Source organism: Pseudorasbora parva, chromosome 15 (assembly GCF_024679245.1).
Source record: "Pseudorasbora parva isolate DD20220531a chromosome 15, ASM2467924v1, whole genome shotgun sequence".
In the NCBI taxonomy this organism is placed as follows: Eukaryota; Metazoa; Chordata; class Actinopteri; order Cypriniformes; family Gobionidae; genus Pseudorasbora; species Pseudorasbora parva.
The window spans coordinates 467,270-593,943 of NC_090186.1; the positions used below are offsets into that span (position 1 = coordinate 467,270).

The 126,674-nt window shown below is 43.7% G+C and overlaps 2 protein-coding genes across 7 annotated transcripts; both read right to left on the reverse strand.

The window, feature by feature from the left end:
* Positions 1 to 26,447: 26,447 nt before the first annotated feature.
* LOC137040862 (mitotic checkpoint serine/threonine-protein kinase BUB1-like) lies at positions 26,448 to 78,842 on the reverse strand. Of its 3 annotated transcripts, XM_067416611.1 has the most exons (25): positions 78,730 to 78,842; positions 78,112 to 78,171; positions 77,887 to 78,028; positions 77,421 to 77,617; positions 72,926 to 72,966; positions 72,744 to 72,826; positions 71,803 to 71,843; positions 68,409 to 68,587; positions 67,977 to 68,095; positions 67,701 to 67,864; positions 65,810 to 65,844; positions 65,608 to 65,724; positions 62,520 to 62,621; positions 60,004 to 60,079; positions 58,402 to 58,471; positions 55,451 to 55,625; positions 55,313 to 55,373; positions 53,511 to 54,568; positions 51,922 to 52,071; positions 42,137 to 42,237; positions 41,291 to 41,452; positions 38,316 to 38,473; positions 37,483 to 37,660; positions 34,955 to 35,061; positions 26,448 to 26,736 (listed from the first exon to the last, which is right to left on the reverse strand). In XM_067416611.1, the coding sequence occupies exons 1-25, from the start codon at positions 78,750 to 78,752 to the stop codon at positions 26,538 to 26,540; spliced, it is 3,798 nt and encodes a 1,265-aa protein (XP_067272712.1). In that variant the 5' UTR covers positions 78,753 to 78,842; the 3' UTR covers positions 26,448 to 26,537. The 3 variants fall into 3 exon arrangements, with proteins under 3 accessions (XP_067272712.1, XP_067272708.1, XP_067272711.1); XM_067416607.1 differs by lacking the exons at positions 72,744 to 72,826; positions 72,926 to 72,966; positions 77,421 to 77,617; ... (1 more) ...; positions 78,112 to 78,171; positions 78,730 to 78,842 and having other exon boundaries at positions 26,449 to 26,736; positions 67,998 to 68,095; positions 71,803 to 71,839; XM_067416610.1 differs by lacking the exons at positions 65,608 to 65,724; positions 72,744 to 72,826; positions 72,926 to 72,966; ... (2 more) ...; positions 78,112 to 78,171; positions 78,730 to 78,842 and having other exon boundaries at positions 26,449 to 26,736; positions 71,803 to 71,839.
* A 1,459-nt stretch (positions 78,843 to 80,301) lies between these two features.
* Positions 80,302 to 116,946, reverse strand: LOC137040861 (NACHT, LRR and PYD domains-containing protein 3-like). 4 transcript variants are annotated; one of them, XM_067416603.1, is made up of 10 exons: positions 116,596 to 116,946; positions 113,956 to 114,612; positions 112,467 to 113,454; positions 112,118 to 112,388; positions 92,914 to 93,087; positions 92,356 to 92,529; positions 92,077 to 92,250; positions 87,759 to 87,932; positions 87,631 to 87,677; positions 80,302 to 80,868 (listed from the first exon to the last, which is right to left on the reverse strand). In XM_067416603.1, the coding sequence occupies exons 1-10, from the start codon at positions 116,944 to 116,946 to the stop codon at positions 80,339 to 80,341; spliced, it is 3,540 nt and encodes a 1,179-aa protein (XP_067272704.1). In that variant the 3' UTR covers positions 80,302 to 80,338. The 4 variants fall into 4 exon arrangements, with proteins under 4 accessions (XP_067272704.1, XP_067272705.1, XP_067272707.1 ...); XM_067416604.1 differs by lacking the exon at positions 116,596 to 116,946 and adding an exon at positions 92,635 to 92,808 and having other exon boundaries at positions 112,467 to 113,433; positions 113,974 to 114,585; XM_067416606.1 differs by lacking the exon at positions 116,596 to 116,946 and having other exon boundaries at positions 112,118 to 112,376; positions 112,455 to 113,454; positions 113,992 to 114,585.
* Positions 116,947 to 126,674: the final 9,728 nt, after the last annotated feature.

Here is a 126,674-nt window from a genome sequence, read left to right on the forward strand (position 1 = left end):
TCACCAGATTCATCATCAGATCCGATCTATGATCGTCACCAGATTCATCATCAGATCCGATCTATGATCGTCACCAGATTCATCATCAGATCCGATCTATGATCGTCACCAGATTCATCATCAGATCCGATCTATGATCGTCACCAGATTCATCATCAGATCCGATCTATGATAGTCACCAGATTCATCATCAGATCCGATCTATGATCGTCACCAGATTCATCATCAGATCCGATCTATGATCGTCACCAGATTCATCATCAGATCCGATCTATGATCGTCACCAGATTCATCATCAGATCCGATCTATGATCGTCACCAGATTCATCATCAGATCCGATCTATGATCGTCACCAGATTCATCATCAGATCCGATCTATGATCGTCACCAGATTCATCATCAGATCCGATCTATGATCGTCACCAGATTCGTCATCAGATCCGATCTATGATCGTCACCAGATTCGTCATCAGATCCGATCTATGATCGTCACCAGATTCATCATCAGATCCGATCTATGATCGTCACCAGATTCATCATCAGATCCGATCTATGATCGTCACCAGATTCATCATCAGATCCGATCTATGATCGTCACCAGATTCATCATCAGATCCGATCTATGATCGTCACCAGATTCATCATCAGATCCGATCTATGATCATCACCAGATTCATCATCAGATCCGATCTATGATCGTCACCAGATTCATCATCAGATCCGATCTATGATCGTCACCAGATTCATCATCAGATCCGATCTATGATCATCACCAGATTCATCATCAGATCCGATCTATGATCGTCACCAGATTCATCATCAGATCCGATCTATGATCATCACCAGATTCATCATCAGATCCGATCTATGATCATCACCTGCAGAATAACGGGCACTAATGAACCCCCCACAATACGGCTGTAGAATAACGGGCACTAATGAACCCCCCACAATACGGCTGTAGAATAACGGGCACTACTGAATCCCCCACAATACGGCTGTAGAATAATGGGCACTACTGAATCCCCCACAATACGGCTGTAGAATAATGGGCACTACTGAATCCCCCACAATACGGCTGTAGAATAATGGGCACTACTGAATCCCCCACAATACGGCTGCAGAATAATGGGCACTACTGAATCCCCCACAATACGGCTGCAGAATAATGGGCACTACTGAATCCCCCACAATACGGCTGTAGAATAATGGGCACTACTGAATCCCCCACAATACGGCTGCAGAATAATGGGCACTACTGAATCCCCCACAATACGGCTGTAGAATAATGGGCACTACTGAATCCCCCACAATACGGCTGTAGAATAATGGGCACTACTGAATCCCCCACAATACGGCTGCAGAATAACGGGCACTACTGAATCCCCCACAATACGGCTGCAGAATAACGGGCACTACTGAATCCCCCACAATACGGCTGCAGAATAACGGGCACTACTGAATCCCCCACAATACGGCTGCAGAATAACGGGCACTACTGAATCCCCCACAATACGGCTGCAGAATAACGGGCACTACTGAATCCCCCACAATACGGCTGCAGAATAACGGGCACTACTGAATCCCCCACAATACGGCTGCAGAATAACGGGCACTACTGAATCCCCCACAATACGGCTGCAGAATAACGGGCACTACTGAATCCCCCACAATACGGCTGCAGAATAACGGGCACTACTGAATCCCCCACAATACGGCTGTAGAATAACGGGCACTACTGAATCCCCCACAATACGGCTGCAGAACAACGGGCACTACTGAATCCCCCACAATACGGCTGTAGAACAACGGGCACTACTGAATCCCCCACAATACGGCTGTAGAATAACGGGCACTACTGAATCCCCCACAATACGGCTGTAGAATAACGGGCACTACTGAATCCCCCACAATACGCCTGTAGAATAATGGGCACTACTGAATCCTCCACAATACGGCTGCAGAATAACGGGCACTACTGAATCCCCCACAATACGCCTGTAGAATAATGGGCACTACTGAATCCCCCACAATACGGCTGCAGAATAACGGGCACTACTGAATCCCCCACAATACGCCTGTAGAATAATGGGCACTACTGAATCCCCCACAATACGGCTGCAGAATAATGGGCACCACTGAATCCCCCACAATACGGCTGCAGAATAATGGGCACCACTGAATCCCCCACAATACGGCTGCAGAATAATGGGCACTACTGAATCCTCCACAATACGGCTGCAGAATAACGGGCACTACTGAATCCCCCACAATACGGCTGTAGAATAACGGGCACTACTGAATCCCCCACAATACGGCTGTAGAATAACGGGCACTACTGAATCCCCCACAATACGGCTGTAGAATAACGGGCACTACTGAATCCTCCACAATACGGCTGCAGAATAATGGGCACTACTGAATCCTCCACAATACGACTGCAGAATAATGGGCACTACTGAATCCCCCACAATACGGCTGCAGAATAATGGGCACTACTGAATCCTCCACAATACGGCTGTAGAATAATGGGCACTACTGAATCCTCCACAATACGGCTGCAGAATAATGGGCACTACTGAATCCTCCACAATACGGCTGCAGAATAATGGGCACTACTGAATCCTCCACAATACGGCTGCAGAATAACGGGCACTACTGAATCCTCCACAATACGGCTGCAGAATAACGGGCACTACTGAATCCCCCACAATACGGCTGTAGAATAACGGGCACTAATGAACCCCCCACAATACGGCTGTAGAATAACGGGCACTACTGAACCCCCCACAATACGGCTGTAGAATAACGGGCACTACTGAATCCCCCACAATACGGCTGTAGAATAATGGGCACTACTGAATCCCCCACAATACGGCTGTAGAATAATGGGCACTACTGAATCCCCCACAATACGGCTGTAGAATAATGGGCACTACTGAATCCCCCACAATACGGCTGCAGAATAATGGGCACTACTGAATCCCCCACAATACGGCTGCAGAATAATGGGCACTACTGAATCCCCCACAATACGGCTGTAGAATAATGGGCACTACTGAATCCCCCACAATACGGCTGCAGAATAATGGGCACTACTGAATCCCCCACAATACGGCTGCGGAATAATGGGCACTACTGAATCCCCCACAATACGGCTGTAGAATAATGGGCACTACTGAATCCCCCACAATACGGCTGTAGAATAATGGGCACTACTGAATCCCCCACAATACGGCTGTAGAATAATGGGCACTACTGAATCCCCCACAATACGGCTGTAGAACAACGGGCACTACTGAATCCCCCACAATACGGCTGTAGAATAACGGGCACTACTGAATCCCCCACAATACGGCTGCAGAATAACGGGCACTACTGAATCCCCCACAATACGGCTGCAGAATAACGGGCACTACTGAATCCCCCACAATACGGCTGCAGAATAACGGGCACTACTGAATCCCCCACAATACGGCTGCAGAATAACGGGCACTACTGAATCCCCCACAATACGGCTGCAGAATAACGGGCACTACTGAATCCCCCACAATACGGCTGCAGAATAACGGGCACTACTGAATCCCCCACAATACGGCTGCAGAATAACGGGCACTACTGAATCCCCCACAATACGGCTGCAGAATAACGGGCACTACTGAATCCCCCACAATACGGCTGCAGAATAACGGGCACTACTGAATCCCCCACAATACGGCTGCAGAATAACGGGCACTACTGAATCCCCCACAATACGGCTGTAGAATAACGGGCACTACTGAATCCCCCACAATACGGCTGTAGAATAACGGGCACTACTGAATCCCCCACAATACGGCTGCAGAATAACGGGCACTACTGAATCCCCCACAATACGGCTGCAGAATAACGGGCACTACTGAATCCCCCACAATACGGCTGTAGAATAACGGGCACTACTGAATCCCCCACAATACGGCTGCAGAATAACGGGCACTACTGAATCCCCCACAATACGGCTGTAGAACAACGGGCACTACTGAATCCCCCACAATACGGCTGTAGAATAACGGGCACTACTGAATCCCCCACAATACGGCTGTAGAATAACGGGCACTACTGAATCCCCCACAATACGCCTGTAGAATAATGGGCACTACTGAATCCCCCACAATACGGCTGCAGAATAATGGGCACTACTGAATCCCCCACAATACGGCTGTAGAATAATGGGCACTACTGAATCCCCCACAATACGGCTGCAGAATAATGGGCACTACTGAATCCCCCACAATACGGCTGCAGAATAATGGGCACTACTGAATCCCCCACAATACGGCTGCAGAATAATGGGCACTACTGAATCCTCCACAATACGGCTGCAGAATAATGGGCACTACTGAATCCCCCACAATACGGCTGCAGAATAATGGGCACTACTGAATCCCCCACAATACGGCTGTAGAATAATGGGCACTACTGAATCCCCCACAATACGGCTGCAGAATAATGGGCACTACTGAATCCCCCACAATACGGCTGCAGAATAATGGGCACTACTGAATCCTCCACAATACGGCTGCAGAATAATGGGCACTACTGAATCCCCCACAATACGGCTGCAGAATAATGGGCACTACTGAATCCTCCACAATACGGCTGCAGAATAATGGGCACTACTGAATCCTCCACAATACGGCTGCAGAATAACGGGCACTACTGAATCCTCCACAATACGGCTGCAGAATAATGGGCACTACTGAATCCTCCACAATACGGCTGCAGAATAATGGGCACTACTGAATCCTCCACAATACGGCTGCAGAATAATGGGCACTACTGAATTCCAGTCAGACTTTCACTTCTGGCCAATCACTTATAGTGTAAAGTTATTAATGGCCGAATAAAACAAGAATACGTTCTGGAAATAAAGTCTCTTTTCTACAAATTAAACATGTTTTCACAACTATGATGAACTCTCAGTATATTCACTTTGAGTCCATTTGGGTTTCGTGTTTGTTCGTTGCCTGCTGACATTATGAGAAATGAAGAGCATTTTGTGATCATCATCTGTCAGCTCACTTGTTACACAATATTAACTGTAATATCTAATACAGTACAAAAAAAGGTCAAAGAGAACTGGGCTTGTATTAAAATGTTGAGGGTTTGCTTTACACTGCAACACAATACACTGGCATAAAAGGAGCGCACTGAATCAAACAGAGGAAAGTGTTTATGTGTATTGGAGCTGACTGCAAAACATAATCATAACATCATGAAGAAAACGCAGTCGGCTAAATATACAAGTGCTGATATCCAGAATAAACCAGAACATACTCTTACTCAGGCATGCTGTCTCGTTTCCAGTCTAAATATAACAATTCTTAAATCAAGAAGCATTTACTAGATCAGTAAAACGACAGGAGATCATTTTTCTTGTTTTCTTAAAAATTAAATCTAAATGAAGTGAGTTTATCTTAAAACAGGCTAAATGATCTGCCAGAAAAATAATCTTATTTCTGATTGAAATCTTGTTTCTTGTTTCCGTCCGAAACAGAAATAAGATTATTTTTCTCACCCCATTGGCAAACTCAAAAAAACAAACATACACACACACACATATATATATATATATATATATATATATATATATATATATATATATATATATATTCAGGCCCTTCATAGATATGACATTTAAATTCTGACCACTTTACTTAAATATATCTAATTTATCCCAGCTTAATTTAATTGTGTTCAGTCAGCCTAATATATTTAAAACAGAAGTTGACTTCATTTATTTTTGTGTTAAAACTTCAGTAAATATTAGTGCTGCCATCACTAACGGCAGTGTATCTGTAGTTCCCAGAGTGCTCTGCAAGGGACGGCGCTGGGAGAGGAAATGCAGATTAAAGTGATATCTGATGTGTTTTTCAGTAAAGGTGTTGTTAGTTGATGTTAGTGTTTAATGTTGAGTTATGCTGGACATTGATGAGTTTCTGTAATGTTGTGGTCATTATGCAGAAGAGTGTGTGTGTTTACGGCACTTATACACACATTATCGGATGGAATTCCTGCTCTCAATTAAACTTGAGTTTGGCCAATGAGTTACTTTTGCATTTTATTTCTTAAAATATACTTGTTGTAAATTGATAAATGTGTTCACCTTACATAATAAACTTTTATAAATTTAACAAAACGTTTGTTGCACATGTAAATATTATTTAACAGTGACAAATTCAAGAAATTTTGTCAGCTTTACTTTAATTTATTTTGTTAACCAAATTTTTTTTTTTTTTTAATTGCTCTAAATAGTTGTGCAACCGCCTGACACATCTTTGTAAAGTAAATTCCACAAGTCATTTTTTGAGTGGAGATAATTTAGCTCTTTTTAAGCACAAACTCACTTCATTTTGATATTTTCCCCAGAAAACAAGAAAAAAATCTCATGTCATTTTACTGATCTAGTAAATGCATCTTGATTTAAGAATATTTATATATTTTAACTGGAAACAAGACAACATGACTGAGTAAGTAGAGCATATTTAGCATGTGTTTATTGTGCACAATGATAGGAACGAGCAGACATTTGATGACGTCTGGACCCAATACCAATAACTTCAAAACTAACTTTGGTAAAGCCAAAACATTCTCAACTCGTATGAGGATAATTCTCACTGGTGTTATTGGGCAACTTTGATATTATTTTAATGATATCCTTCATCAAAACATAAATGCGTAAAAGCTGACACATAATCAATAGCGTGAATCAATATCACACCATATGTGCCTCATCAGATCCTGTCCTAATGAGCGCCTTATTAACATACGGCGCGCCTCTGACTGACATCTCTTCTGCGAGGTCAGTGTGCGAGGCGGCTGGAGATTTGGAGAAGGCCTTTAGTCTGCAGTCAGCAGGAGGATAGACCTCCAGCGCAGTAAAGCACACCGATACCCAGCCCATCTGTCACACATACAGAACATTACATTAGTGCCAAACACTGAACCTAATCAGGATTTATGTGATCCTCAAATGAAATATTCTCAACATGAAGGCACACAGGAGGACTGAAGTGAAAAGCCTGTCCTTCATCAAAGTCGAGCCCGTCTCCTCTCATTAAAACTTTACCGTGGTGCCGGTGATGTTGATCGTGACCTTTGAAGTACAGTGATTAGAAAAAGAGTTCCTCAAAAGCAGCAGGAACAGCCGAGTCCCTCCGGGTTTGGGCCGCTCGTCACGCTTAAATCAGAATGCTTTCGGTTGTTTATTCATGCAGTCTCTTTATTCCTCTCTGTGTTGGGATATTATTCCTCTGGCTAATCTTCAGCAAGGGTTTATAAAGAGTCAAACACAAACCAATAAACCGCAGGATGAGTTTATCTATTTCATCTTGTTGTAATGTTCGAATAAGAGTTATGATGTTTAATCTGGAGTGGGCCCACCCTCTCTAACAGCTCCAGCTCTTCTGGGAAGGCTTTCCTCAAGGTTTAGGAGTGTGTTTATGGGGATTGTCCGACTGAAGCGTGATTGGTCGCTCAGAGAACACGTCTCACTGCTCTAGAGTCCAGTGGCGGCTGCTTTACTCCACTGCATCCCACGCTTTGCATTGCTCTTGGTGATGTAAGGCTTGGATGAGCTGCTCGGCCATGGAAACCCATTCCATGAAGCTCTCTCCGCTGTTCTTGAGCTCATCTGAAGGCCACAGAAGTCTGGAGGTCTGGAGCTGTTGACTCTGCAGAAAGTTGGAGACTTCTGCGCACTGTGACCCTCAGCATGCGCTGACCCCGCTCTGGGATTTAACACTTCGTGGCGGAGTTGCTGTTGTTCCCAATGGCTTCCTCTTTGTTATAATCCCACTAACAGTTGAGCGTGGAATATTTAGTAGTGAGGAAATGTCAGGAATGGACTTATTGCACAGGTGTCAGCCTATCACGGCCCCACGCTTGAGTTCACTGAGCTCCTGAGAGCGACCCATTCTCTCACTAATGTGTGTAGAAGCGTCTGCAGGCCGAGAGCTGGAGTTATACACCTGTGGCCATGAAGAGACTGAACACCTGAACTCAGGGATCTGGAGGAGCGGCCCAATACTTCTGGCTATATAGTGCATTAGTGGAGAAGGGGCTGGTTGTTACACTACTGTAAAATATAGTATTCGTGATTTTATGTGGATTTTTACAGCGGCTTTCCGGTTCTCTCCGATTTTATATTTTGTGAGCTGAACCGTGAGCAGTAGCTAAAGACATGAAGGGGGAGGAAAGAGACAAATGCCTCTCGTTTTTCTTATTCGCCGTTCTTTACTGGACTATTATCTCAAAACCACAATGATGAGCTTTAATTTGTCCAAAACACATTAACTCTGAGCTGACACCAAAGGTCAAAGAAATAAGAAGTTCATCATGTCGTGCTGTAATTAATGTGTGTGCGGAGACACTCTCAAAATGAAAAATTAAGTTCTTTGACATTTTGCTAAGGAGTTTAGTGTGCAGAGAAGATGATGTCTCTGACCATTGAGTTAAATGTGCTCAAATCCTCCTCTGACTGGTGTTAGAAAAGAACAGAAGCCTGTCTGATAGCGGTTGCTCAATTTGGAAAAGTATTTCATGCATTTTAAGACAATGATGCCTCAATGCTGTAGATCCATGATCCCAGAATACTGCCAATGCTGAGACTAAGGAAACTTACCGATCAAAGACAGAACACACTCTTAAAAATAAAGGTTGCAAATGTGGATTTATACTGAGAAGAAACTTTGGATCTCAAAGAACCTTTCAGTGATCAGTGCTTAAAATAACTACACATTCACGGCATCGTGTAGTCCCATTATTTACTTGAATGATCTTAATCTAACACCTCTGAAGGTGCAATGAAGTTAAAGTGCATAGAGATGAAAGTTTAGCAATGATAAGCTCATGACTCCTACTTTCCTCAAGTTGCTGAGCGTAGACGGTGCGGAGAGATCTGTGCCCTCAGGAACCGTCTCCATCTCGGCTTTATTATTTTTATGTTCTGAACGAGAGGAAGTGGGCAGAACGAACAAACTGAAAAGCTTCTTGAGCTCTGAGCACCGCATGACTCAGAAGAGGAGAGAGACAAACAAAAGAGAGCTGTTAATCTGGTTTCTCTCTCTGGCTTCTGTGCCTCCTCTTCATTCAGCGTCTGTAATTCAGTGTGTCGGATTCAAGGTCATTTCTTTAAGCTTCAGATGGGTCGCTAAACGACCTTCACTTTTAATGACACTGACAAGAAAACAAGGTTTCCATGCTCTCGAATCTGACAGTCCTGCCCTTGGCTTTGGTTTAATCATCAGAGATGGTGAAGTCATGGTATTGTATCCTCATGTCTGCCACTTTGAGATGTTTTTCAGATCTTTCTGAACTTGAGCTGTCAGAACACAGCTCTCCGGTACATCTGTGTGTCACATTGATCCGAACTCACACGATCTATGAGCCATTAACAGGCACATGACCTCAGAGATTTAAGCATACAGTATAGTTTTCACATCAGAAGACACCTACATTATATCAGACATGTCATGCTTAGCACTTTCTAAGAGTAAACTAACATGTCTGCAATATCACACCTGGAAGTTTTAAAGCCGACTAAAGGTTTGAAGGACATGTGGACCTTACAGTCTTGAGGTTTTAATCTATTGAATGTTTCTTATTTTATTTGAAGTTGTTTCTAGGGCCCTTCACAGTTGCTCATCTTTGTTTCTGGCTTTCTTTAAAATAAATTATGTTTTAATAAACACTGTTACAAATAACACAAACAGAAAAAGTCAAGAGTCAAACTGCCCAACTGAAGGAAACGCTGATCAACATGATTATGACCAAACATTTTCAATAAAACATCTAAATCTCTATTAATTCTCACAAAAACTTCTGAAGATGAATAACAAAGTCAATCAGGTTAGTAATGCGTTGTGAAGTGCTGAAGAGTTGATCCTCCTCTGCTGAGATTGAGAGATGTAGTGTCTTTTATCTTCAGATGATTTAATCTAAAGCTGTGGCTGAAGTCAATTGTAGAAGGTCTTGTGTTTCTCTGTCCTTCAGCGATTCTGCTTGTTAACAGCAGGTGTTCATCACTAATGCCCAATCATCATTAAAGGTGAGACACTACAGGTGACTAGGGATTTTTTTATTTTATTAGAAGATGTCACTGTGAGACTTCTCCGGTTTGTTACTGGTATAAGCATAAGAATAAATGTATTACAAGTGTTGTGTAAATTAATGTTTTAATATGCAAATGAGGTATTATACAAATATTATAAAAATAAATAAATGCTTATTTGCATACATTTCCAAAAACTAAATCTGGAAATTGTAATAGACCAGGTTTAAAATTCTTGGTTCTGTTTGTTGACATATTAGATGAAAGAGCAATCTGGATATCTTATGTTGTGCTTTAGTTAAATTAGAAAATACTGACAATAGTCTTAAAAAGTCATTTTCAACATGTTTTTTGGGAGTAAAATAACTCAGGATAGGAATGATAGATCAACAAATCCCTCTGGAAAAGCCTTCAGAATATAGTTAAGAATAAGACTGGAAGAGTTGGTGCAACTGAAGTGGATATATGGGGACACTAAGATTATGATCTAAGTTATTCAACTAAATATACAAATACAATTAATGAATTATGTTTTATTTAATTCTATAAACTATAATCCTGATCTGCCAACATTGTCTCTCTATGATAAATTAAAATAAGCTGATAACATCACTGTTTACTCCAGAACGACTGTACAGCCAAATCTAATTCTGCTGCAGTATTGTCCTGTTTAACACTGAAGCTGCTCTGACACAATCGGCACTGGAGAAGAGCGATATCAATAAAGATGACTGATATATCTGACTCTAGACATTGATAAATTAATAAATGATTAATAGCAATAGCCTTAAGCTGAAGAGAACTACCTTAAACTGTCCCTGTTTGTCACGTGTCCATCTATAACTCATTGAATCTAATTCGCTGACGGGGTTTCATTGCCTAATCTGTTGTTCTTTACTTTCTTTTACTAGCTCTTGCAAGTGGCAGCTGTAGAATGCTAACTTTTGGTGATTTCCGGTTGAAATCTAAAGGCACAAAACATAATGAAATAACCACCTTAAATGTGTAATGTTGACATATTTTTAATTTTGACATGAAAGATACATGTTAAGGGAGCAAACTGGCCCAAAACCTCACCATTGACCACTGCATGAAAAAACTAGCTGTAATTATTATCCAATTATAATGCTGGGAACTTCTCCATAACTCCTTTAGTTTGAGTCAGAGGTAACATTTGAATGCAGTTAACTCATTTTTATCTAGCACATATAACTTAAGTTAGTAAGAGGACATGTATTTGAGAAAAAACAAACTTTAAAGCCATGTGTAATCATTGCCAGTGTTAGCTGGGCCAGACCGCCTAATGATTTGGCTGCGGGTCCGTTTCAGAAGGTAATCGCTCATGATCTTAACGTCCACTTGCGGTCCAGAATACATTGAGCTTAGCCCACATCTCAGCACGTCTCCTAGCAACACGAGCAGATAAAGGAAGCCAGATACAGTCAACACTACATGTGTGGGTGATTAGTGAGATTTAGGAGGACAGGCTCTTCTAAACGCTCCTCATGCCAGCTCAGGTGGATCACCGCAACACTAACCTAAACACTAACCTAAACGCTCCTCATGCCAGCTCAGGTGGATCACCGCAACACTAACCTAAACACTAACCTAAACGCTCCTCACGCCAGCTCAGGCAGATCACCCCAACACTAACCTAAACGCTCCTCACGCCAGCTCAGGCAGATCACCCCAACACTAACCTAAACGCTCCTCATGCCAGCTCAGGTGGATCACCGCAACACTAACCTAAACGCTCCTCACGCCAGCTCAGGCAGATCACCCCAACACTAACCTAAACGCTCCTCATGCCAGCTCAGGCAGATCACCCCAACACTAACCTAAACGCTCCTCATGCCAGCTCAGGCAGATCACCCCAACACTAACCTAAACGCTCCTCACGCCAGCTCAGGCAGATCACCCCAACACTAACCTAAACGCTCCTCACGCCAGCTCAGGCAGATCACCTCAACACTAACCTAAACGCTCCTCACGCCAGCTCAGGCAGATCACCCCAACACTAACCTAAACGCTCCTCACGCCAGCTCAGGCAGATCACCCCAACACTAACCTAAACGCTCCTCACGCCAGCTCAGGCAGATCACCCCAACACTAACCTAAACACTAACCTAAATGCTCCTCACGCCAGCTCAGGTAGATCACCGCAACACTAACCTAAACGCTCCTCACGCCAGCTCAGGCAGATCACCGCAACACTAACCTAAACACTAACCTAAACGCTCCTCACGCCAGCTCAGGCAGATCACCGCAACACTAACCTAAACACTAACCTAAACGCTCCTCACGCCAGCTCAGGTGGATCACCGCAACACTAACCTAAACACTAACCTAAACGCTCCTCACGCCAGCTCAGGTAGATCACCGCAACACTAACCTAAACACTAACCTAAACGCTCCTCACGCCAGCTCAGGCAGATCACCTCAACACTAACCTAAACGCTCCTCACGCCAGCTCAGGCAGATCACCCCGACACTAACCTAAACGCTCCTCACGCCAGCTCAGGTAGATCACCCCAACACTAACCTAAACGCTCCTCATGCCAGCTCAGGTGGATCACCGCAACACTAACCTAAACGCTCCTCATGCCAGCTCAGGTGGATCACCGCAACACTAACCTAAACACTAACCTAAACGCTCCTCACGCCAGCTCAGGTGGATCACCGCAACACTAACCTAAACACTAACCTAAACGCTCCTCATGCCAGCTCAGGTGGATCACCGCAACACTAACCTAAACACTAACCTAAACGCTCCTCACGCCAGCTCAGGTAGATCACCGCAACACTAACCTAAACGCTCCTCACGCCAGCTCAGGTAGATCACCGCAACACTAACCTAAACGCTCCTCACGCCAGCTCAGGCAGATCACCCCAACACTAACCTAAACGCTCCTTACGCCAGCTCAGGCAGATCACCCCAACACTAACCTAAACGCTCCTCACGCCAGCTCAGGCAGATCACCCCAACACTAACCTAAACGCTCCTCACGCCAGCTCAGGCAGATCACCCCAACACTAACCTAAACGCTCCTCACGCCAGCTCAGGCAGATCACCCCAACACTAACCTAAACGCTCCTCACGCCAGCTCAGGCAGATCACCCCAACACTAACCTAAACGCTCCTCACGCCAGCTCAGACAGATCACCCCAACACTAACCTAAACACTAACCTAAACGCTCCTCACGCCAGCTCAGGCAGATCACCCCAACACTAACCTAAACGCTCCTCACGCCAGCTCAGACAGATCACCCCAACACTAACCTAAACGCTCCTCACGCCAGCTCAGACAGATCACCCCAACACTAACCTAAACACTAACCTAAACGCTCCTCACGCCAGCTCAGGCAGATCACCCCGACACTAACCTAAACGCTCCTCACGCCAGCTCAGGCAGATCACCCCAACACTAACCTAAACGCTCCTCACGCCAGCTCAGACAGATCACCCCAACACTAACCTAAACACTAACCTAAACGCTCCTCACGCCAGCTCAGGCAGATCACCTCAACACTAACCTAAACGCTCCTCACGCCAGCTCAGGCAGATCACCCCAACACTAACCTAAACGCTCCTCACGCCAGCTCAGGCAGATCACCCCAACACTAACCTAAACGCTCCTCACGCCAGCTCAGGCAGATCACCCCAACACTAACCTAAACGCTCCTCACGCCAGCTCAGGCAGATCACCTCAACACTAACCTAAACGCTCCTCACGCCAGCTCAGGCAGATCACCCCAACACTAACCTAAACGCTCCTCACGCCAGCTCAGGCAGATCACCTCAACACTAACCTAAACGCTCCTCACGCCAGCTCAGGCAGATCACCCCAACACTAACCTAAACGCTCCTCACGCCAGCTCAGGCAGATCACCCCAACACTAACCTAAACGCTCCTCACGCCAGCTCAGGCAGATCACCGCAACACTAACCTAAACGCTCCTCACGCCAGCTCAGGCAGATCACCCCAACACTAACCTAAACGCTCCTCACGCCAGCTCAGGCAGATCACCCCAACACTAACCTAAACGCTCCTCACGCCAGCTCAGGCAGATCACCGCAACACTAACCTAAACACTAACCTAAACGCTCCTCACGCCAGCTCAGGCAGATCACCCCAACACTAACCTAAACGCTCCTCACGCCAGCTCAGGCAGATCACCCCAACACTAACCTAAACGCTCCTCACGCCAGCTCAGGCAGATCACCCCAACACTAACCTAAACGCTCCTCACGCCAGCTCAGGCAGATCACCCCAACACTAACCTAAACGCTCCTCACGCCAGCTCAGGCAGATCACCCCAACACTAACCTAAACGCTCCTCACGCCAGCTCAGGCAGATCACCTCAACACTAACCTAAACGCTCCTCACGCCAGCTCAGGCAGATCACCCCAACACTAACCTAAACGCTCCTCACGCCAGCTCAGGCAGATCACCCCAACACTAACCTAAACGCTCCTCACGCCAGCTCAGGCAGATCACCCCAACACTAACCTAAACGCTCCTCACGCCAGCTCAGGCAGATCACCCCAACACTAACCTAAACGCTCCTCACGCCAGCTCAGGCAGATCACCCCAACACTAACCTAAACGCTCCTCACGCCAGCTCAGGCAGATCACCCCAACACTAACCTAAACGCTCCTCACGCCAGCTCAGGCAGATCACCCCAACACTAACCTAAACGCTCCTCACGCCAGCTCAGGCAGATCACCCCAACACTAACCTAAACGCTCCTCACGCCAGCTCAGGCAGATCACCCCAACACTAACCTAAACGCTCCTCACGCCAGCTGAGGTAGATCACCTCAACACTAACCTAAACGCTCCTCACGCCAGCTCAGGCAGATCACCCCAACACTAACCTAAACGCTCCTCACGCCAGCTCAGGCAGATCACCCCAACACTAACCTAAACGCTCCTCACGCCAGCTCAGGCAGATCACCCCAACACTAACCTAAACGCTCCTCACGCCAGCTCAGGCAGATCACCCCAACACTAACCTAAACGCTCCTCACGCCAGCTCAGGCAGATCACCCCAACACTAACCTAAACGCTCCTCACGCCAGCTCAGGCAGATCACCCCAACACTAACCTAAACGCTCCTCACGCCAGCTCAGGCAGATCACCCCAACACTAACCTAAACGCTCCTCACGCCAGCTGAGGTAGATCACCTCAACACTAACCTAAACGCTCCTCACGCCAGCTCAGGCAGATCACCCCAACACTAACCTAAACGCTCCTCACGCCAGCTCAGGCAGATCACCCCAACACTAACCTAAACGCTCCTCACGCCAGCTCAGGCAGATCACCCCAACACTAACCTAAACGCTCCTCACGCCAGCTGAGGTAGATCACCCCAACACTAACCTAAACGCTCCTCACGCCAGCTCAGGCAGATCACCCCAACACTAACCTAAACGCTCCTCACGCCAGCTCAGGCAGATCACCCCAACACTAACCTAAACGCTCCTCACGCCAGCTGAGGTAGATCACCTCAACACTAACCATCATGGCTGGAACAACCTCCTTCTCCCAGCACATCTGCTGCTGTTTGAGTGATATAAGCTCGGTTAGGGGAATTGAACACTGCGTTCACATCCAGAGCAAATCATGGATGGATGGAAGCAGGGCCGTGTTAAACCTTTGCGGGGCCCTGGGCTAAGTTTTTGCGGGGCCCTTGATCTCCCAACCTGTCAGTTGAAACCCCGGTAGATCCCCCCCTGCCACGGTCACATTTTCGTTCGACATGTCGAGGTGATGATGTACTGGGTGTCTGCTGTGACTCGATCCGAGTGTGTGACAACGATGCTCAACGTACCCATAATTGCCTCGATCCAAAAAAAAAAAAAAAAAAAAAAGGATAACGCAAAAGATAATTGTCTCGGGGGGCCCCCTGGTGTTCGGGGCCCTGGGCTGCAGCCCATGTTGCCCATTAGGATAACGCGGCCCTGGATGGAAGGCAATGCAGGACGCTCAAGCGCTGTCATTAATAAAAAAAAAAAAGAATAATAATAGGTTTTATTTATAATGCATTTTTCATTCCGAAGAATCTCAGAGCTACAATGGAAAGGAAACATAACAAAAATGAATAAAAAGTTAAAATATAGACCAATAAAAACCAAAACAGTCATTAGCATGTTCATCTGTGACGAACTGAGCAGTTCTTCATCTAGAAGCCACTGGCTTCACACTAATGATCAGAAGTGTCTAATTCTAACAATACAATGTTTTAACGGCATGAACAAATGTGCACAGGTTTACAATCTCAATATTCAAGCTGGAGTTCGTTACTCACGCTGTGTGGGACGTAGAGAAATACACGCCCCGAGAGCCGCTTGACACAGTGTGTGAATGTCAGCTCTTTCATGCCTTTGCTCCGGAACAGACAACTTCACTCTAACTCGTTTTTCAGTGAACACACACACACACACACACACACACACACACACACACACACACACACACACACAAAGCATGATCTGATGTAGAAGGGCCATGAAAGTGATGAAATGATGATTATAAAATCTGCAGAGGATTTGATTTAGTATTTTAAGGCTTTGAGTAAGAACCACAGAGAAGTCTTCTTCAAATGCTTATCGTTTAGGCCAGACTGACTTTATCTAACCTGAGAATAATTCATTAGGTGTTATGATCAAAGTACACGTCACAAAACATTATGATCGATATATGCGCTTTGGCTTGTTGAAAATATGATTTTAAAAGTCCTCATTATGAGATTAAAAGGTGAAATTAGATTTTTTTAAAAGTCTGAATTATGACCAAAACACACACTAAGACATTTAAGAGATGAATTCATGCTTGTTACTGGTTTTAAATTTTGCTTTTAATGTTTTGATTCAGACTTATAAGAACATTTGCATGCGTTTCTACATTTTGAAATCAGTTTTTACAACAGAAATTAATCAATCAATATTTAGCTTTTCATCTAAAACTACATTTATTTCCTCACTGCACTGTAAAAAAAAATAGTGTTGAGTTGAGTGAAATTAAAAAATGAAATTGGTTTAATAAATAGAAAATCTAAATATTATTGTACTGAACCACATGTAACGGTGGGGGCTCGATAAATAAACTCACAAAAAAACAACAAACAACAAATGAGTTAATCTAGAGTTCGGTCAGTTAGTTCGGGCGCCAGACAGGCACCCTGTCAATAGTCAAATCAAACGCTCACCTGCCGGAGCTCAGGTGTGTGTGAACGCTCACCTGCCGGAGCTCAGGTGTGTGTGAACGCTCACCTGCCGGAGCTCAGGTGTGTGTGAACGCTCACCTGCCGGAGCTCAGGTGTGTGTGAACGCTCACCTGCCGGAGCTCAGGTGTGTGTGAACGCTCACCTGCACATTCCTCATGTTCTCCTGAAGCGAACACCACCGCGGTGGAGCTCTTGGCTGTGTGTGTGTGTGTATGTGTCGGCGCACATGCATTGAGGCTACACGGTTCTCACCTGTCGCAGCCACTCTAATCATACCCTCTTCCCTCCTCTCCGCTTCACGCGATTACCTCATTTCCTTTCGCCATTCGCTAAACGGAAATGGGTGAAGAAGATTATATTTGTTTTTGTTTAATTTCAGCTTTGTTACACACATAAACATAATTCTTTTAAATATAAATCATGAAAATAACACAATTTAGCAGTTCCACCGCATTATTACAAATAACACAATTACACAATATGTTACTCAATCTTTAACACTATATTGAACAAAGGCTGATGTCAGTGATCATTGCCGGGATCCGGGAACCTTCAGTGTGAAGAGCTGGAGGAATAAAGCGGACTGACTTCACTAAACCGGCTTAGGCCTGAAGAGAAGCGGATATGCCATATCGTGATAAATAATGCGATATGAGATATGATATTGCCATTAGTGTGTACAATCTGTTTCAATTATATCACTGAAATTATTTAAAAACTGAGAATGAAACCGTTTCTCATTCTCTCTGGGAGAAGAAAGCATCGCTACAGCTTCTGAACGTGACCTGTGTTGGTGAAAAAATGTGTGTCACAAATGATTCACGTTTTGGTGTGTGTGTGTGAGTTTGTGTGAGTGAGCGTGTGTGTGTGTGTGAGTGTGTGTCACACACACACGCTCACTCACACACACTCACACACACCAAAACGTGAATCGAAACGTGAGTGAGTGAGTGAGTGTGTGTGTGTGTGAGTGAGCGTGTGTGTGTGAGTGTGTGTGTGTGAGTGTGTGTGAGTGAGTGAGCGTGTGTGTGTGAGTGTATGTGTGTGTGAGTGAGTGAGCGTGTGTGTGTGAGTGTATGTGTGTGTGAGTGTGTGTGTGAGTGAGTGTGTGTGAGTGAGCGTGTGTGTGTATGTGAGTGAGTGTGAGCGTGTGTGTGTGAGTGTGTGTGTGTGTGTATGTTCTTTGACAATTTTCAATCTGGTTTCCGACCGCATCACAGCACAGAGACAGCGCTCATAAAGATTATAAATGATATTCGCTTAAACACTGATACAGGCAAAACATCAATTCTGGTTCTACTGGACCTCAGTGCTGCATTCGACACTGTTGACCACACCATACTTCTAGACAGGCTGGAAAACTGGGTTGGGCTTTCTGGGATGGTCCTCAAATGGTTCAGATCATACTTAGAAGGGAGAGGTTATTATGGGATGGTCCTCAAATGGTTCAGGTCATACTTAGAAGGGAGAGGTTATTATGTGAGTATAGGAGACCATAAGTCTGAGTGGACGTCCATGACATGCGGAGTCCCACAAGGGTCAATTCTAGCACCACTCCTTTTTAACCTGTATATGCTGCCACTGAGCCAAATAATGAAAAAGAACAATATTGCTTACCACAGCTATGCTGACGACACCCAGCTCTACTTAGCACTATCACCTAATGACTACAGCCCCATTGACTCGCTGTGCAAATGCATTGATGAAGTTAGCAACTGGATGTGCCAAAACTATCTTCAGTTAAACAAAGACAAAACTGAAATCACTTCATTTGGAAACAAATATTACATTTTCAAGGTGAACGCATATCTTGAGGCTAAAGGCCTGATAACAAAAAATCAAGTCAGGAATCTTGGAGTGATTTTGGAGTCCGACCTGAGTTTCAGTAGTCATGTCAAAGCAATAACTAAATCAGCATACTATCATCTGAAAAATATTGCAAGGATTAGATGTTTTGTCTCCAGGCAAGACTTAGAGAAACTGGTTCACGCTTTCATCACCAGTAGGGTGGACTATTGTAACGGCCTTCTCACCGGCCTTCCCAAAAAGACCATTAGACAGCTCCAGCTCATACAGAACACTGAGCAGAACCAGAAAATATGACCATATCACACCAGTCCTCAGGTCTTTACACTGGCTTCCAGTTACATCTAGGATCGATTTTAAAGTACTATTACTTGTTTATAAATCACTCAATGAGCTAGGACCCCAATACATCGCAGATATACTGATTAAATACAAACCCAACAGATCACTCAGATCAGCAGGATCAAGTCAGTTAGAAATACCAAGAGTTCACTCAAAGCAAGGAGAGTCTGCCTTTAGCTATTCTGCCAGCCGTAGTTGGAACCAGCTTCCTGAACAGATCAGATGTGCTCCAACAGTAGCCACATTCAAATCCAGACTCAAAACACATCTGTTCAGCTGTGCATTTACTGAATGAGCTCTGAGCACTGTACGTCCCACTGGGTGCACCTTATCTATGCATCATTTTTTAAATAATTTTTTATAACTGTTTTAGTTTACCTGTTCTTTTCTTTGGTTATCATCATTTTATTATTTTTAATTCTCTTTACATTGTATTCTTTTTCTTATGCATTTTTTAGCCCTATTTTAATTCCTTTCTATGTAAAGCACTTTGAATTGCCATTGTGTATGAAATGTGCTATATAAATAAACTTGCCTTGCCTTGCCTTGCCTATGTGTGAGTGAGTGTGTGTGAGTGAGTGAGTGTGTGTGTGTGTGTGTGTGCGTGAGTGTGTGCGTGAGAGTGTGTGTGCGTGCGAGTGAGTGTGTGTGTGTGTGTGTGAGTGAGTGTGTGTGTGTGTGTGTGTGTGTCAGACAGCGCGAGACTGTGAATTATTGCGTTTAATATCTCTTTTTAACATCCAGCAGGTCCCATTAGTAACAGTAATGAGCTCAGTCTGTCCTCTGCCCAGTGTGTGAACTAAAACACACACTCTCCCCAGTGTTGAAGAAGCACATTAAACTCATGCAGATGTTGCGAGCCGTTGTGTTCAAACTCCCCTTTGTCTGAAGATTAGTCATGAATAATGGGATGCCTCAGCATCAGCTGTGCGGTACAGCGTGTGTGTGTGTGTCGGGGTAAGATGTGCCAGTGGCTCGCCTCATGTGGATATATTCCGGAAGGAGCATGAGCCGAGCCTGAACGTTCCTCAGTGAGTCTGGAGTCTGCAGGCCGTGTTTCACCGACACACCCAGGGGTTAATCTCCTTCAGTGAGTCTGGAGTCTGCAGGCCGTGTTTCACCGACACACTCAGGGGTTAATCTCCTTCAGTGAGGCTGGAGTCTGCAGGCCGTGTTTCACCGACACACTCAGGGGTTAATCTCCTTCAGTGAGGCTGGAGTCTGCAGGCCGTGTTTCACCGACACACTCAGGGGTTAATCTCCTTCAGTGAGGCTGGAGTCTGCAGGCCGTGTTTCACCGACACACTCAGGGGTTAATCTCCTTCAGTGAGGCTGGAGTCTGCAGGCCGTGTTTCACCGACACACTCAGGGGTTAATCTCCTTCAGTGAGGCTGGAGTCTGCAGGCCGTGTTTCACCGACACACTCAGGGGTTAATCTCCTTCAGTGAGGCTGGAGTCTGCAGGCCGTGTTTCACCAACACACTCAGGGGTTAATCTCCTTCAGTGAGGCTGGAGTCTGCAGGCCGTGTTTCACCGACACACTCAGGGGTTAATCTCCTTCAGTGAGGCTGGAGTCTGCAGGCCGTGTTTCACCGACACACTCAGGGGTTAATCTCCTTCAGTGAGGCTGGAGTCTGCAGGCCGTGTTTCACCGACACACTCAGGGGTTAATCTCCTTCAGTGAGGCTGGAGTCTGCAGGCCGTGTTTCACCGACACACTCAGGGGTTAATCTCCTTCAGTGAGGCTGGAGTCTGCAGGCCGTGTTTCACCGACACACTCAGGGGTTAATCTCCTTCAGTGAGGAGAGACGGGCTGACGGATGTGCCGGCCAGTCTGAGGAGGAATGAGCGGTTATTACGGACGACCTCAGCCAGGTCTGGGAGGTGGGCTGTGGTTTAGGATCCTGATATTCGGGATCGGGGACTCATTATCAGAGAGCTTCATCAGGAATCAGGACGTGGTCAGACCTGCGGGTTCCTGACGCACTGAGGGAATTAATCTGCAGCCAGTTACTATTCCTGATGCTCATATAGAGGATTCTTTAATATATTCATATATTCACTGAGCGGACGACAGGGAGGAAGTTATCGCCATGGCAACCAGATACAGCCAGCGCCGCCCGTGAGAGAGCTCCAGGCCAGATCTCTGGATATCCGTAAATCAAGACGCCTTCACTAGATCACTAACATCTGAATGAAGAGTTTATCCTCAAACAGGTGAAATGATCTGCCAATGGGTGAGGAGAATAATCTGATTTCTGATTATAATCTTGTCTCTTGTTTTCGTCCCGATCAGAAATCAGATTATTCTCCTCACCCATTGGCTGATCATTTCACCTGTTTGAGGATAAACTCATCCCGGTGATCAGCGTTTGCTTTAGCTGGGCGGTTTGATGATGATGATGTGTTAATGCCAGTTCCTCTGGATGATCAATCAGTCCCTGATCTACAGCTCAGTTGGGGACACTAACATTATGATCAGTTATTCAACTAAATATACAGATGATATTAATGAATGAGGTCTTATTTAATTCTATAAACTATAATACTGATCTGCCATCATTGTCTCTCTCTGATAAATTAAAATAAGCTGATAACATCACTGTTTACTCCAGAACGACTGTACAGCCAAATCTAATTCTGCTGCAGTATTGTCCTGTTTAACACTGAAGTTGCTCTGACACAATCGCCGCTGGAGAAGAGCGATATAAATAAAGATGACTGAGTTTAATATGAGTAATATAATATTAACTCTGTTCTATAGTGATTGCAGAAATGATCCAGCACGGTTTAATCAGATCTGAGTACAGTTTAAAACAATCATTAGCCTATATTGCTGTGAGTTGTATTTTTTCAGTGAATCATCAAACCTGTCATCATTTATCTCCAGTATTATCTCTTTATTGGGAATCATGTGGTCGGCCATCTTGTTCCTCCTGTTCTGACCGCTCTGATATACCGCAGCACTCGTGACGCAGGCGTTAGGGTCAACAGCTCCGAGCCTTTATCAGTCAAACTCATTCCTAGACTTAACAATAATGAGGTAACCTGAGCGGCTGACACCAGCTCCTGAAGCTCCGCCCTCTTCTGAAAGGGGGGCGGAGAGCAGCAGCTCATTTGCATTTAAAGGGACACACACACACACACACACTCTCTCTCTCTCTCTCACACACACACACACACACACACACACACACACACACACACACACACACACACACACTCTCTCTCTCTCTCTCTCACACACACACACACACACACAGTAACCAGAGGCCTGAATCTGGTCAGACTGGTGAGTTTGGAGAGGTATCCAAGGCAACGCTGTCAAGAAAGGCAAAGCGGAGCGGTTGAGATTAAATTAAAAACAAATGTGTTCCAGTGATGATCTCATCAGTCAAGATCACTGCTGTGTGTGTGTGTGTGTGTGTGTGTGTGTGTGTGTGTGTAGTCATCAGGAGCACCAGCGATCGCATCAGTCAAGATCACTGCTGTGTGTGTGTGTGTGTGTGTGTGTGTGTGTGTGTAGTCATCAGGAGCACCAGCGATCGCATCAGTCAAGATCACTGCTGTGTGTGATGGGTAGGTTTAGGGGCAGTGTGTGTGATGGGTAAGTTTAGGGGCAGTGTGTGTGTGTGTGTGTGTGTGTGATGGGTAGGTTTAGGGGCAGTGTGTGTGTGTGTGTGTGTGATGGGTAGGTTTAGGGGCAGTGTGTGTGTGTGTGTGTGATGGTTAGGTTTAGGGGCAGTGTGTGTGTGTGTGATGGGTAGGTTTAGGGGCAGTGTGTGTGTGTGTGTGTGTGATGGTTAGGTTTAGGGACAGTGTGTGTGTGTGTGTGTGATGATGGGTAGGTTTAGGGGCAGTGTGTGTGTGTGATGGGTAAGTTTAGGGGCAGTGTGTGTGTGTGTGATGGGTAGGTTTAGGGGCAGTGTGTGTGTGATGGGTAGGTTTAGGGGCAGTGTGTGTGTGTGTGATGGGTAGGTTTAGGGGCAGTGTGTGTGTGTGTGTGTGATGGGTAGGTTTAGGGGCAGTGTGTGTGTGTGTGTGTGTGTGATGGGTAGGTTTAGGGGCAGTGTGTGTGATGGGTAGGTTTAGGGGCAGTGTGTGTGTGTGTGTGTGTGTGTGTGTGTGATGGGTAGGTTTAGGGGCAGTGTGTGTGTGTGTGTGTGATGGGTAGGTTTAGGGGCAGTGTGTGTGATGGGTAGGTTTAGGGGCAGTGTGTGTGTGTGTTTGTGATGGGTAGGTTTAGGGGCAGTGTGTGTGTGTGTGTGTGATGGGTAGGTTTAGGGGCAATGTGTGTGTGTGTTTGTGATGGGTAGGTTTAGGGGCAGTGTGTGTGTGTGATGGGTAGGTTTAGGGGCAGTGTGTGTGTGTGATGGTGGGGTACACGTCTTCATTAGGTTAGGGTAATCCTGTTCTCTGGTCCTCCAGCTGTCGTTGAGCTTCAGTATATTCACGATTCTGCCGCTCGTCCTTCTCCTCATCACACCGTTTTTTGTATTTTATTTATTGTTGTATTATTGCTATATTACTGAAGCACTTTGGGTTTAAGAAAAGCACATTATACATAAAATGTGTTATTATTATTAGATGTTCATTCTGAAGTGAAATCAGGCCTGAAGAGCCGGACCCACATCAACATGTTTGGTCTGAAACTCCCCATTGACGGCTCAATCCGAGCTCCTCAGATGAACTTTGGTGGTCTTAAACTAAAGAAGAGCAGCTGCAGTGTTTAATCTAACCGCTGCTTTATACTGTAAAATACCTCTAGAGCACTGAAGAATCCGTCGCGTGTATGAGAGAGAGAGAGTGTGTGTGAGAGAGAGTGTGTGAGAGAGTATACTGAGCTTTCCACTGTTAAAGACTTTGATTCCCGTCCTAAACACAGACAAAGTTTCAGAAACTAATGTTGGGCGTTTGATGGAGTATTTCTGTGCCAAAAATTGGGTGAGGTCGAGCGACTTCAACGCTTCAGCACGGCATTCTGGGAAGGCAGCGCTGCATTTGAACCGATTTGAACGCAGAAATGACGGGAAGCTTCACAACATCGCTTCAGTCGCGTCTCAAAGTGGATCTCCACGGTCACTGCTGTCAGGACTTCACCAAATCATACCAAAGAAGTGTGTTTCTGCCGGAGCGGTCCCAGCGATAAAGGTTCGGTCCTGCTTTGGAAGCAGCCGGTGAGTTAAACTGCTTCAGATGTCTGTGCTGTCGGCTATCGTCGCGTGAGTAAACATCAGTAAACGACACGATCGCCGCTTCGTCAGTCAAATGCGCTAACGGACTCCATTGCTGTTCTCTGTATAACGTTACACTAGTCTGACGTGCTAAACCGTTCTGCTACTGCTAAGGTTTAGTCGCATACAATAGTCCATAAACCGAATCATGTCCTCATAAACTGCGAGTAAACACACACAAATGTTGACAGGCCACTAAATAATGTCCATACCACAGAGACGGACGTCCTGCTGCTGCTGTTTCTCCTGTTCAGTTTATTTCAGCCTCCGGATGATTCTGGATCATTATCTGTATTAGCTGAGATAGCGATGGGCTTCTCCACGCTTGAGGACGTCACCACTCGTCATTCTTTAGCTCCGCCCACACCATACGCCTCGTCATTCTTTAGCTCCGCCCACACGATACGCCTCGTCATTCTTTAGCTCCGCCCACACGATACGCCTCGTCATTCTTTAGCTCCGCCCACACCATACGCCTCGTCATTCTTTAGCTCCGCCCACACCATACGCCTCGTCATTCTTTAGCTCCGCCCACACCATACGCCTCGTCATTCTTTAGCTCCGCCCACACGATAAGCCTCGTCATTCTTTAGCTCCGCCCACACGATATGCCTCGTCATTCTTTAGCTCCGCCCACACGATATGCCTCCAGGCGCTCGTTTTTTTCCGGAAAGACTCGGTACAGCCCAGATTTCTTTTATAAATATAATAAAACTAAAGACTTTTCGGAGATATGAAGGATGCAATACTACTCTATAGGTACTCAAGATTGACATGAGATTGACTGAAACTGAGTGTTTCACCCCCCCTTTAATATATTAATCTCTGGCCTTTTGTCTGATGTCGGGATCGAGTCCGGCCTCTCCGAGAGGATTTCAGATCTGGGACTCCTGTCAGTATAGCTGGACTCATGGATTGGATATTATCAGTGCTCAATATTTTCACTTTGTTACTCTACTGAAGTATTTTTCAAAGGTCTCCTTTATTGACTTTAAGAAGTTCGCCTGTCAAACTGCTGAAATCACGAGACACTGGCGATCCGAATCATGAGTCGATTCGCTGACTCATAACCGTTTGAATCTTTATCTGAGGATTGAACACAAACGCGGAAGAGAAGCCAATGCTGAATGAAGTCGTAGTTTTTGTTATTTTTGGACCCAAATGTATTTTGGATGCTTCAAGAGACTCTAATTAACCCACTGATGTCTCATATGGACTACTGTGATGATGTTTTTATTCCCTTTCTGGACATGGACAGTATAGTGTGCATACACTTGCATACGCTCTCAGACTAAATATAAAATATCTTAAACTGTGTGTGAAGATGAACGGAGGTCTTACGGGTGTGGAGCGACATTAGGGAGAGGAGTTAATGACAGACATTTCATTTCTGGGTGAACTAACCCTTTAATGTAAGAATGTTAAGATGTTTGGACTAGAAACGACAAAAACACAGAGTAAGAGGAGCACTTCCTTCTGCATTAGACCTTCTCCTGTCCGACGGCGTCATCAGTCAAAGACAAACTGCAAACCGCTGGATTTATGATCCAAGATTTATTCAAATATACAAAATTTAAAAAACTTTTTTTTTTTTGTTCCTGTTTAAAGCTGAGGCGTTTGTGTGTCTCAGGCGGCTCCTCACACACACACACACACACACACACACACACACACACACACTCTCTCAGACGGCTCCTCACACACACACACACACACACACAGTCACACACACAGTCACACACACACACACACACACACACACACACACACACACACACACACACACACACACACACACACACACACACACACACACACACACACACACTCTCTCAGACGGCTCCTCTGCGTGCGGACCGGGCCTCCAGGATCTGCACCACCAGCCGGTTCTTCAGGCTCCTCAGCTTCCCTCTGTAGTTCTGCTGGAGGACCGAGGAGAGCCGGAGCCGCAGCCGGCCCAGATCAACACCAGAGTCCGGCACATTCAGGAGAGACTGGAAGAAGTCCAGCCACAGCTCAGCGTGGACATTCCTGACACACACACACACACACACACGGAGAGAGAGTAAACACACACGCACACAGGGAGAGTAAACACACTGCAAAACACGCTCTTCTCAGGCATGTCGTCTTGTTTCCAGTCCAAATATCTAAATACTCTTAACTCAAGATGCATTTACTAGATCAGTAAAACAACATCAGATATTTGTTCTTGTTTTGTTGAGAAAAATAATCTTATTTCTGTTTGGGACGGAAACAAGAAACAAGCTTTCAAGAAATGAGATTATTTCTCTCCCCCATTGGCAGATCATGTTTCCTGTTGTAAGATTAACTCTTCATTTACTGTATTCTCCAGACTCGCATCAGTCAAAAAGTGCATCATGAAGAGGAAAACGCCCTCCAGCAGTGTGTGCTCCGGCTCACCAAGCAGCAGGCAGTGGGAGAGAGACTTATGAGCGACTAAAGCAGACGATACTTTAACCCTAATGAAGAACACACAGAAAGCTAAATCGCAGACAGAGAGAGCTGGAGGACGAGCCCACCGACTGAACACACTCATCTGAGCCGGACTGACGCCGCGCACCGACTGAACACACTCATCTGAGCCGGACTGACGCCGCGCACCGGCTGAACACACTCATCTGAGCCGGACTGACGCCGCGCACCAACTGAACACACTCATCTGAGCCGGACTGACGCCGCGCACCAACTGAACACACTCATCTGAGCCGGACTGACGCCGCACACCGGCTGAACACACTCATCTGAGCCGGACTGACGCCGCACACCGGCTGAACACACTCATCTGAGCCGGACTGACGCCGCACACCGGCTGAACACACTCATCTGAGCCGGACTGACGCCGCACACCGGCTGAACACACTCATCTGAGCCGGACTGACGCCGCGCACCGACTGAACACACTCATCTGAGCCGGACCGACGCCGCGCACCGACTGAACACACTCATCTGAGCCGGACCGACGCCGCGCACCGACTGAACACACTCATCTGAGCCGGACCGACGCCGCGCACCGACTGAACACACTCATCTGAGCCGGACTGACGCCGCGCACCGACTGAACACACTCATCTGAGCCGGACTGACGCCGTGCACCGTCTGAACACACTCATCTGAGCCGGACTGACGCTGTGCACCGTCTGAACACACTCATCTGAGCCGGACTGACGCTGTGCACCGACTGAACACACTCATCTGAGCCGGACTGACGCCGTGCACCGTCTGAACACACTCATCTGAGCCGGACTGACGCTGTGCACCGACTGAACACACTCATCTGAGCCGGACTGACGCCGTGCACCGTCTGAACACACTCATCTGAGCCGGACTGACGCTGTGCACCGACTGAACACACTCATCTGAGCCGTACTGACGCTGTGCACCGACTGAACACACTCATCTGAGCCGTACTGACGCCGCGCACCGGCCGAACACACTCATCTGAGCCGGACTGACGCCGCGCACCGGCCGAACACACTCATCTGAGCCGTACTGACGCCGCGCACCGGCCGAACACACTCATCTGAGCCGGACTGACGCCGCGCACCGGCCGAACACACTCATCTGAGCCGGACTGACGCCGCGCACCGACCGAACACACTCATCTGAGCCGGACTGACGCTGTGCACCGACTGAACACACTCATCTGAGCCGTACTGACGCTGTGCACCGACTGAACACACTCATCTGAGCCGTACTGACGCTGTGCACCGACTGAACACACTCATCTGAGCCGTACTGACGCCGTGCACCGACTGAACACACTCATCTGAGCCGTACTGACGCCGCGCACCGACTGAACACACTCATCTGAGCCGGACTGACGCCGCGCACCGGCCGAACACACTCATCTGAGCCGGACTGACGCCGCGCACCGGCCGAACACACTCATCTGAGCCGGACTGACGCCGCGCACCGGCCGAACACACTCATCTGAGCCGGACTGACGCCGCGCACCGGCCGAACACACTCATCTGAGCCGGACTGACGCCGCGCACCGACTGAACACACTCATCTGAGCCGGACTGACACCATGCACCGACTGAACACACTCATCTGAGCCGGACTGACGCTGTGCACCGACTGAACACACTCATCTGAGCCGGACTGACGCCGTGCACCGTCTGAACACACTCATCTGAGCCGGACTGACGCTGTGCACCGACTGAACACACTCATCTGAGCCGGACTGACGCCGCGCACCGACCGAACACACTCATCTGAGCCGGACTGACGCTGTGCACCGACTGAACACACTCATCTGAGTGACGCTGTGAATCGCTCTCCGCTGTGTATCTACTGCCCGCGCTGCCATTTGCTGAACAGGATCTCCTTTATGGGGTTATTCTGTTTGTGTTCAGTCGTCAGTGAGTTAATATTTCAGTATTGTGTTCAGTCGTCTGTGAGTTAATATTTCAGTATTGTGTTCAGTCGTCTGTGAGTTAATATTTCAGTGTTGTGTTCAGTCGTCTGTAAGTTAATATTTCAGTATTGTGTTCAGTCGTCAGTGAGTTAATATTTCAGTATCGTGTTCAGTCGTCTGTGAGTTAATATTTCAGTATAGTGTTCAGTCGTCTGTGAGTTAATATTTCAGTATTGTGTTCAGTCGTCTGTGAGTTAATATTTCAGTATTGTGTTCAGTCGTCTGTGAGTTAATATTTCAGTATTGTGTTCAGTCGTCTGTGAGTTAATATTTCAGTATCGTGTTCAGTCGTCTGTGAGTTAATATTTCAGTATCGTGTTCAGTCGTCTGTGAGTTAATATTTCAGTATTGTGTTCAGTCGTCTGTGAGTTAATATTTCAGTATCGTTTTCAGGCGTCTGTGAGTTAATATTTCAGTATCGTGTTCAGTCGTCTGTGAGTTAATATTTCAGTATTGTGTTCAGTCGTCTGTGAGTTAATATTTCAGTATCGTGTTCAGTCGTCTGTGAGTTAATATTTCAGTATCGTGTTCAGTCGTCTGTGAGTTAATATTTCAGTATCGTGTTCAGTCGTCAGTGAGTAAATATTTTAGTATCGTCTCCAGTCGTCTGTGAGTTAATATTTCAGTATTGTGTTCAGTCGTCTGTAAGTTAATATTTCAGTATTGTGTTCAGTCGTCAGTGAGTTAATATTTCAGTATTGTGTTCAGTCGTCAGTGAGTTAATATTTCAGTATTGTGTTCAGTCGTCAGTGAGTTAATATTTCAGTATTGTGTCCAGTCGTCTGTGAGTTAATATTTCAGTATTGTGTTCAGTCGTCAGTGAGTTAATATTTCAGTATTGTGTTCAGTCGTCTGTGAGTTAATATTTCAGTATTGTGTTCAGTCGTCTGTAAGTTAATATTTCAGTATTGTGTTCAGTCGTCAGTGAGTTAATATTTCAGTATTGTGTTCAGTCGTCTGTAAGTTAATATTTCAGTATTGTGTTAAGTCGTCTGTGAGTTAATATTTCAGTGTTGTGTTCAGTCGTCTGTGAGTTAATATTTCAGTATCGTGTTCAGTCTTCTGTGAGTTAATATTTCAGTATCGTGTTCAGTCGTCTGTGAGTTAATATTTCAGTATCGTGTTCAGTCTTCTGTGAGTTAATATTTCAGTATTGTGTTCAGTCGTCTGTAAGTTAATATTTCAGTATTGTGTTCAGTCGTCTGTGAGTTAATATTTCAGTATCGTGTTCAGTCGTCTGTGAGTTAATATTTCAGTATCGTGTTCAGTCTTCTGTGAGTTAATATTTCAGTATTGTGTCCAGTCGTCTGTGAGTTAATATTTCAGTATTGTGTTTAGTCGTCTGTGAGTTAATATTTCAGTATTGTGTTCAGTCGTCTGTAAGTTAATATTTCAGTGTTGTGTTCAGTCGTCTGTGAGTTAATATTTCAGTATTGTGTTCAGTCGTCAGTGAGTTAATATTTCAGTGTTGTGTTCAGTCGTCTGTAAGTTAATATTTCAGTATTGTGTTCAGTCGTCTGTGAGTTAATATTTCAGTATTGTGTTCAGTCGTCTGTGAGTTAATATTTCAGTATTGTGTTCAGTCGTCTGTGAGTTAATATTTCAGTATCGTGTTCAGTCGTCTGTGAGTTAATATTTCAGTATCGTGTTCAGTCGTCAGTGAGTTAATATTTCAGTATCGTGTTCAGTCGTCAGTGAGTTAATATTTCAGTATTGTGTTCAGTCGTCTGTGAGTTAATATTTCAGTATCGTCTCCAGTCGTCAGTGAGTTAATATTTCAGTATCGTGTTCAGTCGTCTGTGAGTTAATATTTCAGTATCGTGTTCAGTCGTCAGTGAGTTAATATTTCAGTATCGTGTTCAGTCGTCTGTAAGTTAATATTTCAGTGTCGTGTTCAGTCGTCTGTGAGTTAATATTTCAGTATCGTGTTCAGTCGTCAGTGAGTTAATATTTCAGTATTGTGTTCAGTCGTCTGTGAGTTAATATTTCAGTATCGTGTTCAGTCGTCAGTGAGTTAATATTTCAGTATTGTGTTCAGTCGTCTGTGAGTTAATATTTCAGTATCGTGTTCAGTCGTCAGTGAGTTAATATTTCAGTATCGTCTCCAGTCGTCTGTGAGTTAATATTTCAGTATCGTGTTCAGTCGTCTGTGAGTTAATATTTCAGTATTGTGTTCAGTCGTCTGTAAGTTAATATTTCAGTATTGTGTTCAGTCGTCAGTGAGTTAATATTTCAGTATTGTGTTCAGTCGTCAGTGAGTTAATATTTCAGTATTGTGTTCAGTCGTCAGTGAGTTAATATTTCAGTATTGTGTCCAGTCGTCTGTGAGTTAATATTTCAGTATTGTGTTCAGTCGTCAGTGAGTTAATATTTCAGTATTGTGTTCAGTCGTCTGTGAGTTAATATTTCAGTATTGTGTTCAGTCGTCTGTAAGTTAATATTTCAGTATTGTGTTCAGTCGTCAGTAAGTTAATATTTCAGTATTGTGTTCAGTCGTCTGTAAGTTAATATTTCAGTATTGTGTTAAGTCGTCTGTGAGTTAATATTTCAGTATTGTGTTCAGTCGTCTGTAAGTTAATATTTCAGTGTTGTGTTCAGTCGTCTGTGAGTTAATATTTCAGTATTGTGTTCAGTCGTCAGTGAGTTAATATTTCAGTGTTGTGTTCAGTCGTCTGTAAGTTAATATTTCAGTGTTGTGTTCAGTCGTCTGTCAGTTAATATTTCAGTATTGTGTTCAGTCGTCTGTGAGTTAATATTTCAGTATTGTGTTCAGTCGTCTGTGAGTTAATATTTCAGTATTGTGTTTAGTCGTCTGTAAGTTAATATTTCAGTGTTGTGTTCAGTCGTCTGTGAGTTAATATTTCAGTATTGTGTTCAGTCGTCTGTAAGTTAATATTTCAGTGTCGTGTTCAGTCGTCTGTGAGTTAATATTTCAGTATTGTGTTCAGGCGTCTGTAAGTTAATATTTCAGTATTGTGTTCAGTCGTCTGTAAGTTAATATTTCAGTATTGTGTTCAGTCGTCTGTCAGTTAATATTTCAGTATCGTGTTCAGTCGTCTGTGAGTTAATATTTCAGTATTGTGTTCAGTCGTCTGTGAGTTAATATTTCAGTATTGTGTTCAGTCGTCAGTGAGTTAATATTTCAGTATTGTGTTCAGTCATCTGTAAGTTAATATTTCAGTATTGTGTCTAGTCGTCTGTGAGTTAATATTTCAGTATTGTGTTCAGTCGTCTGAGAGTTAATATTTCAGTATTGTGTCCAGTCGTCTGTGAGTTAATATTTCAGTATTGTGTTCAGTCGTCTGTAAGTTAATATTTCAGTATTGTGTCTAGTCGTCTGTGAGTTAATATTTCAGTATTGTGTTCAGTCATCTGTAAGTTAATATTTCAGTATTGTGTCTAGTCGTCTGTGAGTTAATATTTCAGTATTGTGTTCAGTCGTCTGTAAGTTAATATTTCAGTATTGTGTCTAGTCGTCTGTGAGTTAATATTTCAGTATTGTGTTCAGTCATCTGTAAGTTAATATTTCAGTATTGTGTCTAGTCGTCTGTGAGTTAATATTTCAGTATTGTGTTCAGTCGTCTGAGAGTTAATATTTCAGTATTGTGTCCAGTCGTCTGAGAGTTAATATTTCAGTATTGTGTTCAGTCGTCTGTAAGTTAATATTTCAGTGTTGTGTTCAGTCGTCTGTGAGTTAATATTTCAGTATTGTGTTCAGTCGTCAGTGAGTTAATATTTCAGTATTGTGTTCAGTCGTCTGTGAGTTAGTATTTCAGTATTGTGTTCAGTCGTCTGTGAGTTAGTATTTCAGTATTGTGTTCAGTCGTCTGTGAGTTAATATTTCAGTATTGTGTTCAGTCGTCTGTGAGTTAATATTTCAGTATTGTGTTCAGTCGTCTGTGAGTTAATATTTCAGTATCGTGTTCAGTCGTCTGTGAGTTAATATTTCAGTATCGTGTTCAGTCGTCTGTGAGTTAATATTTCAGTATCGTGTTCAGTCGTCTGTGAGTTAATATTTCAGTGTCGTGTTCAGTCGTCTGTGAGTTAATATTTCAGTGTCGTGTTCAGTCGTCTGTGAGTTAATATTTCAGTATTGTGTTCAGTCGTCTGCGAGTTAATATTTCAGTATTGCGTTCAGTCGTCTGTGAGTTAATATTTCAGTATTGCGTTCAGTCGTCTGTGAGTTAATATTTCAGTATTGTGTTCAGTCGTCTGTGAGTTAATATTTCAGTATTGTGTTCAGTCGTCTGTGAGTTAATATTTCAGTGTCGCGTTCAGTCGTCTGTGAGTTAATATTTCAGTGTCGCGTTCAGTCGTCTGTGAGTTAATATTTCAGTATTGCGTTCAGTCGTCTGTGAGTTAATATTTCAGTATCGCGTTCAGTCGTCTGTGAGTTAATATTTCAGTATCGCGTTCAGTCGTCTGTGAGTTAATATTTCAGTATCGTGTTCAGTCGTCGGTGAGTTAATATTTCCGTATCGTGTTCAGTCGTCTGTGAGTTAATATTTCAGTATCGTGTTCAGTCGTCTGTGAGTTAATATTTCAGTATCGTGTTCAGTCGTCTGTGAGTTAATATTTCAGTATTGTGTTCAGTCGTCTGTAAGTTAATATTTCAGTATCGTGTTCAGTCGTCTGTGAGTTAATATTTCAGTATCGTGTTCAGTCGTCTGTGAGTTAATATTTCAGTATTGTGTTCAGTCGTCTGTGAGTTAATATTTCAGTATTGTGTTCAGTCGTCTGTGAGTTCATATTTCAGTATTGTGTTCAGTCGTCTGTAAGTTAATATTTCAGTATTGTGTTCAGTCGTCTGTAAGTTAATATTTCAGTATTGTGTTCAGTCGTCTGTGAGTTAATATTTCAGTATCGTGTTCAGTCGTCTGTGAGTTAATATTTCAGTATCGTGTTCAGTCGTCTGTGAGTTAATATTTCAGTATTGTGTTCAGTCGTCTGTGAGTTAATATTTCAGTATTGTGTTCAGTCGTCTGTGAGTTAATATTTCAGTATTGTGTTCAGTCTGAGAGTTAATATTTCAGTATTGTGTTCAGTCGTCAGTGAGTTAATATTTCAGTATTGTGTTCAGTCGTCTGAGAGTTAATATTTCAGTATTGTGTCCAGTCGTCTGAGAGTTAATATTTCAGTATTGTGTTCAGTCGTCTGAGAGTTAATATTTCAGTATTGTGTTCAGTCGTCTGTGAGTTAATATTTCAGTATTGTGTTCAGTCGTCTGTGAGTTAATATTTCAGTATTGTGTTCAGTCGTCTGTGAGTTAATATTTCAGTATTGTGTTCAGTCGTCTGTAAGTTAATATTTCAGTATTGTGTTCAGTCGTCTGAGAGTTAATATTTCAGTATTGTGTCCAGTCGTCTGTGAGTTAATATTTCAGTATTGTGTTCAGTCGTCTGTAAGTTAATATTTCAGTATTGTGTTCAGTCGTCTGTGAGTTAATATTTCAGTATTGTGTTCAGTCGTCTGTAAGTTAATATTTCAGTATTGTGTTCAGTTGTAGGCTACAGGAGCAGCAGAGAGCGCCCTCTAGCGGCTGCAGATGGAGATGAAGGATTATTCTTGTCAGTCAGTATGAATTAAACTTGATACCGAAGCCAAAGGACCAGCCAAACTGTGGGAAAGGTGCGACTTATAGTCCGGAAAATACAGTAGAGATTTTTCCACAGAAAACAGCTAAAATATCTGATGTAATTTTACTAATATGTAGTAAATGGATCTTGATTTAAGGATTGTTATATTTAGACTGGAAACAAGAAGAGCATGTTTAGCAGTGACGGTGATCAGACACACACTCCTCACCTCTTAAACACTCCATTAGTCCTCCAGATGCCGCCCTCCTCCTTCACCGTCATATACGTCCCAAACAGCATACAGTACACCGTACCGGCAATGCCGAAATAATCCGTCTGTCAGGAGAGAGAGAGAGAGAGAGAGAGAGAGAGAGAGAGAGAGAGAGAGAGAGAGAGAGAGAGAGAGAGAGAGAGAGAGAGAGAGAGAGAGAGAGAGAGAGAGAATGAGGAAAAACAGCCCACTGACAGACCATCACTGAGAACGATATCAGCATACTAACCGTAACTACCCCTCAGCAGACCCAGGCCAGTGTAGACTGAACCCGTAGGGTCTGCTCTGTGTTCTGCTGCACATGAGGCAGATAGACGAGCACTATATGGATCTTCCCAGCGTGTCTAACGGCTCCCGCAGCAGCTGGCCCTACACTCAGATCTACACCTGAACTACAGCGGTCATGTGATGGTGACCAGCCCTTAATGATCCACTGATATAAAGGTTCCTGATAGTGAAGCGTTTCCTCATAAACGTTATATCAGATTTCCTGATAAACGGCGCCATCGTGTGGATGTTTTGAGAACTGCACACAAGTCCTCCGTTAAAGCACTGAGAGGAGTCGAGTCTGTTCAGAGGTGACATAACCTGCAGCGCTTCATTAATACACTTTAATATAACTAATGCACACATGAGTTACGAGATGATATGATTAACAGTCAGCTAACTAATCCGCCATGTCACAGTAAACACGTCACTTTACATGAAGGAAATAACAGCCTTGATATACTGCAGTTATTAATAAAAAGAAGAAGCGGCATTAAAGTTAAAAAGACTTTGCACTGTATTTAAAAGCAGCGCTCTTCCAGACCATTATTGATGTAAACGTGTTCTGTGTGTACGGGAGTGAGACTGCACACACACTACAGAGATAAACAGCTCAGCGCTGTAACTGCACAAACAGGAATAACACTAATTAATATCGCTTCTATATATCAGTCATCGGCACTGGGGTGGGCGATAAAGCCTCACAATTACATCACGATATTTCAAGAATATTTGCGATGATAATATTTATGATATAGAAAAAAAAACACGGAGCAAAGTTTAGTTCAGCTGGGCGGCATTTATTACTGCAAACAAAATGAAGAGCAGTGTCCCTCCTGTCCACACACACACACACACACACACACACACACACACACACACACAGTGGACATCTATTATCATGAGGACGGAGCCCTGGCACAAGTCATTAGTGTTTCTCTGGAAATATGAAGTTAACTATAACAACATTTTAGTTTAATAATAACTTCAATAAATATAAGCCATTTATGCCAATGGTCTGTCTGAATACTGGATTCTGATTGGCTGGAAGGTGTGCAATAAAATCGTTTAGTGCACTGATAGCTCCAGATCAGATTAATCATCGTTCAGTATTAATGTGCTGCTTTCATTATGAAACGCGGACACACACACACACACACACACACACGGCGCTGCGGATTCAGAAACACAGAAACTCATCATGGCCGCCGCCGGCGTGACTTTCAGCAGTAAAACCGCTCCACCGCTGGATCACGACACTATTCTTCTGATCAGTGATGGGTTAAATCTCTGTATTTAAGTAATAAACACACACCTGCGTTATTAACGAGATGCTGAACCGAGGGATGGGCAGCAGTCCTCATCGGAGGCGGACCTGTCCTCCGTGTCTCAGACCGCTGTTCTCCGCGCTAGAGAAGGTGAACGCCTCATAAGTCATCGCGCCGCTAGATCACTGAGATCGCGATAGGACACTTTTATGATGTAAAAATGTATGCCGATAATAATGCATTACCGAATAATCGGTCCTGTAAATTCAGCATCGGAGGACGACTAGCCTTAATGCGGTCATTTCCACAGCCCTGTTTAATCTCCTTCACCTTTGACCCCCAGAAGGAATCACACACACACACACACACACACCTCTCTCATTGGCCAGATCGCAGTTAGAGCAGCACTGGTATTCGTTCGGGTCACGTGACGTCACTCCGCTCAGCCATCTTTAGACCGCCGGTCTCAGTAACGGCATTCGGAGCGAGTGTATGGAATAAGGACATATATCCCAAACGCAGACTCTAAGCCCCAGAGCATTATAAAGATGTGTTCTCCTCTGAGTCCGCAGAAGAGGCTCAGTCAGACGCTGCCTGAGGGATGAGCCGTGAATCTCCCGCTCGCGCTGCAGGCCACAGCAGAACGTTACTCCTGAAAGCCTGAGCCATCTCCACCGGATGGGGACCGGTTATGGACGAGATATATTTAATAACGGACAAAAGAAAACTGGGGCTAACAAATAAGGATCAGGGCCTGAAACAGACACTTCCTCCAGGTCTCTCTCTCTCTGTCTCTCTCTCTCTCTCTCTCTCTGTCTCTCTCTCTCTCTCTGATGGGGCGTTCGGGCGGCCACCGGCGAGAATATGGCATTAGGGTTAGCAGCGGCGTCGGTGGCATCTAATCAATAACAGCTTACAATGATATGAACAGGTTAGGGTCATAAAGGTCACCTGATAGCTCCAGGGCCGGCCGCTCAGCATCTCCACACACTGGAAGCCTGAGGTCATGCAGCGGGCGGTGAACGCAGTGCATTCTGGGAAGAGAGTCATATCAATGCTCTGGCCCAGATCAATCAGAGCCAGACCGTGGTCCAGATGATCCGGATCAAAGCAGTCATTCTCCAGAAACCTGCGGGACAACAGGGGACGTTAGACCCACACACACACACCTCTCCCCCAACAGGAAGTTCTCCGGCTTGATGTCAGCGTGTATGATGTGGGCCTGATGGAGCTGCTCCACCATGTGCTCCTCTCTCTCTCTCACACACACACACACACACACACACACACCTCTCCCCCAACAGGAAGTTCTCCGGCTTGATGTCGGCGTGTATGATGTGGGCCTGATGGAGCTGCTCCACCATGTGCTCCTCTCTCTCTCTCACACACACACACACACACACACACACACCTCTCCCCCAACAGGAAGTTCTCCGGCTTGATGTCAGCGTGTATGATGTGGGCCTGATGGAGCTGCTCCACCATGTGCTCCTCTCTCTCTCTCACACACACACACACACACACACACACACACACACACACACACACCTCTCCCCCAACAGGAAGTTCTCCGGCTTGATGTCACCGTGTATGATGTGGGCCTGATGGAGCTGCTCCACCATGTGCTCCTCTCTCTCTCACACACACACACACACACACACACACCTCTCCCCCAACAGGAAGTTCTCCGGCTTGATGTCACCGTGTATGATGTGGGCCTGATGGAGCTGCTCCACCATGTGCTCCTCTCTCTCTCACACACACACACACACACACACACACACCTCTCCCCCAGCAGGAAGTTGTCTGGCTTGATGTCGGCGTGTATGATGTGGGCCTGATGGAGCTGCTCCACCATGTGCAGGATGAGGATGGAGAAGTAGAGCACCAGCGGCTGTGGCATCAGCTTCTCACTGCGGCTCTTGTACAGGTTTATCGCACTCTGAGGAACACAGTTACACACATTTAATCCATCAGGCGTACAGACCAAAGGATGAGTTCACTTCAGAATGATCATCTCCTGAGGTTCCTCAGCCCAGATCTTCATGTCTGCCGTTCTTCAGTTTTTTGAGGAAATCATTCCAGGATTTCTCCTCATCATGGCCTTCAAAGGGAACCAGCGGCTGAAGGTCCAAACCCACGAGAAGAGCTTCAGAGGCTCTGATGACCCAGAGGAGTCTGATCCACGCTAACCTTCACACATTCGCTACACTAACGAGCAGTCGCCGCTACACTAACGAGCAGTCTCCGCTACACTAACGAGCAGTCGCCGCTACACTAACGAGCAGTCGCCCGCTACACTAACGAACAGTCGCCCGCTACACTAACGAGCAGTCGCCCGCTACACTAACGAGCAGTCGCCCGCTACACTAACGAGCAGTCGCCCGCTACACTAACGAGCAGTCGCCCGCTACACTAACGAGCAGTCGCCCGCTACACTAACGAGCAGTCGCCCGCTACACTAACGAGCAGTCGCCCGCTACACTAACGAGCAGTCGCCCGCTACACTAACGAACAGTCGCCGCTACACTAACGAACAGTCGCCCGCTACACTAACGAGCAGTCGCCCGCTACACTAACGAGCAGTCGCCCGCTACACTAACGAGCAGTCGCCCGCTACACTAACGAGCAGTCGCCGCTACACTAACGAGCAGTCGCCCGCTACACTAACGAACAGTCGCCGCTACACTAACGAACAGTCGCCGCTACACTAACGAACAGTCGCCCGCTACACTAACGAGCAGTCGCCCGCTACACTAACGAGCAGTCGCCCGCTACACTAACGAGCAGTCGCCCGCTACACTAACGAGCAGTCGCCCGCTACACTAACGAGCAGTCGCCCGCTACACTAACGAGCAGTCGCCCGCTACACTAACGAGCAGTCGCCGCTACACTAACGAGCAGTCGCCGCTACACTAACGAGCAGTCGCCGCTACACTAACGAGCAGTCGCCGCTACACTAACGAGCAGTCGCCCGCTACACTAACGAGCAGTCGCCCGCTACACTAACGAGCAGTCGCCCGCTACACTAACGAGCAGTCGCCCGCTACACTAACGAACAGTCGCCGCTACACTAACGAACAGTCGCCCGCTACACTAACGAACAGTCGCCCGCTACACTAACGAACAGTCGCCCGCTACACTAACGAACAGTCGCCCGCTACACTAACGAACAGTCGCCCGCTACACTAACGAACAGTCGCCGCTACACTAACGAACAGTCGCCCGCTACACTAACGAACAGTCGCCCGCTACACTAACGAACAGTCGCCCGCTACACTAACGAACAGTCGCCCGCTACACTAACGAACAGTCGCCCGCTACACTAACGAACAGTCGCCCGCTACACTAACGAACAGTCGCCCGCTACACTAACGAACAGTCGCCCGCTACACTAACGAACAGTCGCCCGCTACACTAACGAACAGTCGCCCGCTACACTAACGAACAGTCGCCCGCTACACTAACGAACAGTCGCCCGCTACACTAACGAACAGTCGCCCGCTACACTAACGAACAGTCGCCCGCTACACTAACGAACAGTCGCCCGCTACACTAACGAACAGTCGCCGCTACACTAACGAACAGTCGCCGCTACACTAACGAACAGTCGCCGCTATACTAACGAACAGTCGCCCGCTACACTAACGAACAGTCGCCGCTACACTAACGAACAGTCGCCCGCTACACTAACGAACAGTCGCCCGCTACACTAACGAACAGTCGCCCGCTACACTAACGAACAGTCGCCCGCTACACTAACGAACAGTCGCCCGCTACACTAACGAACAGTCGCCGCTACACTAACGAACAGTCGCTCGCTACACTAACGAACAGTCGCTCGCTACACTAACGAACAGTCGCCGCTACACTAACGAACAGTCACCGCTACACTAACGAACAGTCGCTCGCTACACTAACGAACAGTCGCCGCTACACTAACGAACATTCGCTCGCTACACTAACGAACAGTCGCTCGCTACACTAACGAACAGTCGCCGCTACACTAACGAACAGTCGCTCGCTACACTAACGAACAGTCGCTCGCTACACTAACGAACAGTCGCCGCTACACTAACGAACAGTCGCCGCTACACTAACGAACAGTCGCCCGCTACACTAACGAACAGTCGCCCGCTACACTAACGAACAGTCGCCCGCTACACTAATGAACAGTCGCCGCTACACTAACGAACAGTAGCTCGCTACACTAACGAACAGTCGCCGCTACACTAACGAACAGTCGCTCGCTACACTAACGAACAGTCGCCCGCTACACTAATGAACAGTCGCCGCTACACTAACGAACAGTCGCTCGCTACACTAACGAACAGTCGCCGCTACACTAACGAACAGTCGCTCGCTACACTAACGAACAGTCGCTCGCTACACTAACGAACATTCACACACTTTAACCTCAGATGCTCATCTTGCGCCACGGATTGCGTAGGAGGAGCAGTTTGTGTGATGGTTAGTCTAGATCAGAATCCTGGAGTGATTTCCTCCTAAAGCTCTTAAGAGCTGGAGTTAATCATCATCATGACGGTCTGTGTGTGCATTCACAGCCATTGTGCAGCTGTAACTAGTGCTCTACTGTGTTTAGGTCTACATCTCATATGATGCATTGGTTAAGAACGAACACTGCAGTGATGATCATCTTCAGCTCCAACAGTGACGCGCAGCTAATGATGACTGTCCTCATTAAAGAGCTGTAACAAACGCAGTGTATTATCTGAGCCTGATCTGACGTTATCCTCACCAGAAGCGTGCCGCAGTTGTACAGGTCCCCGATCAGCACACTGCCGTTGGTGAAGAGATGAGCGGAGGAGATGCTGCTGAACAGATGGAGCACACTGGGCTGCAGACGGGCCTTCAGCTGGCTGGCCATATAAAACTCCCAGGGGTTCGCCGGCTTCTGGACCTGAAGAGAAGAGGAGGAGGAGAGATGAGGAAGAGGAGAAGAGATGAGGAAGAGGAGAAGAGATGAGGAAGAGGAGAAGAGATGAGGAAGAGGAGAAGAGATGAGGAAGAGGAGAAGAGATGAGGAAGAGGAGAAGAGATGAGGAAGAGGAGAAGAGATGAGGAAGAGGAGAAGAGATGAGAAGAGGAAGATGAGAAGAGGAAGATGAGATGATGACATTCACTCCGCTTAAACTAGGGCTGTCACTTTCTTTTTGATATTTGTATGAGGGGTGTGTGTGTGTGTGCGCTCGTCACCTTTAGGCAGAGCTTCTGTGAAGTTGTGAGGTGTGTGTGTGTGTATGAGGGGTGTGTGTGTGCGCACGCTAGTCACCTTTAGGCAGAGCTTCTGTGAAGTTGGGAGGTGTGTGTGTGTGTATGACGTGTGTGTGTGTGTGTGTGTGTGTGTGTGTGTTTGCGCGCTCGTCACCTTTAGGCAGAACTTCTGTGAGGTTGTGAGGTGTGTGTGTATGAGGGGTGTGTGTGTGTGCGCGCTCGTCACCTTTAGGCAGAGCTTCTGTGAGGTTGTGAGGTGTGTGTGTATGAGGGGTGTGTGTGTGTGCGCGCTCGTCACCTTTAGGCAGAACTTCTGTGAGGTTGTGAGGTGTGTGTGTATGAGGGGTGTGTGTGTGTGCGCGCTCGTCACCTTTAGGCAGAGCTTCTGTGAGGTTGTGAGGTTGGTGGCCTGGTAGACTGTGGCAAACGCTCCCCGTCCGAGAACAAAGTCCACTCGCAGCGACTCTCCAGCTGAGGACACACGAGAGTAACATGAGACACACACACGAGGACACACACACACGAGACAAACTAAAGACACACGAGAGTAACATGAGACACACACACGAGGACACACACACACACGAGACACAAACTAAAGACACACGAGAGTAACATGAGACACACGAGGACACACACACGAGACACAAACTAAAGACACACGAGAGTAACATGAGACACACGAGGACACACACACACGAGACACAAACTAAAGACACACGAGAGTAACATGAGACACACGAGGACACACACACGAGACACAAACTAAAGACACACGAGAGTAACATGAGACACACGAGGACACACACACGAGACACAAACTAAAGACACACGAGAGTAACATGAGACACACGAGGACACACACACGAGACACAAACTAAAGACACACGAGAGTAACATGAGACACACGAGGACACACACACACGAGACACAAACTAAAGACACACGAGAGTAACATGAGACACACGAGGACACACACACACGAGACACAAACTAAAGACACACGAGAGTAACATGAGACACACGAGGACACACACACGAGACACAAACTAAAGACACACGAGAGTAACATGAGACACACGAGGACACACACACGAGACACAAACTAAAGACACACGAGAGTAACATGAGACACACGAGGACACACACACACGAGACACAAACTAAAGACACACGAGAGTAACATGAGACACACGAGGACACACACACGAGACACAAACTAAAGACACACGAGAGTAACATGAGACACACGAGGACACACACACGAGACACAAACTAAAGACACACGAGAGTAACATGAGACACACGAGGACACACACACGAGACACAAACTAAAGACACACGAGAGTAACATGAGACACACGAGGACACACACACACGAGACACAAACTAAAGACACACGAGAGTAACATGAGACACACGAGGACACACACACGAGACACAAACTAAAGACACACGAGAGTAAGATGAGACACACGAGGACACACACACGGAGACACACACACACACACACACACACACACACACACACACACACACACACACACACACAGGGTGTGATAAACTCTACATATGGAGGAAATCTCCTTTAGTTGTCCAAATGAAGTCCTCAGTAATGCACATTACTACTAATAATACATTTATGATATACTGACGGCCGGACATTTACTGAATATGGAGCCTGATCTTAATATGCTGATGATTTTTGCATTGAAGAAGAGTGTGTAATGTTGAGCCATACGATGTGTTGCTGTCTATCGCCACAGATAACCCGTGAGGTTATGACTGGTGTTGGGCTCACCCTAACCCAAGCCTCTGAGGTTTATCCTCACGACCCATCACGGCTGAGCTCCTCACGAGCCGCTGAGGTTTATCCTCACGACCCATCACGGCTGAGCTCCTCACGAGCCGCTGAGGTTTATCCTCACGACCCATCACGGCTGAGCTCCTCACGAGCCGCTGAGGTTTATCCTCACGACCCATCACGGCTGAGCTCCTCACGAGCCGCTGAGGTTTATCCTCACGACCCATCACGGCTGAGCTCCTCACGAGCCGCTGAGGTTTATCCTCACGCCCCATCACGGCTGAGCTCCTCACGAGCCGCTGAGGTTTATCCTCACGCCCCATCACGGCTGAGCTCCTTACGAGCCGCTGAGGTTTATCCTCAGGACCTATCACGGCTGAGCTCCTCACGAGCCGCTGAGGTTTATCCTCACGCCCCATCACGGCTGAGCTCCTTACGAGCCGCTGAGGTTTATCCTCATGACCCATCACGGCTGAGCTCCTCACGAGCCGCTGAGGTTTATCCTCAGGACCCATCACGGCTGAGCTCCTCACGAGCCGCTGAGGTTTATCCTCAGGTCCCATCACGGCTGAGCTTCTCACGAGCCGCTGAGGTTTATCCTCAGGTCCCATCACGGTTGAGCTCCTCACGAGCCGCTGAGGTTTATCCTCACGACCCATCACGGCTGAGCTCCTCACGAGCCTCTAAGGTTTATCCTCACGACCCATCACGGCTGAGCTCCTCACGAGCCGCTGAGGTTTATCCTCACGCCCCATCACGGCTGAGCTCCTCACGAGCCTCTGAGGTTTATCCTCACGACCCATCACGGCTGAGCTTCTCACGAGCCGCTGAGGTTTATCCTCACGACCCATCACGGCTGAGCTCCTCACGAGCCGCTGAGGTTTATCCTCACGACCCATCACGGCTGAGCTTCTCTCGAGCCGCTGAGGTTTATCCTCACGCCCCATTACGGCTGAGCTCCTCACGAGCCGCCGAGGTTTATCCTCACGACCCATCACGGCTGAGCTCCTCACGAGCCGCTGAGGTTTATCCTCACGCCCCATCACGGCTGAGCTCCTCACGAGCCGCCGAGGTTTATCCTCACGCCCCATCACGGCTGAGCTCCTCACGAGCCGCTGAGGTTTATCCTCACGACCCATCACGGCTGAGCTCCTCACGAGCCGCTGAGGTTTATCCTCACGCCCCATCACGGCTGAGCTCCTCACGAGCTGCTGAGGTTTATCCTCACGACCCATCACGGCTGAGCTCCTCACGAGCCGCTGAGGTTTATCCTCACGACCCATCACGGCTGAGCTCCTCACGAGCCGCTGAGGTTTATCCTCAGGTCCCATCACGGCTGAGCTCCTCACGAGCCGCTGAGGTTTATCCTCAGGACCCATCACGGCTGAGCTCCTCATGAGCCGCTGAGGTTTATCCTCAGGACCCATCACGGCTGAGCTCCTCAAGAGCCGCTGAGGTTTATCCTCAGGACCCATCACGGCTGAGCTTCTCACGAGCCGCTGAGGTTTATCCTCAGGACCCATCACGGCTGAGCTCCTCACGAGCCGCTGAGGTTTATCCTCACGACCCATCACGGCTGAGCTCCTCACGAGCCGCTGAGGTTTATCCTCACGACCCATCAGTGCTGAGCTCCTCACGAGCCTCTGAGGTTTATCCTCACGACCCATCATGGCTGAGCTCCTCACGAGCCGCTGAGGTTTATCCTCATGACCCATCAGTGCTGAGCTCCTCACGAGCCGCTTAGGTTTATCCTCACGACCCATCACGGCTGAGCTCCTCACGAGCCGCTGAGGTTTATCCTCATGACCCATCAGTGCTGAGCTCCTCACGAGCCGCTGAGGTTTATCCTCACATCCCATCACGGCTGAGCTCCTCACGAGCCGCTGAGGTTTATCCTCACGACCCATCACGGCTGAGCTCCTCACGAGCCGCTGAGGTTTATCCTCACGCCCCATCACGGCTGAGCTTCTCACGAGCCGCTGAGGTTTATCCTCACGACCCATCACGGCTGAGCTCCTCACGAGCCTCTGAGGTTTATCCTCAGGTCCCATCACGGCTGAGCTCCTCACGAGCCTCTGAGGTTTATCCTCAGGTCCCATCACGGCTGAGCTCCTCACGAGCCGCTGAGGTTTATCCTCACGACCCATCACGGCTGAGCTCCTCACGAGCCGCTGAGGTTTATCCTCACGACCCATCAGTGCTGAGCTCCTCACGAGCCGCTGAGGTTTATCCTCAGGTCCCATCACGGCTGAGCTTCTCACGAGCCGCTGAGGTTTATCCTCACGCCCCATCACGGCTGAGCTTCTCACGAGCCGCTGAGGTTTATCCTCACGACCCATCACGGCTGAGCTCCTCACGAGCCGCTGAGGTTTATCCTCATGACCCATCACGGCTGAGCTCCTCACGAGCGGCTGAGGTTTATCCTCACGTCCCATCACGGCTGAGCTCCTCACGAGCCGCTGAGGTTTGTTCACTCCACTGAAAAGCACATAGGGAGGATTTTCTCTGTGTACACTGAGCAATGTGTGGAGACGAGTCAAATCATACGATCGCTTTATGAACTTTGAGCCGCCAAAGAGGAACAGAAATCTCAACCATTTCATTACAAATATCTTCATGTCTTTTGAAGACGAACGGCAGTCTAACGACAGTGTGTGGATGAGTGATTGATTGTGTGTGTGTGTGTATGAGGTGTGCATGTGTATGAGGTGTGTGTGTGTGTATGTGTGTGTGTGTATGAGGTGTGCATGTGTATGAGGTGTGTGTGTGTGTGTGTGTGTGTGTGTGTGTATGTGTATGTGTAGACCTGCCTCAGCTTCAGTCACAGTACCCACACATTAGCTGTGCTTGTGCAGTCCCTTTAGGGCTCGATCAGCCTCATCTGGGCTTCCTCTGGGTTTATCCTGGCCTAAAGCGGCCCAGCTCAGGCTTCAGCAGTGGATATCTTGGTGAGCTTAGCTCTGTACTAAATTTTGCAGATGATGTGTTGTAAACGTATCCTGAAGACACACTCACACTATATCGATAATGAAAGATAACTATATTAGCGGATAAACTGAGCCAGGATCACCAGGATATCCCATCGTAATCTCTTATCCTAGTTGAGCAATAGGCCCCTGCTTTGGAGACTTTCACAATCATCTCCTCTCTAAACTCTTTCAGACAGCAGCGAGTGTTATAACGTCTGCTTGAGATCTGATGTGGATTCTCATCACTCTATAAGGCAGATATATTTACATGCCATGCAAAAGACTAACCATCACCATAGCAAACATGATCAATATGAGTACTGGAAGAATCGCGATCTCAGTCGTGTTTATTTGAACATCTCTACACCGGACTGTCTGATGTCCATATTAAACTCCGCATATAAAATATAGCCAGTCTGATCCTCAGGAGTTTCCTGAAACTGGTGGGAATGGAGAGAGGCAGGGTTCTTGCAGGTTTCAGTAAGTTAAATTTAAGACCTTTTAAGACCATTATGAGTGAAATTTAAGACCAACACGACGCATTACTAAAAGCATTATAAATGATCTCAGAAACTCTCAAACATTCTATTTTTATTGATTCAGTTATAGAAACATTAAATAAACTCAGAAACTGATATCAAAATACTGAGTCCGATATTTTCGCATGCGGTTTTTCGTATTCTGAAAAATTCGTTACGCACAGAGATCTTGCACACTGAGTCCGATGCGTATTAATGAATGTGTTACGGGGATAAAAACGCAAAACAAGACAAAGTGACGTCTAGTGAGGATAATTTGTTTGTCCTGAGGAGATGTGGAGAGACTCCTGTGATCGCGTAGAGTTTCCCCTCCTTATCAAGCGGGATCAAGACCGACCGATTAAAAGTGTCAGTTTGATGCTTTGCTAGCGATACTGGAGACACATATTAAAAAGAAGACCACTAATTTCTGTGAATCAATTGATCCCGAACACCTGGCAGTATGTCTATGGATCCGATCACACACACACACACACAGCTTTACAGAGACTTGATGTGCTATAATCAGGGTTCGTACACCTTTTCAAAGGTCAAATTCAAGCACTTTTCAAGCACTTTCAAGGTCCATTTTAAAGATTTTTCCAGCACCTAACACCGCTGTAAATTACATACCAATACGCTGTCAAAATTATTATTTAGTGATCATCACATTAAAAAGATAATAATACTATAAACGGCCAAAATTGTGTTTCGTAAAGCAGAAGGATCAGATATTTAACCAAATCACAAATTTTATTTCTTTTAAATGTATCACTGTCTAAGTAGACTGTGTTTACTATCTAACCTGCCTTTGGGGTAACTGTAAAAACAATTACCCTAAACAAAATCACTCGACGGGTTCACTTAACTTTCACTTCATTTATTGAAAATTTTAAAACTGCAAACATTCGTCTTTGAGGTAGACAGTCAATCGGATTCAGGTCATTGACCTTTTCTATTTTTAATTAATTTCTTTTTTTTGTGTGTATGTCTAGGCAATCAAATATTTCTTCACAAGAGATCACTTTATATGATAAGGCTTAAGCTTTTTTTTTCATAAACATTGATTACCATTACAATTATCTCACAAATATGCTTACGGTGCATGTTCTACAACGGGGTAATTGTGTTGCAGTCGCTTACATAGAGCACAAGAAAGCTTGACTTCAAATGGTAAAAAGAAGAGAAAACAGAAATAAAATAAGAACAAAGAAGCAAAAACAATAGCACAAATAAATCAGGAAGGCCTAGGTCTAACTGTATTCAGGTGAGAAACTGAATTAAAAAAATAAACAAGTTATCAAATTTAAAATAACATTGGCTTTTCATTGTAAAAATTTAATACATATTAATCTGTTAAAGTTACAGAAGTTAATCAGTAAAGAGCAGCAGGTGATCTTTTGTCTTTTTGTAGTTTGAATAACTGCTGCCCCTTTAAGACCTGACGCAAGTGTGGAATCAAAACACTGTTCCCGTTACTCATTCTGAACCGTTTACGACTGTATTTACGTTAATACACACCCAGGTGAACATTGTAACATTTTTTGTGTGTATTTGACCATTAATACGCTGGGAAAATGAGCTATTTTTTATTTTATTTACTTGTATGTCAGAGGTCGGCTTTATTACGGTATGTGCGCACTTCAGATATGAGCGCAAAATCTGCGGGAATTTGTAGAATTATGTGCAATCCTGTGCGAAATTCAGACCAATCACACACTAACACACTGTCATAAAGAAACATCCAGCAGAACGCGTCGGCACGTTAATGTTCAGAGGGTTAACCTGTCGGACGGAGGCGGAGGGGAGAGCAACAGGTGTAGAGAGGAGAGGTATCGTTTCGGATATTACATTATCGATGCATATCAAAAATATCAATATTTTTGACAGCACTAAGTTACTTGTATGACCATCTGACACTATTTTTATGCACTGAGCTAACGTTTGTAGGTTTTAATTTGCGGATTTGTGGCTGTTACGTTCACTGCCTATTCCACAAATGAACATGCCATAACGGACATGCTAATCTTACATTATCACATTATACATGAGTTTCGTTGCAAAACAAGATATATCTATTTTGAGAAATGTTGGTTATTTGACATTATTATTTAAGACATCAACAGTCAAGTTCATTCACAATTTTTGCAACATATTTATCTTAACATTGTCAAACATATTAAATTGGTTAAAAAAACAATACATCATAAATATATGGAATAGTATATACAAAGATTGATTAATAATAATAAGATTCCGAGTAAGTTTTGGCCAGAACATACATACATATATATTTTTTTCTTTTTGCAAAACGCTATATATCCACCACAAGCTATATTATTCTACTGTAATACCATTAAGAAAAGCTTGTGTGTGAGCGTGTGTGTGCGTGTGCGCGCGCACGTGCATGACACAGACCAACGTTACTCGCAGTCGCATGATGACCAAAATAAATCTTTGGATGTTTTCGCTCCCCTGAATGCCTTGCCGTTTGGTCTTCTCCCTTTGATGATTTTCTTAAGATGCCTTCCTGACCGGCTCCAATCCGTCATCGAAATCCATAACGTTAAGCTTGACTCTGAAGCTTTGATTCTCTGACTGACAGACAGCTGTTGATCAGTGACGTAGCCTATATGTGACTGACAGCTCGCCTACAGTATAAACAATTAAATGGTAAACCTTTTTTAGTTAGCCTATTGAATCCTCTTTTAAAAAATATGTTTTTGTTTTGCTATTATCGTTAAATCACTGAGCAAACTCGGAGCACTTCACCGGCGGTGACTCTCCTCGCGTGACATCCTGAGCTCGCGCAGCATCCTGAACGTTCTTTATCGCACTTTGTAAAGAAACTGGGCTGGCGGATATCGCGTTTTGTGAAAAAATACATTTTGTAGGAGGCTTAAAATGTACATTTTTAAATCTTATTAATGGCAGCAATTCACACATAGATTAAGGTACATCTAAACAGTGATTTCCAATAATAAAATCTAAATGTCAAAAAATGGCGTTTATCGCGTTTTGCAACCAAACTCTTCATATGTAACGTACTCTGTCACTTATGCAAATTCCTAGCTAGCAGTTAATAGCGCAAGTTAAACAAATAGTCGCTAATGTGTACGTTAGGCTACAGTAAACTTTAGTTAGCTTACTTGAAAGTCAATGAGTAAGCCTACCTTTCATGTGACTCGAAAGAGCAGACTCGCCCGTAGTGAAAAGCTGCACGTGTTTTAGCAGACTTTAGTTTACAAGAGGCACTTCGGGGGGTTTGAGGCTGTTTGATCCAAAATTCGAATTTAGCATCTTTCAGCCAACGCTCATTGAAACGACAACATGGGGGCGGAGTCGCACATGGAAATAGACGGGCAGATCGCGAGCACAGCAGGTTTCATTTTAGGCTCTCCAACATATTATATTTCTACATTTAATAAACGAACTATTTAGTCAGATAGGTATTTGTTGTAAAATAAATAGTTACAATTTCAAGCATTTTTAAGCACTTTATCTAAAATTCAAGCACTTTTCAAACCTTAAAAACACAACATCAAAATTCAAGCACTTTCAAGGATTTCAAGCACCCGTACGAACCCTGTATAATTATAGCTGTGATATAATAATATTATTTGTGGTATTTTTGCTAGAATAATAATTTACGCACTTCCAAAAATAAATTCGACCTCACGTTATGTCAGTCACGCTTGCACACTGCCTCCGAAACTTTCGTCTGTCAAAAAAAAATGATATGATGCAAAGCATCAAACTGAGCCACTGAAACTGCAACTTTGAATCGGTCGATCTGGATAATCCCGCTGGATAGGGAAACTCTCCTCTCTACGCGATCACAGGAGTAACGTTAGATGAACTCATTATCTCCTCAGGACAAACAAATCATCCTCACTAGACGTCACTTTGTCTTGTTTTGCGTTTTTCCCCGTAACACATTCATTAATAAGCATTGGACTCAGTGTGCAAGGTCTCTGTGCGTGACGAGTTTTTCGGATCATGAATATGAAAAAACGCATGCGAAAATATCGGACTCAGTGTGCAAAGACCCATGTTCTTTGAAAACGCGCGTAGACACAAGTGCATACCAGACAAAACAACCAACCCATGATAGGGGCGGATCTACGGTTGGGCCTGAGATTGACAGCTGCCCACCCAGTCAGATCAAATACATCAGAATACATTACGCTTAACCCTATTAGAATGCGAGTGTTGGCGCCAGCATATTAAAGCGCTATTTGACCATAAATCCTCAACATTTGGCGCGCTTAAAAAAATCCTTAAAGACAAATAGCGCTTTTTGCCAAAATATGGTTTATTACGGTAATTTCCTGCTTTCCGTTTGCCAATCGCAGCTTTCTGAAAAGCTGAAGGAAAAGTGTAAGGAGTAAAAATGCATGAAGCAGTCGGGTAAAGAAAACTAAAAGGTTTTGTTTCTGAACGGAAGTAAAAGTTTTAAGACTTTGGTAAATTAAATTTAAGACCTAGGATGGAAATCTGGGCGTTTTTAAGACTTTTTAAGGCCTTAAATGTAACTTTCTGAATTTAAGACTTTTTAAGACTTTTTAAGACCCCGCGGGAACCCTGAGAGGGATAGAGCGCTCTGGTCGTATTTTTGGAGAAGTTTATAGAAATGATCATTCTATGTGTGACGTAACATGTCCTGTGACTACAGATAAACAGACGTGACTGAATAATACCCATCCTCTTCTGTGAAATAACGGTAAATGCCACTTTAACTCTGTGTGACTGTTAGTCATCTTGACATATATTCTGACCCGGCGGTGGAAGCACAGGTGGAAACATGACTTATGTCAGCTAAAGCGCAGTGAAGGAGAGCAGTGGCTCTAGCAGCGGCACGTACGGATCTGGACGGTCATCTTAGGGGTGATGGTGGGCAGGCCACAGCTCCAGATGGTCAGATTAGGGTGAGCGGAGAGAGGAGGCTCCAGGCCGGACAGAAGAGATGCAATCAGCTCCTCATCCCAGGGGTCCGGCACCAGATTAACACACACTAGAGGAACACATCACAGCATGAGGAACACGTCACACACACACACTGAAGAAAAACATCGCAAACACACACGCTAATGAAATGTGCGATATTGAAGAAAAATGCGATATGCAATACCTTATTAAAGGGTTACATCAGCGATTAGCATATGGCTTTGAATCAGTAGAAACCCTGGAGTATATTCAAATGATCGCGCTCCCAAACAAATATTGTCAATGTGCATCATCGGGAAAATGTTTGGCCAGAGGCTAAAGACTACAGCCAGCAGAGGGAGCTATCTCCTCGTGTTTTAACCCGTCCATGGGGGATAGATCACACTCACAGCACTCGGCTCAGCTGCAGGCACTCATGTAAACGGAGCGGGTGCGGAGCAATGTAAGCGTTTTAACTTCTCAAATTAATTCCCATGAAAGCTAATCTTCCAAAGGCATGAGCTGAACTCTCTCCAGACTGAGCACGCTTCGAGATCGAAGCTCTCCCTCAGCTCATTCATGACGGTGAGTGTAATCTGACTCCTGCTGCGTTTGTGACACTCCCTCAGCGGCTCATTCACGTTATATTGAACACACACACACACACACACACACAGTAATCGGGTCAGGTCGTTTACACAGTGAAAGGTTTCGTTTGATCGATTCATGAAGAGGTTTCTCCCCCCCCCTCTCAAACCCATTACACTTTCCTTCGGTTGGGCATTTTGTATTCCGATGGAGGTGTTTATATGGAGCGTCTTCATTCAGACTGGACTTTTAAACCGATTACAGAGCTCCATGTAAACGCACCCGACTGTAAAACACTGGATAGTTTATTTATAGTTCGACTAAGATATTTCACGTCATGTTCGAATGCATATTCAATCTGCAACATAAAGTGACAGCCCTAGTAACGCTGGTTTTGGGAATGGCCTCACAGGGCAGCAAAGCATTCTGGGAGTTGTAGTCTTTCATCCCCTGTCTTTCCTCAGTCTAGAAAGCACCAAATTCTAAAATTATTTCACATTTCTACATTAATGACCCAGTTTAAATACAGATTCATCTTCCCAGCGCTGAAGTACCCTTTAAATAATGCAGCATTCAGAATGCGATATTACATTGCTAATATTTTCCCCTTAAAACAGGCGAAATGATCTGCCAATGGGGTGAGAAAGATAATCTGATTTCTGACTGAAATCTTGTTTCCATCTCAAACAGAAATCAGATTATTCTCCTCACCCCATTGGCAGATCATTTCGCCTGTTTTAAGCACAAACTCACTTCATTTAGATATTTTTCCCCAGAAAACAAGAAAAATATCTCCTGTCGTTTTACTGATCTAAGAAATGCATCTTGATTTAAGAATTGTTAGATATTTAGACTGGGAACGAGACGACATGCCTGAGTAAGAAGAGCGTGTTTTGTTATTGGTGATATTGTGATATATTGCGCAGTGGTCCTGATCACCTGGTCTGGATGTGTCCATGGGGCTGCTGGGAGCACTGGGGATCCTGGAGCTCTGCGGTGGGCTGGCCATGGGCTCCAGGCCCGGTTCTGAGGTCCACTGATGGCTCCTGGAGCTCTGCGGTGGGCTGGCCATGGGCTCCAGGCCCGGCTCTGAGGCCCGCTGAAGGCTCCTGGAGCTCTGTGGTGGGCTGGCCATGAGCTCCAGGCCCGGTTCTGAGGTCCACTGATGGCTCCTGGAGCTCTGCGGTGGGCTGGCCATGGGCTCCAGGCCCGGTTCTGAGGTCCACTGAGGGCTCCTGGAGCTCTGCGGTGGGCTGGCCATGGGCTCCAGGCCCGGTTCTGAGGCCCGCTGAGGGATCCTGGAGCTCTGCGGTGGGCTGGCCATGAGCTCTAGGCCCGGCTCTGAGGCCCGCTGAGGGCTCCTGGAGCTCTGTGGACTCATTAATTCCGGCTCATGCAGACTCAGGGCTGGCCCACAGGACCTCCGCAGCTGGAAGGATCTCTCAGGAAGCAGGAGGTCCGGTTCTGGCTCTGGGCTCGTCGGCCACAGGAGGTCCGCTTCGGCAGCTTCCTGCGGGCTCTGGTAGATGGTCCAGGCGGGTCGAGTGGCTACTGGAGCCGGACTCATCATGACATCCAGATCTGGTTCTGCTGACTGGGCCGAGCCGTCCATCTGGAACCAGTTCAGTGCTGGGCCGGCTTTTGGACTCATGAGCTCATCCTGCATCTCCAGCGGGTTCGGCTGGAGCACAGCATGGGCTGGATCTGGACCTGGAGCTGTGGGCGGTTTCTCTGGACTCTGGTTTTGAACTGGACTCTGGTCTTTGTCTGGACTCTGGTAGATGGTCCAGCTGGGCCGGCTGCTGATGGACCCGTCCTGCAGCCTCAAGGCGGTGTGGTCAGGGAAGGACAGTATGCCCTGCGGATGCCTGATGTTAATGCTGCTGATGTTCTGGCTCAGGCTGGGCTGCTCCACGCCCTCTCCCATGATGGAGCCCTGAGTCTGCAGGCTGGACTCGGGCAGCTTCTCCTCCGCTGGACTCTGCTCCAGGATAGGACTGCAGAGAGAGGAGACAGCGTCCCGTCAGATACAGCGCACACACACACACACACACACACACACACACACACGCCTTGGTATAAAACATACACGTGATGCAGAACTTTGCATGCCCACTTTACACACTGCAAAAAATGCTCTTCTTCCTCAGTATTTCTGTCTCGTTTCCAGTCCAAACATCCAAATATTCTTAAAACAAGATGCATTTCTTAGATCAGTAAAACAACATGAGATATTTTTTTGTTGTTTTCTGGGGAAAAATATCTAAATGAAGTGAGTTTTTGATTAAAACAGGCAAAATGATCTGCCAATGGGGTGAGAATTTTGTTTATTTTATTAATTTTTCTTTTTTTTTTCTACCATTGAAGTCAATGTCTCCAGATACCTGATTGGTTGCTGACATTCTTCAAAATATCTTCCCTTGTGTTCAGCTGAAGAAAGAAACTCACACAGGTCTGAAATAACTTGAAGGTGAGTAAAGGATGGCAGTTTTCATTTTAAAGTGAACTATCCCTTTAAGCAAAAACTCATTTAGATTTTATTTTCATCAAAACAAGAAAATATCTCCTGTCGTTTCACTGATCTAGTGAATGCATCTTGATTTAAGAACTGTTCGATATTTGGACTGGAAACAAGACGACATGACTGAGTAAGAAGAGCGTGTTTTGCAGTGTGTGTCCACCTTCCATGACACACTCCAGTGGTGTATCTGACACTGTACGGTGTGCAGTGAGGGTCATACCTGAGTTTAGTGGGCTGCCGTAGGTAAGGGGTTTCCTCTGAAGCGCTGGCCGCAGTTTCCTCTGAAAGACGACACACACACATGAACCACAGAACAACACAAGCAGCAGATAAAGAGTGTGTGTGTGTGTGTGTGTACCGTGGGCCTCCTCTATACCCCAGCTGTGTGGAGCGTGTGTGTGGAGCGGTGTGGACACCATGTGAGCGGAGCGGCTGAAGTCTCGAGTGTGGTTTGGACAGGGGCCGACGGAGACGCTCCTGGAGCCCCATATGGTGCTCTCATCCGGCAGGGACTCGGCGCCGACCGGAGCCTCCTGTACAGACACACACCGTCAGCAACACACTGGCTAATCTCGGCCCGCCAGAGCTGGACAAACACACACCTTCATTACTGGAGTAACAGTACTGCTGGTCTAATATTACTCCGCTACGAGTGAAAGGTGTAAAAACTGATTTTTACTGGAGTTAAAGTACAGAAGTATTTGTTTTCAAAAGCACTTCAGTATCAAAAGTAAATGTCCTTCTTCATGTCCCCGCATTATTGTATTATAGTTGTATAAATGCACATTATGCCATCATGGTTTAAGCCAGTCAGTGACGCTCCATCTGACACACTAGCAGACGACTAACTTAAACTCATTTAAATACTTGTAGAAAAGTTACAAAGCTGCTGTCACTTTAAGGCCGAATGCACGGATCCAATACACTGATACACATCTGATATTCTCACACTGTTCACCTTCACTGAAGACAGAATCAACTTTGTTTATGTCAATCCTCCACTAAATGAGCATTTGGACATCCGTCTTCTTCCATTTTGCTCTAAACTATAAATCAGTGTTTAATAAATGCTGTGAAATCATTGAACTTCACGAGACTCTACAAGAGTGATTCCTGAAAGGCTTTCTGCAAAAACCCAAACACCTTTAAAAGAAGAAAAAAAATCATCACTGACTTTCAAAGCTGCGACAGAAACGACTTTCCACTTCGAGGACCTTGATAGAAATGTAGTAGGGCTGGGCGATAAATCGATTTTATGGATTAATTCGAGTTTTTAGTTTACGACGATTTTTGTGAATGAAAATTGGTTTTCTCTTTAAAATCCGCCGACGCTCCCCTCTGGGCTCCCGTAATGGCTCAGCACTCCCCGCGCGCGTTTGCCACAGAGGTACACAAACAACAAGGATAGCGTCAACATTCAGTTTTTCACAGAACAATTAACAATGCCCCGCTGCAAAGTGTGTTTGAAGTCTGAACGGAACCGCGTTAGGCGCTATAGCCAACTCATTTAAAGCTGCGCTGACACGAACGCAGCGCGAGCTCACACACGGGCCAATCTCGTGACAGACACGATACACAGCGCTGGTGATCCAGTGAGAGAGCGTTTAAATCAACACACCATCGCTACTGTGATCTAGTGGAAGCGGTCGGCGCAGAATTCTGTTATAAACCACAGATATCAGCTCTAACAGAGCTGAGCGAAGGTCAGGGGTTTCAGTCACAAATCACCAACATTCACCATAATTTACTGTAGTAAAACCACATGGATTTAATGTTGTTGTTGTCATTATTTATCTCAGGATTCGTACAACCTTTTGAGATTGAAATTCAAGCACTTTCCAATGGTTTTCAAGAGCTTCACACTTATTTCCAGCACTTCAAAGCTCTAGATATCCGACTGTAATGTTATTTTTAATGTGATGGTTTGTAAAACTAAAAGTTTAAAGGGGTCTTGTGAAAGAAATAGTGGAATGTTTTTTTTTAGTTTATTTTTTTAAAATGTGTAATCCATTTTGTAGCATTTTTATTTTAAAAAGATATGAAATGCCCACCACTATAACCAGCAGAAGAGCACTTATTGATTTATTAGCGATTTTCACTCCCTAATGTATGGAAAGTACGAAGTCACAGTCTCAGGAAAAACTAAACGTTTCTTCAAATTGTGACTAAATTACAGTAAAGAGCTCCTTTAATAATCACTGAAGCTGTCGATCAGTTCAGTGTGAGACTATTGAAGAACAATGCTAATCTATATTTAATAAGAGCATTACATTTAAATTTTCCCTATACTTTTTTTGCACATTACTGTTGTTAATAAAAGTTAATTTTATCTGCATATCAATTCATAAACCTTTGATATGTATACTGTATATTGCAAAAGATATGGTGCCCATTTATACTGTGGAATAGTCCGGGTTATTCACATGCGGAAAGTTTTGCACCCCAGGTGGCACTTCTACCAAGCTGCAAATATTTAATTTTACCTAAACAAAATAAAGTTAAAACTTGTTTTGAACAATTTCTTTGTCATCTGCAGATTGATTTTGAGTAGGAGGGGGAAAAAATCGTTTTAAATCGTAAATCGAATTTTTGGTGAATAAATCGGGGATTTTTTTGGGGGGCCATATCGCCCAGCCCTAAAATGTAGTGGAGTAAAGAGGACGATATTTGTCTTTCAGATGGAGTGAAGTTAAAGTCAGAAGATTACAGAAAGAATAATACTCCAGTAAAGCACAGAGACTCAAACAGTGAACTTCAGTACAGGACTCGAGTAAAGCACTCCTCACTTCTGCCGACTCGTCTCGTTGAGAAACCGCTGACAGGAACCGTTCTAAAACACGGTGAAGCTCAATTTGCCGCTCTAGCCAGCCTGTAGTCTCAAAGGGTGATTGGGACACTTCATCATGTTTGGTTGTTTTGTTGATTTATTGTGGTTATTTAAAATGTTTTCCATTTTTAGTGTTAAATAGTCTTTAGAAATTAAAGTTTATTGATCTTTGAAAAGGTGTACCTGCATGATTACGCCATTATCGTTATTTTAGATGAAAATGGGCTCAGAACGACTAATATTATCACTCATCGCAATCATTTCTCGGCCGATTTATCGTCCAGCTAAATGTGTTATCGTGACCGGCCTACACAAACCTGTGACCGCCATTATTTAAACTAGCAGCTAATCAGGCTAACAGCGGCTGGATTGTAATCTCCGTCTATAATGTGGAGAGCGGCAGGAGTGATGCCGGCGTTCTGATGCCGATGTAGGATCATAAAGCCACGAGCCGCTGAGCCGCAGGGTCAGGAGGAACTCACATTGGGTTTGGACACGGAGATCTCCGTCAGCGCTCGGGTCACCGCGGGTCTGCTGCGGGCCGGATCAGAACTGGGGGACAGAACACAGTCAGCAGGGGTGTGTGTGTGTGTGTGTGTGAGACACTGAGGGACAGAACACAGTCACCAGGTGTGTGTGTGTGTGTGTGTGTGTGTGTGTGTGTGTGTGTGAGAGAGAGAGACAGAGAGACAGAGAGAGAGAGAGAGAGAGAGAGAGAGAGAGAGAGAGACACTGAGGGACAGAATACAGTCAGCGGGGGTGTGTGTGTGTGTGTGTGTGAGAGAGAGAGAGACACTGAGGGACAGAACACAGTCAGCGGGTGTGTGTGTGTGTGTGTGTGAGACACTGAGGGACAGAACACAGTCAGCAGGGGTGTGTGTGTGTGTGTGTGTGTGTGTGTGTGAGAGACACTGAGGGACAGAACACAGTCAGCGGGTGTGTGTGTGTGTGTGTGTGTGTGTGTGTGTGTGTGTGTGTGTGTGTGTGTGTGTGTGTGTGTGTGAGACACTGAGGGACAGAACACAGTCAGCAGGGGTGTGTGTGTGTGTGTGTGTGTGTGTGTGTGTGTGAGAGACACTGAGGGACAGAACACAGTCAGCAGGTGTGTGTGTGTGTGTGTGAGACACTGAGGGACAGAACACAGTCAGCGGGTGTGTGTGTGTGTGTGTGTGTGTGTGTGTGGGACAGAACACAGTCAGCGGGTGTGTGTGTGTGTGTGTGTGAGACACTGAGGGACAGAACACAGTCAGCAGGTGTGTGTGTGTGTGTGAGACACTGAGGGACAGAACACAGTCAGCGGGTGTGTGTGTGTGTGTGAGACACTGAGGGACAGAACACAGTCAGCAGGTGTGTGTGTGTGTGTGAGACACTGAGGGACAGAACACAGTCAGCGGGTGTGTGTGTGTGTGTGAGACACTGAGGGACAGAACACAGTCAGCAGGTGTGTGTGTGTGTGTGTGTGTGTGTGTGTGTGTGTGTGTGTGTGTGTGTGTGTGAGAGAGAGGGAGAGACACTGAGGGACAGAACACAGTCAGCGGGTGTGTGTGTGTGTGTGTGTGTGTGTGTGTGTGTGTGAGAGAGAGGGAGAGACACTGAGGGACAGAACACAGTCAGCGGGTGTGTGTGTGTGTGTGTGTGTGTGCGAGACACTGAGGGACAGAACACAGTCAGCAAGTGTGTGTGTGTGTGTGAGACACTGAGGGACAGAACACAGTCAGCGGGTGTGTGTGTGTGTGTGTGAGACACTGAGGGACAGAACACAGTCAGCGGGTGTGTGTGTGTGTGTGTGAGACACTGAGGGACAGAACACAGTCAGCAGGTGTGTGTGTGTGTGTGTGTGTGTGTGTGTGTGTGTGTGAGAGACACTGAGGGACAGAACACAGTCAGCGGGTGTGTGTGTGTGTGTGTGTGTGTGTGAGAGACACTGAGGGACAGAACACAGTCAGCGGGTGTGTGTGTGTGTGTGTGTGTGTGTGTGTGTGTGTGTGTGAGAGAGACACTGAGGGACAGAACACAGTCAGCAGGTGTGTGTGTGTGTGTGTGTGTGTGTGTGTGTGTGTGTGTGTGTAGGATAGCCTTCTCACCCTCCATTCTCCTGCTCGTCTCTGTAAATCATGAATGGAGTTGCGCTGACTGCTTTAACACTCGAGGCGGCGCTGCCTGAACAACAAGATCACACACACAACATCACACACACACACACAACATCAACACAACATCACACACACACACACAACATCACTGACACAGTGTGTGTATCAGATTACTCATTCATCGGCATGATGATTGGACCATTAGAACTCTACACCGCTGAACACGCTCTCCTCAGGCATGTCGTCTCGTTTCCTGTCTAGATATTCTGAAATCACGACGCGTTCACTAGATCAGCAAAATTAAATATTTTTTTCTTGTTTAGTTGAAAATCAAATCTAACTGAAGAGAGTTTATCCTAAAACAGGTGAAATGATCAGCCAATGGCTGAGGAGAATAATCTGATTTCTGATTAAATCTTGTCTCTTGTTTCCGTCCCGAACAGAAATCAGATTATTCTCCTCACCCATTGGCTGATCATTTCACCTGTTTTAGGATAAACTCATTATGATATTTTTCATCATACCAAAGAAGTGTGTTTCTGCCGGAGCGGTCCCAGTGATAAAGGTTCGGTCCTGCTTTGGAAGCAGCCGGTGAGTTAAACTGCTTCAGATGTCTGTGCTGTCGGCTATCGTCGCGTGAGTAAACATCAGTAAACGACACGATCGCCGCTTCGTCAGTCAAATGCGCTAACGGACTCCATTGCTGTTCTCTGTATAACGTTACACTAGTCTGACGTGCTAAACCGTTCTGCTTGCTCCTGCTAAGGTTTAGGCCTAGTCCACACGTACACGGGTATTTTTATTACCAGAGTTTTTCCTCCTCCGTTTTAAAAAACAATCGCGTCCACACAAGCACGGTTTTAAAAAAAAATCTGTCCACATGAGAACGCAAAACTACGCTATGATTGGCTGCCCGATTTCCTCATGGGTCCCATCCACGGTGCCGATGCACATTGCACTGACTGAGGGATGCCATGGGCTCAAGAGAAACACTTCTACAAGTTCCTTTACTTTGGACTCAGTGACAGGTAACTGTACAGGTGCAGGACCGAAGTGGACTGTAATAGCTTCACACACTTGCTTTACTATTTTGTATTATTGCATTCTGGCGCCTTTGTTCTGGAATACAATGAAATAACTGAACGTCTGTAGGATATACATGTGATAAGCGCTGTTAGTGGAGTCCGCCGCATAGAATCGACTCACGTAAATCAAAAGGAGATGTGGAAAATCTGACGTCAAACAAAGGAGAGAACGGCGTGCACTTCAGTTTAAAAAACCGAAATCTCCGGTTTCACCATCTACACGACAACGCTGTAACCGGAGTTTCTAAAAATCTTCACCCTGGCCGGAGTTTTCAAAAAAGTCCGGTTTTAGTAACCGGATACAGCGTTTGCGTGTGGACGAACAGCCAAACCGCGTAGAAAAAGCTGCGGTTTTGAAAATACCCGTGTTCGTGTGGACAGGGCCTTAGTCGCATACAATAGTCCATAAACCGAATCATGTCCTCATAAACTGCGAGTAAACACACACAAATGTTGACAGGCCACTAAATACAGTCCATACCACAGAGACGGACGTCCTGCTGCTGCTGCTTCTCCTGTTCAGTTTATTTCAGCCTCCGGATGATTCTGGATCATTATCTGTATTAGCTGAGATCGATAGCCATGAGTTTATTAGAGTAACGTTTTCATCTCCACGCTTGAGGACGTCACCGCTTTGTGTGCGCTCGTCATTCTTTAGCTCCGCCCACACGACACGCCTCATCATTCTTTAGCTCCGCCCACTCGATACGCCTCGTCATTCTTTAGCTCCGCCCACACGATACGCCTCATCATTCTTTAGCTCCGCCCACACGACACGCCTCATCATTCTTTAGCTCCGCCCACTCGATACGCCTCGTCATTCTTTAGCTCCGCCCACACGACACGCCTCGTCATTCTTTAGCTCCGCCCACACGATACGCCTCGTCATTCTTTAGCTCCGCCCACACGATACGCCTCGTCATTCTTTAGCTCCGCCCACACGATACGCCTCGTCATTCTTTAGCTCCGCCCACACGATACGCCTCGTCATTCTTTAGCTCCGCCCACTCGATACGCCTCGTCATTCTTTAGCTCCGCCCACACGATACGCCTCGTCATTCTTTAGCTCCGCCCACACAATATGCCTCCAGGCGCTCGGTTTTTTCCGGAAAGACTCGGTACAGCCCATATTTCTTTTATAAATATAATAAAACTAAAGACTTTTCGGAGATATGAAGGATGCAATACTACTCTATAGGTACTCAAGATTGACATGAGATTGACTGAACCTGAGTGTTTCACCCCCCCTTTAAGAATATTTAGATATTTGGACTGGAAACAAGACTAATATACTAAATAAGAAGAGCGTTTTTTGCAGTGTAGTTCTTATTGATTAGGTGTTATTTGTGTGTGTGTGTGTGTGTGTGTGTGTGTGTGTGTGTGTGTGTGTGTGTGTGTGTGTGTGTGTGTGTGTGTACGTACTGATTCTGCAGTTCCTCTCGAAACTGTCCTCTGGCTGAATGATGCTGTTGAACATGGACTCCTGGAGTAGGGTGGGGGCCTGAAACATGTCCATGATCACACCTGCAGGACACACACACACACACACGTCACGATCGCTGTACTCCACCAAGGCTGGGCCTATGACGGCGAATACCTGCATTAATAACTATTTATAACATTTAAAGATCATCTATTCAGCTTTACTCCATGTCTTTAGTGTGTGTGTGTGTGTGTGTGTTCTCTCCATCAGTGCCAGTGTTCCTGAACTCCTGAACCGCCTCCATCTTGAGTTTCTTCACTATAGTCCTCATAATAATAATTAATGCGCAGAATAAAGGGGCGGGGCCTGGTTGAGTGAGTCGTGTGCTGAAACTGGCTGGGGCGGGGCATTTCCCAAACACCAATCAATCAATCTAATCAATAATCATCCTGCTCTGGTAGAGCCGGAAAACAACATTAATAACGGATCCGCTTTAATTAACTCAGCTTTATTTGTAAGTAAACAAAATAGCATGTGACCGACCGTCCAGCCCCACGTGGCCCATAACGTGATCTCCAGCTCTGAATCAGGTGTGTGTGTGTGTCCCTGCGTCCCAAATCACATACTAAACATACTAAATAGTATTCAAAAATATAATTAGTGTGTCCCAAACCGTAGTGTGCTGAACAGAGGGTTGGTTTAGTATCTCCGATTGAGGCACACTGTAACGGCTGATATTACCCACAACCCATTGCAAACTGGACGTGGAGTCGATTAGAACTGCAAACTAGGGGTGTGCAAGAAGAGTTGAATATTCGATCTGTAATTAACATTAGAAAACTAAAAATACTATTCGAATTTTTTGTTAATTGGCTGGCAGTAAATGCAGTGCATCCGTGAGAAATCCCTCTGAATCTCGCCGCTATAACCCAACCCACTGGGGGGCGCTGTGGAGCGGGTTAATAAGTTAAGTGCATTTGATCACAATGACGTCGTCTGCCTCGCGATGTTTGGAATTACTTTGATGAAAATTGAAAATGCTGTTACAAAATGGAGTTACTTTTGATGAAATCAATTACGGAAACTGAGTTATAATGATATCACCACCACAAACGAGAGTCACATCCAAACCGCAGTGGAATGAGCGATCACTGCTCAGGAGTGCAGGAAAGCCCATCTGTACCCCGAGAGAGAGCCAGATAACTGATGATAGCAAAATGATCTCCAGACAAATGCTTCCTTTAAAGTTCTCTGAGGGTTTATGAACAGAAAACACAAAGTGCTCCACTCAAACGTCACTTAACCGTTATCGTCTCCGCAACGCCGGTCAGCATTTTCTCACCTGAGAATAATATCATAATCCAATAATATTATAGTTTCTCTCTACATGAAAATGTGAGACAATACAAAGCAAACACATCAGCCATATCAAACACACACACACAGGTTGGTAGGCTATATAGCCTATTGACATGTGTGTGTGTTTGTGTGTGTACGTTCTGCACGCTAACTGACGCGCTCTGCGTTATAAGTGTTTCTTTCCGCTCGTGCTCCTTGAGCTTATAATGCTTTTGTTCTTTAGGCATTTTTTACACAGTTTAATGTTTTAAAAACCTTAAGATTTAACGTAAGCGTGTTGTGGACATTGCCTAATCATAAGCTTGTTCAGAAATGGTGACGACATGTTGAGAGAAAAAAAGAAAGACGTCTCATTTTCTCAAAATACCTCATTTAAATAAACGAATATTCGAATATTCAATTTTTATGAGCCCAAATATTCGAATACAATATTTTGGGAAAATGCCCATCCCTACTGCAAACATGGCGGATGTGTGAGTGTGAGGGCTTTTATTCAGTGTTGTCCACATTATCACCACTGTTGTAATGATACTGACACCAGTGTTGGGTGTAATTAGTTTCTGTAATTTAATTACTTTTCCCTTGAAAAAGTAAAGTAAGGGATTACTCTTATTTTTTTCTGTAATTTAATTACAGTTACTTCTGATGTAATTGAACTAAATAATAAATATAATTATACATAATTCAATAGTGGACTTAACATCAACATTTAAAGTCTAACTTTAAAATGCATGTTTTTATGTATTCTTCTCACATTTGTAATACTTTAGTCAGTTAATAAGAGTAATTTATGTAGCTTTATAATGTGTATTTGAATGAATTAAAAGAGCAGTTTTTATGTCTAACCTTGAATCGCTTAACTCGAGGTTGATATAGGATTTAGAAAGTAATAAAAAAGTAATTAGTAATAAGTAATTAAATACTTTTTGGCGGGAGTAATTTATACAGTAATCTAATTACACTATTGAAGATGTAATTAGTAACTAGTAACTAATTACTTTTTTAGAGTAACTTACCCAACACTGACTGACACTGACGTTTGGCCATTACCATCGCTATATTTAAACCGCAAACACACGAGGAGAGTCTCTGCACTGAAGACATTTCTCTCCGATACGGCAGGAGATTAATCTGAATACGGAGGATTTTAACTGTGACGATGATTGACAGGGCAGTTCAACGGTTATGGGATGCTCGTAACTAAGCAACAGAGTCCGTTAAAGATGACAAATGTGTCCCAAAGCTTGCGTACTCTTCTGCTACACACTCAACACTACCTCCCTTTTCTTCACAAAAAGAGTGCATACTTTTAGGACGTAGTATAAGTAGGCGAATGGGAGGCAGCATGCATGTGTGTGTGTGTGTGTGTGTGCCCTTGTTTATATTACATTGTGGGGACCAAATGTCCCATAAGGACAGTAAACCTGAAATCACCAGCCAGCGGTCCCCACTTTTCAAAAGGCTTACAAATTAGACAGGATGAGTTTAGTTGATAAAGTAAAAATGCAGAATGTTTCCTGTGATGGGTAGGTTTAGGGGTTGTGTGTGTGTGTGTGTGTGTGTGTGTGTGTAGGTTTAGGAGCAGGGGCAGTGTAGAGGGATAGCATGCAGTTTGTAGAGTATAAAAACCATTACGTCTATGGAGAGTCCCCACAAAGATAGTGAACCAGACGTGTGTGTGTGTGTGTGTGTGTGTGTGTGTGTGTGTGTGTGTGTGTGTGTGCTTACCCAAAGCCTCTCGTGTGTTGACAGTGGGAGAAGGCAGAACACGGGATGGTGTGGCCTGAACGAACCCCAGAGACGAGTTTGGAGTGACATGAGAGTGATTGAAAACACCACATGACGCTGAAAGAGAAAGAGTGTGTGAGTGTATGAGTGTGTGGACATAGTAGCTCTACAGGACTGAGTGAACATGAGGAGAGATACTCACTGTTCTCATCCGCATCTCCCTGATCACACACCACACTACAGACACACAAACACACACTCTTCAAAACACATTCTTTAGGGTTCAGCACAAGACAGAAACTCATACAGGTTTGGATGAAAATAATATCACCATTTATATGTTTGGTTGAACTATACCTTCAAAAACAAGCCACAGCATGTGCGTCTGTCCCTTTAAAGCTCATTTTCTCAACCGTTTACTTTCACTTTACACAACCGACGGTGCAAGCCTTGTGTGTGTGACCGTATTAGCAGAATAAGATGATAACGGCCACAGGGAGTGTGTGCCCTTCGGGGCAAACGGATCAAATGTTTAACCAGAAAGGCTTTAAAACACAGTGTGTGATTGTGGATTACTCCTGAAGTTATTCAACTAAATAAACAGATCATATTAATGAATGAGGTCTTATTTAATTCTATAAACTATAATCCTGATCTGCCAACATTGTCTCTCTCTGATAAATTAAAATAAGCTGATAACATCACTGTTTACTCCAGAACGACTGTACAGCCAAATCTAATTCTGCTGCAGTATTGTCCTGTTTAACACTGAAGCTGCTCTGACACAATCGGCGCTGGAGAAGAGCGATAGAAATAAAGTTGACTGATCGATTGAACGCATTGGCACTTTGTACTACACAGGTGCTGTCATATAACTAGAATATCATGAAAAAGTTGATTTAATTCACTAATTCCGGTGCCACTTTATATTAGGTGGCCTTAACTACCATGTCCTTATTGTGTTCATATTATATTGAAACACTTTTGCTGATATTAAGGTGGAAACCGGGCAGAGTTAGGGACAGGTGAGGTGGTGTGGGCACGTTTAGGGTTATAGGGAAGGGAAGGGTCAACACCAATTACAAATGTACAGAAATTAATTACAGATGTAATAAACGCTGGTCATTTTGAAAATGTAAGTATAATGTAAAAACATGTACACAATAAGTCCATTGTATCAAATTATTAATTACAATGTTTGTACATAGTAGTTAAAGCCACCTAATATAAAGTGGGTCACTAATTCCATTCAAAAAGTGAAACTTGTATATTAAAATCATTCTTTACACACAGACTGATATATTTCAAATGTTTATTTATTTTAATTTTGATGATTAAAACAGACAACTTAGGAAAATCCCAAATTCAGCATCTCGGAAAATTACAATATTAACAGAGTAGCTTGACATAAGGAGTGTGAAGCTGAAACCGTGTCCTGCATACGTCTGTGCGCAGCGGCTCCTAAAGCACTGACTCCAGCTGCAGTCCATTTGTGAATGGGTTTTGTTTCACTCCTCTCCAGGGTGCGGTTATCTCTATTGCTTTACACTTTTTTCTAGCACATCTTTTCCTTCCCGTCGCCTCTCTATTAATGTGCTCGGACACAGAGCTCTGAGAACAGCCAGCCTCTTCTGCAGTGACCTTTAGTGTCTCGCCCTCCGTCTGTAAGGTGTCAGTGCTCGTCTTTTGGACATCTGTCGATCAGCAGTCTTCCCCATGATAGTGTAGCGGACAGAACTCGACTGAGAGATCATTAAAGGCCTGCAGGTGTTTGAGTTCATCAGCTGATTAGAAGCGGCACCAGGAGTCTTCAATATTGAACCTTTTCACAATATTCACATTTCTGAGATACTGAATTTGGGATTTTCCTTAGTTGTCAGTTATAATCATCAACATTAAAAGAAATAAACATTTGAAATATATCAGTGTGTGTGTAAAGAATGAATATAATATAGAAGTTTGTCTTTTTGAATGGAATTAGTGAAATAAATCCACTTCTTGATGCTATTCTAATGATATGACCGGCACCTGTCCAGTATGAGACCGACAGCACTACTATACGTGTTGAATCCCGAGGGCGGCAGCACACTCACGGGTCTCTGTTCTCTGCTTCAGGGATCAGGATTAGGGATCCGCTTTCTGACCCGTCCGTCTGTCCCAAACTCTTTCTACAGGGACGGATGGTTTCTGTCCCAGCATGCCCTGCGGCGGTCTGAGGCCTGGAGGACCACACTGGCTCCGGATCGACTCGCTGCTCCTGAACATCAGAAATAAGCAAACCATCATCAGCCTATCATCTCACTCCCTGATAACACTCCTGCTGCTGAGGTCAGGCTGAAGCGAAACCATGAGTTAGTGAGGAGCTCTACCGTAAGAGTCTGTGTGTTTACCTCAGGATCCAGAGTGACGTTCCTCTCCAGATCCTCCAGCAGCTGCTTCATCTTCCTCACCTCCTCCTCCTCTTCCCAAAGCCTGCGCTGCTCCTCGGCTGATCAAACACACACTCGTTATAACAGCTGGAGGGCTGAGGCTGATCAAACACACACTCGTTATAACAGCTGGAGGGCTGAGGCTGATCAAACACACACTCGTTATAACAGCTGGAGGGCTGAGGCTGATCAAACACACACTCGTTATAACAGCTGGAGGGCTGAGGCTGATCAAACACACACTCGTTATAACAGCTGGAGGGCTGAGGCTGATCAAACACACACTCGTTATAACAGCTGGAGGGCTGAGGCTGATCAAACACACACTCGTTATAACAGCTGGAGGGCTGAGGCTCATTAGTGTGAACTCACCCAGTCTCCGCTGCTCCTCCTGTTGTCTGCGTTTGGTGAAGTACCGCCTGGCTCTGAGCTCCTCGAAACACAGCTCTGAGCCCTCACACTGCAGATCTTTCACACAGTACATGGACACACACTCCACACTGGAGACGCTGCCGGCCGGACGGACCGGGTTATTCTCAGAGCGGGAGATCCTGCGGGATTACAACAACAACAACAAAAACATCATCATCATCATCATCATCATCATCTTCATCATCATCATCATCACCATTGAAAACAATGCTCCTCTTCTTTAGCATTTGTCTCGTTTCCAGTCCAAATATTTAATTCTTAAATTTGATAGATTGGTTAATGATATAATAGCATTAATGAGTAGTATGACGTAATGACTATTTTAACCAGCAGGTGGCAGCAGATAAACACTCATTGGCTCACTTTCATTTAAAGGTGCCCTAGAATGAAAAACTGAATGAACCGTGTCATGGTGAAATCAGAGTTCACACACACTGTGAGTCTCAGACACCATCGCCTCCTCCTTCTGATGTAAATCTCGTGAATCCAAAACTAAAACCATAAGTGCTTCTCAACATTAACCCAACCATGACGCAAGCGTTGGGGATCATTTATACGCACGCCTCCGACATTTGCATCTGTCCGAACATGAGCATTATCATGAGAACCGACGAGCCGAATCATCAGAAGCTGCTGCTCTCGCGGACACACGTCATGCTCAGGCTGCTCAGGAGACTCGTCTACCCTTCCCACAGATAAACATGTCCACAGTCATGGGTGAGGTTTATTATAATCCCATACCGCAACAATTTAATTCAAGATCGTTCGTTTGTTCGGCCCATTTCAGGCAAGCTTCGCTCAGCGTCTTAAACTGAAGAGAGTGGCGACTGTATTCCTGCAGCAGTGAGCAGCGGTTTATCCTCTTATTCAGTGGTTCCCAACCTTTTTTTGTCCGAGACCCCCTTTTTCCCAAGAAAATATTTTAGGGCCCCCCTTCATATTTAATGATATTATAGCTCTTGTAAGCTTGCAGCAAGGATGACAAAAATATGGTTTACAAACAAAGAGTATGTTTATTATTATAACCAGATATGTTAATGCACAAATAATAGCCTATATATAATATTGAAAATACAATAGCAAAAAACATCAGTAGGCCATTTGTAATTTAAAAATGTAAGCCTAGGAATAGACTATAAATTGGCCTTATTTGAAATGCAAAAACAAAAATATCAGTTCACGCTAGCGTGTAAGAAAAAAATACTAAGAATTTTACAAAATAACATTTGATTTTATGAAATTATCCAAAGTTTCAAAAATGTCGTTTGCCGTCGTTGTAGTACGGAGCTCTTTACAAAACAAAAAATCTTTTATCTCTTTTTCCCATTCATAACGAACGTATGCAATGAGTTGTGCCATTTTTGACAAGTAATTATCACGAAGTCTCACAGAAAGCTGACCCCGCACGTCTTCTGACATTGTTGCGATGCAACGTTGACCGTATTATTTGATAATGGTATCTTTAATCAACTGTTTTGACTTTTCCTCTCCAAATAATTCCTTGACAATCTCTGTTGCGCATGGAAAAATCAAAGTTTCTGCAATTGTGTGCCCTTTCTTTGCTTTGGCAATTTTTTCAGCAACTGTATACGATATTTTTAAAAGTTTCTTGTCAGTAGCTGTGACTTCCCTCATCTCATTTTGGGAGTGTGTCAATTCTTTTGCCTTGAGCTCAAAAAATGCCCTGGGCTTGTCGTGGTATTGCGGATGAGTTGTCTGCAAATGTCTAATTAGTTTAGACGGCCTCATGCATTCGTTAGCAAGGACTTTGGCGCAGATAATGCACTGTGGCTGGGGCAGGGACTCTTTGCTACGAGAAAATAAAATAAAACCATAGTTCAGGTAACTATCTTGGTATTTTCTGCATTTCGAGTTTCCAGTATTGCTAGCACTGCTGCTGCGACCCGCATTGGTGGGAGCTTCCTCACCTGGGTCATTACCATCAGCTGTTGTAGGCGAATCAGTGGGACTCAGTCGTTTTTGTGGAGGATGAATTACAAATTTGTTAATTTTTTGGTCAGCCACGGGATCATGGATACAATTAGCTCATGTAATGTGATCGATCGTTCTCCTTAATGCTCACCGCTCAACAGTTTAAAAAAATATGATGCGACCCCCCGCAGAACTCGCTGAGGCCCCCTTGTGGGCCGGGACCCCCCTGTTGGGAACCGATGCTCTTATTGACTGATTAAACCATTTCTGATTAAACTGAACGTTTCTTAGAGAGACCGCATTGTCAAGATAACCCGAGATGCTTACAGTAACAACAGGAAACTCCAGGACCATACCAAACTAAAGAGTGTGTCTGATGACAAAGGGGAATATTATTACAAAATACAACCGTAGATTACAGACCGTTCACTCGATCCTTCTAGCAAACGTCACCTTACCCACCATATAAGTTAAAACGACAGTCATTTGACAAGGCTATACATTGTGACTAACGTTATAAACATGCAATATCGCTGACGAAAGAAGACAAGTCTAAAAAGTAGACTGAACGACACTAAGCAGAACATCTCATTTGGAGATTGATCAAATGCAGATTACTTGATTATTGGTGTTTTCAGATCATCAGTGCGCGCGAGACAGAGAGAGAGCTCGCGTGCATATGGTTGCCAGATTGGACATGTTTAGGTAAAAAACAGTATACAGGTTTTTTTTTCCACAGAAAAGCTCCGTTTGGGGGATTTAATGACTGAAATCTGGCAACCACACGAATACAAGCTCTCATGTGCGGATGATCTGAAAACACCAATAAACAAGTAATCTGCATTTGAGATGTTCTGCTTAAAGTGTCGTTCAGTCGGCAGTGTTCTGTCAGGACTCACGAGCCGATTCGCTGAACTGCTGTGAGCTGCTGAAATAAGCCAATCAGAGCAGAGCTCAACATTAATATTCATGACTCTTCCAAATAAGGCAGAAACAGAGCATTACACCCTAGGGGCAGTTTATAGTGTTGTAAATGGAGCTGTAGAACTGTATCTGGACAATGTCTGCCCTTAAATAAGCCACACACCCTCTGTAGATATCAGAGAACAATTCAACATATTGTTTCAAATCATTCTAGAGCTCCTTTACAACCGTTTCTATTATTATTTTTACACATGGTATTTTTTTCTTATGCATATGTTTTATATGTTATGTCATATGCTATATAAATAAACTTGCCTTGCCTAGGAGTTACCATAGTTTAACACATTCTAGCTTGATTTCAGAATTGTTAGATATTTAGACTAGAAACAAGACAGAATGACGGAGTAAGAAGAGCATTGGTGCGGTGCGCTGAACACCACACACTGATAGGAACAGGAAGTTAGTGAGCCACACTTACACGCGCACCATCCGTGGGCCAGGAGAGGCCGCTTCTGGATCCTGCAACAGACACAGCTCAGGCTGAAATACTGCAAATACTGCTGATGTTCATCAATGACAGACACAGGACAGAGACCAACAGATCAGGGGCGTGGGGTCAGACATGAGACGTGAGGTCAGACAAGAGACGTGAGGTCAGGCGCGGGGTCAGAGGCTTGGGGTCAGAGGCTTGGGGTCAGACATGAGACGTGAGGTCAGGCGCGGGGTCAGAAGCTTGGGGTCAGACATGAGACGTGAGGTCAGGCGCGGGGTCAGAGGCTTGGGGTCAGACATGAGACGTGAGGTCAGGCGCGGGGTCAGACATGAGACGTGAGGTCAGGCGTGGGGTCAGAGACGTGACGTCAGAGGCGTGAGGTCAGACATGAGACGTGAGGTCAGGCGTGGGGTCAGACATGAGACGTGAGGTCAGGCGTGGGGTCAGACATGAGACGTGAGGTCAGGCGTGGGGTCAGACATGAGACGTGAGGTCAGGCGTGGGGTCAGACATGAGACGTGAGGTCAGAGGCGTGAGGTCAGACATGAGACGTGAGGTCAGGCGTGGGGTCAGAGGAGTGAGGTCAGACATGAGGCGTGGGGTCAGAGGCGTGAGGTCAGGTATGAAGCGTGATGTCAGGCGTGGGGTCAGACATGAGGCGTGAGGTCAGGCATGAGGCGTGAGGTGAGGCGTGAGGTCAGGCGTGGGGTCAGAGGCGTGAGGTCAGGCATGAAGCGTGATGTCAGGCGTGGGGTCAGACATGAGGCGTGAGGTCAGGCGTGGGGTCAGACATGAGGCGTGAGGTCAGGCGTGGGGTCAGAGGCATGAGGTCAGGCGTGAGGTTAGACATGAGACGTGAGGTCAGGCGTGAAGCGTGAGGTCAGACATGAGACGTGATGTCAGGCGTGGGGTCAGGGTCAGTGTACCTTGCACTGCGGCTGAAGCCCTTCTCTCTGCCTGAGGCTCTGATTGACCAGCTGTGAGCTCTGCAGCGGCTGCCGCACATGATCTGCGAGAGGAAGAGGATGAAGAAGCAACCGTGAGCATGGGAAAGGCGCTATATAAATGATTATTCTTCGATATAGAGTGAGGTGTAGAGTGACTGTACCTGAGGCTGCAGTCTGAGCACTCACCCGCCCCTGGAAGAGTCTGCAAACAGCACAGATGAGGCCATTACTCACCGGTTATTCATATTCTTAAATCAAGATGCATTTACTAGATCAGTAAAACGACTGGAGATATTTTGCCTTGTTTTCTGGGTAAAAATATCCAAATGAAGTGAGTTTTTGCTTAAAACAGGTGAATGGTTTATTGCTGCTGGCTAGGGTGATCCGATGAGTCGGTGTAGGGATGGCGAAAACTAAACATTTCTTCACCGACCACCGAGCCTCATGAGCCGGTTAACCGATTCCTTAAAATATGCTGCGCTATTTGAAATGAGAGCTGCGAGCCGCACCTGCAATTTCACAACTGTGTCGCATCTCTCTTCCTCTCACAAACACACACACACACACACACACACACCTCCCTTTCACTCAAGTCACTTTTTTAAATCCCCCACAGCGCGAAACACGAGTCCCGCAAACGCGGCGCCGAGGAGCTTGTTTGTAATCTGAGGACAATGGCTCCTTAGTTTGGGAATGGTTTGGGTACAAGGTGATCGCGTTGTAAATAAAGGCGTTTGTCCAGCGTTAGAAGCTCATTTGAAACATTGCCACGGCTCATTTAAGAAAATGACCGCTCCGAAGAGACGCCGCTTTAGGTCGAGGTAGTGTTAACAATAATAAAGATGATGATCAACACCTTATGTGTTTCCACTGAAATGCAGATGTAATATATTTCCAAATGTAAGCCCATCTTATGCGGAATGGCGCTTCATCCTGTCGTCTGCCCTGGCTCTGACCTCCAGTGTTTAGCCTGTTACCTTTTTGCAAACCTTGTGAGCGCGCAAACCCATCGGTCAAACGGTCATCGGTTAACATCCCTAGTTGGTGGGCGGGGCTACTGAATTACACATGCTTATTATTCTATAGAGGCGGAGTTTCGCCAGTCGATGACATCAGGATGAAGCACACAATCGCTTTCTGGGCCTGGTGTCTATAAAAGCTTTCAGCTCTGAAACTTGCAGGATAATCTTATATCACCATGACCTTACACACATCAAAAGCTCAAGGGAAAGCTGATTTCTCAATTCATCACCCCTTTAAAGATATTGCTGTGCTGATATTATTCTCAGGAGACATTCTGCAGCGCAAATTAAGTGTTTGACGCGCAAGTTGAAAAATCTGAACTTTGGCGGATATTCGCGCCGCGTTAACCAATCAGGGGCCTGCTTGCTGCTGTCACGTGGTGAAGTGACGGATGGGAAACCCCGAGCCCAGAGTAATTTATAAATACTACTGTTATTGTGTGTCAAAATGTAGTTTTAATCGTTTTTCAGGCGAGAATGTAGTGGTTTAAAGCTCAAACGTGGTTTATTTATTAAGAGAGCTCCTATTTGAACATTTGATCGGGTGTTTTCGGAGGTGTGAGACCCAGGCGATCCGCGGCGCTCATTAACCCCGGCGAGAGAAGCCTTAACTGGGCTAGTCCTGATGGCTGCCGCTGCCTGGAAGAAGCCCCGCCCATCACACGAATCCACGTCTGTTGTTTAGTGAATGTCACGCTAGAGCTTAGATTGGGCTAAAAAATAAATCAAGCCCGACCCTACCTGAGTCCGTGCACGTTGTGTCCGAGACCGGCCAAACACATTACCTGTAATTATGCTCATTAGCATAAAAGGCACATGCACAGAAACGGCTTGAGCGGTTTTTCACCAGGTTAAACAAGTGATTTTTTAGAATACTAAATAGATTTTTTAATTAAAGTATATTACAAAGTTTTAATTTAGACACTAAATAATCATATTTTGTGCAAAAATGGCATTATATGAGCATTTAATAAAGGTTTCTTCAGCCAATCGCCTGGATTTAATAAATAAGAAGCAGACAGCAGACTATAATCGTGACGTCGCTTTCATCGCTCATGAACTGGAGCGCGTCTCATTAATAAACCCAAACTCAGCAGCTACTCTCCTCACACACACACACACACACACACACGAGAAATAAGAGTATAGAAAGATTGACATGTCCACTTTTAAAGGAAACGATTCGAAACGAAAATATTTAATAAAGCAAAGTGCAGTGTTGACGCTCATGACTCTGTTCAGAAGGCTGAGCTCCATCACTGCATGAGCTGAGAGTTTAACACACCTTTACACTAACCCTGACTTGTGCAACTTTGTACCCGACACCAGAGTTTCCGCTAGAAAAAAATGGTGCCGGTCAAAGTGACCGGCAGAGTTTCGTTTTCCGGACATTTTGATGATATGCCGGTCAAAAACTCCTGAAAGCAGTTTATGTAACTTTAAAAAAATGCCATAATCAGGCCGTATATGCAGCATGTTTATTAGCCGAACTTTCAAATAGACGGAAAAAAAACATGAACGTCCGATTGGCGTCAATCAACCAATTTTTTTAACTCATAGGCGTAATTTGCGGGTGGGACAGGTTGGACATGTCCCCACCACTTTTTTAAAACATCTTGCTTCACGGATGAACCTAACTAATACAAACAACACATCTCTGGTTAACTAGAAGAGCATCATTTCATTCGTTTGTTAGATAAGAGGCGATCTGGCGCTCGTTGCCGCTGTTATCAGTGGAGCAGATTCCTCTCGCGGCTCCTGCAGTCTCCACACAGACGAGCGCTTTAATCTAACGCTTAACGCCGGTGCAGAGACTTCTGTTTGTTCCGGTCAGATCGCGAAACAAAATGCACAAAAACTGTCCCTGCTCTTGATGTACAACCACTGATGGTATTCGGTTTGAGGAGAGAGAAAATAGGCTACGAGGGCAGATTAGAAACGAGAACTTCTGACCAGTTTAACAGACTAGACCAGGGATTAAGCAAAGTGTGCAAATCTATTTGCCTTTATTCACGTGAAAAATCTTTAGATGCAATAATTAAACGCAATTAATAAATGTAATTATAAACTCAGTATGTCTCATTTAGTTGGTAACATTTAAATTGGCCACCGTGTGAAATGACAAAATCATATAATAGAGTATAACAGTATACTGATAACTGTAAGCAGGTAAGCACTTCAAGATGTTTTTGAAATCATTAGAGAAAACGACAAAATTACTTATTCACAAAATTACGTGTGTGAATAAGTGCTACCTGTTTAAAATGTGCTTGCACCCGATCATATTCAGTAGAATAAATCCCTTAAACTTCACCATCCCGCTCATGCCCATCGCCGTGATCATCTGTATCAGCTGGTTGTTTACCGTGAGTTCTGAACACTGCACTGTGCTTATTTAAATCTTTTCGTTTCTACACATATTAGGCTACATATTCCTCATGTCTGAGGCAAGCCTGCTGAGTTTCAGTTTATTTGAGACGCGCTAGTCTACTTATTTATTTCTTATTTATTAAATACATGCAATTAACCGAAGAAACCTTTATTAAAATTAAGAGACAATTTGTACAAAACGAAAGAAAAGCTTTGTACAAAACAAAACTTAATATTAAACTAAATATAACCACCAAAATCATTTCTGACCCACTCGCATCTTTGCACTTATAGCCTATCATAATCAGATGAAATCTCAAAATAATATTATAATATTTAAACATAAATATGAAGAAAAAAAATATTGTTTAATGGCTACAACAAGTACAGTAAGCTACAGATTTATGTCATGTCTGAGCTGGATTTGAGCGATCATCATTTTACCGGCGGGTTCATGAGCGCGGCTGCGGATTATTGAGCTGATCACACCGGCTCCGCTCCGCTCATTAGTCTTTACAGGCTCGCTCTCGACACTTACACGGGCAGGGCCGGTCTCTCGGGTGCATGGGCTCGGGTAGGGTTGGGCTTTATTTTTTTGAGCCGATCTACGCTCTAGTTCTGGCGAAAAATGTAGTGCTGTGCCGGCCCGTTGTCATAAATTGTTCTCGTGCTGGAGCGGTAGTGGAGCGCTCTCGGAGCGAGTAAAAACCACAACGCTCCGACTTTTATATATATAAAAAAAAAAAAAACCCGCTCCTCACTCCATTCAAAATCTCGCCGCTCCACTCCTCACTCCACTCCGCTCACATAGCCTACTCTGCTTCGCAGGCTGTGGAGAATTGCAATCCTCCATAGCCACGGAGCGCTGTCATGACAGCGAGGGCATCACGTCGCAGGCTTACGGTATCGATAAGAGGCAGTTTTAATCTGACAATTTGACCGAAAAGATTTAATTTTGTCGGACATTTAATTTTTTTCCCGGCCAATGTCCGGTAATTACCGCACAACGGAAACCCTGCCCGACACATTTGTTTCTTAGTTGTAGTATTAGTTCTTACTTTACTAAAAAAATATATAATTTCTGATTATACCATAGCTTTCTGCCCACCAATTAAGCTAGTAAAGTACTGATTAAAAACCCAAACGCTTGATCAAGGGCCGAGGATCGAGCCGGGGAATCTCAGCCGAATGGATTCAAAATGTTCACGCGTCCAGCTTCGCACGAAGAGCGCGGTTTATTCGCGTCCGTATCGGTGTCTCTCACCTGTACTGCTGCATCACACTGTCCTGCGGCTGAGCCTTGTTCTCCAGCGCTCTCTGGTAAACCATCTCAGCCTGGGCCGGCTGCCCTCGCTTCTCAAACTGATGAGCCCAGTCGATATACAGCTCCGCCGCCTGCGTCCCCACGCCTCGGCCCTGAAGACGGCTGTACACCTCCATCGGATCGCTGCAGAAACTGGCCTGGACAGAGAGAGCAGGAGTGTGTTCATATCAGAGCCGGATCCTGCCTTCAGAAGAGTGTGTGTGTGTGTGTGTGTGTGTGTGTGTGTGTGTGTGTGTGTGTGTGTGTGTGTGTGTGTGTGTGTGTGAGAGAGAGAGAGAGAGAGAGAGAGAGAGAGAGAGAGAGAGAGAGAGCAGGAGTGTGTTCATATCAGAGCCAGATCCTGCCTTCAGAAGAGTGTGTGTGTGTGTGTGTGTGTGTGTGTGTGAGAGAGCAGGAGTGAACCTACACATCTGACGCAGTGAGCGACGTATCGCTGGTCGTTGTGGTATCGCTCATCTTGAAGGAAGGTCTGAACGATGCGCTCCAGAACCACAGACAAACCCTTCCTCTCCTCCACTGACAGCTTGCTCTCCAGAAACTGAACAAACCTGCCACAAACCAGCCATGAGTGATAGACAGAGAGGGGATCATTTCATCAGAGCTATAATAAAGACATTAAAGATGTTCTTACTTATCCCAGGGGTCTAACGGGTCATCTCCAGCATAGCTGCGCACGCTCAGCTCAAACGCCCTGCAGTGAGGAAGAGATCATCAGTGTTATTCACCTGCCAGTGGTCATAATGATATGCCTGATCGCTGTAGAGTAAAGTGGGATGCTCAGAGCCAGACGATCACATTAACTATTGATCAGAGAATCCTGAAACTGCAGAAACTGTTGATCACTGATAATAATCCTAAATGTGTGTTGATGATCAGATCCTCATCTGAGAATGATTAGTGAAGGATCATGTGACACTGAAGACTGGAGTAATGATGATAAATTCAGCTTTGATCACAGGAATAAATCACACTTTACTATATATTCCCATAGAGAACAGATGATTTACACTGGAGGAATATTTCACTGCTTTACTGGAGTTATGATCAGATTAATGAGCAGAAGAGACTCAAAGACTGTCATAGATGTATGAACATGTATTAAAACACACAAGCCCAGAGAAGGGAGGCACACAGTTGTGTTATATAGAACAAAACATCATGATATTGAGCCATATTAATAACCCAACTGAATCATAAACATCATCAGGACCAATACACACTCTCGGTCAGATGCTAACACGCTACTTACTGAAAATAAGAATTAATGTCCATCGTTTCTTCTTGTTGAACACAGAAAGTCCGTGGGGGAATGTTTACGGTTAAACGAGACTCATTTAAAACACGTTAATAACAATATTAATCTAATATTTCCGTTAACTAGCCCCGCTCTGCTAACTGTATAACTGCAACAACGACATGTTTTCAAATGTACCGCTCAGCCAATCATTAGCCTTCATGAGGCTCAACAGCCAATCAGATTCCGACACAACAGAGCGTCACGTTTACTCGGTGGCTCCGCCCCCTCTATGGCTCTGGGTGGAGCTGGGCGGAGCTAACATGAATATTCATGAGTTTCCTGTTTGGCGTTACAGACTCTGAGAATATGAACCCGTGCTCTCCGGATCATCACAGAAACTGTTCTGAGATTTCCAGCTTCACATGAAAGAGCAGGACAGACCTCACCGCCGACAGGAAATACAGAAATACAGAAATAAAGAGAGACTCAGTGATTGTGAGAGAATTCATTCTGCTGATCTCATCACATTCATGATTGTTCATACTGTCATCAGTTCACATCAATCATTCATAAACCACTTCATGATTAAATCAATCAGTCCTTTATTACATCTCATCATCAGTTTACAATATACATATTACAGCAATCTGACAATATAGCAATATTATTACAGCCTTATTACAGATTCAGAGCAGTGTGTGTGTGTGTGTGTGTGTGTGTGTGTGTGTGTGTGTGTGTGTGTGTCTTATTAGAGATTCAGAGCAGTGTGTGTGTGTGTGTGTTTGTGTGTGTGTGTGTTATTAGAGATTCAGAGCAGTGTGTGTGTGTGTGTGTTTGTGTGTGTGTGTGTGTGTGTGTGTGTGTGTGTCTTATTAGAGATTCAGAGCAGTGTGTGTGTGTGTGTGTGTGTGTGTGTGTGTGTGTGTGTGTGTGTGTGTGTCTTATTAGAGATTCAGAGCAGTGTGTGTGTGTGTGTGTTTGTGTGTGTGTGTGTTATTAGAGATTCAGAGCAGTGTGTGTGTGTGTGTGTGTGTTATTAGAGATTCAGAGCAGTGTGTGTGTGTGTGTGTTTGTGTGTGTGTGTGTTATTAGAGATTCAGAGCAGTGTGTGTGTGTGTGTGTTTGTGTGTGTGTGTGTGTGTGTGTTATTAGAGATTCAGAGCAGTGTGTGTGTGTGTGTGTGTGTTTGTGTGTGTGTGTGTGTGTGTGTGTGTGTGTGTGTGTTATTAGAGATTCAGAGCAGTGTGTGTGTGTGTGTTTGTGTGTGTGTGTGTTATTAGAGATTCAGAGCAGTGTGTGTGTGTGTGTGTTTGTGTGTGTGTGTTATTAGAGATTCAGAGCAGTGTGTGTGTGTGTGTGTTTGTGTGTGTGTGTGTGTGTGTGTGTGTGTTATTAGAGATTCAGAGCAGTGTGTGTGTGTGTGTGTGTGTGTGTGTGTGTTTGTGTGTGTGTTATTAAAGATTCAGAGCAGTGTGTTCGTGTGTGTGTGTGTGTGTGTGTGTGTGTGTGTCTGTGTGTGTGTCTTATTAAAGATTCAGAGCAGTGTGTGTGTGTGTGTCTTATTAAAGATTCAGAGCAGTGTGTGTGTGTGTGTGTGTGTGTGTGTGTGTGTGTGTGTGTGTTATTTAATCTGACACAGAGACACTGAAGAATCATCATAAACCCCAAATCCAGCGTAGAGGGGTTCAGTGAATGTGGTGTTGAATGTGTGTAAGTGTGTGAGTGTGTGTGTGTCAGAGACGCTGTAGAAGGACAGAGTGCCGGCCGACACGTCCACACACACTCCTGCTCTCTTACAGGATGAACTGATGGCAGGAATATCAGTGCTGATATCATTGTGACAGACAGAGAATCCTTCACCAGAGCAGAACAGAGTCCAGGATTTGTCATTGGATCCAAACCCGCAGTCACTCAGTCCTCTCCTCCTGATTCCTTTATATGCCACTGATATTTCAGCATCTCCGCTCCATTCAGCCTCCCAGTAACAGCGGCCAGTCAGACACTCTCCACACAGAACCTGAGGAACATCAAATCTCTCTGGAAGATCAGGATACGGCTGATGCTCTAACACACACTCCACCTTCCTGTTCTCCTCAGACAGAACGAGACGAGTGTGTGCTGTGTGTGGATCCAGTGTGAGATCACAGGCCCCTGAACACAAGAAGAGAGAAACATCAAGAACAACAGTCACTAGACGAGTGTGTGTGTGTGTGTGTGTGTGTGTGTGTGTGTGTGGATCCAGTGTGAGATCACAGGCCCCTGAACACAAGAAGAGAGAAACATCTAGAACAACAGTCACTAGCCGAGTGTGTGTGTGTGTGTGTGTGTGTGTGTGTGTGTGTGGATCCAGTGTGAGATGACAGGCCCCTGAACACAAGAAGAGAGAAACATCTAGAACAACAGTCACTAGCCGAGTGTGTGTGTGTGTGTGTGTGTGTGTGTGTGTGTGTGTGTGTGTGTGTGTGTGTGTGTGTGTGAGTGTGAGTGTGTGTGTGTGTGTGAGAGTGTGTGTGTGAGAGAGTGCGTGACAGTGTGTGTGTACGTGTGTGTGTGTATGAATGTGTATCTGACTGAGTATGAGTGTGTGTGTGTGGGGGGGGGGCATGTTTTTGTGAAATATTAGGACTCAAATGTGTATAATGCCATATATATTTTATACATAATATGATTAATATTAATACCCGGGGTATACATCCATTTACATCAGCTAAATGCCCTATTTTCCAGGCTGTTTGAGATAATAGAATGCCTAAAAATCTATATACTATCTGGGAAAAGTATAAGTTACTTTTAAAAAATTCACCCAGTAGAGCCTACAACCTGTTTGGGGGGGGGGGGGGGGGGGGGGGTCTCAGCTGCAGATCCAGTCGTCCGTGAACACTTCTGTCGTTAGAGTCCGCGCCTGGGAAGGCAGCGCTGCATTTGAACTGATTTGAACGCAGAAATGCTTCAGTCGCATCGCAAAGTGGATCTCCACACTCAAAGAAGTGTGTTTCTGACGGAGCGGCCCCAGCGATAAAGGTTCGGTCCTGCTTTGGAAGCAGCCGGTGAGTTAAACTGCTTCAGATGTCTGTGCTGTCGGCTATCGTCGCGTGAGTAAACATCAGTAAACGACACGATCGCGTGCTTCGTCAGTCAAATGCGCTAACGGACTCCATTGCTGTTCTCTGTATAACGTTACACTAGTCTGACGTGCTAAACCGTTCTGCTTGCTAAGGTCTAACGTTAGTCGCATACAATAATCCATAAACCGAATCATGTCATGTTGACAGGCCTCTAAATACAGTACTTAACGTTACCACAGAGACGGAGGTCCTGCTGTTGCTGTTTCTATTTCACGCCCGTTTCACACATACTCCGTCTGCAGTGCGTGTGCGGTGCGTGTTGCGTTGCGTATGCGTTGCAGGAGCCCCACACCCTGTAGTCCTTTCGCATATGCTGCGTTTGCAGTCCGCAACTGATCCGCTTTTACATACCACAAACACAGCATTTATTAATGATTTTTTATTTAAAATCCAGAAGTTGTTGCTGATTAATTCATATTTATATATAAATATACTTTAGATTTAGCTCACACAAAAGGCAAAACATTTAAACATAGGTTATAGCCTAAAATCATAAACAATAGGCTATTCAAAAACAGCCGACTCTCGTCTTTTCTTTCGTTTTTAAACCCTTTGAAAAGAAATCCTGCAGGTCAAAAATAACTTTGCATTTCACCTCCAAGAAAGTCCGAGTGCTCTCCATTATGGCACTTTTTTTTTTACCTAAATGCCAGGTAAGGTGTCGTTTTGTTGCTTTATAAAAAAAGCCATGTGTTGACTTTGAAACAAGAGTATATTTTAAATGATATGCATCCGTGTTGAAATTACTAGACTTTCGCGTCAGTACATGTTTATTTTAATGCGAACAATGTTCTATCACTTTAATGCAGCAACGCAACGCAGCGCAGCGCAGCAAAAAATAGACTCGGTACGAAAACGATCCGTGCACTGCTGCAGACGCAACGCTCCTGGAACGGACTGACGGACCGCATCCGCGTACAGTGTGAAAGATGTCATCCGTTAACATGGGTACGGAAAAAAATACGCAACGCACACGCACTGCAGACGGAGTATGTGTGAAACGGGCGTCAGCCTCCGAATTAGATTCTGGATCATATCTATTAACGATGGGTTTGTCCACGCTTGAGGACGTCACCGCTTTGCGCATATGTCATTCTTTAGGTCCGCCCACACGATACGCCTCCAGGCGCTCAGTTTTTTCAGGTAGAAATCTAAAGGCGCACGGTGACAAAATATAATGAAATAACACCCTTAAATGTGTAATGTTGCCTTTTTTTAATTATGACATGAAAGCTTACATGTTAAGGGAGTAAACTGGCCCAAAATCTCAAAATTGACTTTGTTTTCACCTGTCGTGTCTCGCCTTAATAAGTAACACCTAACGTTAACTCTAGCTAGCCAGCAGTACAGTCATGTAACTCAAGTGTTACAACAGCGGATTCACAAACCTGTAACACGCTCGTCTGACGCAGAATCTCTCTCTGGTCGGTGAGGTTTAGTGTTCCTTTTAAAAAAATGTGTAGTGTCCATGTTAACTATAGTTCACTACGACGCCGGTGAAATACAAAAGCCCGCCAATCCCCGATGACAACGACGAAGAAGAAGATGTATATTCTTCTTCCTTAGTTTTTATTGGCAGTTGCCATTGGCAAACAAACAAGCTGAGTGATGTGCGACGCATTACCGACTGCCACACACACACACACACACGGTAAAGGAACTTTTGTTTCATTTTATGCCGCTCCATTCTGTAAGACTGAGAGGTAATGAAACAAAATTAAACTTTTTTTTTTTTTACTAAAACATTCGGGGCTTAAGCCCAATTAGCCACCCCCCCGCTCCGCCCCTGCTCAAGCGCTGTAAAAGGTTTAGCATAAACTCGCCTGACTGGCTTCTGTCCTGAATGATCGTCTCTTCAGACATTAGAACTGCACATGATTTATGAGCTTCTATAACCTTTGACCTCCTAACTGAACCCCTCGGCACAAATTGATCATAGAAATAAAAACAGTATTAATTAAAAAAAAATAACAACACAGTTTTATCTTAGTCTTATAATAAGAGCAACCATAATCAAAACTCAATATTAAAGCCTCATGTCTCCTCATCACGCGATCAGTCAGGGTCCCCGCGGAGTCTTAAAGTCTTAAATTCGCGGAAGCATTGCGTTCTAGGTCTTAAATAATGTTAACAGGTCTTAATTTTCCTACGTCCATCTAACACTACCTCATTGAAACGCTATCGCCTCCCGCAGCACGCGCACACGTGTGTGTGTGTGTGTTTGTTCCGTGGTGTTTGTAGTTCTTTCTTTCACTAGACCAACTATTGTTCGCTCTATTGCAACTACAAATTAGGCAAGCATGCGTCTTATATTGCAGCCAATCAGCTTTCGTGTTATTGGCACGAGCCTCTTTCTGATCTACACAGAAAGACGCATAAAACAGATTTTATGTGATTTTTGACGGTTCTTGTAGTTCCGCGATCGTGAACGCGAAGGCGAATCTTTCTCACCATCTTGCTTAATGACCAAATAAAAGTATAATATACCCGATTGCACTAAAATAGTTAATAACAGTGATGTGAACGGCGAACTCCGATGTCAGACGGCGTGTGTGTGCTGTCTGTCAGCGCTCGAGCGAGTGTATTGGATGTTATTTCTAGGCTCATTAGCCTAACGTTACTCTTGAATGATCAAATACACACATTATGCATATGTCTATATCCTGATTTGAGTTAAAAGGTTTGGGACCCGTCAGTAAGTACTTGATCTGCGCATTAGTAAATTCTTAAAGTGAAAGCAAACTAATAGCTTAGCAACACAAACGGGGAAACAGCACTTACACTTAAAGGAACACTACAACCTTTTTAGAAATAGGGCTTATTCAACTTTGCTACATTTAGATATGTGGGGAAATACATTTTAAGCTAAGCTAGCAGCGACCCTGCCAAACTAAAACAATGCGTGCACTGAGACAAACGCATTTGCCCACATATCTAAATGTCTAAAGAAGTTGAATAAGCCCTATTTCTAAAAACGGTGTGTTCCTCTTCGTAGATGTGCATCTGTATGTTGTATTTATTTGTCCTATTGTCATTTGTTTATAAGTATATATTTTATTACTGACCGATTACTTGATTACGTAATTACTTGAAAACTTTTTACTTATATTAAGCAATTATTGCTGTGGTTTACGTTTTAGATGTTGGTCATATTTCCCACCCCAAGCGATCGTGTTATTAAAGATAGATAGCGCACCGCTGGACCAGCCTTTTTTGTTTTTGTAATATCAAACAAGATTCATGCATTGGTCAAATTTTATATATATATACATATGCGCTAATCCTTGTGGGATTGAGCTATGAATAATAAGTTTACTAATACTTTGTTCAATTTAAATAAATTAAATAATATAAGTTTAAGTAACTGAGTGATTCTGCATTTGCTATGCATGTTTTTTTTATTGCGTGATAAAGGTCTTAAATTTTATTCATAATGGTCTTAAAAAGGTCTTAAAACATCTTAAATTTGGCTTGGTGAAACCTGCAGATACCCTGTCAGTGACTCTGATTCCTGCTGCACACTACGAACATCTCTGCAGCTCGAGCTGGGTGAGCTGATGGAACTGAAGCGGCCGTTATCCAAGACTTAAATCACGCTTTTATTTCTATGAAAAGCCAAACGACAGTGGAGGCGTAATGTTAACGTAGCGGTGGCATATCCTATCCTAACTTCACCCTCACACTCAGTCTGGCAATATCGCACAAGATCTCGTCACACCCCAAGACAACGGGAAAAGAACAGCAGATGACATCGAGTGCTCTTCTACTCAGAGCGCTCCTACAAAACACGAGCTGCCCGCGGCACATAAAGAGAGCAAAATGCTCACCGCTACAGAAATTGTTTTAAAAGGCACAATTATATGATTCTTAATTGTGTGGAAGTATAACCTTAACTTTCTTGTAATAGTTTCTCATTCTTGCATGTTGTACTGACGTTACTGTAACCTTTAAACAACATTATATTAATAACAAGAAAACTGGACATTTTAACATTATAGAAACATTTCAAATCAAAGTTCCCATAACCTTTTTAGGAACTGGGCTCATTTTGTTAGCCGGGCTCCATTGTGGGGACATTTGGTAGTAAAGCCAGAGATCACTGTGGGACCAGCCAGTGGTCCAAATGAGAACAATAATAAATTATGCTTATTTCTATAATTTTATGAGGTTTTTCAGCATTAATATGTGTTCCTCTGACCTGAATATTGTCCCCAAGTGGCTAGAAATGTTGATGGTTATAAACCGAGTTCTGGCCGTCTTTCTCTGCCTTTGAGATAATGAGAGCCCAGACGAGCTGATCTTGAGTTCTCCTGTTTTGACGTCATCAGGAAAGGTTTCCGCCCCTTCCTCTGCTTTGCCCACCCAGAGAATTAGTAGAGAATGGATTCAGTTTATCAGTCACGATGTCAGCTCAGGCTTTACCATACGGATTCGACAGCACCGCTGAATCAAGCCAATAGCTAAAACCATCAACTTCACGTCGTTTCTGTTAGAAGCATGAAACTAATCTGTTATTTAAATGATTAAACTAGAGAGTGATCAAAGAACACTCTTTATAATGTTCGGATCTGTCAATCACTCGTAAATCTGCAGTGCATGATTGTCCAATCTGCCGTTATAATGAATGATGCTGTTATGCTCAACAGAAGCTCTTACTGTATTCATGTCGATGTCGTGTTCGTTGTTAGTTGTGGTGAAAGCATTTGGTGAGAGAAATAACGTTGCAAAGTTCACTCGAGTTTATTCAGAGCTTTCAGATACAAACAAAATAAACTCACGCTCACAGCGCTCTCAACAACTCGGAACAATAACACTTTCTCAGCAATCTTTCCCCAGCTCTCCGTCTCTGTGGACTGGCAGCGCTGCAGCTGCTCGCACCTGACTAAAACCACGCCCCCTCACTAAACCACACCCCCTCCACCACAATCTCTTTTCTAATGTAAAGATGTTAACCAATCACAACAGTGGGTGTTTTCACTGAAGTCTCACAGCAGACACGCCCCTTGATGCTTTGATGCTAGAGGGCTAATATCAGTATAGAAAAAAATGCCTTTTATTTCTAAATTAGGACATTTTTTAAAGGGGCGGTGAAATGCTGTTTCCTGCATACTGAGCTTTCCACTGTTAAAGACTTGGATTCCCATCCTAAACATAGACAAAGTTTCAGAAACTAATGTTGGACGTTTGATGGAGTATTTCTGTGTCAAAAATACTCCTTCCGGTTTCTCACAAGTGTCGGAGAGTTTTTTTCGAGTATGGGTCGGCTTGACGTTAATAGAGCGGAAGGTCCGTGTATGGGCCGTACGGGCTCTTCTCCCGGTAGGGTGTGTGTGCGTGACTAGAGCGAGAGAGGAAACGCACGCCCATACACACTCTCAGCTGCAGATCCAGTCGTCCGTGAACACTTCTGTCGTTATAGTCCGCGCCGCGCTCCACTTTATTCCTTTGGGTGACGTCGAGCGACTTCAACGCTTCAGCACAGCATTCTGGGAAGGCAGCGCTGCATTTGAACCGATTTTAACGCAGAAATGACGGGAAGCTTAACAACATCGCTTCAGTCGCGTCGCAAAGTGGATCTCCACGGTCACTGCTGTCAGGACTTCACCAAATCATACCAAAGAAGTGTGTTTCTGACGGAGCGGTCCCAGCGATAAAGGTTCGGTCCTGCTTTGGAAGCAGCTGGTGAGTAAAACTGCTTCAAATGTCAAATGGTAGTGTGTGTGTGTGTGTGTGTGTGTGTGTGTGTGTGTGTGTGTGTGTGTGTGTGTGTGTGTGTGTGTAGACATACACTTTCGTGGTCCTGGTGTGATCCTGATCTCCCCTCCATGATCAACACTTTAAACACACAAACACACATTAATGTAGATATGCATCCTGCACACACATTCACTATGTCAGTATCAGTGTTTGACACACTTGAGTCTCTGCAGTGAGCAGTTTGGATCCTCCAGTTTGTCAGAGAGCAGCTTGACTCCTGAATCTCCTGGGTGATTGTAGCTCAGATCCAGCTCTCTCAGGTGTGAGGGGTTTGAACTCAGAGCTGAAGACAGAAAACCACAGCCTTCCTCTGTCACCATACAGCCAGACAACCTACAGATGGATCAAAACAGCCTCGTCATCTATCTAGTTCTCTTTATATGTGTCACAAAAACATACCCATATATCAATCAAACCACACCAGACTTAGTTTGGAAGCGGACCAACACCCATCTTTTGAGCGGCCTCGGTCTGCTTGTTTGGTGTGCACACCAGGGTTCGGATGGCAGCGTTCACATATGTTCAAATTAACTGCACTAACCGAGCAATCGCACCAGGGTTAGTTTAATCAAACCAAACATGACAAGAGTGAATGCACCCTTACATGAGTTAAAGTCTTCAATGAACGCAAAGAGTTGTGAGCAAATGGGATGGGTCAAATATGCCACTAACTACACATTTCGTTTAACCCTTTGTTGAAATGATGCCGTTCGTAACCTGAATAATTCCAGAGCAATTCAGAATAAATCAAAGTGTAACAATTTATTAACAGTCAGGTAAATGTATAATACCAATTAAATAATCAATTCAAAGTTAGCCTAATCCATATAACATCAAATACTCTGAAGAAAAGAATGAAATATACACCTGACTTCTGAAAATTACATAATGCTGGCTATCTTAAAACATCCAGCATTACGGGCTGACCAGACTACAGAATCGAACCCTGAGCTCCTTACAACATTTCTTTAAATACCCAGACCAGATTTATAAACTCTTTCAAATGTAAACAGTTCACAATGGGAATGTGCATTAATCAAGTCCTATAGACTTGTATGGATGAGAGGCCAAATGGCTGAAAGCCACACCCACCATACACGAAGGCAAGATATCTTTAAACTCTTAAAACATTTATGATGTTCTAGTTTAATTCTGTGGAGAAAAGATATTTGTACCAGTCGCACTGAGACATTTCAAATGATATCAAACACAAAATACTGTATAGTGAGGATTGACATTGTAACGAAGAGATTTCTGTTGCATTTCAGGTGATCTCAATATGAGGGGAGCAGGAGTTTGGGGGAAGTTTCAGGTGAAAGGAAAGGCATTAAATTAGTGTCATTGTTCATATATTTTATAAATAGCTATTGTTCAGAACTGATGTATACACAAGATGCCTTTAATGGCACTGGTGCAGATATGCATTTATTTGATTGTGTGCATCGGTTAACCTGTTAAACTAAATGCCAACTTTTAGAAAAATCCTAAGAAATGTATACTCAGACTAAAACAAATACAGTTTGTGAATCCTTTGCACTAAAGGCATAATTATGGTCTCATTTGAAAGCAGACACTTGGCAGTTTACTGTAAAGTCAAAATGATAATATTTTTATAATCAAAAATAGCTATAATAAGCTTCAAAGTTTTTATTACAAAGTAAAGTTATTAGAAATGTATTTGTATTAAATATCTTTATGAAAATAAAATTGAAGTGGGCCCTGGAGGAATCTAGAAATGCACTACAGCTAAAGCCACAAGTCTGACCATGTTATATTTCAGATCTGAAGATGATAAGTCTAAAACTCTGAATTTTATTAAATGTTTTACAAGATCGTTTCATGAGATATTATTTTGAGATATCTCTAAAATATCAACTGATGTTTATTGCCATGTCTTCTGAGCTTTTTATACAGTGTATTGCCTCTGTTGTTTAGAGGTGCAAACTGCCCCATTCAGTTTGTCTCCCCGGCACACATTCACACTTCTGCGGACTGGTTATGGCTCTAATTATTATTCTTTTGTCTGCATTTTAATTACTAATGACTCTCTATTCAAACTGTTCTATTCAAACCTCATTTCCAAATCAAACCTCTCACTTTACCCCCACTGAGACTCTATCAAATGCATTTCGTCCAAATAAGCATTTCAGTAGTTTTACATTTAGAAAATGTTTATAAAAATAAAGTATTTGCTCAGTGGCAGGTGCATCTAGGGCAAGCTAGCATGTTAGCTTAGCACACCAGCAAAACAACAATTTATTTTATTCAAAACTTACTTCATATGACTTTATACTTTATAAGTCGAGTGATTTATATAACAATCTGTGATCTCATGTGGCTTCGGGTCAAAAAATCTGACAGAAAATACACAATGCTAAAAGCTGTGTGGAATAGCATTGCATTATAAATATAATCTATTATGAAACCACCCAACATGGCATAAAGAACACAGACCAACCATATGTTGCCGCGATTGTGAGTTTATTGCCTTCAAACGTGTTTATCTGCATGAAATAGCGATCTGACGATCTCTGGAAGCTGTTTATTTACGTAAGATACTCCCTGAATGTCACATGGCTTGACTGTTCTTCATGTGTTCCATATTAGGACTGAATGTTCAGTAGTACAGCTTTCCAGCGCCCTCCGGCTGCCAGAATGAATTGAAAACAGCACATCACAGTCTACTGCTCTCATAATCATACATCCGCGGATTTTGGATAAAGATTGAATAAATAATACTTCTCTGTACCGAAATTTGACTCAAACATGTGAGAATCTATTAATATTTCTCCACATCTGCACACATTTGTTGTAAAAGCCCTGAGGGAAGTTGTTTTGTCGAGTGTCTTCGTGACAACCACAGGGGAGTTTTTTGATTTTTATGAATGGGAGCAAATGACGCGCATATTACAATCAAAAGGTAGCGACGCCCATGATCATATGCATAACTCCTGGCACATATTAACACATTACGGTCACTATAAGACTTTGAGAATAAAACAGAGGTAAAAAAAATCAACTTAAGTCTTAGATCTTTTTAATGATGCATAGTTTGTCAAGGTAATTACTTACATCTGATAGTAATTGAGCTGATTTAAGCAAAGAGAGCTTCAGCACATCCACGTCCTCGTGAACGTTAAGAGGTAAAATAGATAGCACTGCAGAGTGAATAAATGCTACACCATCTATGAGTTACATCTACCTTTTAGCTGTGTAAGAAATGGATTATTACATCTGTCAAAATAACCACTCCACATACCATTTTTGTGTTGTAAAGTTCCTTTTATTTCACATGAAGCTGTGAACATTGTCTTACCGTTATCTCTTCTTTGTGGTTGACTGTATGGGTCTCACTACAGCCCCTAGTGAGTCCCTTTATATAAGTTCTACCTATGAGGAGTTGGGTTATAAATCTGATATTTGTTGTTTTTGTTTTTTTCTTTACTGCAATTAAGCTCTTTTGAAACTGGTACATTTGTATGTGTCACTATGTGGTTTAAAATTTAAGATTTAGTACATTTCTATTTTATTTGTATTTTTCAGGTCATGTGAATTTATGTACCACCAAGATAGATTTGTTAATGGTTTGGTCCAGTTTTTGTGGCGGGAATTGTTTCTATTTAAAGAATGCTGTTTAGTGTTTAGGAAAAAAGAAAATAAGCAACCAGACGTCTGTAAATGCTCAATATCACCTGCATTATGAAGGATGAAGGATTTAACTGTATTATTAATTTATTAATTATTAGTTTACATCACTCAAACAGTTGTCAATGGAGAAACTGGCATCCAAGCAACACATAAGGGATCGATCCCGAGTTGCAACATCACTACATGCATTCTAGTAGCAGATAGTCGTGTATGCAGGGAAATTCATCATACCCCTTCGCTTAATAGTGTGGTCCCAAAAAAATATTAGTTTGAAGTGCTTTCTGGCCCTTCCCCTTACCGCTACCACTTCAGCCAAAAGAGAATCGAGACACCCCTACCCCTTCACGTCAATGTGCAAAACGAAGGGGTAGGGGAAAGGGAAGGGCTTAATCTAAGCTGTCTGTGAAACCAGGCCTTAATGTGTTTAATTGTCATTAACCATGCAAAAATGTGTGCTTGCTTAATTAGTTAATTTTAATTAAAAAAACAAAACAATTGATTGACAGAATATGAAGAACATGAAAATCTTCAGGAGTCGGCTCTCCATGACAGTTTGAAACCAGACAAGACAACAGACAAAAAACACACTCAGTTAAATATCATACAATTATAGTTAATCAACGAAATCCCATAAAATATTGAGGTAGTTTTGTGCTTAATAGCGGAGTAATTCGGCACATGTCTCATGATTCAATTCAATTATGATTATCATGTAAGAAAGATTGACTGAAAGAGAGAAGAACACACACATCAACAGTCAGATCATCTACAAACACACAGACATTACGACCATCGGACTGTAAATTATCTCTTATATGTTCTTAAATACCTCAGAATCTGCAGCTGACAGTCTGAACTCTTCAGTCCATCAGAGAGCAGTTTCATTGCTGTATCCTGCAGATCATTGTTACTCAGGTCCAGCTCTCTCAGGATACAGTTTGAGGATTGAAGAGCTGATGACAGACTCTCACAACACTGAACAGTGAGATTACAGTGAGTAAGACTGAAAGAGAGAAGAACACACACATCAACAGTCAGATCATCTACGAACACACACAGACATTATGACCATCGGACTGTAAATGATCTCTCATATGTTCTTAAATACCTCAGTATCTGCAGCTGACAGTTTGGACTCTTCAGTCCATCAGAGAGCAGTTTCATTGCTGTATCCTGCAGATCATTGTTACTCAGGTCCAGCTCTCTCAGGATACAGTTTGAGGATTGAAGAGCTGATGACAAACTCTCACAACACTGATCAGTGAGATTACAGTGAGTAAGACTGAAAGAGAGAAGAACACACACATCAACAGTCAGATCATCTACAAACACACAAAAACATTATGACCATTGGACTATAAATGATCTCTCATATGTTCTTAAATACCTCAGTATCTGCAGCTGACAGTTTGGACTCTTCAGCCGATCCGAGAGCAGCTTCACTCCTGATTCCTGCAGGTCATTGTTACTCAGGTCCAGCTCTCTCAGGGCACAGTTTGAGGATTGAAGAGCTGATGACAAACTCTCACAACACTGATCAGTGAGATTACAGTGAGTAAGACTGAAAGAGAGAAGAACACACACATCAACAGTCAGATCATCTACAAACACACACAGACATTATGACCATCGGACTGTAAATGATCTCTCATATGTTCTTTAATACCTCAGTATCTGCAGCTGACAGTTTGGACTCTTCAGCCCATCAGAGAGCAGCTTCACTCCTGAATCCTGCAGGTGATTGTTACTCAGGTCCAGCTCTCTCAGGGCACAGTTTGAGGATTGAAGAGCTGATGACAAACTCTCAAAACACTGAACAGTGAGATTACAGCCAGCGAGACTAGAAAAGATTAAATAATATAACATTAAAACAATAATGAAATAACAATAAACGAATGTAAAGGAAGTTGCCAGTTGTCTGTCCTCAGGAATCTGGAGCAAAATATTTTTTAATATTCTAGCCTGAATGAAAAATGAAAAAAATGTAATACTTTTATAATTTAAAAGAAAATGTAATCATTTTATCATTCAAGTTCATTAAAGTTGCACAATTCTGTTTGAGAAACACTTTTGAAAGTGAATCGGACCAAGCACCATAACACACTTGTAACCAATCAGCAGCAGGGGGCGTGTCCACTCATGATGGGGGAGGAGAGACAGTGAGCCAATCAACAGTAGGGGGTCTGTCAACTAATGGAGGAGAGAGAGCGACGAAGAGGAAGAATTAAAGAAAGACTATAGAAAGAGAGATGGCTGAGAGGTATTACAATAGACAAAAGGTCAGAGGAATATCACCAGAAAAAGAAGGGTTATGATCAGGAAAGAGCTTTATGATGCACGTTAATATAAGATCATATTTCCAGCACTGGAGAGACCTAAGCAGGAGAGCCTGAAAATTGACGCCAATGTTGTTTTGATTTTGCTCAATACATATATTTAACATTGGTAACAAGTAAAATGGAGGCTAACAACAATCTCTTGCTTGTATATACTCTTGTGTACTGTATGTTCATTTTTTTGTTCTCCCTTGTCGTTCTTTCTTCATTATTTTTCTTCACGGGATGAACTTCAAATGGCCTGCAACTTGTCTATTGCTGTTTATAGATTAATTGCCTTCAAGCGATTCTAGATGCCATATTAACAATATTGTTATTTTTTACAATGGTAGTGAAGTTCCATGCTTGGTTTTGCCTGTGGTTAATGTTATCACAAACTAAATGTAATACTATGGAAGACAAAGGGTTAATTAGAGTTCTATCTCAGTACGAATATTTACATTTTAGGCCCTACCCTTTTAAAATGAGTTTTAACATTTTACAGATGTTTCTATTTGTGTTAATGAACATAAATTTATATCTGCATTCCAACTCAAGCTACTGCTACTGTCAAATGTCCATTTTCAAAATACAAAACATGTAATATTATTAATAATATGTGCTTGTACCATGGTGGAGCCCAATGCCCGTCATGCGTGTGGAGAATTGCCACACTGCTGGCAAAGGGTGCGATCGAGCCTTTCTCTCCAAATGAAGTCCGGCTTCTACAGCCCTTACTTTACTGTACCCAAGAAAACCGGTGGTTAACGACCGATCCTGGACCTGCGCGTCCTGAACCGATCCCTCCACAGGCTTCTGTTCAGGATGTTTACAGCAAAAAGCCTTTTTGAATGCATTCGTCCAGCAGATTGGTTTGCAGCGATCGACCTGACGGACGCCTACTTCCATGTCTACTTCCTTCAGTTTGCTTTTGAGGGGCGGGCATATCAGTACGCGGTTCTCCCATTCGGGCTAGCTCTGTCCCCTAGCGTCTTTATGTTGCTGGCAGAACGGTTTGACCCTGCACCACTGCCGAGCATTGCTCAGGGGTCAACACATGCTAGTCTGGTCAGACAACATGGCTAGAGTAGCATACATCAACCAGCAGGGTGGTCTACTAATCATAGCTATACACTGTTTGTTAATAGGCCAGAGGAGAACTGGTACCCTGACTGAGTCTGGTTTCTCCCAAGGTTTATTTTTCTCCATCATGCCCTGGTGGAGTTTTGGTTCCTTGCCACTGTCGCCTTTGGCTTGGCTTGCTCAGTTGGGGACACTAAACGCTTTTCAACTAAATATCCAAATGAAATCAATTTATTAGGTCTTAACCAACATTATCGCTAGGGTTGTAACGGTATGAGATTTTCACAGTATGATAATCGTCTCAGAAAATATCACGGTTTCACTGTATTAAAAAATCTTTAATGTTTTGCTCTGTAATTTATTAATTTATTATTATAATCATCAGCTACAATGACCCATCAATAAATGAAAACAGATTTTTTTATACTTAACATATGGTTTAAATTTAAACCTTTTTATACAAAAAAAAAAAACCTCATGAAAGTATGAGTCTACCTTTTTTTTGGGGGGGGGGGATACAAGAAATGTAAAAAATATTCCTCATTTGAACAAAATAAGGAATTCTATTTATCTTTTTAGATTAGAAAATAATAAACTAAACTTTAATATTTTTGAAGTTTTTAATATTTTGATATTGTAATAATTTCAGTTACTCTCCAAATTAATGTAGAAACAATTTAAAGACAGCATATTTTAAATGTGTTGTAATGGCATCTTTTTATAAATGAAGGCCAGTATCACTGACACCAATGTCTCTATGAAACATTAATGACGTTACATTACAGTAGGGGTGTAAGAAAATATCGATACACATGAATATGGCGATATTATGTTTGGCGATACTGTATCGATTCTCAAAAACGCTGTATCGATATTTATATATTTATTTATTTACATCCAAGATTCGTAGCTTTGTGTTCGGTTTAAACCACAGACTGTATAACACCCAACCGCTAGATGGCAGTGTTATCTCAGAACGTATAAAGGACGCGGAGCCGGAGAAGCGCAAGGTAAAAGTGTGTGCATCACTAGTGTTTACATTAGCAAACCCAGCTCTCAAATCGATAGCATTATTCCGCTCCTGCTGTACACAGAGCTGAAGTGTGGACTCATGTTGGCTTCAACTAAAAAGAAGCCACTAAGGAAATCGACAAGAAACATTTTGTTTGCAAAATAGGCCAAGTTATAATCTAATACTCGGGAAACTCATTGAAACAGAGAGCTCGCTTAACATCCTGACGTCACCCGCGCTGCTGAGAAGCGTTTCGATAGAATGTCCTGCAAGTTTTCCTCTTAGTAACAAAATAAACACATGCCAAAACTGACAGCGGTGGCAGGAGAACGAAAGATAATAGCGATGTGGATATGAATGCACCAGCTCAGCAGTTCAGTAACGTTAGTTGAAATAGCACTTTATACAATAGACTGCTTTATAGAAAACAGCTTTAGGGTTCGATCACACAGAACGCGTTTTTCAGCTTCGAAAACGCGAGGCGCACTGCACTCCCTTTTTTGGTCAGCGTTTTCTCATTCAAAAAAGAGCAGTGCGCTTTAATGTTTCTAGGCAACCCCCGAATCACCTGTACTGTCAGTCAAATCAATGTAACGGTCAACACAACGGAAGGCCCGCCGCTTCATTCATTCGATTGGACAACAGAAAATAAGCGTGATGATGTCGTGCGCTTTTCTGCTCAGTTGACTTTTTTTCAACTTCATGCGCTCGCAGCGCTCCTTCAAAAACGCGAGGCGTCCAGGGCACATAAGCAGCGCGCATAACGCTCTCTGCCAACCGAAACCCATTCAAAAAAGGCGCCTCTCGCTGCAAAAACGCGTTCTGTGTGATCGGGGCTACTGTGTTAAATATAAAACAAACGGTCATTCAGTCATGAAATGGACTGCACTTTCTGTTGTTAAATAGCCACTGCTATACTGTGAACCTTTAAAACATATACACAAAGAATCCTGCAGTCACTTTACATTTCCCTTAACTTAGATTGCACATTGCATATGATTAGTGATATAAATTATAGGCTGTATTAATTAAATAAAATACTTTGTCTCATGTTTTAGGCTTATGGTTGTGTTCTTTATTCTTTTAAATTATAAAAAAAAACACACAAAAAAGAAATATCGCAATATACAGTATTGTTCAAAATAATAGCAGTACAATGTGACTAACCAGAATAATCAAGGTTTTTAGTATATTTTTTTATTGCTACGTGGCAAACAAGTTACCAGTAGGTTCAGTAGATTCTCAGAAAACAAATGAGACCCAGCATTCATGATATGCACGCTCTTAAGGCTGTGCAATTGGGCAATTAGTTGAAAGGGGTGTGTTCAAAAAAATAGCAGTGTCTACCTTTGACTGTACAAACTCAAAACTATTTTGTACAAACATTTTGTTTTTTCTGGGATTTAGCAATCCTGTGAATCACTAAACTAATATTTAGTTGTATGACCACAGTTTTTTAAAACTGCTTGACATCTGTGTGGCATGGAGTCAACCAACTTGTGGCACCTCTCAGCTGTTATTCCACTCCATGATTCTTTAACAACATTCCACAATTCATTCACATTTCTTGGTTTTGCTTCAGAAACAGCATTTTTGGTATCACCCCACAAGTTCTCAATTGGATTAAGGTCTGGAGATTGGGCTGGCCACTCTATAACATTAATTTTGTTGGTTTGGAACCAAGACTTTGCCCGTTTACTAGTGTGTTTTGGGTCATTGTCTTGTTGAAACAACCGTTTCAAGGGCATGTCCTCTTCAGCATAGGGCAACATGACCTCTTCAAGTATTTTAACATATGCAAACTGATCCATGATCCCTGGTATGCGATAAATAGGCCCAACACCGTAGTAGGAGAAACATGCCCATATCATGATGCTTGCACCTCCATGCTTCACTGTCTTCACTGTGTACTGTGGCTTGAATTCAGAGTTTGGGGGTCGTCTCACAAACTGCCTGTGGCCCTTGGACCCAAAAAGAACAATTTTACTCTCATCAGTCCACAAAATGTTCCTCCATTTCTCTTTAGGCCAGTTGATGTGTTCTTTGGCAAATTGTAACCTCTTCTGCACATGCCTTTTTTTTAACAGAGGGACTTTGCGGGGGATTCTTGAAAATAGATTAGCTTCACACAGACGTCTTCTAACTGTCACAGTACTTACAGGTAACTCCAGACTGTCTTTGATCATCCTGGAGGTGATCATTGGCTGAGCCTTTGCCATTCTGGTTATTCTTCTATCCATTTTTATGGTTGTCTTCCGTTTTCTTCCACGTCTCTCTGGTTTTGCTCTCCATTTTAAGGCATTGGAGATCATTTTAGCTGAACAGCCTATCATTTTTTGCACCTCTTTATAGGTTTTCCCCTCTCTAATCAACTTTTTAATCAAAGTACGCTGTTCTTCTGAACAATGTCTTGAACGACCCATTTTCCTCAGCTTTCAAATGCATGTTCAACAAGTGTTGGCTTCATCCTTAAATAGGGGCCACCTGATTCACACCTGTTTCTTCACAAAATTGATGACCTCAGTGATTGAATGCCACACTGCTATTTTTTTTGAACACACCCCTTTCAACTAATTGCCCAATTGCACAGCCTTAAGAGCGTGCATATCATGAATGCTGGGTCTCATTTGTTTTCTGAGAATCTACTGAACCTACTGGTAACTTGTTTGCCACGTAGCAATAAAAAATATACTAAAAACCTTGATTATTCTGGTTAGTCACATTGTACTGCTATTATTTTGAACAATACTGTATTGCCTCTCTTACAATATCGCAATATATTGTATCGTGATACGTGATTGTATCGCCAGAGTCTTGGCAATACACAGCCCTACATTACAGTATAAATGAAAGCTACCCAATTTCAACATTTTTTTTTTTATTTTTTTTTATTTGAGTGAACTTAAAACAAATCTTTAAATAAACTCATTATTAAAAAATATAGTTACCAGTTGCCTTCCCTGTTAGACATATACAGAAATGTAAGTTATCAAACAGCTTTCTTAACTGCATAAATAATACATTAAATATAGAATAATCATCTTTTCTCTGTTCCCGTTATTTCATTGTTCATCAGTGTTTAAAATCGTCCGCCGCCGAACATGATGCAGATCTAACGCGCAGATACGTGCATCTCACTTTCTCACGTTTATTAAAGACGTTATTTAACTATTTTAAGACTCCTATTATGAGAATACTCAACTCAACTGAAATTTTGACAGCAGTCCATTCCCTGTGTTGCTGTTATTGTTTGTTCAAGAGTGAAAGAGAACTCGATGAGTGCACGAGACTGGCGCAACTAACTTATGGATCTGATTGAGGCGCAGACAGGACATCGACATACAGCGCGTTCTCCTCTGTCTTGTGTGTATGTGTGTGTTTGTGTGTCAGGATATCGACATAAAGCGCGTTTTCTTCTGTCTTGTGTCTGTGTGTGTGTGTGTGTCTCAGGACACTGACATAGGCTACAGCACGTTCTCTTCTGTCTTGTCTTGTGTGAGTGTGTCAGGACATTGACATACAGCTTAGATGGTTTAAAAGCATTACATAAATAAGAGCGTGATGGTGTTCATGAATATGGGAGAACATGTTCGACGTATTTCCTGCTTTTGCAGCCACTCTTCGTGCAAACTGGATAATCCTCTTTAAGGACAACCCTGCAGTAATTTTTCAAATACTCAAAGTATTCCAATACTGCAGATTGTAACTTTTTTTTGGTCAGGGGATAGAGATTAAAATTTGTAGCCTCTGGCTCTGACATTTTCTCAGTTGTACATAGAGTGGAGTCTAAGCAGTGACGTATAATGACGTTGCATATGCGCAGTGCGCAGGTGAGATCTGTTTTCATTTTTTCTCCAAAACCGTGCATAAGCAAATGCTCACGGGATGATAATCGTACATGTCAATATCGCAATAAACCGCCATACCGGTATACTGTTGCAACCCTAATTGTCGCTATATGATAAATTAAAATAAGCTGATAACATCACCGTTTTCTCCAGAACCACTGTACAGACAAATCAAATGTTGTTGCAAAATTGTCCTGTTAAACACTGTGAAGCTGCTTTGAAACAATCGGCATTGTAAAAGCGCTATAAGTAAAGTTTACTTGACTCCTCGCTCCCGTTATATGTCCAGTAGTGAAAAGAGTACTGAAAAAGCATACTCAAGTAGAAGTACTGTTACTCAAAGTAGGAGTAACAAGTAGACCTTTTAAAAGTACTCAAGAGTAGTGAGTAGTGAGTATTATGCTGTGAATGTTAGTCCACCTTATACCCTGCAAATTAAAAATGTAGCTTACTCTTTTATGGATGATTCTCAGTAAGAACAAATAAACATATCACCAAAACATATTTCAATATTTATTTCAATATTTATTTTTATTTTTTACTGTTAGCATTAAAAATACAGCCATGTAATATTTGAGAAATCAACCTATAATCTGTTAACATTCATTCACTCATCCTTTCCAATCACCCTACTACCTGTCCGCTTGATCCTAAACCCACTCACCTCCTTCAGGCCATTTCTTCTTCAATCACTCCTGCACTCACTCACATTGTCAACACTTCTCTTCACACGGGAACCTTTCCCACAGCATTTAAGCAGGCTCGGGTAACCCCACTGCTTAAGAAACCCTCTCTGAATCCAGCACTTTTAGAAAACTACCGACCGGTATCCCTTCTGCCTTTCATTGCAAAGACACTTGAGTGAGTTGTGTTCAATCAACTCTCTATGTTTCTTGAACGGGACAACCTCCTAGACAACAACCAATCCGGCTTCAAAAGCGGCCATTCGACTGAGACTGCCTTGCTCTCGGTAACTGAGGCACTGAGACTGGCAAAAGCAGCTTCCAAATCCTCAGTGCTCATTCTGCTGGATCTGTCTGCTGCTTTTGACACAGTTAACCACCAGATCCTCCTGTCAACACTTAAGAGGACGGGGATCTCAGGATCTGCTCTCCAGTGGTTCAGGTCTTACCTCTCTGGTAGGTCCTACAGGGTGTCATGGAGAGGTGAAGTGTCTAAGTCACATCATCTAGCTACTGGGGTTCCCCAGGGCTCAGTGCTTGGACCACTTCTCTTCTCCATCTACATGTCATCATTAGGTTCTGTCATTCAGAAACACGGCTTCTCCTATCACTGCTATGCTGATGACACTCAACTCTACTTCTCATTTCAACCAGATGATCCTACAGTCAGTGTTCGTATCGCTGCCTGTCTGACAGACATTTCTGACTGGATGAAGGAGCATCATCTTAAACTCAATCTTGCAAAGACAGAATTACTTGTTGTCTCAACCAACCCAGCACTTCATCAAAATTTCTCCATTCAGCTCGGTTCATCAACCATAACACCTTCCAGGACAGCCAGGAACCTTGGAGTTGTGATTGATGACCAGTTAATCTTGGAATATACTCTGCAAAAACAAAGAAATTTGTTTGTTTTCTGGAGGTGGCAAGAACAAGAACAAAGTTCGCTCTGGCCAGTACATTCCATACTTCACGAGAAAAGCAGGTGCAGATAATCTGTGTTTCTCTGCATTAACCACGCCCACTTTAAATGTCTGACCAATCACACGATAGTTCTCGGACACCCACAAGAAAAAAGTTCTGCTCAGGCAATGTGTCGAGAACAAGCTGGGAGAACTCCCGGACCAGGGGTCTCATTTATAACCGTTGCGTACGCACAAATAAGCCCCGAAAGAAGCTTATGCCACTTCTGACGCATAAATTGTGATTTATAAAAACAAACTTGACAGCAAAACTTGCGCACCTGCACAAAAAACTCTGACCCATGGATACGAACATTTTGGAGATGGAACAGTGTGGCGATGGTGAGCCGAGGGACTGACGGCAACTGAAGGAAATGAACTTGAGACGTTGCTCATACCATATAAATCACTTTTAATCCTCATTAAGCGTCCTAGTCATAATGCATGTTCACAATACCAATTTACAAACATAAATGGCCAAAAATGATCAAATAAAACTACATCAACTGATTTTCCTTCATTTTAATTTTCTAATTTCTCACGGTGGGCGTATGGGTTTACCACTCATTGTCTGATTGGTGACAGTGTAAAGGATTGAATGTGATTGCTGAAAACATATAAATACAGTGACACTTCTGCATGTAGTATATTACATGATGGATGCGCTGGCATAGCTGGAGGACTATGCCAATGGCAGACATCAGGAGGGAAAGAGTGTTTAGAGACCATGAAGATGTCCTGGCTCAGAATGATGACTCGCTAATAAGCCGATTTAGGCTCCCTAGAGTCATGCTTTTGGATCTTTGTGCTGAATTGGGTCCAACATTACAAAGGCCAACTGCACGAAACCGCTCCATCCCGGTACCAACCCAAGCCCTTTCAGTTTTAGGATTTTTGGCAACCGGGAGTTCCCAGCGGGAGTTAGCCGATAGGTAAGTTTACAACTATCAGGATGCGATTTGTTTCTGCACAAAGCTTCCTGTGAAAACGTATAATTCTGTTAATTTATCAAATGTCTGGGATTTCACAGCCATCCCTGAGCTCCTTAATGCCTGCTGTTTTGAAAGGGATTATTAAAATGTCAAAGCAATGCATACAGTTTCCTTATACTATTTTGGAACAGGCCAATATCAAAAGGCAATTTGCAGCAATGTCTGGATTCCCAAATGTAATCGGCACATTTGACTGCACTCACATTGCTATAAGGGCACCACATGAGATTGAGTTCATTTATGTGAACCGAAAACATGTGCATTCGATAAATATGCAAGTTATTAGTGAAGCCAACATGATTCTGACAAACGTTGTGGCACACTGGCCTGGTTCAACACATGACTCGTTTATTGTAGCGCACAGCAGTGTAGGGAACAGACTTGAGGCAGGTGCCGTGAGCAATGGATATCTTCTTGGTTAGTGAAAAACTACATCTAATGGGATGTTTTCTGAAAGTTCAAGCCTACTGTACAATTGATCTGTTATACTGTGCCAGATGACAGTGGTTACCCCCTGAGACGTTGGCTCCTCACCCCATTTCCAAACCCTCAGAGTGCAGAGCAAATGCACTACAATGATGCCCACGCTTGTGCGCGCTCGTCGTACTTCATCCCTGACTCAAACAAACATCATGATTCTATACAGAATATACGAGCAAGAGCGCATGGAATCAGTGCAAACAAAAGCGGAGCTGGTGTGTGAGTGAGGCGTTTTATCAGAGCATTGTCAACGTCAGAGAGTATTTGCATTAGATTACTATTACTATTATTATTTTCTAATGGCATCAATAAAGCTTACCCGCGATGAAGTGTTGGGTCTTCTATTCGCGGACCCTGATTCTGAAGGGAAATATGAGATGTCTGATTCTGAAAGTGAAACTAAACCTAATGTTACACTAAGCACAAACGGTGAATCATTTGCCCAATGTAGATGTCCTTTGCACAATATCAGTTGTTTACAATGTTTCCCGGGGTCGGAGTGTTCACCTTCAAGTTAGCAGGTGTGTTAGTGTTGCGAGAGATTTTTACCGCGCTCACCATGAAGTGCGCGTCGTCTCTCCGCGATCGCGGCGACAGTATTGTGGTGGAGACTTCTAATGCCACTGGGTATGTTAGACGAGGTCGAAGGATTCATAAGGAAAGTTCGGGGGTAACGTGGAGGCAGGATGGGGAGTCAAAATGACAATAACAGAGGTCGTGGCTGTGCACACTCTGCGCACGAGGCAGATCTGGATGCGCTGTTTGTAGCAGGAGCAGACGCGGTGTGACACGAGGCAGAGGGGCTATTATGCATAATATATAATATAAATGTGCCCCATATATGGAATCAGAGTGCCTACTGTATGTAGTAAATGGAAAATCTCTACAACAAAAGACAAACTGCTACATGCATTCGGTTTGTTTCTACCATTTATTAGTAATGACTTACACAGTTTGTTTACTATTTACCTGAACATTCAGTATTGTGCAATCTAGCACACAGAAGGTGAGGGACATTTTTTGGGGAAAGAAGTGGCTTTTTAAACATGTGACTTTTCATCAGTTTCCCCCACACATAGACTAATTTGTGGCGGACCGCCACAGAATCAAAACCGGCCGCCACATATTGCTTCGTCATTCATTCATTTTTACGCTATTTAAAAGGCGCACGCATATTCGTTCAGCTGCATTTCCTTATAGTTCTCTCTCCGCCCGTTTGCACGTCTCTTACTCACTCACTCACTCACACACACACGGTTCGTTGCATTCAACTGTAAATCCTAAACAAGTTTCATTGCATGTTTAGCGCATTTAGTGTGACATAACTTTGCGACACGCCTTCATCACGCGGCAGCGCGCATGGTCACGGCACTCTCAATAGTTCTAAACAAACCAGCGCGGTGTCAATCAATACATTTGAATGAATGAATGAATGAATGAATGAGGCATTTATATAGCACTTTCATATGTACTACTGTACACTCAAAGCGCTTCACACTCATGTCAGGGGTCTCTCCTCAACCACCACTAGTGTGCAGCATCCACTGGGATGATGCGACGGTAGCCACAGTAAAACGGCGCCAGAGCGCTCACCACACACCAGCGATAGGTGGAGAGGAGAGAGGGGGATAGAGCCAATTCAGTGGATGGGGATTATTAGGAGGCCGTGATTGGTAAGGGCCAATCGAGGGAATTTGGCCAGGACACCGGGGTTACATCCCTACTCTTTTTACGAGAAGTGCCATGGGATTTTTAATGACCACAGAGAGTCAGGACCTCGGTTTAACATCTCATCCGAAGGATCCCGTGTAAAAGGTGCCGGCACGCACTTGCACTGCGGTTCATCTCACATCTGATGACACATCTTTAATATTGGGTTGTAACTTGAAAATAATGCTTTATGTGTGTTTCTGTTGATGGATACACGTGCTGACTCCTCAGTTATACACTACAACAACAGTGATAATAAAAGAAAAACATGGGCAAAAGAATTAGAATAGAATTCGGGCCTGGTAACCCAGCCCCCCCCCCCCCCCCTTTTTTTTTTTTAACTATAACTTATAAAGCAAATATGACTTCCTTATTTCATGGCCATATTGTACATGCATTAATCCAATAATGTAGCCAGGTTTATTATTACTGAGATCACAAATGTTAGGGGGGTTTGGGAAAATTTCTATTTCTATGATCTACATATGTGTATTTTAAGTTGTTGTGAAGGCCAAAAAATTAGATAACAATAGCTTGAAAACCATGTCACTCGGCGCCGCTGCGGATTGAAGAACACTGACACAAAGACTAAAAGACGGGACGAAGCCGTAGCCGAAGCCTCGCGCCAGTTTCATATGTTTTAAAGGTTAATCACATATATTTGTAGGGGGCACTGAGGCATAAGTTCATAAAAAAGAACTTATCGAACTTAATTTATTATCAATTCATATGTAGTATATAGCTTACTGTACATAATAAGGAAACATTAGTTTGTCTTAGCACTATTTTAAACGTTTCTTGGGTCAATTTAAATGTGCTCACATTCATTAATATTCAATTGTGTGCGCTTATATAAGTATCATTATTCATTAAAAATATTAGGATGCTAAGTCCCAATATGATGCATAAGTTATTAATGTTTTAAAATTTCACATTTAAAGAAATCTAGTGTTTGATAATAACTAAATATTTATTCAACTGGAAGACTATTTTTGAGCAACTAGATTAGATACATGTATATTTATTAAAAGCCCCATAAGGCAACTATAATGGCATTACAAATTAACATTATTATTTTTTAAGAATTTCTTTGAATTGGAATTCTCTATTTTAACCTTAATTAGGCTACTACACAAATCGAGATATAAATAATAAAAAATATTAGAAGAAATATATTTTAAGTGGTCATTACTTGCACAAATAGTATCCTATTTAGTAGCCTATAGATCTCTTCAAAATATCCAATAAACATTATTAAACTAAAATATAGAAAACTTATTTAATTGAAAAATAGTAACTGTGTATGGTCACATTTTGTCCTCTATGAGTGTGACCAATTAGTCAGGAATACCTGAGGGCTAAATACAAGAATTAAATTAATGTTAACAATGCTGCATCTCTATCACTCTCCATAATAAAACGATCCTGTGAATATGGCTGACTTAATAATAAATGCACAAGCGGTACTGTCTAACAAAACTTGCAGCAAACATCTGTATAGTGAAGCTGTTGTGTATCCGCTTAAGCCATTCAGAAGCATTGACACCGCGCTAGAACTATTGAGCGCTCCATGAGCCACGTGGAACGCCTCTGGCTTTAACATTAGCGCCAAAACGCTATTTATTGTTTGAATTTCGCATTAAAACTTAATAATAATAATAATAATAAGCTATAGGCCTTGCTTTGTTTAATATAAAAGCAGGTTTGGCAATTTGGCGTGAGATGAAGTTGGGCAGCGTGACACCGAGCCTGAAAGCGTGTGTCACGCCAAATGCGTGAGAGTTGGCAACCCTGCTGACGACGTTCCCTGCCGCCCTCTACATGATCTCATCTCATTACAGCTGCGCCACTATCACCATGGCGACTTCACTCCAATAATCTCAACTAATCATAATGCCTCGAAATTGCAAAAGTACAAAATATTAATAATAAAATGTATATGAAATAACTAAAGAATCTTGTTGGGGCGGGGGCTCACTGGCGCCCCCCAGCTGTTGGCGCCCTAGGTGACTGCCTAGTTTGCCTATGCCTAGAAACGGCACTGCTGGTAACTCTCACGTTGTCCTGAGACCCCGGCCCAAATACGTGCCCAAGGTTCCTACCACTAACTTCTGGGATCAGTTAGTGAGCCTGCAAGCGCTGCCTTTGGTGGAGGCAGACCCAGCCCTGGCTTTATGTCCGGTCAGCGCACTTCACGCTTACGTAGATCGGACTCAAAGCTTCGGACCTCAGAGCAACTCTTCGTCTGTTACGGAGGCCAGCAGAAGGGAAAGGCTGTCTCCAAGCGGAGGTTAGCCCAATGGATAGTGGATGCTATTGTCTTGGCTTACCAGTCCCAAGACGTGCCTTGCCCGTTTGGGTTGCGAGCTCACTCCACTAGGAGTGTGGCTTCCTCCTGGGCGCTGGCTAAACGCCTCGCTGACAGACATATGTGGAGCTGCGGGCTGGGTGACACATAACTCGTTCACTAGATTCTATTGCCTCTGTGTAGAGCCGGTATCTTTCTCGCCCCCAGTGGCCAGTAGCGCTCGTTGTGCCATTCTAAGTGTCGGCTTGCAATGCTACTCCCACCCTCTGGGCCGGATACGTGCGTATATTGTCTCCAGTTGTGTTCCCCGGAAACGGCTAACCCTGTCGAGCTCACTTGCACTGCGGTGTCAGACGTTGCGAACCGTCTGACGCTAGGCCTGCACCCGCATGCTTGTGGAACGTGTGTGTAGGCTGGGTTCCATATGTAGCGGTTCCCTCATGGCAACCCCATATGTGTATTCTTCTACAGTACCAGCTACCCTACTCGGCTAGCCCTGTGTCTTTCCCTTGACGGAGCTCGCTCTGTCGTCTTTCCCCGCTTGAATCAGGTTGGAACCACCCCAGAGACTGCCATATGTTTTCTACCCTGCTAGGTTAGTCATTATGTGTATTCTGCCACCACGCCTTCCGTAGGCCGTGGCTCCACAGCGTACCATCTCCCGAGACGAGAACGCTTTTCCAGCGTTATCCAGTAGTCACACTGAGTGGGTCTCGCAGAAACAGCAGTGACTGATCTCCCTGCTTGAAGCCCTGACTTCCGTACCATACTAGACGGTCCAGTGCGCTCAAGCAGGACGCTGGAAGGGCCAGCCTCCTGGCGTTTTGGTAGGGATCCCAATTCGTTGGTCAGTTCCGACGTACGTCAGACGTGACCGACTGAAAGGGAATGTCTGGGTTACGTATGTAACCCTTGTTCCCTGAAGGGGGGAACGGAGACGTACGTCCCGTCGCCAGGTTCTGAGCTTCCGCTAGGAGGCCGAGTCACTAGTCGGCTCCTCAGGAGAAAAAAGCGGTGATCTACCATTACACTTCCTTATTTATACCCGTGCTGCGGGGCGGAGTGTGGAATGCGTGGATCGCATGCCAATCTCCATTGGCTCGTTTTTAACACACTCGAAGTAGATTGGTCTCCGAAATCAGATCCCAATTCGTCGGTCAGTTCCGACGTACATCTCCGTTCCCTCCTTCAGGTAACGAGGGTTACATACGTAACCAAGACGTTTTGGAAATCATAGGCTATGAAATTGCGCAGGTGCACAAGATGCAACACTGTCAGAGCCGACAGCAGTGTTGGGCATGTTACTTTAAAAAAGTAATTAGTTATAGTTACTAGTTACTTATCACTAGGGTTGGGCGATGTCACCTTAATCGGCAGCTGGCGATGTGTACAGTAAAACATCGCGATGGACGATGATATTGTCCGGGGGGTTAATAATAATATTTTCGTTTCGTTTCCGTTTTTCCAAACTTGAGCTTAGATCGGCTCAAAAAAAGTCAAGACCGACCCTACCCGAGCCCGTGCACCCGAGAGACCAGCCCTGCCCGACACATTAACTGTAGGCTAATTATGAGCCAGAGCCCCATTTAAACCCGACCATTTTTGAATACGTGTGCGTTCTGTCGAGAACGAGCCCATAATGACTAATGAGCGGAGCGGAGCCGGTGTGATCAGCTCAATAATCCGCAGGCATGCACTCATGATCCCACCGGTAAAATGATGATCGCTCAAATCCGGCTCAGACATGACATAAATCTGCAGCTTACTATACTTGTTGAAGCCATTACACAATGTTTTTAATTTATGTTTAAATATTATAATATTTTTCTATTTCATCTGATTATGGCTATAAGTGCAAAGATGCGAGTGGGTCAGAAATGATTTTAGTGGTTATATTTAGTTTAATAATAAAGTTTGTTTTGTAGACAGCCTCTTTCGTTTTGTACAAATTAATCTTTTGTCTCTTAATTTTAATAAAGGTTTCTTCGGCCAACTGTATGCATTTAATAACTTTTATCATGAACTGAAGAGCAGAAATATGTAGCCTAAATGAAAAGATTTGAATAAGCATAGTGCAGTGTTCAGAACTCACGGTAAACAGCTGGATACAGATGATCACGGCGATGGGCATGAGCGGGACGGGAAAGTTTAAGGGATTTTTTTTTTTTTACCTCATACTGAATATGATCGGGTGAAAGCACATTTTAAACAGGTAGCACTTATTCACACACGTACTAATCGTTCTCTCTAATGCATTCAAAAATATCTTGTAGTGTTTACCAGCTTACAGTTGCCAGTAGCCAGTAGGTAGCCTATACAGTTATTATATTATTCTATTATATGATTTTGAATGAGCAGGAATCTGTATTGATTCATTGATAAAATAACTGATGAAAACGTTCATCTTTCCAAACAAAATTTGCACTGCAAAAAGCATCAGTGATATTTAACTTTTAATGCTGATAAAGCCATTAAGTTTGGCATAGAGGGGGGGAAATGCACATGGGTGGGTTATCGTCCCATGATATCGTCCATCGGCACAACCCTACTTATCACAAACAGTAACTGAGTTACATCATTTCCTTAAATCCTCCTGATGTTTTGAAAACCACTGGATTAGAGAACAGAACTGATTCATTTCCCGATACACATTCAGACACAAAGTCCCACTGCCTCAAGATTTCATAATTATCCTTGAATATATGTTTCCAAAATGACTGCCAGAAATTAAAATTAAGCTCAACCATTATAAACACTCATTTGTCATTCCACAACATACAGAGATCAAAGCTGATGAACGCTAAATACATATTTCTCACCGTGACTCCACGTTTACCAATCAGGACTCCATACGGTGAATAATCTCCAGACGTTATCCCTAATCCCATCATCTTCCTCACCATCACCTTCCTCACCATCATCTTCATCACCACCATCTTCATCACCATCATCTTCATCACCATCATCTTCATCGCCATCATCTTCATCATCTTCATCACCACCATCTTCCTCGCCATCACCTTCCTCGCCATAATCTTCATCGCCATCATCTTCATCATCTTCCTCACCATCATCTTCCTCACCATCATCTTCCTCACCATCACCTTCCTCACCATCAACTTCCTCACAATCATCTTCATCGCCATCATCTTCCTCACCCTCACCATCATCTTCCTCACCATCATCTTCATCACCATCATCTTCCTCACCATCATCTTCCTCACCATCATCTTCCTCACCATCACCTTCCTCGCCATCATCTTCCTCGCCATCATCTTCCTCGCCATACTCTTCCTCGCCATCATCTTCCTCGCCATCATCTTCATCGCCATCATCTTCATCGCCATCATCTTCCTCGCCATCATCTTCCTCACCATCATCTTCATCGCCATCATCTTCATCGCCATCATCTTCCTGACCATCATCTTCCTCACCATCATCTTCCTCACCATCATCTTCATCGCCATCATCTTCCTGACCATCATCTTCCTCGCCATCATCTTCCTCGCCATCATCTTCCTCACCATCATCTTCCTCGCCATCATCTTCATCGCCATCATCTTCCTGACCATCATCTTCCTCACCATCATCTTCATCGCCATCATCTTCCTGACCATCATCTTCCTCACCATCATCTTCATCGCCCTCATCTTCCTCACCATCATCTTCCTCGCCATCATCTTCCTCACCATCATCTTTACTGCTCCTTTTACATTACGTGCAATAAAGTTGTAACTAACTTTTCCTTCACTGCTGGAGTCCTGAATTATTTTTGTTTGTCTATTTTTTATGAGTCCAGAATTGCGTTGCAAACAGCGCTGGAGCCTCTATTGGTCGACTACTGGTGACAGATATTATGAGTTTATCTGTTACTAATAATGATTACAGTCAGCAACTAGAGAAAGCAGAACAATCACAGACCACAATATAAACTATAAAGATAATAAACATATATTAGCTAATAATAATGTACAGTTGTCACCCTGAAGTTAAGATATTATTTAATATCAATCATAAATTATTAATAATCTTCATTAATTCATTTACCCAGGCCTGTGATGTTTTTAATCAGTGTAAATCAGTTTTCTAATTAATGTTAAAGGTGTCATGAACTGGCTTTTTTATTTTTTTATACTGTTGTCTGAGGTCAACTAATGATGTTCGTGTGGTTTTTACATTTAAAACATCATAACTCATCAGTAATAGGCTATTTTCTACACTGGTTTTGAGGCTCTCTCCTGAACGCTGGGTTTTGATGGGCGTGTCACTGGAGACTTGGAAGTAAACGCCCACGGCTAGGATTGGATAAGATTTGCATATTTAATGAGCTTCAGCTCCCCTGTCAGTACAGTTCACATGAGAGAGGAGAGATGAGGGAGAAGCGGCAACCGGAATGATTCTCTCGATCACAGCAGAACGCGTCGGCATGTTAGTGTTCAGAGGGTTAACCTGTCGGCCGGAGAGGAGAGCAACAGGTGTAAAGAGGAGAGGTATCGTTTCGGATATTTCATTATCGATGCATATTTTGACAGCACTAAGTTACTTGTATGACCATCTGACACTATTTTTATGCACTGAGCTAACGTTTGTAGGTTTTAATTTGCGGATTTGTGGCTACGTTCACTGCCTATTCCACAAATGAACATGCCATAACGGACATGCTAATCTTACATTATCACATTATACATAGAAGAACTCTGGCACCTATGCGAATTCCTAGCTAGCAGTTAATAGCGCAAGTTAAACAAATAGGCGGCTACAGTAAAATACTTTAGTTAGCTCACTTAAAAGTCTATGAAGTCATGTGACTCGAAAGAGCAGACTCGGCCATAGTGAAAAGCTGCACGTATTTTTGCAGACTTTACAAGCGGTACTTCGTGGGGTTTGTGCCCGTTTGATCCCGAATTCGTATTTAGCATCTATTAGGCAACGTTCATTGAAAAGACAACATTGGGGGCGGAGTCGCACATGGAAATAGACGGGCAGATCGCGAGCACAGCAGGTTTCATTTTAGGCTCTCCAACATTTTTATTTCTACATTTAATAAACAAACTATTTAGTCAGATAGGTATTTGTTGTAAAAGGAATACAGTTACAATTTCAAGCATTTTAAAGCACGTTATCCAAAATTCAAGCACTTTTCAAACCTTGAAAACACAACATCAAAATGCAAGCACTTTCAAGGATTTCAAGCACCCGTACGAAGCCTGAAGGACGTTTTAAACTCTGAAACTTACAGGATATTCTTATATTACCATGACCTTTTATATATCAAAAGCTCAAGGGGAAGTTGATTTCTCAATTCATCAGCCCTTTAACTTGACTGACTGCTTCATTTCCACATTAAAATAATCTAAAGGCACGTCATGAGCCCTTTAAGACTCTGAGCTTATTATTTAGGAGAAAACCTCTCATTTAGCAAATGTGCTGATTCATTATTAAACACGATTCTTCATTAGTGAATAATGAACACTCACAGAGCTTTTCTGCAGTTGATCACAGCTAGTATCAGTCTTCTTCTGCCCTCAGCTGATGTGCTGTATTTCCTGAGGTTCAGCTCATCCAGCGGCTCCTCTGAGATCTGAAGCATGTAGGCGATTGTTGAGCAGTGAGACGGAGAGAGTTTCTCCTCTGAGTGTTTGTCTGATTTCACAAACTCCTGAATCTCTCTGGACAGAGTCTGATCTTTCACTTCCAGCAGACAGAGGAACAGATTGATGGACTGATCAGCTGAGAGTTCAGAGGAGAGTTTTTTATCTTTTTTGCGTTGCATATCAATTTCATCTACATACAGTCTCTCAATGAAATCCTCATCATCCTTCTCATCTTTGATCATCTGTTGAATGTACTGTGTGATTCTCCTGATGCTCTCTGAGCTTTTCTCTGTGTGTGTCAGTAGATCCTGTAAGAGTCTCTGATTGGACTCCAGAGAGACGCCCAGCAGGAACCGCAGGAACAGATCCAGCCGTCCATTCTCACTCCTGAGGGCTTTATCTACAGCTGATGTTAGTAGACCATACAGAGAGTCTTTATCTGATGCTGATGTTAGTAGATCATAAAGAGAGACTTTACTAGTCCAGTAAGATCTGAATTCATGCAGTGGTTTCTTGTTCTTGATCAGATGAGAGTAAAACTCATAGAAAGCAGCGAGAAACTCCTGGAGGCTCAGATGAATGAAGCTGTAGACTTTCCTCTGATGAATCACAGATTCCTCCTTAAAGATCTCAGTGCAGATCCCAGAATACACTGCGGCGTCAGTGACGTCTATGCCGCTCTCTCTCAGGTCCTCCTCATAGAACATCACATTGCCCTTCATCAGCTGATTGAAAGCCACTTCAGCAAGTTTCACAATCACTTCTCTGTTGGACGGCAGGAGTTTCTCTGGATCTCTCTCTTCATACTTCTGATTCCTCATGTTGATCTGAATCAGCAGGAAGTGGATGTACATTTCAGTCAGAGTTTGAGGGATTTCTGCGCTCAGATCTTCTTCCAGGAGCTTTTGAAGCACAGTGGATGAGATCCAGCAGAAGACGGGTATGTGGCACATGATGTGGAGGCTTCTTGCTCTTCTGATGTGGGAGATGATTCTGCTGGCTTGATGCTCGTCCCTGATTCTCTTCCTGAAATATTCCTCCTTCTGAGGCTCATTGAATCCCTGAATCTCTGTCAGACGGTTGATGTATTTGGAGGGGATCTGATTGGCTGCTGCTGGTCTGGAGGTGATCCAGATGAGAGCCGAGGGAAGCATCTCTCCTTTCATGAGCTTTGACATCAACACATCCACTGATGAAGTCTCAGTCACATCAGAAACTTCCTTTGACATCAACACATCCACTGATGAAGTCTCAGTCACATCAGAAACTTCCTTTGGCATCAACACATCCACTGATGAAGTCTCAGTCACATCAGAAACTTCCTTTGACATCAACACATCCACTGATGAAGTCTGTCTGAGCAGTTTTCTTTTCCAGATCTTTGATATGAACTGAAAAGAAAGGAAAACACAATGTCTAATTTACTTAATCATATAATTTGCAATGTATGCAAAAAAAAAAAAATGTATCTTATAAATCAGTCAATTTACAACAAAAATAAAAATGTGATTTGATTAAAAAAGGGGCAGGGTCTCACACCACTGTTAGGGAGCCATATTATTAATATCATTTTGAGATTACTCAGTTAGGTTACTTAAAAATTGCTTAATTCCCTGATGTTGAGATTATGTAAACAAATTATATTTGTTTAATTTAATTGATTCATGTGGAACCGATGTATATTAAATTATGTAAATCCAACACACCTTTTTTTTCAGTGCTGCATCCACTGATAAAGCCTCACTCACATCAGAAACTTCCTGAGCGTCTGAAAACCTCAGTGTGATTCTGCTTTCATCCAGACCATCAAAGATGAACACAACTTTACACTCCTCATAAATCCTCGAGTCCAGATCGTGAAGTTCAGGATGAAAGTCCAGCAGAAGTCTGTGAAGACTGTACTGATGATCTCGGATCAAGTTCAGCTCTCGAAATGGAAGCACAAACATGAAATCTACATCCTGATTGGCTCTTCCCTCGGCCCAGTCCAGAATGAACTTCTGCACAGAGACGGTTTTTCCGATTCCAGCGATGCCTTTAGTAAGAACAGTCTTGATCTGCTGTTTCTCCTCACGTCCTGGTTCAGCTGAGGCTGTAAAGATGTCATTGCAGTAGATTGGAGTGTCTTGTGAGTGTTGTGTTCTGGCTGTTTTCTCCATCTGTAAAACCTCATGTTCTTCATTCACTCCTCCTCTCTCTCCCTCTATGATGTAGAGCTGTGTGTAGATCCTGTTCAGGAGGGCTTCATTCTCCTGGAGTTTCAGTCCCTCAAATAATCTCTCATACTTGTTCTTCATGCTGGTTTTGTGTCTGTCTTTGACTCTCTGGAGCTCATCATTCATCAGTTGAGGAGAATCTCCAGTCGGATCATCTCTATCCTCTCTGATCAAACAACAACACAAGAACAGGTTAAAAATTATGTCAAATAAAGGATTATATCAATAAAATGTAAACACTTTATACAGTAAATCAATACTTATGTTAATCTTGTATTTTCTGTGTAATTAATGCATTCATGTCAGTTTCAGTTTAACACTTTTCACAATGCACATTGATCCAAAGCAGCTTCACAGAAAACAGAGAAGTAGAAAAACACAGAGAAAAGGAAAACCGTGTCTTTCAATCCTCCAGCGAGCAGCTCAAGGTGACAGAGACCAGGAACAAACTCACTAAGAGCTTTAAGAGATGATGAAGAAACCCAAACCTCATCCTCAATCTGACACCAGAGGTTCTGTCAGACAATAAGGGTGGGCTGCACCAACAAGGATTAATCTTAAATCTACATTAAATCAAGATTTATCTCATAATTTTGTTGGTTTAAAAATAATCAGGTTTACATTGAAACCATCATTTTGATCCCGGATTTAATTTCTATTTAGAATAGATCAACTTTAATCCTGTTGCTCCATAATTTTAAACTCAATTATGGATTAATTTTAAACTTACATGTGAGGAGGTTTAAAGAAAATAAAGTGCACCTACAATTAAACTATGCAGATGATTGAACAGAGATAGAAACATTGGGTGTGTCGTCAGGTCTCAGAGAGGTGTTTATTAGCCTAACGTTACTAATAAAAAGGAAAATTAAAGCAAATTGAGCCGTCAGAGTGTGAGGGTCGTGGCGGCCTCTGAGTTTACGCCTGCTATCGAGTCCAGGATGCAGATCTGTCACTCATCTCGGACAAAGAAAAGAAGAGAGGATTATATTTAGCATTTAATGGTCAGCAGCTGTGATGATGAGGTGAGCGCCTGTGATGGCGATCGTGCCTCGCGTTTCTCATGCACGCTCCACTCGATCAAACGGGACGGGCGGCGCTGTCAAGAGTGGAGTAATAGTCACTCATAGCCAATCGAGAGAGTTGTTTGTCATAAGTTACGCTGCCACAATATATATATACTCCACTAACTGACAGCCTTCTATAAATATATTTCCAGGAGTATGAGATCCGCACGCGTAGCAGCAGTGTTTTCATTGCCTGCTTGATCAGCAACGGTCTCTCTCCGTAGCGCTTTATGAAGACAGCTGACATTTTACAAGTTTATTTCCTTTCCTACTTGTCAGAGAGAGTTTCTGGTGGTCAGTACAGAAGATAAATGAATATTAGTATTGTTGCTGTCAATGGCGAATTCATCAGGGCGGCAAACATTTATTGTAAAATTAAGTGGTGCAACACAACTCGATTTAAAATAAAGCCTAGATCAACAAATCCTAGATTAGCTCTAAACTGAGTTTAATTTAATCCTTGTTGGTGGAACCCACCCTAAGTGTCTTATCTCTGGAGATTGGGATCAAAGTTCATCACTGAATGTTTGTCCACAGATTTGAGGTGAAATCAGAAATAAAAACCGAACTCATCTCTCGGTGTATTCAGTGTGTTTTTGAGTCTCATGTTAAATGTCTTCTCTAAGTTACTCTAGACCAGTTAAAGGGATGAAGGGACCCGTTAAATTCACCCAGAAATGAACATTCAGTCATTATTTACTGAACCTGATGTTGTTCTAATGGCTTATGATCTTCTTTCTTTTTCAGGCCACAGAAGGAGAAATGTTGAGAAATGTCCGGCTCGTGTTCGTCTGTAATGGCAGTAAATACTGAGCCGCTTCAAGCTTTAGAAGAGAAAGATTCACCGAATGATCGCATCAGACTCGAGCTGTATAATCAGTTCTGTTGGTCTGCTGTGAGCCAGGAGAAGCACACAAGCGGCATCTCACCATTTGGAGAAATCAGGATTAAGACACAAACTCTAAAACACTCGACAGAGATATTCACCTCAGAGATCAGCATTCTGGGATACTTCTGCATCATTTCATTTATTATATTATCTCTAATAATATATCATATCTCACCTCTTCACAGACACACAGCTGGGGTCAGGGGTCACGGCTTCACTGAATTTTAGAGGATGATCCATGGATCCATCACTCCTCACAGACACACAGCTGGGGTCAGAGGTCACAGCTTCACTGAATTTTAGAGGATGATCCATGGATCCATCACTCCTCACAGACACACAGCTGGGGTCAGAGGTCACAGCTTCACTGAATTTTAGAGGATGATCCATGGATCCATCACTCCTCACAGACACACAGCTGGGGTCAGAGGTCACGGCTTCACTGAATTTTAGAGGATGATCCATGGATCCATCACTCCTCACAGACACACAGCTGGGGTCAGAGGTCACGGCTTCACTGAATTTTAGAGGATGATCCATGGATCCATCACTCCTCACAGACACACAGCTGGGGTCAGAGGTCACGGCTTCACTGAATTTTAGAGGATGATCCATGGATCCATCACTCCTCACAGACACACAGCTGGGGTCAGAGGTCACGGCTTCACTGAATTTTAGAGGATGATCCATGGATCCATCACTCCTCACAGACACACAGCTGGGGTCAGAGGTCACGGCTTCACTGAATTTAAGAGGATGATCCATGGATCCGTCACTCCTCACAGACACACAGCTGGGGTCAGAGGTCACGGCTTCACTGAATTTAAGAGGATGATCCATGGATCCGTCACTCCTCACAGACACACAGCTGGGGTCAGAGGTCAGGGCTTCACTGAATTTTAGAGGATGATCCATGGATCCGTCACTCCTCACAGACACACAGCTGGGGTCAGAGGTCACTGCTGCATCACTGGGTTCTGCAGATGAAGATCTCTCTCTGCTCTCCATAATGACAAACTGACCTCAGACCTGCACAGAGAACAAATCATGCAGGACAATATATGAGACAATATATATTAAATTATTGATAATGCAGAGAATTGATTATATATATATACATACACACACGGGTCCTTCTCAAATAATTTGCATATTGTGATAAAGTTCATTGTTTTCCATAATGTAATGATAAAAAAATAAACTTTCATATATATTAGATTCATTCCACACCATCTGAAATATTTCAGGTCTTTTATTGTTTTAATACTGATGATTTTGGCACACAGCTCATGAAAACCCACAATTCCTATCCTAAAAAAATTAGCATATCATGAAAAGGTTCTCTAAACGAGCTATTAACCTAATCATCTGAATCAACTAATGAACCAGCCTGGTTCATTACTCAAAACCGCAATCATGGGTAAGACTGCCGACCTGACTGCTGTCCAGAAGGCCATCATTGACACCCTCAAGCGAGAGGGGAAGACACAGAAAGACATTTCTGAACGAATAGGCTGTTCCCAGAGCGCTGTATCAAGGCACCTCAGTGGGAAGTCTGTGGGAAGGAAAAAGTGTGGCAAAAAACGCTGCACAATGAGAAGAGGTGAGCGGACCCTGAGGAAGATTGTGGAGAAGGACCGATTCCAGACCTCGGGGGACCTGCGGAAGCAGTGGACTGAGTCTGGAGTAGAAACATCCAGAGCCGCCGTGCACAGGCGTGAGCAGGAAATGGGCTACAGGTGCCGCATTCCCCAGGTCAAGACACTTTGGGCTACAGAGAAGCAGCACTGGACTGTTGCTCAGGGGTACAAAGTACTTTTTTGGATGAAAGCAAATTTAGCATGCCATTGGGAAATCAAGGTGCCAGAGTCTGGAGGAAGACTGGGGAGAAGGAAATGCCAAAATGCCTGAAGTCCAGTGTCAAGTCCCCACAGTCAGTGATGGTCTGGGGTGCCATGTCAGCTGCTGGTGTTGGTCCACTGTGTTTTATCAAGGGCAGGGTCAATGCAGCTCGCTATCAGGAGATGTTGGAGCACTTCATGCCATCTGCTGAAAAGCTTTATGGAGATGAAGATTTGGTTTTTCAGCACGACCTGGCACCTGCTCACAATGCCAATACCACTGGTAAATGGTTTACTGACCCTCAAGTTATTTCAGACCTGTGTGAGTTTCTTTCTTCAGCTGAACACAAGGGAAGATATTTTGAAGAATGTCAGTAACCAATCAGTTAACTGGAGCCATTGACTTCCATAGTATTTTTTTTTCCTACTATGGAAGTCAATGGCTCCAGTTATCTGATTAGTTACTGGCATTCTTCAAAATATCTTCCCTTTTGTTCAGCTGAAGAAAGAAACTCACACAGGTCTGAAATAACTTGAGGGTCAGTAAAGGATGGCAGAGTTTTCATTTTAAAGTGAACTATCCCTTTAAGGCCGCTATCGAAGCATCCTGGGCCTCCAGAACACCTCAGCAGTGCCACAGGCTGATCGCCTCCATGCCACGCCGCAGTGAAGCAGTCATTTCTGCAAAAGGATTCCCCACCAAGTATTGAGTGCATAACTGAACATCATTATTTGAAGGTTGACTTTTTTTGTATTAAAACACTTTTCTTTTATTGGTCGGATGAAATATGCTAGTTTTCATGAGCTGTATGCCAAAATCATCAGTATTAAATAAAATTAAAAGAGCTGAATTATTTCAGATAGTGTGCAATGAATTTAAAATATATGAAAGTTATTTATCATTACATAATGGAAAATAATGAACTTTATCACAATATGCTAATTATTTTGAGAAGGACCTGTATAACTGACTACGTTATATATATATATATATATATATATATATATATATATATATATATATATATATATATATATATATATATATAAAACGGAGGCCAGCTAGTAGTAGTTGCTGTGCGAGTAAACCTCACTCCTCTGACCTCAAGAGACACTCTAGCGACTGACGCTAGAGGTTGCAGCCTTTAGCCTCCTTGTTACGCCTGTTTCACACCGCAAGCGTGAGCAGCGCGTGAGCAGCACTTCAGCGTAACTACACGGTGACTGCAGCTGCAGACGCACGAGGGTATTCACACTGGAAGCGTTGGTGCAGCGTCACAGCAGCGGCTCCCACAATAATAGAGCCTATACCTGTCTGAGTGTTACATACTAAACTAAAATAAATTATTATATTTTCTGGCTAGTTTACTTTACTTTTTATAATACTTTCACCCAAACTGAATAATTAAAACAAGTTTAAATGGGCAAATCTTCTACAGATGATTATTATTCTTCGTTTTCTTTAATGACATACTCCAGTTATTGTTAAAACACACCACATGTGCTTCTTCTGTGCATTTTGAGCGCTTTTGTGATATTATATTTATTTTGTCCATCAAAAGTGTGCTTTCGCTTTACACCATGACTGCAGCTGCAGACCGGTCTGAATATTAAATACTAAACTAAACGAAAGTTTGTTATATTTTCTGGCTAGTTTACTTTATTTTTAATAATCATAAACATACTTTCACCCAAACTGATTATTCAAAACAAGTTTAAATTGCTAAAATCTTCCACAGAAATTTTTTATTCTTCGTTTTCTTCTCTGACATACTCCAGTTATTGTTCAAATACACTACACGTGCTTCCTGTGTGCATTTTAGGCACTTTTTCTGTAAAATCACATTTATTTTGTCCTTAAAAAGTGTGCTTTCACTTTAATTGAGCGTCAGCAGCGCAGCAAAAATAGGCTCGCAGCCGAAACCCCCGCTTCATTGCTGCTCACGCGACGCTCCTGCTTGATGCTCACGTGCTGCTCCTGCTCCCGGTGTGAATGCACTCATTGATTAACATGGGCGCCGAAAAAAATATGCGCTGCTCACGCGCCGCGCACGCTTGCGGTGTGAAGCGGCCGTTAGAGGGTCAGACTCCCATGCCAGCGGACCCGGGTTCGAGTCCCGGTCTGAACAGTAGGGGTAAAATTGGTGCCATGACCCGGATGGGAGTGAGGTTTAGGGGGGTGAGTGTAACAGAGGCCAGCTGGTAGTAGTTGCTGTGCGAGTAAACCTCACTCCGCTGACCTCAAGAGACGCTCTAGCGATCGACGCTAGAGGTTGCAGCCTTTAGCCTCCTTGTTAGAGCGTCCGACTCTCATGCCGGTGGACCCGGGTTCGAATCCCAGTCCGAACAGAAGGGGTTACATTGGTGCCGTGACCCGGATGGGAGTGAGGTTTAGGGGGGTGAGTGTAACAGAGGCCAGCTAGTAGTAGTTGCTGTGCGAGTAAACCTCACTCCTCTGACCTCAAGAGACGCTCTAGCGACTAGACGCTCTAGTGACTAGAGGTTGCAGCCTTTAGCCTCCTTGTTAGAGCGTCCGACTCCCATGCCGGTGGACCCGGGTTCGAATCCCGGTCCGAACAGTAGGGGTTTTATATATATATATATATATATATATATATATATATATATATATATATATATATATATATATATATATATATATATATATATACACTTTGAATAATTGCGATGAGATGATAATAAATAATTCCCTCTACACTTAATTCTCTGTCTGAATGTTTTAGACAAAAAGTTGTTTTAGTGTGATATGTCAGGAAAACATGGCTCCTTTTCTCAAAACTACACACATAAAACCACAAAACACACACACATGCAAAACACACACACAGGTCCCAGGCACAGCTGCCTCCATCACCTCCATCTGTGTTGTTTCAGTCACTCTTTACTGGATTCTCCACATTTTCCCCATTCAGCTTTATGAAAACACCATCTCTCTATATAGCCTGTCCTTTTATCCATACTTGTGTGTTTCCTCTGGGACGACGACACACTTCTATTATTATACATTCACACTCATTTGGGACATTTACCCTTCTATATGCTAATCTTTAATGAATGTTACACATCCTCCAGCTTGTGTTGTGATTCTGTCTCATCTAACAGAACTATAAGCTGCTAACCAAAGTCCAAGTGCGGTCTTAACCGTGTTTCTAGAGCACAAATAATATCGGCTATATCATCCAGATCTGCAGGAACTTTCTGGAGCTCATTCGCTATTAAACTTCTGTCGTTCCATTGGAGGAAATGAAACGCCGTGAGAAAGCCGATCAGCTCCAGACAAACCATCATAATTGGTGTTCAGCATCTGATGAATAATTCCAGCTTTAATATCTTTAATCCCCAATAACTCTGTTGCTGCTTCTACAATGGTCTGGCTTTTATACTCGCCAGCTCTCGAGGACAACATCGCCCTCCTGTGGACATCATATCATCTTTAGGGGACGACTTCTAGTTCGTCTCACTCCTTCCCCTTCGAAAAAACTCCATCATTGTTTTTTAAGGTCACTCTCTGAGAATCCCAAGAGTTCTTCATCATCATCTCTTCCTTGAGTATTTCCAGCGACTGCCGATGCTGAAGCTCCTCCAGTTGTTGAGCAGTAGGATAACACACTTTAAGTTGAGATGTGTGTAACTGGTAAATCTTCTCCTGTTTCTTCCTGTTCCTCCTGATAGTTTAAAGGGCCCGTCCTACGCTCAGCTCCATAGAGATCCTGCCATTCTGGAGCCAGTTGAGCAGAAATGTGTTCCTCGGCTTTTAAGAGCGGTTGTGAACGCATCCAAACTCTGGCGTTCGTTCTGAATGAAAGTCTTCTTTTACTGTCATAATGTGGCTTTTGTCTGAGACGAGCTCGTGGAGATCCTTTAATTCCTGAAGTTGAGCAGCATTGCTATATGTTGGAGAATCTGGAGAAATGTCCTGGGACTGAAACACGACATCCAATGGAGCTCTGAGAGGCGAGAGCCGGAGATTCTGGACCAGCTGAATTCAGGCCAAACCAAACTCATGAAGGGCTTTTCCTACATCTGCACACTTTTACTTTTAGAAATGGGGACAATCTTTGAAGGAGGAGCAAATAATGTTTTGGTCGTCACAGTAAAAATAACATTAAATATGATAATATTAGAGTTTTGAAGCTGGGAAAAGATGTGTAGTGCTATTTCTGCCCCAATCCCATGGTTACAGTCAGTGTTCCTGCATTAAATCCATGGGGAATGTTGCTGATTTGAGGACTTAAAGCCTTTTATAACTCGTCCATTCCCAATGTTTGTCCTGGTTTCCCCGTCAGTGCTGTTTGATCTGTGCTTTAGCTCAGAGAACTCTGTGCCGAATCTGATGCTTCTCACTAGACCTCCATCGTCCTGAAGTCAAAGGGTTTTCTGAAGGGCTTTTGGTGAAGCGGCTGAAATAAGGTCTGTGGCGAACACAAGCTCAAGACACTTTCAGGCTTTATTCTACAGCATAAACACATCAGTATTACCCCACTCATGATCTTCTGGAGCTGCTACGTGTCTTGAGAAAGGCGTTTGCTAACAAGTGTCTAATGGACGCCAGAGGCAGGCGAGGAGATGAACCGTCTTCAGCCCAAAAGCTAAACTCAGTGGCTTTCACAGCCTCATTCTGCTCATAATTGAGCTCTTATAAACTATTCTCACTCAAACGCTCTGGGGAAATGTCTGAGATAAAAACTGAAAGAGTTGTGGGAAGCTCAGGGATGGTGACGCTGAAGTCATGTGACCGTGGTGTCGTTCCTTTATAGCCTAGCTTTAGCTTTTTACTTCTGGCGGCTGAATTTAGGCTTCAGGACTCATAAAGTTGTGTTATAATTATCTTGATGGACAAAATGTGCAAGTGTCACAAACTTGTGTTGATCACAGAGCCTGTTTTCAGCGCTAATCCAAACGCCTGAAATCCTATTGGCTCATTCATACTGGCAAGGAGCTTTTGGAGTATCATCATTGGCCAAACCACTCCATAGCAACCAAACAGAGTACCCTAGCAACCGCTTAACAAGACCTATATCTCTGCATCAAAATGTTGTATAAAGATGGGGGTTGGATCTTTTGACTCATGCTTGCAAACTGGACTGTTAACATGCTAGAATGTACAATTCCTGAAGAAATTGTGAGTGGTGCTTGCAAAGTGGCAAAACTCTGGACCCTGTTATGCAAAAGAGGCAATCCCCATGTCTGAACGATGTTGTGGAGCTGAGATATGATGCTAGCACAATGTTAACACGATTAGCATGTTGCAAACATGATGGAAATACAATTAGCATGATGCAAACATGATTAACATGTTAAGATGATGTTAACACAATTAACATAATGCTAACAACAAGATTAGCATGTTGCTAATATTATGCTAACATGATTAAAATGTTGTTAGGATGATGTTAACACAATTAGCATGATGCTAGCATCATGATTAACATGTTGCTAGCATCATGCTAACATGATAGCATGTTGTTTGCATTATGGTAACAAAATAAGCGTTATGCTAGCAACACAGTTAACATGTTGCTAGCATCATGCTAACTCAATTATCATAATGCTAACATGATGTTGACACAAATAACAATTTTAACATGATTAGCATGTTTTTACTTTATGCTAATATGATTATGCTATGTTATAGTGTTTCTAGGCAGTTGTTAGTTGTCACAGATGGTTACTATAGTGTTTATATAGTTCTTACTATGTTCATGTAGCTATTCACTGCTAGTGTAGCATGTTGGAAGCGCTGTTTGCTAGCATGAGTCAAAAGACCCAATCCCCATGTCTCTATGATGTTCTGATGCAGAGGTCTACATGGTTGCTAGGGTACTCAGTTTGGTTGCTATGGAGTGGCTTGGCAGCATCCCATAATGATTCTCCAAAAGCTCCTTGCCACTATGAATGATCTAAACCAACCCCCATTCCTCTGTGACATTCAGAAGTGAAGATATCCTCTGTGGATTTGGGTTGCTAGGGTGCTTGATAATGGTTGTTAGTAGGGCTGGGCGATAAAACGATAACGATAATTATCATGATATAATTTTCCTTGATAAAACGATAACAACAGTTCGATAAATTCTCGAAATAATGCTAACGCGCTATGCGTAATGCTGCGCATGCGCATTGCAGACCGGCATCTGGCTGCTGCACACGCTGTTGTTTACAGTCAGTGACTGACAGGCTTGGAGGATCCTCGCAGTGAAGTGGAGCAAGAAAAACGGCCAGCTCGGAGGACACAGAAATCGTTGACAAGTTAGTTCGCTCAACTTCAGTGGTTTGGAGATATTTTGGCGATCCTATCCGACATAAAACAGCGACGTAACGTTACGTGGACTGCCTATCATAGGTTCACGTTCACCACACGGAATTTAATTATTAAATTATCCTGCTTCTTCGAAGTTCTTCCAGATAACATTGAGCCCAACACAGCGGTAAATCTACATTAACTACATTCACACACTGGCTTATTACCTTGTTAGTTGCGGTGGGTGATTACAACAAGCTAACGCTACCAAACTATAATCACTAAAACATCGGACTTGTACATCGCTATCATAATTGTTTGTCTTTGGTGATGTATTAATGACTCCGCATCGCCTGTATCAAAAGAGAAATAATTTCATCCGATGTTTAAAATGAATAAAATAGACTAGAGAGCCCTTACTGGAGATCCGGAAATACTGAACTTTGCTCTCTCCCTCCTCTCGCGACCAGCCCACTGTCGGTGAGGTGTGTGTTGGTGAGATGCCCGCGCAAGTGTGTCGGTGAGAGAGAGAGTGAGAGAGAGAGAGAGAGAGAGAGAGAGAGAGATGCACAGTGGACCTTTTTTTTGCCCGTTTGCGTTTACTACTTACACTATAAGTACTGATATTATTGATATACAGTGTAGAGTACAGAAATGCTGACCACAGTTAAGATTTTAATAAATAAATCTACCTCAGTTTAAATAAATTGTTCACCTGTTCGGGAAGTGTTTGTCATGTTTTGACAATAAAGGATAGTTTAAAACCACAGCTAACTGTCTGTTTTCTACATCTTTCACTCAGGAGCAAAAATATGCCTTTAAACTTTAAAGAAATAAAGATTTTACATTTATCGTGATATTTATCGATATCGACTGATATGGAAAATTATATCCTGATATTTTTTTTGGGCCATATCGGCCAGCCCTAGTTGTTAGGGCATGGCTAGGAAGTGCTGAAGGTGTTTTGTGATTGGCCGTTGATGCCCTGAGTCAATCAAACGCACCCTTGTGTTTCTATGACACCTCTAAAGACCGATTCCCAAGCTATCGGTGATAGTCAAAATGTTTGAATCTATTGCCAGCGAACAGCTAAAGGATTTTTTGTCTAGAAACAGCATTTTGTTCAGGTGTCAGTCCGGTTTCAGAAAGAATCATAGTACAGTAACTGCCACAATGAAAGCTCTTAATGACATTACCTGTGCTCTAGATAGAGCAACATGACATCATGACTTTGCGTAAACATACACGCCACTTTCTAAAGGTAAGTGGCATGTCATCTATACGCATTTTGAGCTAACTGCGTGTATGTCCATTAGAGGATGGAAACCCGACCCGAGCCCGACGGGTTCCGACGGTACCCGACGGGTCGGGCCGGGTTCGGACTGATATTTAGATATGACGTTCTGGTTCGGGTCGGGCTCGGTCACGCGTTAAGGCATTGAACCTTTTAAATTTAAAACTGCTTATTATGCAAGTAGCCAATGGGCCTGTTTAACTTGATGCAATGGTTTGTTTTTGTGATTAAAATAAATGTAAAATATTACCCTAACATCCGTCTTCCTGCACGCGGAAATTTGTTTATGTCGCCGTGACAACAACGCGCAACACGTGCGTGCATATTGCCCGCGGCATCCTTGTCATTCCAGTGAGCGCAACTTCAGCGCTGCTGGCAGCAGGACAGCCTTGAAGCCATCCTCAGTTGATGCAATCCTTTTTCTGCATAAAACCTCGATTAGCCTAAACTTTGATGGAGAGATTATAAAATAGATCCCATGTTGCAGTTTAGGAACCATACAGTTTGAGAAAATTGGTAAGATGACTTTCATTTCAATAAGCATTTCAATTGTGTTACGATAATGTTTTGTTCTGTTAGCTTGGGCCATTTTTAGCAGACCTTTGTTCATTTAATTTCAGTTGGCTATTTGATTGGGCTCTGTGTAACGTTTGATGCCCCGTGTGCGCGCTGATGCGCTCGTCTGTAAACATTTCAGAATGCCTTCTTTACAGTTGCTTAATAAAAGCGGGCTTTCCACACAAACAAACGTGCGTGTCATTAGTATATGAGGGGAAAAAATAGATTTTAACTGTCGGGCTCGGGTCGGGCTCGGACATAAATATTTTAATGCCTGTCGGGCTCGGGTCGGGTTCGGTTACTGCTCTGTCGGGCT

What these genes read in the sequence shown, in the direction of transcription:
- LOC137040862 (XM_067416611.1), bottom strand. Translation starts at nt 78,752, where the DNA reads ATGGACATTAATTCTTATTTTCA. An exon ending in GGCCCACGGATGGTGCGCGT is followed by an intron (nt 68,588 to 71,802) that starts GTAAGTGTGGCT and finishes GTAATCCCGCAG; the next exon opens with GATCTCCCGCTCTGAGAATA. An exon ending in GACGAGCAGGAGAATGGAGG is followed by an intron (nt 58,472 to 60,003) that starts GTGAGAAGGCTA and finishes TCTGTCCCCCAG; the next exon opens with TTCTGATCCGGCCCGCAGCA.
- LOC137040861 (XM_067416603.1), bottom strand. Translation starts at nt 116,946, where the DNA reads ATGGATCATCCTCTAAAATTCAGTGAAGCCGTGACCTCTGACCCCAGC. An exon ending in CATTCAACAGATGATCAAAG is followed by an intron (nt 112,389 to 112,466) that starts ATGAGAAGGATG and finishes AAGATAAAAAAC; the next exon opens with TCTCCTCTGAACTCTCAGCT. An exon ending in TGTCAGCTGCAGATACTGAG is followed by an intron (nt 92,251 to 92,355) that starts GTATTTAAGAAC and finishes TCTCTCTTTCAG; the next exon opens with TCTTACTCACTGTAATCTCA.